The following is a 144179-nucleotide window of genomic DNA, read 5'->3' on the forward strand; positions in this document are numbered from 1 at the left end:
CCAATATGTCTTTGTGCTTGGGTGATAGTTTTAATAATTCCAGGATGGATATCTGAGCTGGAGTCTTGCATAGTTGGTTAACCAAGTCATATTGGATTTTTGGTGTGGTAGGTGCAGGTGCAATATGTCCTTTCAAGACGTATTTCTAAGTGCGGGTTGTTACATTGACAGATTCATGATCACGCTGATCTCGGATGGTGATGACATTTACTTGATGATCTTCAGCTGATATATGGTTGATAGTGTTATTGTAGATGTGATTAATACGAGCTCCGCGTGTATCATCTGAAGTAGATGCTCCATCTTTGTTGTAATTTGGGAGAGGATTCTTAAAGGCTCCATGATCACCATTTTTTTTGAGACCATCGATCGTTAAATCACCTCGATCAATCATGTCCTGTATTATATGTTTCAATCTCATGCATTCATTTGTTCTATGACCCTTGTTGCGATGGAAATCACAATAGTGTGAATCATTCCACCAAGGTGGTTTGATTGGGGGTTCATAATTGTTGAGTGGTGGTAAAGAAAGAACCTTGTTTGCCAAAAGTTCTCTGAATGCAGATTCTAGTGATTGTCCCAGTGGTGTGAAGATGCGCTTTTGGAAATTGTTCGTGTTGTTGCGTGGATTGTTGTTAGGTCCCTGATTCATGTTTTTGCCTTGATTATCATTGGTGTTGTTTGTGTTGAATTGTCCTTGATCAGTGTTTTGCGCATATGTGTTAGCACTGGGAATAGCATTTTTAGCATTTTTCGTGTTCTGAGGATTTCCAGATAATGCAAGCACTGGTTGTTTCGATTTTGGATCATGTGGTTCGTTGTTGCCTTCGTTTTTGTTTCGAGTCCAAAATTGAGATTTGTCAAAGTTGGTGTTGTTTTGGTTATTGTAGTTTGATGAATTTGTTCCTTCCTTGTAGAATTTGAGTGTTCCCTTTTTGACACATGCTTCCTCCACTTGAATGCCATTTTCAATTAATTTAACGAAAGATGGTATGCATTGAAGTTTTAGTCTGTAACTCATTTCGCCATTCAAGTTATCAATGAAGATTTCCATTTTCTCCTTTTCAGGAATATCTCAAGGATATCTAGAGACCATGCGTCTCCAGCGTTGCAGAAATGCCATAAATGTTTCATTGGTCTTTTGTTTGGTGTTGCAAACATCTAGCATGGTTATGGCATGTTGGATGTTGTAGGAATAGTGGGTTATGAATTTGTTAACCAATTCATCAAATGATCTAACAGGCGGCGAAATTTTGGATAACCATTCCATAGTTTGCCCTCCCAAGCTTCTGGGGAATAACCTCATCAAATAGGTGTCATCATGAGCAAATTCCAGGCTCAGTGTGCAAAATTCTTGAACATGATCTCTGGGATCACTTTTCCCATCATATTTATCAAATTTGGGAACGTCAGAGTTTGGAGGAAAAGGCACCATGTTCAAGCTTCTGTCAAATGGATAAGGATAGATTTCATTTAAAGAGTACCGCACTGTTGTCCCTTGTTGCATATCCTGTATTTGCCTTTGCAACATTTGCATTTGTTGAGTAAGAGCAATCAAGGGTGCATTATCTTGCCGAGGAAAAAGTTCTTGCCTTGTATTCGTTCTCAGCTGAAAAGGAGTAGTAAATGGTATATGTTGCTCTGGTGTTTCGAGTTCAGATATACGCATTTCTGGTATGCGTTGTTCTGGAATGTGTTGTTCAAAGTTATGTTGTTTAGGTATGTGAGTTTCTTCTTCTCGATTTTGTTCTTGAGATGCATATTGCCAGGATTCGGTTTGAAAAAGATTTGGGTCGAAATCTTCTGGAAGTTTAACGCCCTTGCTTGTGAGCATCAACAAATATTTTTCCTTGTCATTTTCCATGAGCTTTTCGACAAGTTTTTGGAAGGTGGGATTTACTTGACATTCCCTAAGAAGGGTTTCAGTAATTTCAGGTTCTTCTACGAGTGGAACTTCAAAAGGATTTGATAATCTGTGATTCATACTTGATTCAGCGTGTGCCTCGCTTTGTTTGTCTCGTTGAGAGCGAGTAACAGGCATTTTAATAGAAGCTTTCAGTGATGAAAGGTACAAAAGCCTCCTCAATGTGTTGCGCGGGCATTGGTGGTACTGGTCGAGATGTGTTATATGTGATGCACTCGTCGGGCAAAAATGTTGGATTGATTTTTCTGCCGCGGTTTATAGTTGGATTAAAAGCAGACTTTTGACAGTATGCCCTTGTCTTCAAGGGTTCTTTGTCAAATTCACTAGATTTGTTTTGGATATAACGTTTGACGTGATGAAGGAATACCCGATGAGATTTGAAGAGTTGACGATTGATGTATAAAAACTTATTTCGCTTGATGAATTTGGAAAAGCTAGGTTGTTGTTTCTGCAACGTGATGTTACGATAGAGGTTCTTTCTTCTCAGAATAAGGGGATTAGTCATGCAAGAGTGATCAATGATTTCCTTTGATTGGTTTGGATTCAGTTGATTCTTGTTTTGGAAACTTCAAATCTTACTTTATTAGAGTGAAGGTTGCCCCTTCACGATAAAGTGTGTCAAATGATATGGATAAAAGCTTCCCGATCTGGAAACTAGATTTGACGATTTGAGAATTTTAAACAAGTGTTTTGAGATAGAAATCCGTAAGATGGTAAAGGATTTTGATGACACTGATGATGAAAATTTTCCGGATTATGATAGGAGAGACATCCTCTATTGTTCGATTTGTTTCGGATTCGGACAACTTTGTTTAACACAAATTTAGCTTGAGAAAAGTTTTTAATAGTTTGTTTTTGTCACTCTGGTTTGATAAAAGATGATTTTTTTGATGAAAAAGAGTCTTTAAAATGTTTTTGAAATTTTCAAAAAATTTCAGTTTTGGACTTCTCTGTTTTTCGGCTTTAGTCACGCACTAAAATAGAGTTTATATGCGCTACTGAATTTCTTTGATGCACTAAAATATTCAGCACACGCGCTAATCTGCCCCTAGACACACGCTAAAATTTGATTTTTTGGAAAATGACGGTCTAACAGTTGAAAAGTTTATGCGCTATCTTGGGTTTTACAAGCGCTAACTGTCCATCCTTAAGCGCTAAATTTTGGTTTCAACGCACTAAACTGTTTCTTTCACGCGCTAAAATTCAGGTTGTTGAAAATTGTTGTTAAGTTGTTTGGAAAAGCTACGCGCTATACTGGGCCTGCCAAGCGCTAACTGTTTGAGCGAATGTGCTAATTTATCTATGCCACGCGCTAAGATGTTGCTTCCACGCGCTAAAATAGGATTGTTGTGAAATTTGTTCATAAAATCTACGCGCTAACTGTTTTGTTTTATGCGCTAATTATGGATACCTACGCGCTAAGATATTTCTGCGACGCGCTGGACTGTGTTTCGGATGCGCTAATAGAAGTGTTCCACGCGCTAAGATGTTGCTCTTATGCGCTAGACTGCCCTGATTTTTCCGTTTAGGAAATTTTTTTGTGGATTTTGAATTTTGTTGAGAAATATTCAAGTGTGATGGATGATTTTCTGAAATAACAAATGTAAGCACGGCACACAAAGTACAATCATTTTGCTGAATCTAACAGAAAGTGTATGTTCTGCAAGGATGTGTTCAAATCCCCAATGTTTTAACAGGTTTTGGATACAAATAAAACACTTCAGAAAGACTCTTTATTCAAGGGTCATAAGTAACATCATAGCCCACTAGTCTCGATACTCCGTCAGCTCAAACAGCCGTGTCACCCCCTAGAGGGCGCCCATTTTTTTGCCTTTTGCCAGAAGTTAACCCAAAGTGAATTGCTTCACAGTTGAATAGTTATCTTGGGAGATATATGGTGAGTAATCTTGGGGGCGGATTCTTCCCCACCCTTGCATTATGATGTTACAAATGTTTGGTTACTGACTCGGCTCAAAGTTTATAATTCTATGGTTCGTAATCAGGCTTCCTGTTCGGCCGTCAGTGATAAACTCCCTCAGGAGGCTTCCCAACCTTTAGAACAAAAGCTTTACGTATCTCGAGGATACTGGGGGAAGGCTAATCACTGCGCGCAACCGTTGAAAATGACTTTCATCACTTTCCACATTTGATTATAGTGGGTTGGAATTCTTGGCGTCAAAGTCGTTCCCCACTTAGGTCGTTCCCTTCACACCGGCCATAAACGGCTTTAAGAGTTGATTGCAACTCCTCGGGAAGGCAGGCCTGCTAAAGGATGTAAATGCTTTGAAATAACTGAAAGCAAGAAGAGTGGTCTGGATTTTTGATCACCCAGTTAAGGGGAGAGCATATACCTTCCACTTTCGAGACAAAGCAAACAAAGATTCTTTTTAAGCCTCCAATTCAATGATTTGCTAACCTATGTAGAGATGTTGCTCCACAAAAACATGATGTTCTTTTTAATCTTTAAAAGAAAGATTTTCTAATCTAGAAAAATGGAAATGGTCAACAAAGCAAATTTTTCGTTTTGGAGGTCAACAAAAGAAATTTTTTTTTTTTTTTTTTTTTTTGTAAAAAAATAAAAATTCCTCGCTCTACCTGCAAGAAACTGTTAGAATCCTGCAACCAAAAAGATAAAATGTCAATTGATTCGGGGGACTTCTACAAGTCTAAAATTTCAATTTGGTTACAAGATTTTATTTTTTTTTGTTTTTGATGCACCACAGAACAAACTGTACGCGCTACAATATACGTTCAATGCGCTAAACTTTATGATAAACGCGCTACTCTGTTCCCTGGGTGCGCTGCTCTGGGTGTTGGAAGCGCTACTCTGTGTTTTTCTTTTCCCGCGGTCAATTCTGTAGGAAAATTTTAAATCTAATGCGCTAATGTTTGGGTTTTAAGCGCTGGATTATGTATTACAGGCGCTAAAATGGCGATCGGATGTGCTAATCTGTTGGGTCGATGCGCTACTCTATGTTATACCTGCGTCGAGACCTACAGGAAAAATTGTTAAACAAAATCATGCGCTAAGAAAAGGTCTTCACGCACTAAAACAGAGAGCCCACGCGCTAAACAGTAGGCTAGAAGCGCTAGACTGTTAAGCGGATGCGCTAATGTATTTTTTCGACGCGCTGATTCCTGTTTCCCGCGGACCTGCAAAAGTGATCAATTTGAAAAACTGATTTGTTATTTGGGGTCGAGCCCCACGGTGGGCGCTAGAAATGTATGCGGGAAAAGTGGGCGAATAAAACTTAATATGTGAAAATATGTTAGTATACTAGTCCACACACACACACAGGACTTTTTGATGCAAGCTATGGAGTAACGTAGTGTTACTCAGCTTCCCAAGGAGGGTCCCATGGTTCTCTATCTCACAATGTCCCTCAAACCAACGTTTTTGCTCTCAGATCACTGAGCAAAATGGTTTAGGGATGGCAAATATGAGAACGAGAGATGCTTTTAATTGATTTTAGTATGAGATGTGTTGTAAGCTATGTATGATGCTAAAATGCAATAATCTAAATGATAAGATGACAAGATTAATATGGATACTATCCTAGCATACTATATTTAGTCTATGATTGAACTAAAATGATAAAGAAAGTAATCTAAGCATGCATATTAGTCTAATTTATGATCTAAAAAGAGGCTAAATGATGAACATATATGAAATGAAAGCTTTGAAAGAATTTGAGCATAAGTGTGATGCTTCAAATTTGAAAGATGATTGTTAAAAATGGAGGAATGAGAGCTCTATTTATAGCACAAACAGGGCAATGGTTGGTCAAGATTGAATGGTTTAATCAAGGGCCAGGTTTGAAAGTTGGGGATCCATGTGCACAATTTGCACCAATGAAATGATGACAAGTGTCAACATAGGATTGGGTTGAGAGAAGAGGTTGGAGGCATTAAAGGCCTGAGAAGACCTCATTGTTATCTAAAGGCTAAGGGTCAAGTCTAAGTTAGGATTACCCACTGGATTAAGAGTTAATCCAAGGATAAACCTTTGTGCAAATGATTAAGAGATAATCATGGTCAAAGCATTAAAGACTTGATGAGACCCTTGGGTTGGATAGAGGTTGAGTCAAAACAAATGTTTTAACCATGTGGGAAGGTTTGAATTAACCATTAATGGTTATTGGAGACTTTGGGGATTAAGTGGTTGAAGATTGGAAGCCTTTAATGGTTTTCAAAGACTTTAAGGGTTTTAGTGGTTGAAGGTTGAAAACCTTCAATGGTTATCAAAAACTTTAAGGTTTTTGAGAAGTGACTTCCCTTTGCTTAGGGATGTGACAAAGTTTAAGGGAGGGTTAGGTTAATTAGAAGCGATTTGAAGATTCTAGAAGGGATTAGGAAGGGGTTTGGGATTTTGCAAGTGGATGGGGGGATAATAGGATTTAATTGAATTAAATGATTTTATTCAATTTGGTTGCAATTTGGAGAAATTAAATAAATATGATTTATTCAATTTAGGATAACTATTTAATTAAATTTGAATTTAATTAAAAGTGGATAGGGTGATTTAATTGAATAAAATGATTTATTCATTAAATGGATATAGTGAACTTTATTTAAATAAATTGAGTAATTTATTTAATAAAATAGAAGAATGTGGATAATTTAATTAAATTGGATTTAATCAAATAGAGAAATGAACATAAAATATTCATTTAGGAATATGGTCATTTTTATACGTCTACAACTCTAGCTGAGACTGACATGTTCAATTAAGCCCTATTTTGTGGGTTTATCGCACTAGTATCTAAACACCCACTAGATCCACGAAATATTCTCTCGTTTATGGATCAGAAGCAATCCTACCTATTGAGGTGGAAATGTCTTCCTTGTGCATATCCCTCAAGGGTCCCATTCTTGATGAAGAACAATGATTATCTAGGCTACATGAGTTAGAATTGTTGTAAGAACATCGTCAGAATGCTTTTGATCATCTGAAAGCATATAACTAGTGAATGTCCAAAAGTTACAATCACAAGGTTAGGCATAGGACATTTCAAGTTTGAGACCTTGTGTTGAAAGAAAATCCACACAACCAACAAGATTGGGAAAATAAAGTGAAGTTTGAGTCAAACTGGTTGGGTCCATTTGTCATTACCACTGCATATAAATATAGTGCATATCAATTATCAACACCATAAGGGGATAAACTCAAAGAACCCACCAATAGCCTACATCTCAAAAAAAATTATGTCTGAAAAAAGATATGAAAAAAATCATAAAAAGCAAAAAAATGAAAAATGAGAAGAAGTGCAATAAAAACAAATGGTAAAAGCTTGGCAACAGGCACTATTTGTTAGTTAGCTCTTCTATCTATTAGGTCATGTATTATTTTTCTTACATTCATCTATTGTCATCATACATATCTATAATAAAACTCTTTGTTCCTAATCAGGCCTCATGTGTAAATTCTCGCCATGTTTTGGATCATTGTATATATTCGTAATAAATGATTATTTTCGGACTAGGGTCAAAATCCTGAAACTAGCTGGGGATAATATGTATTGAGCCTAAACACAATAGGAAAAATGGTAGCTAGACTACATTCATAAACAAAATCTTGACATACAACATTGAACATTGATCAAAACTTAACAAGTATCAAAATCAAATTAAACATTGCACAAGACAAACATCAATGGATGATATTTTCTGAATCATGGTTGAAACACATTGTTGGCATTTTGATGATGTTTTTATTTTCATTGATGGACACACACTTTCTTGATATTGGACACACTTTCTTGATGTATGAGTTATGCTCAACTAGTAATTGTTCCAACCGGTATTGTGTATTATTGAATGTATAGTCTTTAGACTATTGGTATTTTGCAGAAGATGTTTACTGGTCACAGATTGACTGAAGAGCTCAAGCAGTATGGAGACCTCAAGCGATACGAGGAGCACAAGCGGTACGAAAGACCCAAGCGATAGTTAACACTTTGATCTACCAGTCTTCATTTTTGTCAAATCGGTAATCGATATATTGTATTAACCGGTATTACTCTATGATGAGTTATCAACCGGTATTTCTATAATGTGTGATGAGTTATCATCCACCGACACTTTGGCGGTATTTTTTGCCGTGTTACCAAATGTGTCTAGATGCACTTAACCTAGGAACTTCTAGTCTAATCCTATTGGACCGACATGAAATCAGTTTCCTTTATAAGGACATCATATCTAGGGTTTGCATGTATGATGTATGTGAGGTGTATGATAGAAAAGGTTATGTACGATCATTGAAGAGAAGATTAGGTCTATGTAAAGAGACTGAGTGTGGAGATATTGAAGACTGAAGTAATGCTGAAATGCATTAACAATGAGTTGTCAAGGATCTAACCAAGCATACTGTGCTAGTATCTAGATCATTCACTTGTTGATTACTAATATCTTCGACAAGTTTGAAACCCTTAATTGGGTAGGCCTAGCAAAGCCTTTGTAAATCCTCTAACAAGGTGGTTCACAACTATGGATCTAAAATCCTTTAACAAGGTAGTCTTTAACAGGACTTATCTCCTGACAGAGATCTAGATTCCTAACACGATCTGTTCTGGTGAAGAACATTGTATGACCTTAACCGGTCTGGTTTCTATTCTACAGATAGTTACTTGTGAGTTTCTACTCACCGTGGTTTTTCCCATTTGGGTTTCCACGTCAAATATCGTGTTATAGTGATTGTTCTCTTGTGGGTGAATGCTTTGTTTACTATTTGGTTTGCATTTATCTTAACTGATTTTTTAGTGAATCTTCTGTACTGGTTATCTACTAAACTGTTTAGAAGTTTGTTTACAGTATTTTTTGGTATACTAATTCACCCCCCCTCTTAGTATTCATCAATTGGTATCAAAGCCAACCTTTCTATAAGTCTAACCACTTGGAAGGAGATATGGGGGAATACAGTATGAGGGAACTTACTCATCGTCTCACTTAGACTGAGAGATCCTATGATGAACTCAAAGTCAAGTATAAAGCCTCTTTGGCCAAAAGAAGAGAGCATGCTGAGAAACTGATGGAACTTACTGAAAATATCTCTTCCGATGAAGCTGATATGGATGCCCTAGTTGAAGAAGTTGAAAAACTGAATGAATCTAAAGCCAACCTGAGAAAGGAGTTGGAAGGACTGACTATCAAAATGTGTCAAGAGCTTGAGAATAGAAGGAAAGTAGAAGATATAGTAAAAGACAAAGATCATGAGATCTCCAAGCTGAAGAAAGAAATCAGTACCCTTACCGCTCATCTCCAAGAGAGTAAAGTGGAAAAAGAAGAAATGCAAGGTGAACTAAACATGGCTATTTATGAGAATGCAACCTTGATGGAATCCAATGTTGCTATTTCCAAGGAACTTACTGAGTCAAAAGAGATACTTGCCAAATTCAATCAGAGTATTGCTAAGCTAGAGCAAAAGTTGGAATCGGCAAACCTGGTAAACAATACCACTGGACTTGGTTTCTCTGGGTATGAGGAAGGTGAGACCTCTAGAACAAAAGTTGAAGCATCAAAGAAGCAACCAACATCCAAGGATAAAGGTAAGCAAAAATTTAAACCTGTTTGCTTTAATTGTCTCAAAGAAGGACATACTGCTAATGTGTGTAGAAGCAAGTCCTACAACAATTTTCCTTATTTTCTAAACAATAAGCCTAGATCCAATAGATTCAATGGAAACTGTTATGCATGCAACAAGTTTGGGCATAGAGCATTTGAATGCAGGTTTGTTTTGCACAACACTCGGAGATATCCTCCAATGACTCAAGAAGTTATCTCGGAACCTTCTGTGAACTGGAATCCCAACCGGTACAATACCTATGACCATCGGTTAGGTGGTTATCAAGCAGCAACTAGTTGGAGAGAAACTTGTTTGATCTGTCGTGGTAGTGGTCACACTGCTAAAACATGCAGAAGGAAGAATGGTAGTATGAATAATGGACCATGGAGATCACCTGGAATGGTATGCTATCATTGCAACAAATTGGGACACACTGCCAGAACTTGCAGACTGAGAAAGAACCTATCAGATTATATACTGATCACTCCAAAAGGGAAGATTGATGCTGAAACTATTCAAGTGGAAATGAATAAAACTTGGAAAAAGAAATCAAAGGAAGGATCATAGGATGAACCTATTTTTGCACCTAGTGTGGAAGTCTCTGAACTAGCAAACTGAGCTTAGAAAAGCTTAAGGGGAACATATCAATGAAATGTTTCAAACCCCCACTTTATATCGGTAAAGACCTTAACCGGTATATGTTACCTATCAATCGGCAGAATATTTGAAGCGGTAAAAGGCAAAATTAGAGTTTGTGCCCTAGCGGTGATGCATTTATTATGGTAGGTGAGAAGTTGTTTAAAAGGGATTTTCATCATCATTATCACTTATCAATTTTTGAGAGAAGAATTTTCAAGAGCAGAGCGACAAAGAGCGATTCAAAGTGAATTCAAAAATCTTGCAGAGGAATCCAGAGATCTTTTTCAATCTATTAGTAAAGAACACTAAGTGGTAATCCAGCAACCGAAGTGGTGTATTGTGGGAGACATTTGCAAAACCCTAAATTTTGGATTGTGAAGGTATTTCTCGAATTTCTTTCTTATCATGGCTTCTGCATCGCACTCTAGTTCTAGTGCACCTATAGATTCAGCTGAATTTCTTCGAAAGAAAGAAAAATACAATGCCCTGTCTCAAATACCTGCCAAAGTTATTGTTGAAGAAGATATTTCAGGATATATTGACTGTAAACTGGAAGACCTAGGATCCCTAGTGATTCATTCCCAGCTAGGTCTGTTATGTGAGGATGATAAGAAGATCAAACCTGAGTACAATGTCCTTGAGAAGATGAAACTGCATAATGTGGTATACTTTCTGGAAGAGTTCATAGAAGAACACATCCGCATCATTCTCAGTAGAGTACATGGTGATAAAATGTATCTTGAGTGGACATGTGACACCACACTAGAAGTAATTCATGATGTCACCGGTTTCTGTAATACTGAAGAGGTGCAAGCTCTAAGGAAGATCACCAAAATGGAAATGACAAAGCTCACCGGTTCTGTGAGTGACCAATGAGCGATGAGCGTCAACACCATCAAAGATGATCTGGTGAAATATGCTTGCATGGTAATTGGTTATCGGATATTCTATGCCAGCAGAATGAATTTTGTCCCTACTGCTGCAGTGAATGTCGCTTACAGAATGATTAAGGAAGACACTTCATTTGACCTATGTACCTGTCTACAGAAGCAATTGCTATTGAACCTGAATTCCATCAAACAGGACAATGCTCTAAGGTTTAGGTTTGGACAACTTTTGGTTGGTTTATTCTTCTACTTTCAGGGTTATTTCCTCGGAGTAGGTGATGTGCAGTGGTCTGCTGACCTACCAGTTTCCAGGCATATCAAGGAAAGTCTACAAGTAGTGGGAACTGGATATCCTGAGGTTCTAAACAAATATTTCAATGAATTTGAGTGGAGAATGAACCAAAGAATGAGGATATCTGATGACATTGTGAAGGAATATAAAGATGACATCTTCTTCACAATAAAGGTAAATGAATGCATAATGGAAGCAGTGGAACCAAGAAAGGAAGCAGTTAAACCTATGGGTTATGAAGTGGTGAATGACCTATTGATCGGGTATGCCTCTACCCTACTTGCCTCACCACTGGATGCAAAGAAAAAGAGAACCGGTACCTACTTGGAGAGGGTCACACCGGTTGAAGAACCAAAACAGAAGAGGACAAAACATTACCATCGATATCTACACCAGTTACCTCTGCCAGTCCAAAAGTGACCAAGCGGTCACCAGCTAAGAAGAAACCTGAGGTTGTTCCAGCTAAAGTCTTTGAGAGGAAGCGGAAAACCAAAACCAGCTCACCGGAATCAGAGGACACTGAACCGAAAATTCAACCAAAGAAGACAAGGCAATCAAGCAAAAAGGCAAAATCTACCGGTAATGTTCCTGTAACTTCAGCACCGGTAAATATAGATATTTCCTCTTATAAGCCAATGACACATTGTCAAAGGACTATAAAGAATATTAAGAGGAAAGTGCTTGATGATTTAAAGGAGTATTTTGATGATTTTACTGATAGTGAGAAAGAAGAAATAGAGTAGGAAGTCATCAAATATTTGTGTGTTAATGACCAGTCGCCATCAAAAATTAGATTGGTTACAACAGATTCTTTCTACAATTCTTTAGATAATAAATGGTGCATTGCCATTGAGAAAGAACAGGAGATCAGGGAGAAAATTTTTGCACAATACTTTCCTGATGCTTCAAATTCAGAATTATTTGAGATAATGGATAAGATCAAAGGCCTCTTCTTTATGAGAAGGAGAAGACTCGAACCGCTAGAAGGCAGAGCTTCTGAAGTGGAAAAGGACACGCATTTACATGCTAAAGTTGTTGTCAGGTTACACCAAGTATCTGAAGCCAATATGAAGGTTGAACAAGAACCTGACCGATCATCAAGCAAACCGGATGAAGCATTTGACAGTGAAGGAGAAAGAGTGATAGAGAAAAATGATCCTATTGATGTGGATGCTTTAGATGTTGAGGATGTCACTCTGGACAAAGCAGAGAAAGAGAAACAGGACAAGGAAAAGCTGAAAAAGAAAAGCAAGACAAAGAACAAATGAAGAAAGAGCAAGAAGAAAAAGCAAAGCAGGAAGAAAACAAGAGAAAAGAGGAAGAGAAAAAGAAAGAAGAAGATAAGAGGAAAGAAGTGGAGAAGAGGAAAGAAGAGGAGAAGAGAAAAGAAGAGGAGAAGAGGAGAAGAGGAAGGAAGGGGAGAAAAAGAAGGAGGAAGAGAAGAAAAAGCAGGAAGAAGACAAGAAGAACGAAGAAATGGAGAAGAAGAAAGAGGAGAAAAAGAAGAAAGAAGAGGATAAGAAAAAAGAAGAAGAGGAGAAGGAAGCAGAGAAGAAAAAACAAGCGGAGACTCCTAAGGCAACTGGTGATCAAACCAAATAGGTTGATATCACCAGTCCTATTATCTTCAATCTGTAGATGAGTCTGAGCTGCTTCAAAGCATAAAACTTGAACAGGAGAGACTGGAAGCGTTGTGGAGGAAAAAGGAACAAGATGTCATTCAAACTGCGATTGACACCCTTACCAGTCTGATTCCTGATACCAACCTCCCCAATACTGATTCCTCTCTGTCCAAGCTTAAACTTCTTTGTACCATAGTGGAGGATTAGGTACAACACTTAGAAGATGTTGTTGAAGCCACTGCAAAGAAGAACCATGAAAAGGCACTCAATGTTGCCTTAGTCAAGAAAATGAATGAGTTGTGGACACAACTACTCAAATAGCAGAATGATATCAGTGTTGCAATGGGTGAAGGTAAATTATTGTTGAGTAAAATCTGACAACCCCATCTATTTTATGATGATGTGCTTAACCAGAAAGCTAAACTCCAATCGGAGTTCTAGGCATATATCAAAAATTTCAAGATGTCATATGATTCATTCACTACATATGGACAAACCATTCATCATTATCAGTAGCAAACTGCCAAGACGGACTTGGAGATCAGCAACCGGTCTAAAGATTTACAGAAGCTTCAACTACTCTTATTTCCTAGACTGCAGATTCTTCAGAAATGTTTTCTCAACCTGGAAGCTATCATGGTAACTCAAGAGATGAGTACCATTGATGCAATGGAAGAACTGGCATTCCAGATGAAGACTAAAAGTGAGGTTGCTACTTCATTGCTTGAGTCACGGACATTGGCCATTAAAATTTTTATGTAGGACTTTAAATATGTTTTTGATAAGTTTCATTCCTTATTGTCATGAACATTTACTATATTTTTATATATAAGGAAACAGGGGTTATTTTGCATTACTTTGTCATTGTTGGCAAAGGGGGAGTAGTGATAGTAAACTTTTGGTGAATGTTACCATTTCATGTATACTTTCATGTTACCATTTTGGGAAGTAGTGTACATTGTAATTTCTACAAAAGGGATAGTGTATATGCTTAGGGGGAGTAATTTTGATTATGGCAATTTTTGTTGTAAAAACACTTAGATGTCAAAATTTTCCTAAGTGTTTCCATCAATGCCAAAGGGGGAGATTGTTGGCATTTTGATGATGTTTTGATTGTCATTGATGGACACACACTTTCTTGATGTTGGACATACTTTCTTGATGTATGAGTTATGCTCAACCAGTAATTGTTCCAACTGGTATTGTGTATTATTGAATGTATAGTCTTTAGACTATCGGTATTTTGTAGAAGATGTTTATCGGTCACAGATTGACCAAAGAACTCAAGCGGTATGGAGACCTCAAGCGGTACAAGGAGCACAAGCGATACGAAAGACCCAAGTGGTAGTCAACACTTCGATATACTAGTCTTCATTTTTGTCAAACTGGTAATCGATATATTGTATTAACCAATATTACTCAATGATGAGTTACCAACCGATATTTCTATAATGTGTGATGAGTTATCATCCATTGACACTTTGGTGGTGATTTTGTGTTGTGTTACCAAATGTGTCTAGATGCACTAAACCTAGGAACTTCTAGTCTAATCCTATTGGACCGACATGAAATCAGTTTCGTTTATAAGGACATCATGTCTAGGGTTTGCATGTATGATGTATGTGAGGTGTGTGATAAAAAAGGTTATGTGCGATCATTGAAGAGAAGATTAGGTCTGTGTAAAGAGACTGAGTGTGGAGATATTGAAGACTGAAGTAATGCTGAAATGCATTAACAATGAGTTGTCAAGGATCTAACCAAGCATATTGTGCTAGTATCTAGATCATTCACTTGTTGATTACTAATATCTTTGACAAGTCTGAAACCCTTAACCAGGTAGGCCTAGCAAAGCCTTTGTAAATCCTCTAACAAGGTGGTTCACAACTGTGGATCTGAAATCCTTTAACAAGGTAGTCTTTAATAAGACTTATCTCCTAACAGAGATCTAGATTCCTAACAGGATCTATTCTGGTGAAGAACATTGTATGACCTTAACCGGTCTGGTTTCTATTCTGCAGATAGTTACTTGTGAGTTTCTACTCACTGTGGTTTTTCCCATTTGGGTTTCCACGTCAAATATCTTGTGTTATGGTGATAGTGCTCTTGTGGGTGAATGCTTTGTTTGCTATTTGGTTTGCATTTATCTTAACCGGTTTTTTAGTGAATCTTCTATACCAGTTATCTGCTAAATTGTTTAAAAGTTTATTTACAATATTTTTTGGTATATTAATCCACCCCCCCCCCCCACTTAGTATTCATCACACGTTAGCAGGAATGTTCAACTGTTGTATCTTGATTTTTGTTAGAATGCTTCTAGAGTAACTCAAGGATGTTTTAAACTAGAGAAGCAAGGAAGGAGAATGATCTTTTCTTTATTTGTTGTCTGTCAGTTAATCATTAATATTGTGCAAATTGTTGCAAGACATGATCAGCCATACACCATCGATGACATTTTGGATTTGCAAAGGAAAATGATTAATGTTTGTCTATTGCGCGCAAGCGATACTCAGGCCATCTTAGTTTAATTATACCTTGATGCTTGTGTTAACTTGCAATATTAAAATCTGGGTAAACAATACTCAGGTTGTCGCAGTTTAATTATACCATTGATGTTTGTACTAGCTTACCATATTTCAAAGGCTCAATGATGATAAAAAGCATGATCAAATGACTGATTTGATGGCTACATTGCATTAATTGGTTTGTAGATATAGAGTAAGCTACATTCATATTGCATTTTGCATTGGCATGCCAAACATTAACTTTCCAAGGCTTGAGGCTTCAAAATGATGTTATCTCTATTATTAAGCGACTGAGTACATTGGACATTAACAAAGAATAAGAAATTCATCCATCCTGCATCTAAGGTCAATTGATCAAATTCACATTCACATTATCATTCCATCATTGTGATTATTCATAGTAGACATTTATATTCATAAATCGTTATTTCATTAACCATTACTTTTTATTACATTTCATTTCTTACTATACAATATATCATTCATTTGGTTAGTCCATGCATTGCACATAACATTCATATACCATCACATTTAGTAAAGTATTGCATTTCACATTATCATTGCATCATTGCATTACATCACATCTCATTCATTTCACATCATTTGACATTGTACATAACGAAAATCATACATGCATAAATGAAAAAGGGAAATCAAATCAATTGACATCTCTTGTCATGCATAACATCGTTATTTCATGGAATGCATCACATAGTATATAAACCATTGCATATTCACACATAGTACACAAATCATTTACATCATTCATAAACATAAAAATTATCATAAATAGATCCATCATCTTCCATTTCATAATCAGGTAAATAAGGCATTCATCATGTAAATAAAGGCATACATCATGTAAATAAAGACATACATCCATCATATAGATCAAATAAATCATATAAAAAAGATAAATGCATAATCATATAAATAAGTGTATCCATCGCATCATGAACCATATAGATCAATTATATCAGCCGCATCACATATAATCAAGAAATTATCCATGTCCAATATACAATGATATCATAAAATATGGGAGATACATCATAAAATAAAGGGCAGTAATCATCACATATCTCATAAAGTGTGTATACAAAAAAAAATCAGATGTATGATGTCAAAATGTCAATATGTCATGTGGGATGCTCAGCTATGGTCTCCCCAGACATTGAAGGTCTCGTTTTACCTATGCCTGTTGCGGTACTTGATGACCCCGTACCTACATCCCCAACAAGGGAATCTCTACGAATTGACCCAGTGATAGACCTACTCTCAGTCCATGACCGACTTCATCCTGATCTAGTACTAGTAGCTTGTGAAAAACTCAGAGCTCACTGCTCTGCAGGAACAATAGCGTAATACAATTGCCGGTAGTACTCTGCCTCCCGAGAAAAGTGTTGGATGGCACTGCTAGTCTCACCCGCACTAGTCCCCTTAGCCAATCTCTACACTCTTTTAGCTCTATCAACAATCTCATTTCTCTCTATTGTCAGAGAGGCAATCTATTCCTGGGCCTATGACATCTAACCTTGTATCAACACCAACTATTGCTACAAGCCATATACCATAGACTATAAAGTAGCTATCTGTGCATCCTGCTAGTGGGAAGGCACTCTAATATGTATTTGTTGCAACCCTGGCTACACATGTGTTGGATCCTAGCTCACTATACCCCTGTATCACGTCTAGCAACTCCTCCAATATTTGTATCTTGTGGAGGAAGTCTCCCACATCTCCTCCTCCTCAATACCTATGTCTCATAGTCACCCAACAACCCTCTAGGGGGGTCCCGAGCTACTAGCTCCTCCACCTCCTCCATCTCCACCATCTCCACCTCCTCCATTGCCACCATCTCCACCCTCATCTCCACCTCTCCTCCATCTCAGTGCCCTCCGAGGTGGCATGTCTTCACCATGGTCAAAAGCTAGCGCGGGCTCATCCAAGCATGATAATCTAGGAAATGGGTGGACAAGAAAATATTGAGCATAGTCTGTCATCATGCCCCCATCAAAAGTGCCTGGTAATTAGTCCCAAGCCTGTGCACCAAGAGAATATACTTTGTACAAGATAACTCATAGGAGATGGTAGGTACCCAGTCTACCTACCATATTGTACCCGACTATATTGTCTCAATAACCAAGTGACAATGAAGTGCTTGATAATAAAAGAAGTAGATCCAATCAGGTATCTAGTATTGAACAAGTATGACATCTTGAGTGCATATTCTGCCCATGGCTTGCAATCCAAATAAGGCCTACAAATTACTGTGTCAAGATCATCCAAAACTCATCATCAATACCCAAGCTTGCCTAGCCTCTACTGGACAAGAACACCTATTATCCATAAATATAAGGTCTCCCAATTGGTTGACCTCTACCTACCAAGGGGCGTGTAATGGCCAGATGCTCCCAAGACCAAATCAGTAGTAATGTGACCCCTGTTGACAAACTGGTAGCACCAAGATAGACAACCCTATGAATATCATGGTATAAATGGACAAGCACACAAGAACCCAAAGAATAGCATGTACCCCATGTCATCATCCTCTCTAGTACTTGAGCCTAGCCAACAAACAACTCCTTTGACCTATGGTTAGGATAGAGAAATCCACCAATGAATCACAAAGCACAAATGGTAAGGGCTTATATAGATCAAGCATCTCCTACCACAAGATATCATAACCACAAATCTAGTCATCATCGAAGATATGTCTAAGTGCATCAGTCTCACCCTGCTCAGTTACATCATACATGACAATCTCTCCCATCACGGGGATGTGTAGGATCCTGTAGATGTCCTCTAGTGTCACTATCATCTCATCAGTGGGTAAATGAAAACTATTATGCTCACTATGCCATCTCTCAGCCAAGATGGTCAATAAACCTCGGTTAATCATATACCAGGGTATCAATCAGTATATCGAGATCTGTGTGTACCAGACCAGCCATCATCTACTAGGTCTCTAAGAAACGTTCCTAAGACTATAGAAAACCTAAGTCCTCTTGTAATCATTTCACATCATTGTATCAGCATTTGATTTATCAATCTATCTATTAACCTACTAAGCTTGTGCATTTATCATCAACCCTCATTCATCATGAGGTCATTATCATATATCATATCAAACAATAAATATCATGATAATCGAAACTGATCAAAACAAACCAAATGAGAGGATGCAAAATCAAATTTTTAACATTTTGATACTAAAATGCTAAATTGTCCTATCAGAACACTACAAAATAACATGATAGTGCTAAAAAACTTGATGTGCTACTCTACGTCACCAAAACGCCAACACTCAACATCATAGTGCTAAAAACATGAGAACGCTAAAAGAATGCCTCAAAGCACTAAAAAAGCTACCCTATGTGCTAAAATTATAAAAACTCTAATGTTTATTGTTGGCGCGCTAAATCATAGAGTGAACGTGCTAAAACATTCAAAATGACACCTCCATGTGCTAGAACAAACAACCAAAACGCTAAAATGGAAAATTTGGGCTAGAAAAATTAAAAAATGACATGCTAAAAACTAAAAAAATCATGCAATGAGAAGATTTAGGGGTACGTACTAGAGGACCGTACTCTGGAGGTCACTGGCATCACCGTACTCACTCAAATCGGCAATCTCGATGTGGGATAACCATTTTTTTGCTTTAGAGCTCCAATCTTCAAATTACGAAGTGCAAATGAATTAAAATGGTAAATCTATTTCACTTTTACCCTTTTAAGAGGTGAGAAGGGAGGGAATTAAGTGACATTGTTTTCTTTCTCAAATTAGTTAATTTTTCAAAGCCTTCTCATTTTCTCATTTCTATCAGGAGATTAATCGATCAAGAAAATTTTTGCAAAATTTAAAAAAAAATCAAAAATTATTACAAATTCTAAAATATTCTAAAATATTCTAAAATGCATCTGATTCATTTCCCGAGGGGGCATACACGTGGAATTTAGCAAGAATCGTCAAGGCAAAACAAAAAATCAAGTTTTTTGAAATTTTTCATGAGTATCAGTGTTTGGAGCATCATTTTACGCATTGAGCAATTTTTTTTTCTTTGAACCAACATGTTTGCAACACATTGCTTCAAAGAGGGGCAAAATGTATATGCCGAAATTTGGTCTGGAGATAATTGATTAAATACGCAGATATTTAATTATTCCTCTAATATATAAATAAATTTAATAATTTATTTGTATAGTTCATTATTTCTAATTCCTCTCACCTTAATTCATTTCTTTTATTCTCTTAATTAAATAGGAAAATTTAATTTATTTATTTATTTAATAATACTTCACCATTAAATTTGAATTTTTAATTCAAATTTGAACACGTGTCCTAGCCTAACCACCTTCTAGCCTAATCCATCCAACCTAACCATGGGTTTAACTAACCTTATCTCCTCCAACTTCCTCATCCTAACCTCTTGTGGGTTGGTTATCTTCTCTTGAGGACAAATGGAATCTTTGCCATATATCCTCCATCTCCTTGCCACTTGCCTTCTTGTTGGCACTTGTTGGAGATTCCTTGACACTTGTCCCTCTAGGGATGACAAGTCTCCTATCCTTCAACCTCCTCTCTAACTTCCTCATTTTCGACCGTTGATCTCTCCAGACCAAATCTTCACCATTGAATCCTACCACTTCATCTTTGGCTTTGGAAAAGCTATAAATGGCTTTCTTCTCAGCCATGAGAAGAACCCCTTAGCAATTTTAGCAATCTTAGCATCCTTAGCAGAATTCTCATAATCATTTTTATAATTTTAGTATCATAGCATAACATATCAATGGTATCATTGCATTCTGATAATGACACTCATTGCATTTTTAGCATAGTAATTTAGAATTGCATATCATTTATTTCATATAATTGCATCATTTCATTCTCATTTCTCAGGTAGTCATCTTGTAGACCATGCAGCTAAGAGCTAACCTATAAACCCGCAAGATCCTAGAGAATAAAGAGCAATGAGATGGTTTTAGGGAGTGTTCTTTATCTTATTTATTTTATTTTACTCGCTAATGTAATGTTTCATTGAATGTTGTGTTTAATGATTATTAAATGGGTTAATACACAAAATTTTACACACACAACTCAATTGTGTTAATCAATCCTTCAGTTCCAATCATTTGGTTATTCATCTGATCTAATCAACTAATCTTTTCATCAAATTGAGCAATCAATCATCCAGTCTTTCATTCAATTCATCATCTAGTTCATCAAATCAATCAAACCAAAAATTAATCCTTCTTCCCATATTTGGTCTCATATCCTAAAATCGCAATATAGTCTACATTTTTAGCGACCTTTATCACTAACTCTTTGACTATATCATGTCTAGAGTTTAGCATTTTGTGTCATTGTGGCCTTATAACCTCAATCCAAAGGTTTGGTTTATATTAATCCATCTTGTTTCTTGGGTGTATCCTCTTGAGTAATTTTTGTGTCGTGTCACTCAATTAGATTTATCAAACTACAATTTGAGTACCAATTTTTCCAATCAATCTCTCTTTGGTTCAGTCATTTATCTCATCCCATCAATATTTTATCAAGTCAATCTAATTTGTTATCAATTCCAATTCTTGACTTTAGTGTAGAATTTCATCATCACATCTTTTCACTTTGTGGTTCATGCCCATCACCACTCAATCCAAATCTAGAGAAGCAATAGAACAACAACCTTCGCAATTCAAATTAGGATTTTCTAACTTGCAACAGAATCCAAATTTGGGCATCACTCCCATTATGTCATGAAACGTTCCTATTATTTTTTATCTACTCAATCCAATTGCTTCAAAGGAGACCATGGTCAACCAATCCAATGAAACAGATGTCCAAGTCACTCCCATTGATCATTTCCTCAAAGATCATAATAATGCTCAAATAATAGAGTAAATTATTAAGAGCAACAAAGATCTTATCTTTGTTAATATAATTTCCCAAGGCATGATTGTCGATTCCCCACTCACACCCGTGACTACTAGTCCATAGGAACCTCCTCAACAATAAATGTCCTTCCCAATGTCATCACAATCACCTCAACAACCCTTATTGTCATCGTCCCGAGTTCAACAACAAGCTTAGTCATTCAAATTTCCACCCAAAGCAACCAATTTGCATCAATGAAATTACTACCTTTGGGCATGCTTGGAAGGTATTACCAACCTTTTTATGCCAACTTGTTAGGGCTTGCACTACTTCCATCTTCAGGGGAATTTATCTATAACACATCAACTATTGCACCATCCATGCAGCTTATCACTTCAATCACCATGATGGCTCAAATGCCCATTACCTCCAGTGTGATTCATGTCACTCCATTTAGCAATCTGATCATACAACCATTTAAATTACCTCTCGTGCAAATATCATCTTGGCCCATGAGAATTTATGGCTATCTGCCACCACCTATGATAGTGCAATTCATGCCAAGTGGTTATTTCCCCCCAATATCAATCACAAGTAGCATCACAACCTATAGTATCGCAACCATGATTCAATTACTTGCAAATGTCGCCTTCATCCTACATTGTTACAAATACTTATCAATTGCCAGGTGGCGCTAATCAAAACCCCCTATTATATAACACAATTCAATATACCTCATCGTAATTATATTGGGGGTAGTTATCTTCGTGATGGTACTCATCAAGTCCAACTATCCCAAAATATGCAATATCAACAGTAATACATCGCTTCACAACAAAATGTTGTGACTTACTCGTGACCACCTCAATACCAACAACCACCACTTGTCCAACAACATGCTCCTATTTATCATAATATGACAAGATATAAATACCCACCATAGAAATCGAACTACATCCTTTCACATCTAGTGGCATATCAAATGCCAAATTATCAATCTACTATATTGTCTCTTGATTCATTTTCAGTAAATACCGAATGGGTGGAATTGATTCAATAATGGTAATGCCATTCCCTAAACACTCTGAAATGCCAAAGTTTGATAAATACAAGGGGAGAGGTGGCCCATGACATCACAATGTCTTATCAAGAAGGTGGCATATCGTGCCAACGATCTCTTACATCTATTCCCCAAAAATTCTTAGTGGACCACCCCTAGAATGGTTTTCTAAGTTACCGTTTGGCATGATCAGAACATTCATAAACTTATCAAAGAGGTTTGTGGCTCGTTACCATTATAATGTATAAAGTGACATATCCATGATTGATCTTTGTCAAACCAAGTAGAAAGGGGGTAAAAGCCTCTTGGATTACATTCAAAGGTGGAGAGCTCTTGTCAACCGCCTCTCATGCACAGTGTCGAATACTCAATTGGTCCTAGTATTCATTAGTAATCTTCATCCAAAGCTTTCATATCATATACTATTAAACTATGCAAGCATATTTCAGGATATCATGTCCAAGGGACCATCAATATAAAAGGGATTAATTGATGAAGGAGTCATTAAACTCTACAAAAATTATCTTGACAAGTTGAATAATGACAAAGGTATTGGAACAAGAATAATAATATTGTAAGAGATGGAGTCACTGACTCCAAGATGGTTCAAATGATTGTTTCCGCAAAGCCACCACCTCTGCAAACATATGTCAATCACCCACAATAATCATATGTCAATCCCTCATCGACAATTCATGTTAATCCACCACCTCAAGCTTATCATAATCCTCAACCACAAGCACCAAATGTACAAGAAAAGAAAACAAATGCCATCACTATTTCCAAAGCTCCTCCATGATAAACGAGTCATAATAACCCAAGACATCTATTTACACCCATGGGAGAACCATTAAAAGCGATATTCAAAAGCATGGAGTAGCATAATCTGGTTGTTGTTGGCAATTGACACCCATTTGGTGGATATCGATGCATGAATAATGGATTAGGGTTGTCATTGATGACAACTCTTCATGGGAATCCTATCCAGTAGTTATGGATTTTGGTAACCGGCAGAAGGAGTGGTTCGGTAATCTTTTACCAGTATTTCAGGATACCAGAGCACTTTTGGTCTGGAATCTTTGTGATGATTTCGGTGGACAAATTCGTGCATGGGATGATAGGGCCAACATGTAGAAATCATTTTTACATCATTTGGTTGATCTGCATATGTTTTAGAGATCTAGTCTAGGCCGACACTTGGTAATTTGTTACATTGCATAATATAGATGGCCAACATGGTGAATGTTTCATTTTGTGATTGCAGATATATAAGACTGATTGGGATGATGCACTTGGAGTAAGTGTGATGTGATAGACCATTTTGGAGTGATTGATCTCAATTTCACATGCGCATTTTGATCTTGGTTGATCTAATAAGTAGTTGCAAGGCTAAACAAAGCAGATAATCAAATCAGTTGTAGCTTATCATTTTGCACTTAACCGGAATAAAATTTTGGCACAGTCAAATGCTATTTTCTAGTTCACTACTTGTTGTAATTATTTTGTAATCAATTGTAAGGCAATGAGTCTTCCTTCGGATTGTAGCCCTTTGTACTTAACCAGTGAGCTCTAAGTAGTGAGCCTGAATGCAAGTGCATTCCCCTTATGTAATATTGTTTTGCTACTAGCCATAGTGGAATAATATTGTGGGTTTAAATCCCATCGTGGTTTTTCCCATTTGGGTTTCCACGTACAAATATTTGTGTTATGGTTGCATGGTTGTTTGTTTTGTGTTGTTGCACTTTACTTTCTTTCTTATGCATCTGGTGGTTAAAGAATCAAAATAATAAGTTTAAAATTTGTAGAATGTTGATTCACCCCCCCTCAGTGTTCTGTAATTCTAATAGTTGTATATACACAAACACAATCTTTCGATGAATCCAAGCCTAAGCCTGACCAGTATAAGAATCAATGAGTATTGTGCTTATCATCACATTAAGGGTAATGCTATGAACTAATGCATGAAGCTCAAACACTTGTGCAAGACTTCATTAATCAAGGGAAAATTAATGTTGACCCCATCACCGGGAAGTCACCCAATGCGAACTTAGGAATTTATAAAGATGCTCTCCCTAAACATCAAGGGGAAGCTAGTACATCTAACACTTGTCAGTCCCATACTACCAACAATATCAACTACAACAATGTTCCATTTGATTATGGTAGTACACTAGGTTGCATTACCCATTTAGAGGATCATGTCAATATGATTCTTGTCAAAGTGGCTAATACTCAATGTGCATCAACTACCAGAAAAGTTCACATGATATTTTTTGGGGTTGCAACCCCTACCCCAGCTCTAACACCTGTATCCACATAATATAACATTTTAGAGCACTTACAGAAGACCCCTACATAGATATCCATCATGGATTTTCTTAAGTATTCACCCACTCATCAGAAGATTGTCACCTGCATTTTACAAGAGGCCCGTGTTCCTAGAAACATCAACCCTACATAGTTCTAGGCCATGGTAACACACCTATCTTCCACATACCATCTTAGTTTCATCCAACCAGATGTTATGGTTATAATCCCAATCACATTCATCCACTCAATATCAAAGCCATTGTCAAACGCTACAATGTAAAGTGAGTCTGAATTGATAATGGTTCTACCCTAAATATTTACACATTGAAGTTTATCACTCAAGTGGGGTACACTATCGTGAATATACACATCCAATGCATCACTATCAAATCATATGACAACGATGAGAGAATCTTAGGGAGGATGATCAATCTCCCCATCTAGGTGGGCCTAGTAATGCAAAACACATTGTGCCACATCATTGATCTTGACTTGTCATTCAATATCCTCCTTGGTCGGCCATGGATCCATGCCCAGTCCATCCCATCCACCTTCCATCAATGCCTCAAAATTTTTTATCAAGGTTGTGAGATTACCATTTGTGGTGATGCTCAACCATTAGAGTATTGTCATGCTCTTGAGGCCTCTTCACCCTATTCATGCCATTGCCCTGGGATCAACATTGGTACCCCTCGTTTCCCATCATCATCCTCATACAACCCCGATTCTCTTCCCATCATCATCCTCATACAACCCCGATTCTCTTCCCATCATTGCTAAAGAGAAAATATCCATTTCATTTATCTTTTCCCAACTTAGGATCAATGATGCTGGTTGTGGCAAATATGCTCTATGAGGAACCTTTACAGTGGGAGCTCTACCCCTAGATCCTCATGCCCATTGAAAACCCACCAAGGAACAAAAAAAGAAAGAACCTACCATTAGAAGGTAAGGTTCCACAATGTTGTAATCTCATGGTGAACTCAATCATGAGGTTATAGAAGAAGATGTTAACCAATGGCTTTAGAGATATCCCTATGGATAATGATACCCGCCTTAATCACTTTAAGGAAAAATATCCAGTAGCCCATAAATTGACTACCAAGCAATAGGATTATCAAGGTAGAGGATTGGGACAAGAAGATCAAGGAACCATAAGGCCTATAGATCTAGCTCCTAATGTTCACCATCAAGGGCTTGGTTTTGGACATCCCTCCCATGAAGCCCTATTTCAGTAGGCACATCTAGAAATAATGATAGGGTTTTCATCAATATTGAAAAAATATCTGAGGAGGTTGTCAAACAAGAAAATGATGATATAGATAACTCCTCTACCTTTGGCACTTCCACCATTTTTGACACATCCATTCTCTTGATTGACCTCCCCCGTCACCATCCTAAGCTTATTGATTGGGGCCAAACTATTACACATCTTGATACTTTCCATATTGATACAACACTCCTTGAATTCCTAGGGGCAGTTGAATGTGCACCATATTACAATCTAGACCAAACCACGGTATACAAGTTGGATCGTCAAGGCTACTTTGGGGAGGAGGAGATCCTTAACTGCAAAAATGAAAAAGAAGTCTAATGGTGAAAACCTAAGGCACCTTTAGCTATTGTCTTTTGCTCACAAAAGCTCTGACACTACATGCTAAGTCATACTATCAAACTCATTTGCAAGATTGATCCTCTCAAGTATTTGTTATCAAAGACAACCCTTATCGGTCACATGGCCAAGTGGGTCATGTTACTTAGTGAGTTCCATATTCAATACATGGATAGGAAGACCATCAAGGGATAAGTTATAGCAGACCAATTGGCTGAAACACCACTAGTGGATGCCTATCCATTGGTCACAAAATTTCCAGATGAGTATGTCTGCATAATCATGGCACAACCCCCATGGAAGATTTATTTTGATGGCTCTGATACACATAAAGGATCTGGGGTAGGTTTCTTATTTGTCACTCCATAGGAGGATCTCATTCCTAAATCATTCAAGTTGTCCTTCCCATGTACCAACAATATCACTGAATATGAAGGTCTCATCACTAGTCTCAAAATGACTATTCAATGGAATATTAGAAATATCCTTGTCTATGGGGACTCGCAATTGGTTATCAGGCAGGTAAAATATGAGTATCAAACTAAGGATGACAAGATCTTTCCTTATAAAAGAATGTTCGATGACCTCAAACAAAACTTTCATACCATCATACTTGATTACATCCCAAGAGCCCAAAATAAGGCTACTGATGCAATGGTCGCCATAGGTTCTCTTCTCAACATGGAGTCAGATAGCCCTAAATATGAATTCCTAGTTGAGCAACTTCTCCAACCAGCATTCGAGACATCTCACATGGACATGGTGTGCAACATAATTGGTCCCCAATCACTTTGGTACCACAAATTTTACACCTACCTTAAAGACGGTACCCTTCCACCCAACATATCTCAGAATGATCATCAAAAACCTTACCTGCGACTCTGCCTAATTTACACTTATAGGAGATAATCTATATCGTCGGGGCTACGATGACATCCTCACTAGATTTTTAGATTCGAATGAAGCTAATCTGGTGATGAAAGAAGTGCATGCCAAATCTTGTGGTGGTCATGTGAGTGGATATGTCCTTGCTAAACAACTGTTGAGAGTGGGATACTATTAGCCCACCATGGAACACGATCATTGTGAATTGGTAAATATGTGTGTGCCTTGTCAATGGCATAGAGATATGATTCATGTTTCAACACAAGGTTTACAACCAATTACTACACCATGGCCTTTTTCACATGGAGCCTCGACATCATTGGTAATATTCACCCTCCATTTGATGGACACAAGTTTATCATTAGAACTACTGAATATTTCAACAAATGGGTGGAAGCCATTCCCCTCACCCTCACTACTATTGTACAAGTATCCAAATTCATCCTCTACCATATCATCTACCACTACAGAGTTCCCTCCACCATCATTATTGATAATGGTACTCCCTTTAAAAACTAATGTATGTGTGATCTTTGTTCCAAATTCCATATATAATGCCATTGGTCCACTCTATATTACCCACAAGGTAACGGTCGGGTGGAGGCAACCAATAAAACACTCTTGTGTATCCTGAAAAAGGTTGCCAATGAAACTAGTTGTGACTAGCATCTCCATCTTAATTTTGTCCTTTTGACTCACAACACTAGTGTTCATACACCAACCAATGCCACCCCATATTCCCTTGTTTATGGTGCCATGATCGTCTCACCCATTGAGGTCAAACTACCATCTCTGGGCATATCATTGAAATACTTCATTTTTTATGAAGACTATTGTGTGGCATGACATGCTCAGTTGGATTTTCTTGAAGAACGACATAAAAAAGAATATGATCACCTTCAAATATATCAAACTAGGCTCAACAAACAGCAGAAGAAATTTCACCCTCTTGAATTTTAAGTGGGTGGTTTGGTCCTCAGAAAAAATACCAAAAACCAACATGGTAGAGAAAAGAAAGGAAAGTTTGAAGCTATTTGGATCGGCTCGTACGTAGTCACATCAAAGTATGGTTCAAGGGCCTATCAGTTATCCACTCCAGAAGGGGAATCCCTCAATGTTCTCCTCAATATCATGCATCTAAAAAGATTTTATGCCTAATCTATGGTAGTGTACCTCATGTTTCAAAAATCCAAAAAATCCAAAAAAAATGAAAAATGAAAAATTTACAAAAAAATTAAAAAAATGTCAAAAATACTAAAGAGAAATAAATTCATCCTCTAGTGAAAACCACTTCATGCAGTGCCTTGGAAAAGTACGCATGGTGAAATCCTAGAAACAAGTGCCATATGTAAGGGATAGTTCTATTATCCCTCAGATCCTTACTTTCATTTCCCTCGCACAGTAGCGTCCACTACCCACCTTTATCATCATCCACTCATATGCACCTTTCCTGGTGCAGTATCATTTTCTACTCGCCTTCATCTTTTCTTGCTTATTTCTACTTGATTCACCTTACACTTCATCCCATCCATTCTCCTGCCTACTTTTCACTTTTCATCCCGAGTGTTTTTGTAAGGGTCTTTGTGCAGTTGTCCTTTGTACATAGCTTTTGTGTCGGTGTTGGTCCTTTGTGTATATGTTGATCTTTCCTTGTATATTCCTTAGTCTACTTCGGGGTTGTCGTGTCTATTATTTATGGGTGTGCCTTGTGCATAGGTATTAGTTGTACATATGTGTCAGTCATGTCATCAGGATTATGTCCCATCAGCTAGTTCTTCAACAATCATTATTGAGCATCTTTGTCACAATGATCATATCAGGTACCTTTTTGTCATCTAGTCTCGTCAATCCCTCATCCAATCATTAGTCTACATCGAATGTATCCTTCCTCTAGTCAAACAAGAATCGAATCCCACCCATCAGTTATCCTTTTGGTAAAAGAGATTTGAGGCACTTGTGTTGGCTTTGATTCTTTTTTATCTTTGTTTATCTTTTCAAGCTACTTCATTTTGTTTTCTCTTGGTTGCCATGATCCTTCATATCATGGTGTGATATAAGAAATGAAATTGGGGACGTGATCTTATTTTTCTTGTTGCTTGGCATGCATTTTCTTGATGTGTCCCATGTTGTTCCCTCATCAGGTCTTGGTTATCTCATGTTACACGGGGGCATGTCTTTTGCTTGTGGTTTTTTAGCATGATTTCTTACGAAGTTCACTATAACTATGTGTGATGTCTGACTAACATTTTATGTATGCTTATTGAGTCAGTCCATGCATTAGATATGAAATCACCTTGGTTCCTTGTACCCTAGTGCATCATATACAATGATAAATCAAAATAAGTGCTTGCTATATTGGCAACCCATTCCAAGGGTGCTCACACACCAAGATCTCTTCATTTGCATTTTACATTGCATTGCATTTGTCAAATTCTTTTTCCTCATCAATCATGATTAGGAATGTGCACATGTCCCCACCTCTTCTATCTGTTGTGATGCTTTCATTGAAAAATCCTTGGAGTATTCTGCATTTCATCATCATGATAGTCCAACATTCACTGCATTTGCATCCTCGTACTTATCACGTGCATCACATCTTGCATCATAAATAGGTTAGCACATAATCCATACATCATACATGAATAATCATGTCCATGCATCTCATTATGAATCATAGATAGGTTAATGCATAATCCATACACATCCATAACATGGTCATATACATGCATATGTGTCTCATCCTACATAATCGCATCCATGTCAATACATCAATAGTATCATGCATATACATCCATCTAATCACTAGGTAGTGCACAACCATTGCTAATCATTTAGAACACATCTATGTCATACACAAACATAAATCGCATAAATCAATGCATCCACATATCACATCTCGCATTACAAATCTATTAGTGCATATCATATAGACATATTCCTACCATCCCATATCATAATCACATCATATATTATAAATATCATGCATACACATCACATCCTACATCACACATGTGTTAGCACGTCATATCATGTACATCCATACATACATCATGATCCATACATGCATGCATCATAAAAGACAAAAGTGCCATACACATAATGGGTTGAACCAATCTTCATTATTTCTCTATCATATCATCAAATGTCTATCAAAATATATGTATAGGTATGTTTGTAGTATACATCATATGGTAAATCAGATATCAAAGAATTAGATATATCATTGAATCACAATGAATAAATGAATGGAGTGCACCACTCATGCTCAAAAACTGCATGGTGTGCAAAGAATCAATATAATCAAACAAAGCATGTCATGTGTATGGTACATCAAAAAAAATCATCTATATCATCTGTCCATCATGCTTAGGGAGGCTAGGCTAGGCTCTGGTTTGTCCTTTGTCCTGGTCCCTGTCCTACAAACCCCTATCCCTGGTCCTACTTGTGAAATCCCTATGCAAATCCCAATGTTGAGCCTATGGTATGTCCACTCTACTATAAGTGGGTCCTCCCACTGGATCCACCAATACTCTGGCTAGATCTCTCTGTCTCTTTGTTCGATCCTCTGCTCTAGGAGGAGTTGGCTTGTCTAACTTGAGGGGACTATATACAACTCTCTCTATGAAGGAGGGATGAGGGCCTTGTAACGTGCTTAATACCACTCTACCTAATGTGATAGCTCTCAAATATCCTCGAGTTGTTTCTCAATGACTGTGGCCATGGCTCCCTCTCCTCCTCCTCTAGTTGTTTGTCATGCCTCATCCCTCTCATGTTGATATTGAGAGACCCTCTTCTTTGTCCATTGTCGTGCATCCTCCATGACATCCCTTGCTGTGATGGCACATCCCTCTCCTATAGGAGACCATCCCTCTTAGCATGCAGTTGTATCCTCCTCCAATCTAGCTAATCTTGATCTTGTCTCAACTAGTCTCTCTTAATAGCGAGGTCCTAATTTCACAGCAATGCTTTGGCCAAAGCATCTTATAGTGATTGTATTCAACATATAAAATCTATCGGTGCTCCATACCCCTCTCATCTCTATCCTCCTCTCCCTACGAGAACTGCTAACGCTCCTAGTCGCTTGTCCCTATGCACCTGTGGCCTATGGTGGTGCCCATGCACCCTCAACAATGTCCATGGCCCATGCTCCATCTTTGCCTCCTCCCTTCTCCACTCTCGCTACCCTTGTCCTCTATTTTCATCTCTTGATGGGCATCGATGGTGCCATTGGGATCCTCCTTGCCCATCTAATCACTATGGTTGTTGTTGCCAATGCACTCCACCAGACTAGCTGATATGTATTGAATCTAACATCTCTATCTTGTGCCTCTAGTCTTTACACCCCTAGTGGTGCCAACCCTGACCTACCAACTGGTGTCAACCTCCCATGGGCCCACCATGTTGTGTATGCATTTGTGACTCTAGGATCCACTAGCCCCATTCTCAAATCCCATGTAGTGTGCACTAATTTGGTCCACTCATCTATGAGCCTTGTCTTGTCTAGTGAGGGTCCAAACTTTGCAACCCTCTTCTTGGTAACTCATCTGAATCGATGCTCTACCTCTGGGACATCTTGTACAAAACTAAATTGTCACTAAACCATACCACGTCTATGCCTCTCTACTACGTACTCCCATCTACTAATAATATGCATAGGGGTAATAACATATGACATTTGTTTTTGATCCTTGGGTCAACCTACCATTCCTATATAGGGCCTTCATGTGATCTGGTTGACGTCTAATTTATCAAAAGTGAACCTCCAATGGTCTACATCCTCTATCTCCTCATAGTGGAGTCCACCATGGCAACTATATACAATCGACTGCTCTACCACTCTATCTGATCACCCTGCTAGTCACATAATCACTATATGATCCTAGGCCCAAACCTATAGTAGTTTAACATAACCAAAATTGTAGCCTTGATGATAACATATATCATGCAGCTCCTTATATCTCTATCAAATTTATGATATCTTAGGCCATAGTTCGCCCTACATTGGCTGTAGAAATCACAACTTGTATCATCCCCAAAACCATTGATCTGTCACCTCTGTCTAGCAAAATGAAGCCACTAACCAGTGCACATACAAAGAAATAATTATGTCTATCAAGTGGTACCTACCTTAGTGCCTGCTCCAATGATATGTTAATAGCGCAACATCACGCCAACTCCCACCAACAACCTCTAGTAATGACCTACTTTCCCATGATTGGTAGTCTTTCAAGATCCCATATACATCCTTATCGGTCATGATGATCTCCCTTGTAGGTAGGTGGAATGTGGTAATGTCACTCCTCCATCTCTTTGCCAGTGTTGTTAGCATTGTCATATGAGAGCTGATGTGGGAAATTCATGTGAAGTTTTTGAGACCGATGGCATCAATCCTTGCCCACTTCGCAACCTCAAACTAATCTGCAACTCGTAACACCATTGATCGTCTCTATTGACTCACGAGGATGTCCACGCTCCACTACATCCAAGCAAGTCAGCCTTTCTAGCTTATCTATTCTACTCTTCTTAGCCCTTTTCCCTCTCTTTTTGGCATTCCCACGTGTTTTTTTGGTATTCCCATTATTTCCCTCTTCTCTCAATCATAGGAATGCAATCTCGTAGGTATTGCATTAGCATGAGAATGCTCCCATCATCCATCCCCATGCTCTTGCTAAGGTGAGAACACACTCCCAAACCTTGCTAGCCTTTTTCTTCTTCGCAATCCATGAGAATGAAATCTTGTTGGTCTTGTCACTACAGGACCACACTCTCGATGTCCTCCTACGGACCCATGCTATTGCGAGAGCGCATTCTTGATTCTACCTATATTACTAGTCTACTCACCCATTATCGTTCCCTTGTGTGAGCAACGAGAATGTGTTCCGACCACTTCTACGCGCATTCCCACAAAGACAAACCCACGGGAATGTTGGTTTTCCTACCTCTACAGGTCATAAATGCATGAAAATAAGTGCAAAGTTTTGGGTTTTTCAGACTTACCTAGCGATCTAGTTGTCAGTATCGCCTGATGCTCACTATGACGTCCACATGATGCAATGGTGCTTGCCTAGCTGCCATCTTGTCCATAGGTATCAACGCTCTAGAGTGCATAAGGGAATCACTAGGCTCTCAATATCTCTCCTATTTCTCTCTTGTGTGCAGTCAAAGTGAATAGTAAATTTCCAAATTTGCTAATATAGGGCCTTCTAGGACCTTCTAAAGCCCTATTTTTCATTGTCTCAGTCCCTTCAGAACTATTTTTTCTCCCCATTTCTTCCTATGAATTCCTTTCTCGTTGTCGTCTTCACTTGTAGGTTTCCTTTTCTATAATCTTTCTTCTTGTTCGTTGGGGCAACTTTTATTTCAAGATGTTGCTCAATCCTCCATTTCCCATGCACCCTCTCGAGGGGGCATCACTGACTCATGCTTCGTCCTCCATCTGTTGCTTTCGTATTGTTGTTAGTTTAATTTGGGGCATTTTTTTCTCTTTGCAACTTTTTGTGTTTGTCTTCTTCCATTTGTCAATGTCTTGTTTTCTTTGCACCGACACTTTTCTAGCGCCACTACAAAGAGGGGCAAAATGTAGACACTAAAATTTGGTCAATTAATTTAATCAAATTTAATCCTCTTAGTTGCCTATATTAATTAAATAATTAGTATTATTTAATTAGTTACGGTATCCCTTCTGGCTAAATTAATTTAATAAATCGAGCAATGTCCAATTAATTGATTAGGGTTTTAATTAATTAATTCCCTTTTATCCTTCTTCTACTAAATATTTTATCTAGTTCATGTCACCCTTTTCCTCCTTTTATTTGAATTTAAATAAATAAATAAAATCTAATTTAGTCACATGTCCCCTAACTCTTACCCCCCATCTAACCCTTCCTCTAGCCTAAATCACTAACTAACCCAGGTTTCTTACCAACCCTATCTTCTCAATCAACCTTATCCAAGTCATGTGCACATTTCCTATTTTTGAAAATTAGGAAAAGAAACTAAATTTGGGTGTTTCTCTCCCAAATTGACATGTGGCTTACCTTTCACTTGTCATTCCTTGCAATGACATTTGCCCTTCTCAAGGACACTTGTCAATCCTCCCATTGCCACTTGTCCTCAATTGAGACAAGTGGCACATCCTCAAGCCTCCTCTCATCCTCCTCAAACCCTATTTAATCCATTCATTTTCCTTCATAATTCATCCACTTTCACGCAATCATATTCAACTATCATGAAGCATCCTGGAGCACCCTTAAAAGCATAGATTGAGCACACATTAAATCAAAAGACAACCAAATCAAGGAAACTTGAGAGTTTGCAATTTAAATTGCTTATGTGCTTTCTTAATTCCTTTTTAGTGTCCTTATCTTGAGTGTTTGATTTATTTGTGTATGGTTAGGCTAATAGTTGTTATTTCAATCTCTTTGAATTTACCCTCACATTTTTACGCACATAATAATATCAATAATATAATTATAGTTATAAATATATAATATATATTATTAATAATTATAAATAATATAATGTTATATAATATATTATTAATAACTAATTTACATGTTATTGTTGTTTATTATCAATTATCTTTTTATGCTACATAATTTATTAAAATCTAATAAAATAAAAAATAATATTTTTATTTAATTAATTATTAGCAAAATAAGTTTATTATTTATTAAAATTACTATTTACTTTTAATTATTATTATTTTTTGATAAAAGTGGAGAGTCTGCTAAACTTATATTAATTAAAAGCAAATTTTACATTGGGTTCAGACATGGCATACCGGCAGGAAAGAACCCACAAGAAAACCTCTGGTTGTAGCCATTTTTTAAATTTACAACAAAGATATATATAGCCCTTACAACCAGTATGTTTCGACTAAAAACCCCACCCTCCTATCACTACCTATTTTTACAAAAAGTTCGATTTGACAATTTTAAAGCAGAATAACTCCAACCGAAGAAGAGATGGGTGTGAAGAGAAAGTTGCATGAGAGAGAATTCACTTTCAGGACCAATGCAAACCATTTCGAATAGAATAAAAGCCAAGCTGCCTGCAACCCTGCAAAAAAACCAAAAAACCACCAAGTACAACACAAACAATATGTTAGATATCCAAGAACCAAGAACTAGTGCTCTCTTCCGGTGGTAGCTGAGAAGAGAACAGAGGTGAAACCACCCTTAAAGGGAAGGCCACACAAGCCGGAGCAGAACACAAAAAACCCAAAGAGATCAGTGAATGCAGAGCCTGAAAAAACAACCCATGCTTTATCCACAAAATGGTCAGGAGCCAGATATAACAAAAAATCCATAGAGGCTCTAGTAGTTTCCAAGGAGTCACATATCAATCCCATTCGCAACTGATGAAGCAAATGACCAGACCAGCCATTAGCCAAAAGCTCATGGTGAGGAAGAAAACCCCTGTAAGGAAAAGAGCCAATATCAAACTGATAACTATCCAATACAACAGAGACCAACTCCCAATTACACACTGTTAGAAAGACAAATGAGGATACCAAGAGGCGAACCAAATCCAAATCAAGAAGAACATCATAAAAAACAGTAATAAAATGAGAGAGAAGATCATCATAAGAAATTTGGCGAGCAACCTGTAACCACCTACATCCCAAAAGTCAACGAAGCTCAAAATCCACTGCAGGAGTAAATAAATTGAAAACCTTACCAAGTTTAAAGAATTATCCTCACTTGCATCATCATCCCCCAGTGAACAAGCTTCTAAAATCACTCTATATACTCCACATGAAAAAGAGGATGACATTTGCAGGAAGAAGGGCACCAACAACCAAACACAAAAAACACAAAAAACTGCTTTTGACATTGACAAAAGAGAAGTGTATTTGAAGGAGAGAAATGGCCTGAATTTCCCACAAAGGTACTAAAAAAACCACTACAATCACACTTGTGTCAATTCGCACGCATTTAAAATCCTTCCATTAAAAATCATAAGTGACTCTCCCACAAGTAGGACACTAACATGCAAAAATAAACTAACCGTACTCCAACTGACAAACCTAGACAAGAACAAGGCGGCCAACAAGTAGATATTAATCATCGGATAATAAAACCTTACAAACGTACTGGCAGCTGGAGGAGATGAAGCATGCAGAAAAGAATGTAGGCCTAAAGGATAATGATTACACAAATCACACATGCCACAACCATAACCCGATATAAATGAGGATAATATTGACAAGACATAAAAACACATAAAGATCGGAAAGTAAATCCAAAGGAAATATGTCTCCAAACTGAGATAGAAAAGCTTATGAAACTTTAGAGCAAATTCCCATGCATTACCAAATAAAACCATTTAACTCGAAGTGGCCAAGATAAAGATCCCAAACTGCAGCTTTAACACAATGTGCACCAAATGTGAACAAATGATGATATTCATATGTGAGAAAGAAAAACAACTTAAACCTCATAAAGAAAATAAATTTCTTGCCCCCATATGTATGCTGAACGGAAAATGAGTACACCATATTAAAAAACAAGCTGATAAAATATAATGTCATCCAAGCCTAAATCTCCAATTCTTAAGTAATACACACATTACCATCTAACTCAAATACAGAGATGTATAACTATTCCAAATGCAGATAGATATAAGGCCTTCTATCAACACATGAAGCAATGATACAAATTGTATTGAGAAGAATAAAATATGAATACTTCAGGAAGAAATGGAGAAAAAAGCCAAAGATTTTAACATGTAATGCAACTAGAAAAAATAATCTCTCCAATCTTCTAGAAATACATGCATTAACATCTAACCCAATTGCAAAAGTGTAAAGAACTCCATATGCAGATAGGAATAAACCTCCTCCTATTGCCACATGACGACCAGATACATACTGAACTGAGAAGAGGATAATACATATATTTCAACAAGAATGGAGGAATAATTCAAAATAGATAACTTAATCTAAGGGATGAGGCATATACCCAAGGAGGAGTTCTTGAGGAATGTCGCCTACTACTATATTCTTATGAATAGCAGCTGAGTCAATAGCCAAATTAGCCAGGAAATCTGCCACTTTGTTTAACTCACGAAAGCAATGAGATAATACATAAGTATCAAAAAAGGATAACTTCTCCAAAATGTGATCAATTAAATACTTCAAATGCCAACAATTACTTCTACAGTTCAACACACTTTGGATAACTACCATTGAATCCCCCTGAATGGAAAGGTGTTTGATCCCAAGAGAGATAGCCAAGTCAACCCCAAGTGACAAAGCTTGGCATTCAGTGAAATTGTTTGATTGAGACCCAAGGGCATGGCATTGAGCAGCAATTAGGACAACATTATGATAAAAAATGGCCATACCAGCCCCAGCCAAACCTGGATTCCCCCTAGAAGCACCATCAAAATGAAGTTTGAAATGACCCGGAGGAGGAGGAGCCCATTTTGCCACGATTCTCTTTGATTTAAAAACCAAACTCTTTGCAACAGACCCATGAGAAGGGATACAAGCCAAAAATTTCCATGTCCTAGTGATCATGCCATCCCAATGGGAAAAAGATGTCAGATTATCTAAATTTTTATGAATGTAAGACAAGGCCACCTTCGAGATAAAGGCCTCTATCTTGACTAAGATATTAGAGAGCGAAGAGGATGTCTTTTTAAAGATCCTATTATTTCTCTCTAACTAAATGTTCCAAATAATAATTGATGGGGCTATGATCCAAAGACAGGCATAAAGGGAAGAGGAAAACAAAAGAGGCCAAGCTCTAAAGTGAGAGAGAAGATCCCCACTATTGGCAAAAGACAAGCCTAACTTCTCAAAAAACTAATTCCAACATCCTAAAGCAAAATCACACTGGAGGAAAAGATGAGATGACGATTCCAATTTCTGTTTACACAAAACACAAGGGAAAACAACCGATAAGACCATTCTATCCAGTCTCATGCCGGTGAGAACCCTATCTTGAACCGCAATCCAAGCAAAAGTTTCGACCTTCGGCAGACATGTAGGATGCCAAAATAATTTGTAAGGCCAAGAGGGGAGAACCATAGCCGACATAAGAGAATTGTAACCATCTTTCACTGAGTATTTTCCAAAAGAATTCTTAGTCCAAATGAGCTCATCATCCTTCTTAGACAAGATGATGGTTCTATCTTTGAGGATCGAAGAAAATTCTGCCTTCAAGCAAGGGCTAACAGGAAGGAACTCAATCGATTTCCATTTAGCCAACACCAAATTTCCATATTGAACTACATTAAAGTGGTCCGATAGAAGAACCCCCCATTTATCAAGAGGTATTGATTTCAAGGGAGACCAATCCCTAATAGAATCCATAGGACAATAACCATTCCAAGCATCATCCCAAAATCTAACTTTTGAACCATTGTGCACGACCCAAGAAAGATACGGTAGCAGGACATTTCTACATTTACCCATGAAGTTCCAAATAGCTGACCCCTTAAGCAAAGTTATGGCCCTGAAAACAGACTCCCTAGATCCATTAGACAGATACTTAGCGAACATGATTCTAGCCCAAAGGGAAAGCGGATTTTCATACAGTTTCCATACTAATTTGGCCCCAAGAGCCAAATTTTGACTCTCCAAACTACGAATGCCAGCCCCTCCTAGTTCTTTAGGAAGGCAGACCTTGTCCCAAGCTAACAAGGGGATCCTAGACTTCCCATCCCTATTATTATTCTAAAGAAAAGACCTCAGAGTATCCTTTAAACTAACAATAATAGCCTTAGGAGCTTTTAGAATTGACATTAAGTAAATTGGCACCGCATTCAAAACAGACTTAATCAGCACAATTTTCCCAGCCATGGTGAGCCATTTATGGTTCCTTGCCAAAATTTTCTTCGACACCCCTGAAACAACTTTATCCCAAAAACTAACCTTAACCTTATTAGCGAAGAAGGGAACTCCTAAATAGGTACAAGGTAGAACCCCCTGTTGGAAACCCCTATTATATATTTTAACTTTGCATTTTGTTTACTTTATTTAAATTTTTAGCTTAGATTTAAATTTGAAATTTCATTTAATTATGTATTTCTATTTTTACAAAAAAAATTATAATTATAAATAAAAGTTGTAGAAGCAATTCAATTTATAATCATTTAAATTCTATTGAAATTTTAATTATTGTAAAATCATAATCACCTGGCCTTCATGTTTTTTCTTTTGCTTTGTTTTCCTTATACCAACCTTAGATAAACTTGGTGTATAAATTATATCATGATATTTATATTATCTATAAACCATGGTTTGTAGAGGGTTAATTAAGGGGCTTTAGTTAATATTATTGAAAGGTTTTATTATTTGTATAAAAATATGGTTTAATGATTTATTTAAATTTTAATATTACATCATAATAGTTAATAATAACTTTAAAATTTTTATCTAGAATCTAGTGAAATATTATTAAATAAATAAAAATTTAAATTAATAAAAAAAATTCAAAGTTTATCTCAAGCCATTACTGAAAAAATTTCAAATCTACAATCTATGATATTAGCGTGTTTTATTTTTATATTTGATTGTGTGAGTTTTTTCTGTCAATATTTTGGATCAAGTTACATGATTCATCATTAGAAATAGGAAGCAGGATAAGAGAAATGATAGCTCATGAAATTTGATTGAAACATATAGAAAAAATACTCAAATAATCAAATCGAAAAGTAATACATACTACTATTTAAAAATTCTTCTAATCATAAAACCTATCACTCCATAATTATTAAATCTAAACATGGGAAGACATTCGAAGGGTTTGTCTTAGTTTCAAGCTCTTAAATAAAAATTTCTGCTTGTTTGAGTTGAAGGCATTCTCCCCTCTACATTTGAGAACAAACTCCATGATCCATCATGGATATAGTAAGAGAAGAGAAATGATCATGAAATTTCATCTCAAAATGTTCGCATTTGATAATTTGGTCAACCAGTTATGTAATGTGTGTTTGCTCGATGCAACCAGTATACGACTCTTGTGCATAGAGGTTAGATTTATGCATGATGACTATTTTGTATGTTGTCATTGATGGCAACTATGTTTCTTTAAGTCATCTAATTCCTATAGTTCGACCGGCTAGACTTAACCGGTAAAGTAGAGACGGTTTTATCATAACCGGTAATTAGGACTTCAACCGGTAAAATGACTAACAAAGTCTCACACCGACAATCGGTACATGAAATCCGTGAAGGATGAAGGAATGCGGTTTTGCAACAACGTTGATGAATAGCAGATGAAGATAGCTTCATGACCACACGAGCAGATTTGATCGGATGAATGAGATTTGATCAACAAAGCAGAGACCAAGAAGCACAGTTAACTGTTAGTGATGAAAATCACTCAGATTAGTAAAACGACACATAATTGAATTTGTTATGTCGGTGGTCAACATAACTAAAGCATACAATGAAATATTATCTAGATGCATTAAACCTAGGGAATTGTAATAAGGTTCTAGCCAACCTTATGATAATTTTAATTGTGTGATGAGGTATGAAAGGATATATATACATGAGCTTGATAGTGTGAGCAGTGATGAACAAATTTTGTATTTATGATAGTACGAAGATCAAAGGAGTTGAGAGATGAAGTCTTTGTGATGTTGTAATGTTTTGAAGCGGATCTTATCAGACACAGAAGGTGTTATGCTGAGATCGTTTTGTACTTGTTGTCTTCCTAACAGTTACAACAAGAAAATCCTCTTACAAGGTCACTCCTAATAGGGTGTAGTCGGATCCTAACAGTTATGATCATTAAATCCTCTAACCAGGTGACACATTAGATTGTGTTTTTAAATCCTAGTAATTTGGGTAGCTCCTAACAGGGCTGGTCCTCACAAACCTTTTTGTAAAGCTCTTAACCGGGCTAAGACACTTCTAACAGGGTGTGCCCCTAACCGGGTGTTGTAGACCTTAACCGGTTAGATCTCTATACTGCAGATAGTGGATCTTGTAAGTACTAACTCCCATCGTGGTTTTTCCCATTTGGGTTTTCCACGTATAAACTCTTGTGTCATGTGGTTTATGCTTTATGTGGTGATTGCATACTTGGTGTTCTGATTAATTGAAAAATAGGTTTTAAGGACCCGAAACCATTACAACATAGTTAAAATAAACAACAGAGAAAATAGAGTCCACATACAAAGCGAGTGGTCCAAAAACCAGCGAACAGAAAAAATAGCTAATCAACAAAAAACAACAAAGAACCCAAGGAGACACTACATAGTGATTTTCTTCAGTAGATCCTCTGCCTTAGTCACCAGCTCATCATAGGTCGCCCCAACTGCTTTTAGCTCCTCCAGGTCCTTATTCACTTTCTTTTCCTTCCTCTTTCCACAGGTGCGAGTTCTGGGACCTTGGACTTCCCCGATTCCTTCTGCATCCAGGTCAATTTCCTGGGTTTCCTTTTCATCATCGAGCTTGCTGATGAGGGCATGGGTGTTGTTGGCTAAGATTTTCAGAATGTTGAGACTCTGCTCCACAATGTTCTTGAGGAACTCCTCTATCTTGTCCACTTTGGCAACTGTGTTTGAGAGCTTTTTTTTGCTAGTTTCCTCCAGAGTTTTTCTATCCTGTATCTCCTTTTCAATTTTCTCAAACCGGGGATTAAAGGCATCTCCAGGGTTTTTCTATCTTGTATCTCCTTTTCAATTTTCTCAAACCGGGGATTGCATACTTGGTGTTATTTCTTACATGTTTATTGAGTTTTAAGTTGGTGAAATTGATATTCAGTCTTGTATTGTTTTTACTATCACTGATTCACCCCCCCTCTCAGTGCCTTATAATTTCATCACAAAATTCTACAAAACGCTCACCCAATCAAATATTAAAACAATAAATATTATTACTAAAAAATTCTTCTAATCATAGAACCTATCATTCCATATTTATTAATATAAAGTCTCCCTACATGGAACTACTTTCTTAGGGGCACGCTTAAGTTTCAAAGTCTTCAATATTTTTCTACTCATATTAAAAACTTTAAGGCATTTTCCCCTTCACATTTTTTTTTATCAAACTCCATGATCCATCATCAAATATAAAGCAAGTCTCTCTCTCTCTCTCTCTCTCTCTCTCTCTCTCTCTCTCTCTCTCTCTCTCTCCCCCTTGTTTGCACACAAACACACACTCCCTTTTTTTCCCTCCCTATCTCTATCTTTCTATCTTCCCCCTCTCTATCTCTCTATCTCTCTGTCCCTCTCCCTTTCTCTCTCTCACCCTCTCTCTCCCTTTCTCTTTCTCTCCCTCCATCTCTCCTCTATATCTCCATCTTTTTATTTCTCTCTATCTCCCTCTCACTCTTCTCTCTATCTCTCTATCCATAATTCTCTCTCTCTCTCTATCTCTCTCTCTCTCTCTCTCTCTCTCTCTCTATCTCTCACTCTCTTCATGTATAGAGATATAGATAGGATATACATGAAGAGAGTGAGAGATAGAGATATATGGGAAGAGAAAGGGAGAGAGGTATAGAGATATAGATAGGGTGGATAGGGAGGAAGGAAGAGAGGAGGATATGTATATCTCTATCTCTCACTATACATATATATCCTCCTCTCTTCCTCCCTCCCTGTCCACCCTATCTATATCTCTATACCTCTCTCCCTTTCTCTTCCCATATATCTCTATCTCTCACTATACATATATATATCCTCCTCTCTTCCTCCCTCCCTATCCACCCTATCTATATCTCTATACCTCTCTCCCTTTCTCTTCCCATATATCTCTATCTCTCACTCTCTTCTCCCTATCTCTCTCTATCTTTATTTCTCTCTACCTCTCTTTATCTATTTGTCTCCCTCTATCTTCATCTTTGCCTTTATCTTCCTCTCCGCTTCTCTATCTCTGGACATGTCTCCCTCTCTATATCCATCCATTTCTCCCCCCCTCTCCCTCTTCCTAGACCTCTACATTGATATCTATTTTCTCCTTATCTCTATCTCATTAACTCTCCATCTCTCTCCACCCCTATATATATATATATATATATATATATATATATATATATATATATATATACAACTACCTATTTCTATCTTTATCTTTCTATCCCTCCCTCTCTTATTCTCTCCCTATCTTCAATGCTACATATTTAACTCTTCCATCTCTATTTATCCCTCTCCCAATTCTCTTTATTTATCTCTCCCTCTCCTCTTCATATCCTTCTCCTTATCCATTTCCATCACCATCTCTATCTCTATTTTGAGCCTATCGGTAATGGAGCTCGATTGTCTTCCTGATTTTGAGGTTTTGTCTCATTTGTGGTTTGTTACATCCCTCTTTCCTAACTTTGAAATTATGCTTATTATGTTATTATGATTGGATAGTCAAGGTTTAATATTTATTTCCTCATATGGATGAAAAACTCTTGAATGGGAATTGATTAAAGAAATAATTTGATAATTGATATTTCATCTTTAAAAGTTATTATTGGTTAAGATCTAACTAACCGATTTCTTTTCATGCAACCAAGTGGATGTAGGATGCACACTACCCTCAAAAGGGAGGGAGAGTATTATCAAGGAGAGGGTCACACATATTATAAATGAGCATTGCCAATGATTCATGGGTCTAGTTTATCGAACATAGATCTTGAGCATCTCAACCTTGGTAGAGTAAGGCCCATATCACCCTACGGATGTTGACCCCGAGTCAATTTGTCACCCTTGTTCAGTCATATAGTCGGATATCCTAAGTCTAAGTGTATTCTTTTGATGTGATGCATATTTTTTTAATGTCTCTCTCTTTTGATTATGGCTTAGTGAGGATGTGTGTGTGCGTTTGAGTGAGTGAGTTATGCTTCTTTGTATGCATTGTTTTGGATCCATAGCTTATGAATATATTAATACCCACACACATACATTGAAACCGTACGTGTATATCCATCATTTTTTATATGTTTATTTTATTGTATGCATTGAATTATGTATCTCGCTTCATGTTTAAGACCACCGACGATAGACATGGTGGCCACCGTCTTGGTGGTCGAGTATTCTTGTAACTATTGGATATTTTGTTCAAGATGTTAGTGCTTGGCTAGTGCCTTGATAAAAAGTTCATAGTTATTAATATGGCATTTGATGATGTTGTGGGGGTTGCTATTTTGATCTTGGGAGTATTGTGTTGTTACTTTGTGCAAACCTTGAGCATTTTGCTCCTTGTTACTTTCTTTTGGAGGCTATCGTATTGCTCTTGGCAATATCGTTTGTCCTCTACAACTATGAAGCTCTTGATACCGAGGCCATTGGTTATCATAAAGTTGGGGGATGATCTTTGTGTGTTGTGGTTTTGTTTTTGTGTGGTTAGCTTGCTATTTCTGAAGAGGAGTCGAGTCAGTTATCTTTAGCTGTGGGACGTTTTGAGGTGTTTCCTTTCTATCATTTCTTAGGCAAGAGATATTACTCTATTTTATTTATGTCTTATTGAAATATATCTTATTATTTGATGTTTGCGTTAATTTGTAAAGGAATCAAGCATGAATATGCATAGATGATGATTGTTTTATTTGGCCAATACTTATGATATGTATAATGAATTGAATAGTCATTAAATGGAGATTCAAAATGCAGAATATCAAGTTCAATGTACTAATTTATAATACCATTGGAAGGAAACTTTGCTAGCTCTATACTAGCCTTGAATCAGACAGATGTGTCTATCAAATGCGAGTAAGCTGTATGTATTATGTAGAACTTGATTTCCTCTGTTCTGAAATTGAGTATTCTGATTTAAGCAAGTGTATTTCTTGTCAAGTTGCATTATTTTCATTTAATTGCCTTTGGACCGAGGCAAACTCTGTTCAGGGATTAAGATGTTCTGATTTGTTTTATTGCATGAGTCTAGTCCAAATGTGAATTTGGGATTAGATCTTATTTGTAGCTTATGAATGGAATTGGTAGGAAGCCAAACTGGAACAATGTTTGAAATCTTTGAATAGTCATTAAACCTGTATTAAACCATGCTTTGTGTGATTAAGAGAACACCCCTGCCTAGGAGAGCATAGGGTAGTCTCTCTTCAAATGTAGTATTAATAACACCTCTTTGGACAAAGTTTGTTGTAGGTCAGTTATACCCTTGAGTTAGTTACAAGTATGTAACCATTTATAAGTAAGGTCTTATGTTGATTCCTATGGAAGGATTATACCTTAGTCCACCTCGTTTTTAGTTTTCAAAGTTTACCAATGGTCGAATGGACCCAAGAATAAGTTGCAAGTACAAAACTCTTCATTCCTTATGTTGAGTAAGGTCGATGGACATTGATTGCACTCTTATGTGCTTATAATAAATCTTGGCCAGTGTGGCATTGTAGTTAACATGTGTTTGTTAGTTCTCTAAAGTCAGATGCACCACTAGCTAGAGTGTCATGCAAGTTAGGGGAATACCTATAGTGTATGACTGATTACTTTGTGCAGATTCTAAACACCGGGTTCAGAGGCTTATTGGCATTCATTCTATCTTCCATCTACTTTCCTCGTGAAGGGTTAAGCCCTTCCAGTAGGAAGTGGCATGGGGGACTTATGTCCGTTGTTAAAGCGGAAAATCCCTTGGCGATGCTCCCCCTCTTCTAGTTGTATTGAGTAAGCATCTATTCATTCGAAAGTTCATTATACTGTAAACTCTTAACCTTCTCTTTCTTTCCTTAAAATTATAAAGTTGATGAGATGTTAGTTATTTTCCTTTTTGCTGAAATGGATAGTTAGTTGAAGTGAAAGTTAGTTATTAACGGTTTCATTTTCAGCTAACATGTAATTCATGAATTTATTTTCGCAAATTTTAGAAAAGTTAATACATTATCTATTTTTAAATTTTTGGCTGTTACAGTTTGGATCTATGTAAGTGAATGCATACATCATTTGAAACTATCACTTCTCCACTAAGACCTTTGTTACACAAACATCACTTGCTAAATGGCCCTACCAATTGATATCATGCACTACACAATGTATATGCAATTTTTCTAATTAAACTTATTAACCAAATCAAACAAAACAAGGGAAAAGGCAATGCATTTACAATTTTAACTATCGAAGGGAAAAGATGCCGTTTTCTCTCAATTACCTCCACGTATCACTCGATAATTCTAACATGAAATTTTTAAAGAGACATGGAACCATAGGTTTATCGGTAGTTCCGTTCCCAAGATTGTTTTTAACAGCTCCATTGGTTTTCTTCTCTCACCAGAGGACTTTAAAGGCAGAGGATTTCCGTCAATTATAAAGGGGAAGGGTTTCTGGGCGGCTGGGAGACGCGTAGCACTTGTTTCTTTTTCATTTTGAAGAGAAGGGCAAACATGTCCAATAGGTATGCACTGCCTTTTTAGTATCAAGTGCTTTTTCATTTTGAAGAGAAGGGCAAACATGCCCAATAGGTATGCACTGCCTTTTAAGTATCAAGTGCTTTTTCATTTTGAAGAGAAGGGCAAACATGCCCAATAGGTATGCACTGCCTTTTAAGTATCGTGAATTGCTTTTCCATCTTTAATTCTTATGATCAACCATCTGCCTGCTCGGCATGGAGAAATTTCTGCATCGTTGTTTTGTAGCTTAACTCCGTCGGTTAATATGATTAGAGGCGAATTTGCCGGTTCGTGCTTTACACTATTAATCCACAACGGACTTGGAAAAATAACTATATAGAAGCGTGTTTAATCAGATTATAGACGAACGTTCCCAGCCTATGGTTCCGAATATTGAGATTATAAATGGGAGTGTTGGAGAAATGATACAAACCATGCAACACCTTATGCACAACATGGGCATCAGATGAAAAGCACTCCTAAATGCAAAACTATATATACAAAATGACACTATATTTCATCACTCTTCTCTTCATGTGGGGCTGATTTCTTTTAAGTCTGAATATGAGTTTTCTTTAAAAAGAAAAAAACAAAAACAAAACGCTAGAGATTTTAATGAAGGTCCTCTTATAACATTAGGGGCTGATTTCTTTTAAGTCTGAATATGAGTTTTCTTCAAAAAGAAAAAAAACAAAAACAAAACGCTAGAGATTTTAATGAAGATCCTCTTATAACATTATATGGAGCTCACATGGCAAATGATGATTTCTTCAGGTTGGATTGTGACTTCCTAGCATAATGTGAAACGATAATAGCGGATGGACAAGAAATAAGAGAAATAAATGTCGTAGAGCTGAAATTAGCACGAATGCTAAAGATTGACGTTCCTATATTTGATGGATCAAGAAAATTTGAGACATGGGCAAGGATTCATAAGCTTTTTATCTATTTTAACGTAAATTCAATGACTAATTTATAAAACATACCATTTGTGCTGACTGAAATGGTCGGTGGCATGCCATAATTTAGTTCCATTTTCTCTCTTTAATGTGTATGATAAAAGCGATGATCACTACATGGAGTCGAGGAATTTACATCAAAAGATGCAAGACTTATTATATATAGTGTGAAATTTTTAGAGACTTTGCATGTTGGTTTGTGGATTTTAGCTTGCAGATGAGCCTTCGTATTTGGCAATGCGTTGAACGATGAATTAAAGTGATCTTTGAGGACTCGTAAACTAGTGCACTTGGATGGAACTGTTGCATAAGTCAGATCATATGGAAAATTACTCCAAAGGTAAAGAATTCAAGCAAGTGAACTTGGACCTCATTGGAAACTATTCTAGTACAACTTGTGTGGGCTTGATGGTGAAGGCATGTATTTGTGCTTGGTGGTGACTCGAAATCAATCTTTACCTTTTTAACTTTTGAACCACCCGCAATATTGTTGCAGAGAGGGCACCTAGTGTTGTAACGAATGCTGGTAAAGCAGTTTGAGAAGATTTGAAGAAGTTGAGCCGTTGTTTCTCATTGAAGGAAAAGTGGCGTCTGGGGTACATATATATGGGTGAAGGACAAATCCAGTTGGTCAAGATGATGGGTGAATTGGGTAGCAGCGGTGGTGAACAAGATTAAAAGGATGCATACACTGTAGAGGGGCAATGGATCTGTTTATTACATCTTTGGCTGCTATTAGAAGGATAGTATGACACCCTACCATAAGAGTGGAAGGATGGATTAAAGGAAGATGATGTGTCATAGTGTTGATTGATTTGGTGACAGACATAATTTGCTTAATTCTAAAATTGCTCTGACACTTGATTTACCTATATGTACACGATATATGATTAGCATAGATACTCCATGGCTGATTCACCTATATGAATTCGTATTCCACACAAAAACAATTTCGTTGAATTTGTACACTATCCTCCTAGTTTTGCTAAAGGATGCAATTTATTTTTGTTTAGAAATGAGTTTCCGAAGTGCTGTAATTATTGTTGCTTCAACAGTTGCGCTTGTTTTATTTTATTTAGTTTGCCATATTCTCTTTTAATTTGGTTTATTTCAGACAGATTATGTGCTTGTTTTACAATTTTTTTCCTGATTGGTGTTCCTGGTTTTGTCCCCTGCTCTATTATTGCTTTTGTTTGATTGCCTAGATTAACGAAATCTACATGTATTATAAGAGCTGAGTTAGCTGTGGTTCATTGTGTTTGTCTTACATCAACTTTAATTTGCTTCTCACATGAAAATGAGTTCTCGTGGCCATTTCCTTACTTTTTTGGGTTTTGGTTACTAATAGCTCTAATGAAGTGATAGGGTGGGCCCTAGGGTATTTTCACATAATTTTGGTTTGTAGTATGATCCTTATAGTATTCAGACTTTAAATCAGTTTCGGTTTCATTTCATAAGCTTCTCATGTTTGAGATTCCTCCTTCCATAGCTTTGTTTCATCAATATTCCATTTTCCTTTGATAGGTATTGGTCTTAAATGCTTTTTTATTGCGGATTAAGTCACAAATGTGAGAAATCATTTAAATAGGTCAAATTAATCCATTCTGTTTGGGTGAGTTTTGCACGAAAATCTGATCTTGCAAGAGTACAATATTCCAAAGGAACTTGCTGCATGATTAAATTCCAAACGTGAGGGAATTCTTTCTAGATTTTTTTGGATACAAAATCATGTTTAAAGTCAGGTATTTAGTTATCATGATGTTCATTTGTAATGTCCCTTTCTTCAACCTAAGTGTTCTGAGAGCACCCTTTAGCCTATTTCAATCCCGTAGGCTAATTTGGGGGTTCGGAGAGGGAATAATTTAATTAATTAAATCTAGGTTATCTGAAATTATGGGCAACTTTGGTTTTATTAATAAAAGTAACTATTTAAGTTTAAAATGACTTTCAAGGAGCCCAAAAGTGAATTAAAAATTAAAAGGGGTCATTTTATGAGAAATAAAGTAAAAAGTTTCATGAAAGTTTGAAAGGGATATAAAAAGGAGTGGCAAAAAAAAATTCCATATCTTTTGGTCATTTTCATTTGTCATTGTGAAGATTGGACATTTTTGTTCATCTCAAGCCTTAAGATGAAAACCCTAAGGGTTATTGGTTTTAGAGAAGAGAGATTTTCCCAGTCAATGAAGATGGATTTGAACAAGATTCACAGATGGACATAAGAGTTTGCTGAGAAAGGAAAATTTATTGAAATTTTTGTAGGCAAACAATATATTTAAGGAATGATGATTGATTATCTTTTATTTGGATATTCTCTGGAGTTTACTCTACAACAGACTACTGTAGCTGCCAACTATAGGGATTTCATATTTTGGATGCCATGGTAAGGAAGTTGCATGCTTAGAAGATGGGTTGTAGTGGAGTCTTGCTGCCACGTTGGGAAAGAAGATGTGCTGCCTCATTAAGAGACTTCTAGGGAAAGAAGATGTGCTGCCACATTAAGAGACTTCTATAGGAGCTTGATTTAGTTTGAAGGAGGATTGCAGGTGTTGAGTGAGGGCGTGAAGACCATCTTGTTTTGTCGTTGGCCATAAGAACTTAATATATGAGCTGCAACCATCTAACAGGAGGGACGTGTGGTTAAAACTGCAACCAGTAATCATTGTTGTTGAGCAGCCTTCAGGAGAATGTTCTCTGTAGAAAGCATTAACAGCAGGGAAATTTTGTGATCTACCAGCTGATTGTCACCTATCCCATTTGGGTACTCACTTATTTAATCTTAATCTGCATACAAGTATTTGATATAATGTGTATTTGCAGTTAAATGTAGAGAATGTAATGGTTAAAATGTAATATGAGCTTCAGTATAGAGTTCCTATCAGCCTTGTTACCAATATATGTGTTTGAATCTTTATTATTTGAATGTGAAGTGAGAATTGCAGTAATTGTAGTGCTCAAACTTAGAACTGTTAAATCATTCACTCTTTGCCAACTGTATGACAAAATGCCTATGAACTGAAGTGGAAATTTGCAAGAAAATTTTAGGAAAGATTTTGTAGGGGATTTAACATCATGTCTAACTTGACTCTATTTTAGCTCTTAATCATGGCTTACTGCAAGAGTTATTCTCCTTTCAGTGTTGTGTAGGAGATGATGATTTTAGAGACAATAGCTTTGTGAGTGTGATTAATCTTTTGAAATTAGGGTAAATTGTTCTCACATCTAGGGTTGTATTTCTCATGCTAGTGATTTAGTATTTTGGGCACGATAATTTTATGAGCTCAACAAATCCTTTAACCATATGTAATTGGGCCTCTTGTGTCATGTTTCCTGATTGGGGTTATTTCCTTACTTTTCTATTTTTATTTATTGATAGCTCTAACCAAGTGATGAGGTGGGTCGCAAGTATGGGTGCTTTATCTCTAATTTTGGTGCAGTTTTATATAGATTTAATTATGTTTAGGTTTCATTTTATAATCCTATTTCGTTCAAACTTCCAATTGCATGACTTTATCTCTTTGACATGTCTTTTGCCCCCAATAGGTTCATGGAATCAAGGAATGAACTTTAATTTCATTTAATATTTCCTTGGGTTGGTTCCTTTATCACATCATTTCATTGTAATGATTTAAATTGTTGATGATTCGATAGTTCGATAAGCTCAGGTAGTCAAGTAGGTGGTCCTACGCGAATAGTTGCTAGATCTTACCAGGGACATGATTTGGGAAACCAAATTAAATTGTTTCATCATGTTTGGGTGAGTTCTCACATCCAAATATGGTCTCAAAGAAATATATACTTGCGAAGGAACTTATTGTGTGATATAATTGTTGACATGAAGGAACTTTGAAACCTAGTTCAACTTGAAATATAAAATTGTGCTTAAAGTTATGTGTTTGGTTATCAAGATGTGCATACCTAACTTGACTTGAAACTGGGTTCCAAACCAATTTTTTTTTGGAAGGTTACATTTCTTGCGCCATTACAATAAACTCGACGTTTTTTGACTAAGTTACCGATTCGGGTACGGGTACAGATTTGCGGATTCGGCAATTTCTTTTCCTTGCGTACGAGCACGTTTGTACATATATACAATTAGCTATATGTGTTTATATATTTTTTATATTGAATATAGAGTATAAACAGTACAAGTATCATGCAGAGGCTGTCAAAAATAACAGACCATACCATCAAAATGACCATACTATGTGGCCAACCGATTGCGAGTACAGGACTTGACCAACTAACTACCATTGTGCCATATGTATGGGGCTCATTACATCATTACAAAATACAGTGACTCTATATATGTGTATATACAATATAGCGTTTCTCTAGAGACAAAAACATTCTATTACATTTGTCTGTCTTATACAAAAACATTATTCTGGGGATACTGCAAGCTAAGACTAATTGGTCCACCCAGGCTATCCAGCCAAGGGGACCTTCCATCCAAATCACTGCTTTGTCATTCCTGATAGGGATTGCTCCATGGGCTGCCAGCTGAGTTAAGTATTCCCTTTCCATCTTCCTGCCTTCATTAATCTCATTCATGAAGGTTGCCTAACGCATTGACAAGCGTGGTTCTTTCCATGTTGAAACTGCTCCAAGTGTTACTCGTGTGAGATTTCTGAGCTGAACACTCTTGTATGCCCATCCTTCAAGAATCTCTCAAACTTTTTCTTTGCCAATCTCATCACAATAGTGACTTGCACATCAATATGATAAAAAGTGAGTCTTCTAAAAGACTCAGTAAGTATCCTAAGTCTGCCTTGATACTTATCCTCATTCCTAATCTTGCATATATACCATAAAATTTCACATGATAAAGTAAACCAAAATAGATTACTGGCTTTTTTTAAGCCATGAACAAAACCTGTGACAATGCCCATATTGTTAACAGTATCTCTAATAGTGATTCTAAATAGGAGCCAAATCTCCTTAGCAATGATGCAATCAAAAAATATATCGTTAGCAGTTTCTGCTACTTTGCATGCACTACATATATCGACCGCATGCTGGTCATTCCTGAAGGGAAGTCTGTTTAAAATAAGAAGCCATTTGAAGCACTTCTTCTTAGGAGTAGTGCTACTACTCCAAAATCTGGTAAATATATTGAGCCATTGCTTGTTAGAAAGATCGGTACACCACATAGCATTAATATGAGCAATGAGATCGGAATTACAACATAAAGTATTATAAACCAACTTTGCTTTGGTCCTCATAAGAGGAGTGCCATCTGTCCAGGTGTAAGAAAGATACTTGTCATAATTATTTATACATGGTTTAGGAATTTGAAGTACATTACAGGCTTTTCTAAGCATAGAGTAGGTCTTTTAGTTGAACACAGGAATCTGAAATCTCTGAGACAATTCAGCCCATGAGATTGCAATTAGTGATAATATCTTTAAAGCAGCATATACCTTTTAAGGCCCAGCTCTTAGTTGAGCAACCTTGAATGAGAGCAAGAGGTTTGCCTCTGTGGAAAAGATTCCACCAAATAGACCTTTCCCCACAGATAATGCCATTATTGCTGACCCTACAATTAGAGACCCATGACCTAACAGATTCCCAAGCCTTCCGTATAGCCTTAAACACATAAGAGCCTGTTGTGGAGACAGGGAACTTTCCAGCAACTAGGTCACTAAAGGGGAGGGACTTCCATGTCTTGGCTTGTTTGGGCACAACCATCCCTATGTTGTTTCTGACAAGAACCTTCCAAGGTTCATCTCCTTCCAGCGCATGAAAAATCGATTTAGCAGCAAGAGCAATACCTTGAAGTTTGAGGTCTTTCAACCCCAGACCCCCCATCCTTTTATCCAAACAGCACCAACCCCATTTAGCAGAGTGTTTCTTCTTATTTCCTCTCCCATCTGACAATAAAAAGTTTCTAATGCTTTTTTGGATTTCATTAACTTGGTAATTGCTGAACATCCAAATAGATGTATAGTATAGGTTGTATGATGAAATAATTTTCTAGCAAACTTGAACTCTCCTAGCGAGTGACAAATAATGCTTGTCCCATTTCCTTAATTTTGTCTGCAATTTGCCCTTGTTCCAAAGCCACATCTCCTTCAAATAAGGGCAGACAAAGAAAGGGATGCCCAGATACCCAACTTGCTTAGATGGTCCCCCCCACTGGTACCCATACTTGCTCAGCCAGTTAGGGGGGTTCTCAAGCCAACCCAAGAATATAGATTTGGATTGGGAAACTCTAGCTCCAGAGGCCTCACCAAAAATACTGAGCTTAGTCATCAGAGACTCCATATTCTCCTCCTTCAATTCAACAAACAAGGCAGTGTCATCAGCAAATTGAATGTTTAACAGGTCAACCTTATTAGGTAGAGTGATTCCTCTAATTTTTGGTGATAGAGTAGCATCTCTCATCAAGTAGGAAATAGCATTAGAAGCAATGACAGATAGGGCAAGTGCCAAGGGGCAACCTTGTCTTATGGATCTTTCTAGTTTAAGTGTTTTAGTGAGAGACCCATTGATTTCCACCTGAGCAGAAGTTTCCCTAAGCAGGACCTGAACCAAATGGTAGAATATGGCAGAATTCTTTGGGGAAACCGAAGGCTTCTAACATCATCATAAGAAAACCCCACTCCACATGGTTATAAGCCTTCTCAAAATCCAGGAGGAACATTGTCACATTTTGGTTTGTAGTCTTCGCCTAGTTCATGGCTTCCCAACTTGTAATAAGATTCTCAAGGATGTATCTTCCTTTGATGAACCTAGTCTGAGTAGAGCTTATAAAGCCAGGTAGAATATCCACAAGCCTAAGGGCCAAAATCTTGGCAATGATCTTATAAGAAACATTAAGGAGGGTAATGGGTCTCCAATTCTTAATTAATGATATATCCCCATCTTTGGGGAGGAGTTTAATAGTCCCCTTGTTGATGTCTGGACCAAGAGAACCCAAATCAACTGCTTCCTTATACATCAAAAGAAGATCTTTGCTAATCCAATCAATATTAGCCTTGTAGAATTCAATGGGCAGGCCATTTGGGCCAGGGGCCTTATCATTGTTCAGAGAACAAATGGCTTTTCTGATCTCATTAATGGAAATGGGTTCCTTGAGAGCTATAGCATCCTTAGTAGAGACCAATTTCAGAATCAGTCTCTTACACTTATCTCGAGCTAAGACATAGGAGGGGTTATCTTCCGAGGTAAACAAATTTCGATAATAGTGCAAAAACTCAGATTTAATCTCTTCATCAGCCACTATCTTTCCCATCAACCCAAATTCTATCAATCTTCTCTTTATACTCCTTCTGCTTTAGCATATTGAAAAATAACTTAGATCCTTTGTCCCCTTGCTGCAATCAGTTCATTCTAGCCCTGATTTTGGCTCCTTTAATCTTGTTTTGTTGAATATTTCTCAAAAGATTTCTGGAGTGTGCCATAGGTTGGGTGCACCTGAGATTGAATGGGTCATTTTGGGCTTGAGCCTCCATTATCTGAAGGTTATCAATCAGATCTTTCTCAATTTTCCTACTACCCTTGGCCTTCTTTCCAATAGTCTTAAGGTAAACATTTCCAACTATTAATATTTTGATTCCATCTTTTAATGTTTGAACTTGGGACATTGTTCCATTTATTAATTTGCCTTATCATAAAAATAACAGCGAAAATATCTTGGTCCTTCAAGAGATTGGTATTTAAGATGAATTTCTCGCCCCTCACATTTTTAACAGTGGATCTGTCCTTGTAAGCAAACATGGGAGACAATCAGGTGATGATTTGATAATGAGTAAGCACAAACTCTAACAGAGACACCTTTACTATCTTGTATAAAAGAAAAGGAATCCTTATTGACGTAAAATCTATCCAGCCTACAATAGATTCTTTTATGGCCTTGTTGGAAATTACACCAAGTAAACCATAATCCCTCATATTCCTTCTTCAGACCCTCCAAGGGATCAAAGAGTTTCATCTTATTCTTCATCATAATCTAGTGTAGTTTCTCCCCTCCCTTCCAATCCATGTTGACACCTCGTAACTTGTCTTGAGGGTATTCAATCATATTATAGTCACTTCCGATAATCCAGGGAATATCTGGAAGTGAGCAGAGCCATTGCCACTTCTCTGCTCTTTCTCTGTAGTCATTGGATGCATAGATTGAACAAACCCCAACTCTGTGTTACAAAAGTTGATGGTAGTCCAGACAACTTTGTTACAAGGTGAGGAGCCATAATTTCGGATCAAATCTTTCCATTTTCCATTAATAAGCAAGACAACACCACCCTTAATAGCTTCAACTTCTTGAAGCATTACTATGTTTGCATCTCTATGCTGATTGAGAAACCTTCTCACCGCATACTTTTTGTCAAGGGACTCAATCCCCCTAATGTTCCATGAGATGCACTTTATCATTTTCAACCAGTAATTAGGCTTCCTTGGCAGCCCTAAAGCTGCTAAAACACTTGGGCAATTCCATCTTAGAGTCAATCTTTTTGGGGAGGGGGGAGATTTTACCTTTAGATCCTTTAGGCCTCCCTCTCTTACGTCTAACTCGGATAAACTTGCCTTTACCAACGGGCACCAGAATTTCAACTTTGTCGAGATCATTATCCCTATGTATATTATGCCCAAAATCTTGTTCCTCACTAGTGATCGAGTGGTGGGAATTCAACTCTGCCTCCATATTAGACTCGGAACAGATATCCTCAATGGTATCCTCATAGAATCTCAAGTTAGTAGCATCATAAGGCACCATGGCAAGGTTGAGAGCCTTTAATTGATGGGTCAACAGTAATTATATCAAAAAAAGCACTATCTCTATCAGGTACATCCTGGAGATTAGAGGTATCAAGCACAAGGCAAACGATTGCCTGGGGGGTTGGAGGGGAGAGATCTTCCCCTCAAATGCATGGACTCTTCGAATCCATGTCAGGATTAACTTTCTTAGAGTGCAATTATGAGAGAATATCAAAGTTATTGGATACCTTTAGGGCATTTGAGGTCTCTACGAGGGAGATCTTTCCCCCTAACCCAACCATACTTTGTTGGCTCTTTTTTTATCCCCAAATCCTTTAATAATAGATTTAACCATAGAATCCTTTTTATCATAAGAAAGTCTATTCTCAGGCGGGGTAGTGTAGGAATCATCGTCCATAGGGACAAGACAAGAGCCATTTCTAGGGGGGTTACGGTGAGTGCTCCCCTTATTGTTCCTATTGGATTCTTTAATCTTATCCATGGTCAACTGCTGTGCATTCTTCCTTCTAGTCCTGTGCGATTTGGGGACTACAAACTGATCAGAGTCCTTCTGAGATTCCCCAATTTCGGTGATAGCCTTAGCAACAGCCGAGTGCGGAGGGGTGTCTGTAGTGAAATCCCCAAACTTGGCAGAGGAATTAAGAACCGAAAGATCAACCACCAGGTTTGAAACCACATTTTTAACAGCCTCATTAAGAGAGTAAAGTTTCTTCATCAATAGGGAATGATTATTGTGGTCATTCTCAGACAGAGAAGCCACTTTACCTCCATTATTATCTGCAGAATGAACTTTTTTAGTGGAATTGGAGGAAGCATTTGGTTTTCGGGTGGTAAAAATAGGGCAGTTCTTCCTAATATGCCCTTCACGTCTCCAAAGAAAACAAGTATTAATCCCACCTAGGGTCTCAATTAGGCAAGAAATAGGACAATTCTCAACATTAATCTCAATAAAATTGGGAATATCTCTGCCATGGTTAACCGAAATAAGAACTCGAGCATCCAGATGAGGATCTAGGGATTGAGAGTTGTCAACCTTGATAACCCTCCCAATAGGTTCAAGTAATTGTGGAATGAAGTTCCACAGAACCGGAGGGAGACTTTTAACTGCCACCCATCTAGGGCAGGATAAAGCAAGAATCTCATCGCGCATAGCATCGTGCGACTAGTTGAGGGCCCTAAAGGTGCAACTACCTATAGACCAAAACTGCTTATGCACTACTGCCGCCTGAGATTTGGCGTCTTTGAAAAAAATGACAAATAATGCTTTCTGAATCATTCTACAAAACGAAATGTGAAACCCTAATTTTTTAATTCAAACATTCTTAAACCATTTGTTTAAAATTTTTCGAGCTAGGCATTTCCAAAAAAATTGCAATATCTTTTAACCTAGCCTTTTCATTATCAATAGCCTTAACTATACATTCATTCAGAACGATAGATAATGTAGGCAGGGGAGAGCCAAGGTACTCACTTCTTCTTCCTCCGTTGCCTACCTTCTGAATTAGGGAACTCAAAACCTCAAACTTGGCATCACAAGAAATCTAAAAAGGCGAATCAATAAGGGCTGATTTGAAAGACTTATCTTTATTACCATTGGCCGCATCAAGAGATGTCGGCGGGCGTTCGACATTAAATGCCCTACCACTCGAGGAGTCTCCCATTGAAGGCTCATAAACCCTCACACACAATCCTGGACGAACGACACACCGCAAACAAAACACAATAAATGCAGAAATGGAAGCCTAAGCAACAGGGTAAAGGAAGGGCTTACCCTCGTGGAGGAGGCCTTACCACCTCCTCCACACGTAGGGGTCGAACCCCCTCAGGAATGTCCACGTTCGCAAGCGTTACCAAAGTTGTAGAGCCGTATTCCTCAAAACCCCCTCAAACTTCGTTCATATATATATATATATATAGTTTTTATATTTTATTTTTATCAAATGCTTTGGTAGATTGAATCAAGTTGTCATTAGATTGAACCCCTAAATTTACTAATCACTTGATTTAGTATTTATTTTTATATTTTATTTTTATCAAAATAAAAATAAATGAAGTTTACTTATATAAATTAAAGTTTCTTTTTTATATTTTTTTTTTATAAAAATAAAAGAAGTTTACTTGATTTAATATAAATGAACCGGGGCCAACACTTTATTTAATATTTTCCTAAAGTTTACTTTATTTTTTATCACTTGGATTCAATCTACTAATCACGGGTTCAACAATCGTGAAATAATAATTGTGAAAGACACCAATCAATCGCAGGTAGAGGCAAAATAGTCAATGGAGGAAGACAGATAGACAAAAGAAGAAGACGCCCAAATTTCGTTCACTGAGACGAATCCAAGGCCGAACCAGTATTGGACCCAATCTCAATTTGAATCCGACCTCGATTCCGACGTCAAGCTGCCGAATCTAGTATCTTAGTTTTTGGATGCAATTACCCGATAGACATGAAAATTCCTTGAAACTGGTTTATTTAATTTGACTTGTTTTCAAGGGCTTATATCTCTACATTTCTTGCACCTTTGCATAAGAAACTTGATTGATGAAATTGCATGGCAAACACGACAAATCCTTGGATTTAGGTTTATTCAATTTGACTTTCTTATTGGATGCTTATATCTTTTAATGTGCCTAAACATCATCCTAGCCTTAATTAATCATCCTTTAATATGGCAGATTGATGTCAATTATGTCAATCATAAGGTTTGCTTTATCATGTTTTGAAATGGAAATGTTGTAAATAATGAATTGGTTAAACCATGGACCTATTGATGTGCGTTTTGTGACCATGCACAACACCGAATAAAGTTTTTCAATGATCACTTTACTTTGTCTAGATCAAAGTTCAATTGTATGCTAAGATTGTGATAAGTTCAAACAATTGACTCCAAGGTTCCAATTTTGCAATGGACGTGACTCATTTGGCTTTGATGTTTGTTGGTAATCCAAGGGGACTTACGTTTGGATCATTCTTTCACTTCTTTGCTGTGGCTAGAGCTTCATCATCGGATGTAGCAATTCTGTGATGCTTTTGCTTCGAATGAATTGAACTGGAATGGACTGAAACTAAAGGGGAAAGGGTTAGAAGGATTTGAATCTACTCCTAAGGTCAGTGATACCAATAGATAATGCTCTAATAGATGAATTCCAAATAAACCAAGTTCTGCTTTGCCAATATCAACTACAACTCCACAAGAATTGGTGCAATCTTCCAAGGATGTTGAAGGATTTTCACATCGATAAAGTGCATTTGAATACCCAAAATGGCGCAATCCAAATGACTATCCACAATCGAACTTAGCACAAATTTAGTGGCTCAAGCTAACTTTACACTGCAACTTATAATCAACAAGATGCAAAAAGTATGAACCATGGAAATCATCAAACACCATTACATTCTCCATTAAAATCAAAGCACTACTTTACTTATACTCTAAGTGAGGAAGGTGAAACCATGCAAGTTTTGAAAAATAACTTAAGTGGACACCATCAGAGAACAATGTTTCATTGTTATTATCTCAAAAAACTTATTGCAGAATTTCATACAAATCTCCCTGCTTTACAAATGAAGGGGTCACCCCCTTATATAGGCCTCCAGCCTTGATTACATGAAAACCCTAATTAGGGTTTGACCCAAAAGATTCCACACACATGATGCAACAAGGTGGGAATAAACATTAAATGCTCATCATGCCTGCTTACAATTAATTACATTCTTGCCAAAAATGGCATCCATTGTGCATTAATTGCACTTCTTTCAAATTTGCCCAATACATCATAAATGCAATAAATATTCCTCCATGCAAAATCGCCCATGATGCCATAAATGCACCATCATCTCTTGAACGCGACGACTACATGCAAATGATGCTCCACCACCTCGCCATGCATTGACTCAGCCGTCATTTGGTCAAATATTCCGAGGGTGAATGCGTCACCATGCTGCCATGTGTTCAATAGATTCTTGCCATGCAAATAGACCCCACCGTCGTTTATAATTTTCTTGGTTATGCTTCATTAATACCGAATATTCTCTTTGCATGTAGCCAACTCATTCTTTACAAAAATCTTTCTATTCCAAGCTCACAAAAGACGTTTTGGAAGATTTTCCTGCCTTGGAAGAATTTTGACAATCTTTTCCACTTTTGAAGGATTCCTATACATCTGAAATTCTTGGAGAGAGAAAATTCTTGAAGAGAGAAATTGTCCTTAAGGAAAATTTCTATGCACACTTCATCCTGAAGGAAAATTTTCCTGACCATTGACCCATTTTCCATGCTTAAGGAATTTTGTCTTGTTCTGAAGTCTGGAGAGAAAAAATATTCTTACTTAGCCAATTTTCCTTGTGCCTTGAAATTCTTCACCTTGGGCACATTTCTTCCCTGAGGAAGGAATTTCTTCAATCCTTAGCCAAATTTCACATTTTCCAAGAATTCTGTCCTGAAGGAAGGAAATTCCAACCCTTCATCAATTTTTCACTTTCTTGGATTTCTGTCTTGAAGGAAGGAATTTCCAACACAGTCAATTTTTCACTTTCTTGGAATTTTGTCCTGATGGAAGGAATTTCCAACCCTAGTCAATTTTTCACTTTCTTGGAATTTTTTCTTGAAGGAAGGAATTTCCAACACTAAGTCAATTTTTTCACTTTCTTGGAATTTCTTCATCTTGGGTGTAATTTTCTCCTTGGGAAGAATTTTTTTGATCAATTCATCACCTTTCTTATTTTTTAGGAATTTTTCCATTTTGAGCTCCAGAGTTCAGGAGAGAGAAAATTCTCTTCCTTTATCAATTTTTTTTCTTTTGCCTTGAAATTCTTCATCCTTTGGCAAATTTCCACACCTGAGAGAGGAATTTTGATTTTCTTCCTTGACTGGGATTTCCATGCCCCTCTTCCAATACCGATTTCATCACATGGAGGAATTCCTCATCGGGAAGGACATTCTTTGTCTTGTTTTGGTGCTATGCTTCATGTCTTGGGCACTGTTTAGACCTCATGGAGGAATTCTATGCCTTGGACAAAATTCCATCACTCCCTCTGTCTAGTGCTTTGTACTGGCTTTGGGTTCTAATTCATCCCCATGGAAAATTTCATGTCTTGGGAAGAATTCCTTTACCCCCCCTGTCTAGCGCTCTACCCTTTGACTGGGCGTGGAAATCACATGATGCATGAATTGTGGTCAAGGAGGAAAATTCCTCCTGACGCTTAGATTAGCGCTGATCACTTGACTTGGGCGCTGATCTGGGTGGTGCAGGAATTTTTGGGGGTGGAGGAAAATTCCTCCACACCCTCAATTTGGCGCCCACCTCCTTGAAAGCCATTCTACCTTGGCAAGGATTTATCATTGATTGCTCATAGTCAATTTTTTGCTCATTTCCAGATCAGGATGTCATATTTGGAATTGAAGTGATTCCTTGCCTTAGGAGGATTTTCAACGCCTTTCCACTTTTGGAATGATTTCCACACTAAGCCATTTTTCGATCAACTGCTTGCTTTTTGATTTTCCGGGTTTAGACAATCTTCAGGAATGTTCAGTCTTCAGCGTCAAGATTCTTGATTGTGAAGAACCTACCAAGAATAGACTTACTATAAATAGTAAGTACTTCTAAATGTTAAGATTAGGGCAAAACAGGATGAGATGACACTTACTAAAAATAGAAAATCCTAAAAATAGTAAAGTTTGATTTTCGATGAAATAAAGACAATCTGGGAGGCAGTGAAATCCCTAAAAAATAAGAATTTTCTAAAACTAGAAAGTTGCTCAGAATTCGCTCAAATTTCATTAGCGGGTTCCTTGGAGAGCTTTGATTCCAATGCAATGTTCAATTTTTCCAAATCCCTAAAGGAAATGCCTCAAATCCAAGTCTGAAGGGCAAAACCCTAAAATGGACAAAGTAGGTTCTAGACTTACCCAAATTTACTCAAACGAATCGCAGACTTGATCAAATTCACCCCAAAACACTTGCAAACCAAGGAGATCGAAGGACTGCTGCAAAAAGACCCAAAGAACCAAAACCAAATGACCAAGAGGACCTAAAAAGTAGGGGGTCCTGTTGATGTGTATTTTGTACACGACCAAACACAGAATAAAATACCTAAAAGGTACCTTATCCTCTCTTGAGCAAAGTTCCTGACTGCTGAAGATCTCGCCGAAGGATCAGTCAGAGTAACTCCAAGGTTCCTGTTATGTAGGATCTCTACTCATGGATAAGCTCTTTGTGGTATGATGTGATTTTGCTGGAATCACAAGGGGACTTACACTTGACGACCTAAACGTCTGATTTGCTGGAATCACAGGATTTCACTAGCCTAGATTTTTGAAAAAAGGGAAAAAAGGATGAGGGCGAGGGAAGGATCTAATTCTGACACTAAGAATGTAGGAGCAATGAATGACCTTTGATGAAATTCTAACTAAGTCTTGTCTTGACATCCCAGGACCATCTCCACAAGGTTAGTGCGATCTTCGGAGGAAAGCTTTCTGATGTTCAGATCATCGCTACAGGCATAGACACCATCAGGTTGATGCATATCAATGAAGAAGCGACAATTGAAGTTAAGCTTAAGTTGAATGATTCCAGTTGACTACACAAGGCAAGTCTGCAATCAACAAACTGCTAGTAGTATGGATATACAAATTTCACCATCAATCAAACACATTTCTTCCACTCATCTAATAACATGAAATCAAATTTGAGAAGTATAGAGACCATGCAAATTGTTGAATCGACCCATAAATTTCACCATTTCTTCAATGAAGTTTTACAAGTCTTTTACAACAACATCTTGGCAACAATCTTTGCCTTCTCTTTCTATTCTACTTTAATTGCTTTTCTATCAACTGACTATTCACTATTTCTAACTATTCACCTTCTAACTACTGACTAACTATTAGCCTTTACAAATGAGGAGCCAGGGCTTATATAGTGCCCACAATACAATTCAATGGCTTAGATCAATTTGAGATCAATGGCCAAGATTTTACAATGAAACCCTAATTAGGGTTTGTTACTACAAGCTTAATTCTGACCAATGAAATAATTGCATTATTTGGACACATGTCTTCTCTGGAATATTCGACCAATGGATAGCCGGGGTAGGTACATCGAAGTTAGTGCCATCTTTGATGAGTCAGGTACATTGAATCTAGACATGCTGAAGTGGACCAACCCGACTGGAGGAGTGATGACTGGGATGCCACCTTGTCTTTCCTTCAAATGTTGGACTGGAAGAGGTCGTCCTTGATGAGGCTGGGCTGGAGAAGGTCGTCCTTGTTGATGTTGGGCTAGAGAAGGTTGTCCTTGTTGATGCTGGGCTGGAGAAGGTCGTCCTTGTCCTGGCCTGGTCTTCTTTCATCTGCCAAAACAAACCAAAAGATGATTAAGGACACATGATAAATTCATTTCAACATAGCATTTTCAACTTAAATCATCAACAAAAAGATATTAACATGAAACTTGCCCAAGATTTACTCCAGGAACAGACCCTATAAGAATTTCGCCCTGGACCCTTTGGAAGGGTCAGGAGCGAAATTCCAACTTTAGCTCAAAATTCACATTTTTGAAGGTCAAACATCTTTCCAAGGCATTCCAAATAGCTTTTCTCACCCTAGTCCAGGCCCGACTTAGCACAAAATTTGGAGAAAAGGATGATTTTAGTGTTTTTCGCTCTGGACCCTTTGGAAGGGTCAGGAGCGAATTTCTTGTTTTGAGCATGTTCCTCCATCCTTTCAACTTCAATTCACCTCCAAGACTAAGGACACATTGCCTCACTCCTATCTAAGCCATAAAAATCAAAATTTTAACTTGTCTTGCAAAGAAAGTAGGTGATCCTAGGATTTTCGCTCTGGACCCTTTGGAAGGGTCAGGAGCGAAATCCTTGGTTTGGGCTAATTTCCATCATTTTTCAACACCAATAAACTTCAAAAGGCAAGAACATGTCTCCTCGCACCCATCCAAGCCATAAAAAACTAAGGACTTGACCTCCTCCCATGGAAAAATAGGTGTTTCTAGGAATTTCGCTTTGGATCCTTTGGAAGGGTCAGGAGCGAAATTCACTATTTTGCTCAAAATCCTTCACTTCTCAATGCTTTCAAACATTTCCAATGGCAAAGGATGTCCATCCTTCCTTTCAAGGTGCCTTGGACACTAAGGACTTGGCCTAACAAGGAAGACAATGAGGTCCATGAAGATTTTCGCTCTGGACCCTTTGGAAGGGTGAGGAGCGAAATTTGACATTTTGAACTCTCTGTCAGGATCATTTTATGGAATATAACATTTAAGTATAAGGAAATGTCACTTATACTTTAAGTTATATTCCATATATACTTTCAGGATGTTTGAGAGTGGTTTCGGACCTCCAGGAGTTATATTGCAAAATCTAGTTTCTGGAGGATTCTTCAGTTTTCCAGACTTAGTCAAATTTTAGGATCAGGACATTCCAGATTTAGCCAAATTTCAGGATCAAGACATTCCAGACTTAGCCAAATTTCAGGGCATTTGAAGATCAGGATGACATTTTCGACTTCATCACTCACCAACTTGACCTAACTCGGACCTTCAAGAATGATATCCACTCACAAAGCAAGACACAATTAGCAATGAGAGCAAAACCAGGCCCTAAGGAAGACTCTCAAAGAAACCCTAATTCTGGGGGCCCTGTGGACTCACCCTGGCTCAAGCAAAGCCTGTAATCCAACGATCCCCTCGACAACACTCATCCTGCAAAGGCTAATAGACAAAACCCTAAAAGACCTAGAAAACAAACCCTAGAAAGCAAAAAGCAGGGGTCCCCATTTGCAATGGGCGATGTGTGAATACGTCACAACAGGTCCCCATTTCCAATGGGGCGATGTGTGAAAACGTCACAATGCGACCAATGTTGAATTCCAAAAGAGCTCATTCAAATTCTCACATTTAGAAGTCACCAAGGAGTGTATATATATATATATATATATATATATATTAGATTTTAGACTAAAGGGTGGGTTCTAAAGAAGGAATCCTTGAGCAGAAATATCAAGAATACAAAGCTTGAGATTGTGATAATTGTCACAATCTTGGGCATTTAGATTTGTGAAGATATCAGTTATAGAAAACCACAAACTCAGTCTCTTGAGCACCATAAGGGACATGTGGCAATTTCATATACAGTATAAAATCATTTGCTTGAGTATTTTCTGATTATGAAAACATGTAACTCTGCTTTGCAAGATGCACATGGGCTTGGTATTAATGGGACCCGTGGAGAGAACCAAGAGTACATAGGGTGAATCATTGCAACAAGAGGTGAGCCCAAAGATAATCCATGACAACAAAATTTGTGTTTATGGAAAACCGCATGTGACTTCTTGGGGATGAGACAAAGCAAGCCGCAAAAGGTCAATATAAATTAATCTAAGGCCAATAGGTTGTCGTTGGGGATCAAGAGGCTGAGCTGACAGTGGTAACCTTCTCCTAATCCTATTTTGAAGAACTAGATGTTCTTTCATGCCTCTGAATTACTTGTTTAGAGCATTCAGTTGGTTGAAAATGAGAATTGGAATTGGGGTAGAGGAAAAAATCACTTGCCACAATCTGCCACCTATGTTAGTTTGCACTTGCAAGACACTGGGTTGCCTTAACAAACAAAAGTGTGTTTTGATTTACCTAAGTTGTTTTGATTTTGATTTTTTTGAATATTTTGGATTTTGTATTGTTTTGACAAAGCAAATTATGCTACTATGTAAGGAAAACAAATGATGTGCAGAACAATGTTGCAAATTCTTCCTATATGATTGTTTACTAATGACTTTTCCTATACACGCAAAAAATAAAAATCCACTTTGGCAAATTTTGCACTTTTGCAAGAAGGAAACTTTTCAACAAAAATGCAGGACAAGTTTACATCTTTTAATACTTTTCAGGATTGCAAGGAAATGCAAGAAAAACATCGTTTCCAAAAATGCAAGCTGTTCGATTTCCTAGAAAGCAAGGATACACAAAACACAAATCTACAACCTACATGTTGAATGTAGTGCATCAAAGTTCTCCTTTTTAAAATGTAGATGACTGTTGACACAGAAATGCAAAAGTAATTCTTCACAAGACTTTGAACATTAATGACATAAATGAGAGCAATGACTTTCAAATTGATTTTTCAAATATAATGCAGTAAAAAGAAAACTTATATGCAATCCAAAGAGGGCTTCAACACGTAACTCCTCCTTAGTGAGAATAATGGTCAATAATGATGCTTAAAAAAATGCAGAATACTATGCCTGCTTGATGCTGCTTAACTTAATTATCTTCTTCCAAAAATGACACCAAAAATGAGTTTTTGAAAGGAAGAGGGAATGGGAATGGTCAAATTAGGTTTTTGGGTGTACTTGGAAGCATTTCAAGGTAGATTTCAAGGCAGTCAGGCAATCTTGAAATTATGAAATCTTGGTGATTGTTATGATTACCATTGGGGTTGTTATGCAATTGCTTGTAATGTCCCCAGTTTGAAAGGTGACAATTAATTAATTTGATTTTTATCAAGCTGTCAAAAATAAATAGAATATCCAATGATGACTTAATATTAATTAATTTAATTAAATAAACAATAAAATAATATCATAATGTCACTTTATTAAATATATTTCTCCAACAAGTCGGCCTATCTTCTAGATACTTCCTGGAGATCTTTATAATGGGGTTCTTGGTGATGTATTGGGCATGCTTGGGATTTGATAAATGACTAATGATTTTTGGAGATGGAAACTTTCAAGAGTTGACAGAAGAGCCTGACGAAAACCTAGTTCTTCCTAAGGGGTGGATTCATGAGTCTACATCTGTGCCAAATTTATGAAGTCTCCATTGGAATTTGCAGAAATAAGGGTTTTGGAGATACAGAGGTTTGATATTATCCTATGCTGAATTTATTTTATCTTTGATAGTGGGATTTGTATATGAGTAGCAAGATGCTTGGCTGCTGCTTGATTGAATTTTAAATCTGATTTTGGTATTGCCGCCTCAATAATATTCTTTGGGGTTGAAGGCTTTATATCTACCATTGGATGTTCATATATCATTTGCGAAATAGTAAGGAGTGGTTTATACTGTAAAATTGTGGCTTCTTTAATATAAGCTGATATATTAAGGTGGAATACTTGGTCGGCTTTTCTACTATCGGGGTGTTGAATTTTAGACTTTCAGATTTAACCTATACTCAGAAAACTGAAGTTAATTACTAAATCAATATATTTGCTGTTTAGTTTAATTACTTTCAGACTTAGACATAAACATAAATTGAACAAAATGAACACAACACACAAATACCTTGGGAAAACCTCCTAGGAAGAAAAACCCAGCCAACAGATCTTTAGATATGACTATGAATTATATCCAATTGTAACAGTACATTACTTAGCTGGTAGTTTTGATGTGGCACACCAATTTGTCTAAGCCTTTCACACAACAATACACCTCTTGAATCTGTTTTGCATATAACAGCAAGATGACCTTCAGATGAGCAGATCTGGAAATTGTCTTTGGCTTCACATATGTCTTGCAATTCGCATCTTCTATTGAAGTTCACCCTTGTATTAACAATCGCCTCAATACGCACTTCCTTCACTTCGCATTTAGAATTCTTTCTTTCTGATTTTCGCACTTGCATAATGATTATCGCATGCGATATCATTGTTTTAATGAGGTCAAGTAGCTGTTTATTTATATGAGGCAAGAGGACCTATTTGAGGTCAGCTTGGTGCTGATCCCTTTTATTTGTTTTATTACTTTATAGGGTCGGCCCTATTAGAGGGAACACGTTTCCCTTTTGAGTGGCGTGTGTCTTTTAGTTATAGGGTCGACCCTATTAGAGGGAACACGTTTCCCTTTAGTGTGGCGTGTGAGAAGGGAGAGAAGGGCCCAGCCCTTGGCGGATTCCAATGTTGCCTTAAGGCAATTGGAATCCGCATTCTACCTAGTTACAATCAACACTCCCTCTTAACTAGAGAGAAAGATAATCTTACAACCAAGTTACAAGATTAGGGCCCAGCCCTAAGTAATACATACAATGTTTAAATTGTAATCCGAACTTAGTTGTCAACTTCAAATACTCCTTAGAGAGGATCACAACAAGTAGCCACAAATAGTAGCCCATAGTAACCATCTTGTACTGTCTGTGGAGGGTGAGTCCAAAACTTTAACATGCACACTTGCAAGTCATGAATACATACACAATTATTCATGCACATCATGGAGTCTTTCCATGCCATCCATCACGCATATCCATCATTCATTGCCTTTACCTCAGTCTTCTCCCAAAGAAGAATGTAACATCATAATTTTCCATCTTGCACCCAAGCATAGAGTGGAGTTACATAACCATTGTCCTCCATCTTGCACACAAGCATATAATGGAATCTAATAAACATAATCCTCCATTTTGCACACAAGCAAAGAATGGAATAAACATAATCAGAATATTGTAGTCTTCCATCTTGCACACAAGCATAGAATGGAACTACATAACATAATCTTCCAGCTTGCACACAAGCATAGAATGAAACTACATAACATAATCTTCCAGCTTGCACACAAGCATAGACTGGATCCACCTTACATTGCCCGCAGAGGGTGGAGAGGATATTTTCTACCATCTTACATTGCCTGCAGAGGATGGTAACAATTACTCTTCTCCCTGAGAAGATTACACTACCACCTTACATTGCCCGCAGAGGGTGGTTGATACAACACAATGTATCACTGAGGTTGAGACTCCCTCTCAACCAAGGCGGTGTTCTCCACAGCTCCAAGTCTATCTTTTGAAGTACTCAAGCTTCAAGAGACTTGGTGAGAACATCTGCAACACAGGATTGTCCTGCCATAAAACATTGAATTGTCAGGTATCTCTATACAACCCTGATAATAAATCAAGACAACATAACAAGAATTTTGAGAGACCACACTGCTTCTCTTGATGCAACACTTGCAACAATTTAGCTTCAGCAATACTCAATGCAACTGAGGACTGTTCCTGTAGGTCCAAGAGATCGCAGCGGGTGAATGCTTGAAGTGTTTTCCTTGTTCGTAACACTTCTTGACCAATCTGAACCTAAGTAGTCTTCTAATGATGGCAGCTTCAACCCATAATCAATTGTGTCTTGCAAATATATCAAAATATGCTTGGCTGCAACAATATGCTTAGCTTTGATTAGCTGAAGCACTCACCAATCAACTTGCCTCTATTCAGATGAATCTGCAAGATCATAGTTGGCTGCAGACATATTCAACTTCTTCAATTTAGTTTCCATATAAGTTTACAATCCATAATTCTAACATAACAATAGAAAACTTGATTTAGAATAATTTCATTTGCCACACTTCTAACCTAGAAGTAATGCATTTTAGATTTAGATCTTCCATCTCAATTTTGAGCTAAATCTTTCTTATATTAAATCATTAGACTATCTTTATCAGTCAGAGTTAGATCATCCACATAAGGAATCAGAATTAACATTTCAAATACTTTAAGAAACAGGTTAGAATCTTTACAAAACCCTAGGCTTATCAAGTGCTCTTTCATACCAAGAGTTTTATTGAAGATAATAGGACTCCCTCTTAATCCTCAATATTAGACTGATAGCCAAGCATTATAGTATCATAAGTATTCATAAACAAGGATGAAAAATGCCAACTTCACCTTTTATGAATTGGACCCATGGCGCAATTATGATCATGACATATCTTCAAACTTCTTCTAATTGAGTGTGAAGATCCTTATCCCTTATTTCAAAGCTCCCTTTGAAGCCACATCAATCCAAGCTTATGGATTTCTGATGTCAGTATGGCCTTGGCCCTCGACATACATCACCTACTATATGAAGTTATATAAAAATGACCTTGGGTGAGGATCACAACATTCATAATAAGTTAGATGCATCCCTTTAACAATATAACCAATGATACATAGATTGCTGAGACAATACTTATGTGACACCAATTAAAAGAGCCAGCCTGTAACATACAACTTGAAACTTGTACATCACCATACAGGCTATAACAAAAATCTAATTTTTTATAAAGGATGTACAAAGAAACTCATAAGGGTTAAGTCATGTTCATTTTCTGCCTCACCAAGGTTTCCACAGATTTGAGAGTACATGCATTCAACCATTAGTATGACCTAATAGAGTCTACAATTAGCTCACAAAAGTACGATAGTTATCAACTAGAACAATTCTAAGTCAGCAACCGAGGATATAGTGTATATCATTAATATCCATAATACTTCACACTTTATGTTAACAAATGCTCAACTAAAAAAGTCAGTTTTATGTAACTAATATAGAATCATTCAATTGATAGTCAAAACTCAATCAGATCATAGATGAGGAAGTACTAATACCTTTTAATAATGAAGTACCACATGATGGTGACATAGAATGTTTACAAGGAGAGTGAAGTATACTTACCAATGAAGATACTAACCAAGCAATGATAGTGAGAGTCTGATAGAGAACTATACTTCCATGAATCAATAGCAATTAGAAAGTTGCAGCATATAATCAAAATAATTCTGATAAAGGATATAAAGGTATTTCAGATCAAACCTCTAGTCATCTAACAACAAATACATCAAAGGAATTAATCTTCAGATCAAGCATAAAACAACAGTCTAATATTATTTTCAGATTTGCCCTTTTCAGCACTCCATACTCCAACAACTGCTGGTGGTATATATATATATGTGTGTGTGTGTGTGTGTGTGTAATGTCCCCTAATGGGACCCTCTTATATTAAGATCTGTGCATAGTGATTACAATATGGGAACACTATTGTCAACTAAGCTTGGTCTGGACCCTGCACAACAGATTAGTCAACATTTCCATTATGCCTTGATAGACTATATGCATATCATAACATATCATAGTTATATGAAGGATTAGAAAAACCATTTTTCTCCCTACACCAGTTCCCATTATGGAGCTCAAGGAGAATCACCCAAGGTGCCTCGAGACTATCCCTCTCCAACAAGCCCAAGAGCACCAAGGACCCATCAACTTGGCCTCTTGGCCCACACTTGGGGTTGGCGTACCTGATGGAGCCTAGTACTCTTGCTTCCTTGTATTCTCCCTCCATAATTGGATGGTGAGATTGAAAGGTATTACAGACTCCATCACATAATTTACTTAATCGTCATATGAACAGTTAGAAAAACATTATTAAACTGTCATACATATTACAGTCTATATTAATATTACTATTAAATTCTGCACAAGAACATTATCAGGCTTCATATATTAAGCATACATATTCAACTCATCCCCATGCATACCACAAAGAACAAGGATGTTACTACCTGTAACTTAATAATGGTTGTGATCTGATCCGATCCATGGTGATGTCACTGGATGCTTTTGATTCCTTTCCTTTATCTCTCAATGTGAGGGAGAGGTCACACCTCTTCCTCATGTATGCCCTTTCCACAATTAGCACCCTTTGAGAGAGTGCAACTCTTCATTATATCTGCCCTTTGAAAGGGACACAACCTTTCATGATCAGATCTGCAATTCTTATTTAGATCAGATCTTAAACACTACATAAATATGCAGCTGAAACGAAATAATAAGCCCTTAACAACAACCTTAATTAACCAAGAACCCTCTTATAATATTCGGTTTAACAAGGACTAAATAAAGATTCTTTAACAAGTAGTAAATATAAGGATCTCTCAATAAGACGACTTTGATGACAATGAAAACATTAAATGTTAAATGAACGAATCTTTTATTTTAATTATTGAGAGAATACACCTGAATGTGTCAGACTCACTATCAACCTGACAAAGACTTCCACACGAATTGCAAATACTACCACACAGGCTTCTCTATTGGCCGAAGGTGAATCATATCCTAATTGTTGCAACTGTGCCCTCATTTGCATTAGGTTCGCTAATCATTGAAACTTGTTTCCAGCCTAAGGAAGATGTTCACAGTTTGAAGACCTAATTCATTGATCAATGCGCCATAACCTTATTCTTTCTTTTGGTTTCAGTGTTGCTTCAGATCTGATTTCTATTTGGACCTGTCACCAAAGAAGGAAGGAACAAGAGACTGAAATTACATGATTAAATCTGATCACTGGTTAGTACGAACTTGGCTCTGAATCCATGTTGAATTTTAGACTTTCAGATTTAACCTATACTCAGAAAATTGAAGTTAATTACTAAATCAATATATTTGCTGTTTAGTTTAATTACTTTCAGACTTAGACATAAACATAAATTGAACAAAATGAATACAACACACAAATACCTTGGGAAAACCTCCTAGGAGGAAAAACCCAGCCAACAGATCTTCAGATCTGACTATGAATTATATCCAATTGTAATAGTACATTACTTAGCTGGTAGCTTTGATGTGGCACACCAATTTGTCTAAGCCTTTCACACAGCAATACACCTCTTGAATCTGTTTTGCATATAACAGCAAGATGACCTTCATATGAGCAGATCTGGAAGTTGTCTTTGGCTTCACATATGTCTTGCAATTCGCATCTTCTATTTAAGTTCACCCTTGTATTAACAGTTGCCTCAATGCACACTTCCTTCACTTCGCATTTAGAATTCTTTCTTTCTGATTTTCGCACTTGCAGAATGATTATCGCATGTGATATCATTGTTTTAATGAGGTCAAGTAGTTGTTTATTTATATGAGGCAAAAGGACCTATTTGAGGTCGGCTTGGTGCTGATCCCTTTTATTTGTTTTATTACTTTATAGGGTCGGCCCTATTAGAGGGAACACATTTCCCTTTTGAGTGGCGTGTGTCTTTTAGTTATAGGGTCGGCCCTATTAGAGGGAACATGTTTCCCTTTAGTGTGGCGTGTGAGAAGGGAGAGAAGGGCCCAGCCCTTGGCGGATTCCAATGTTGCCTTAAGGCAATTGGAATCCGCATTCTACCTAGTTACAATCAACACGGGGGAGATTGTATTTCATATGGGTCAGTTTTTACTCAACATTTAGCCGCTATCTATAGTCTGGCAAGGGAAAACATTTGAGAATAATATTTGCCGGCAAGCTAATGCCCTGTGCTTTGATTATTTGGCAGCTATTAAATTATAAGCCTATTCAATTAAAGGAGGATTATTTAAGCAACGGGCAGCAATAAACTTCTGTCTTTCTCGTGATGGCTATGAGCGCTTTCCTTCCTGAAGCGCACAACAATTCATTGAGGATGTGAAGGCTTAATTTGAGCGCAACTTGTCCATCAGCAATCACTGTTCTATTCTTGATCAGTCTGTCTGTGACGTGAAGGAGTTGCTATTGGTTCTAGGCGTGATTACATCATTACTGGCATACCATATCATTGCTTGAGTTGAACTCTGGATTGAAAGGTGACTACGACTGTGACTGATTTCACTAGACAACCTGCAATAATCTCCACTATCGGGAAGATCAAATATTCTTTTGTTTGGCGACTTCCAATGCCAAACTATACCTTCATGTTCATTCAACGGGGAATTAATGCAATCTATGTGGTGCCGATTGTGTAAGGTTACGCTCTGTTCTTTCCTGATTCAACTTTCAATGTGAATGATTTTGTAGATCGATTTTGAAGGTTATGATCTGATTACGTTTTATGTATTTGCCCTTGAAATTATAACATAAAGTAAATTCTTACAATTCAATTGGAAGGAAAGGCTGAATAAAATAGGTCTGGCATCTTTCAGTGGTATAACCTGAGTTATCTACAGCTTTATGTGAAATTATTTTGATGATAATGTGAAATCTATTACAAATTGTCCTATTGCATAAGTGGGTATATTTCAGTGGTATCACAGCCAAAATTGTGCCAGCCCGTGGGACGCTAAGGATGATCACAGAGATGGAAGAAAGGCATAATGAAATTGTAGCCTCTATAATTGCTAGTCGGTATAACAAATTTCAGAATGTTAAGAGTCTACTAACATTTCAGGAGTATCTAAGTCTGACAGGAAATATTATACCTCTGAATGAGGAGATTATCAGTCTTTGATGAATACTCAAGTGAACCAGACAGAGGATGTGAAGGCCACCGAATCTTTTGACAGGTACTACATAAGAAAAAGGAAAGAAGAAATGGATGTTGAATCAGAAACTCAACCAGAATCAAAAGAGGTTAAAAGGTTTGAGGAGTTTGCTTAAGACACATTTTCTAAATATAATGAATCAGAGGATTGTCTTAAAGATCGGTTGGATGGAGAGACTGAAATGAATAAGAAGAGTGAAGAGCCAAAATAAATATTTAAGGAAGAAGAAATATGGTCACAGAGATGGAAGAAAGGGATAATGAAATTGCAGAGAAGTGGGTAAAAATTGAGTTTGAGGGCAGTCCATTATAAGTGGTGAATGATTACAAATACTTGGGCCTAGACTTTCATAGCAACCTTAGTTGGGAAGCTTGTAGAGCGAAGAGGATACAATGGGGATGGAAAGCATTACACATGCTTCAAAACAGATGTAGATCAGCTGAGCTATGGGGTTGAAAAACCAGGAAAACGTTATTTGGGTTACTTGTTATTCCGGTGGTTCTCTATGGATGTGAGGTTTGGGGCAGCAACACCTCAATATCAAGATGGAGGCAAATAGAAAGATTACAAAGATACCTTAATATAAGCAACTTCAAAATTAAAACCATAGTCCCTTATGAGATCATCTTAGTGGAAGTTGGAGCCTTCCCAGTTGAGGCTGCTGCAATGATCAGGTTGCTAGGCTATTTGAAGAGAACAGAGAAAACAGAAATCACCATTGGCCCAAAATTGTGACAAAGGAAAAGTTAAATAGAATAAAAAAACACTTGGATGAAACAAAATATCAAGTGGCTGAGTAGATGGAGAATTAATTTGCACGAATGTCCAAATGGGAACCGTTGAAATCAATAAATATGTGAGAGAGAAAGTAAAAGTGGCATTGTGGTGAAAGCAACTTGGAAGAAAAAGAGAATACTACATCAATCATTTTAATTCCACATGCGAACATCAACAAAGACACTACATAGAGGCAGATATAAATTGGAAAGTAAAAATGCTAATTGCCTAATTAAGAACTAGCTCACACCATCTTAGGTGCGAAATAGGGAGGTGGAAAACACCCAAAGAGGAGTGGGTTGAAAGGGTTTGTCTTCTTTGCACGTTTGGATCAGTGGAAACGAAATGGCATTACATCATGGCTTTTTCAGCTTTTGATGACATCCAGAGCAAGTATACAGATATTTTTAAAGTTGAGTCAGGTGGCAGATTACTTGGTCAAAATTCACAGTAGAAGAAATTTGATCAGTAAGGATTAGTGGTCGCCCTTGGGCTGCTTCCTAGGTTGGTTGTCCAGATGGTTATTTTAAGATCTTTGTGTTGTTTTCAGTTTCGGTCCCATAGACTGCTTGGTCTTGTGGGCGTCATTAAAAATCTTCATTCATTCAAAAGGTTAAGAGTCTACTAACATTTCAGGACTATCTAAGTCCGACAGGAAATATTATACTTGTGAATGAGGAGATTATCAGAGTCTTTGATGAATACTCAAGTGAACTAGAGGATGTCAAGGCCACCGAACCTTTTGATAGGTACTACATAAGAAAAAGGAAAGAAAAAATGGATGCTGAATCAGAAACTCAACCAGAATCAAAAGGGGATAAAATATTTGAGGAGTTTGCTGAGAAGACTGAAATGAATAAGAAGAGCGAAGAGCCAGAAGAAATATTTAAGGAAGAAGAAAACTCAGAACTTACTATTGACGAAAAGATAGAAAAGAAAGAGGAATCAATTTCTTGTGATTTGCAGCTTACAAATGATCATGGGAGAGACAAAAATCAGTCATATGAGGATATGGTCAAGCAAGAATTAATTATTGCACCCACAAGTGGAAAACACTTAAATCTTCATGGCAACCACAAGGCTGAAGAAAATGCGTTCACGGAGTTGGCCAAACCAGCATTGATTGATCAGTTATGTGGAGGTATAAATCCTATTAATGCTACATTGCATGAATTAACTCTACATCTTATTGGTAAGTAACCAATTTGTGTTTTGGATAGTTTTGACAGTGATGATGTTCATACATATGATAGCAATACAAAAAATTGGTCATGTAGTGAGATTGATTTCCCTTGTTTCGTTGACATGATTACATTGGAGGAATACTTGTATTGTCTTAAAGAGCTGATTGTTTTGCCTAACATGAAGATTCTACAATTTGATAATGTGTGGTTTGTCATGGATACCTCACCATGGAGTTGGATGGAGGCAAAAAACATAACTGCTTAGGAAGTGCAGGTATGGATCAGCTTTATGACAGCTAAGGCAGCTAGGAGAACAGGTAACTTTCAGCTGGGCATACCCCATAGACCAGCACTTATGAAGAAGCAACCTATTATGGACAAAGATGGAATAAAGGACGATAGAGATGCTTTGAAGAAGCATGAACATGTTCCTGGTTTCCCGAGTTTGACCAGCAGTCCTTTGTTATCACATGAGCCTTACATGAAGGATACTTAAGAATGGATTGATAAGTATGAGGTAAAAGATAGAAATTCAGATTGCTCACAGTCTGATTTTGCATCAGCAGTTAAAGAAGAGCATGAGGTAATTGTTTCTACTCGGTTATGTTGGTAATCCTTTGATCGAGCCTGATATTGGCCTACCCTCCATACATGAATTATGTGGAAGAAATGTTGTGAAGGAAGCTGAGTTAGAATGGCACTATTATGAACATTTGTTTGAAGACGTTAGACTTCAAGAGTCACATCACTTGGAAGTTCAATTGAGGGTAAACAATGACATGATTACTGCTGCCCTAGCTCACTTGGGTGACACTCATAAGATGCTGGCAGATTATTGTTGGAAGAATCAAGGACACAAAGGTCTTGAAGGACTATCTCTTGCACCCTTACAGGTACTCATAGAAGCTTTAGCTGTGATGAAACTAAATCACATACATCTACTTTCAGATAGAGATCATCTCCTCAGCTTAACGATATATGCTTGGATGCTTTAAGAAGCAAAAAAAATGAAGTTGATAAGTTTTGCTTGGAATTGAGCTTGACACATTCATCAACATCTAAATCAGAATTTCAACCAACAATAGCAGGCACATTCAAAGAGAAACAACTTATATGAAGCTTGTGAGGAGTAGGTACGGGGATGAAGAATTTTTGGTATTTCAATCAGAAGTTGTTAGAAGAAGAAACAAAGTTATAACTTGCAACCATGGGACAGAAATTATGATAGGTGGTGCAGTTGGTTTTCAGTCGGAGACATCTCTTGAACCAGCACTTGTTGATGACCATCCACGTATGAAAGGAGAGGTGATTAGGATCTATGAAGACATCACACAAAGGCATGAGGAAAGGACTGATTTCCTGACTTGGAACAGCAATCCCTCACCTATGCATAATTATGAGTTGGCAGCCCTTACACATGAAGACAATCATGTTATGGAGCCTCCCAATGTTGGCATTCAAGATTTGAGAGTCAAACTTGAAGCATTTATTATGGATCCAAGCCACAAGAGGACTGAGTTTGTATATTTCAGCATGGAAGATGTAAAGAAGACACAAAGTATGTGTGAAGGATGGCTACAAAGAGCTAGGGAGGCAAAGTTGTTGGCTGCCCAAACAAGACAGCATTTACAAGATGTTAAGGAACACTGCAGTCATACAGAACAAGCAAGACAACAAAGAGAAGCCTATCTTCAATCACTATTTCTTCCAATGGAAGAAGACATGGAGATGGAACATACAGGGCATGAAACTCTTGAGTTAAGCGAGCAAGGATAACATTCAGATTGGTGTGGACAAGAGAAGAGGTATAATGGATTTTTTTTTGGTATATCTACTTTGCATCGTGAGGTTCATAAGTTTCCCCTTTTAGAGGATTCATTGAAAGTTCAAATCATAGAGGAAGATGGGATAGTTGAGCACACACTTGGTGGATCAGCCACTAGTGTTATACCTACACATGTAGAGGGAGGCATAAGTGTTTTGGTTGGGTTTTTGGTCATTCATGGAGAATTTGAGGAGTTATCTCTCCTAGAGGTTCTCATGGTAGAACTTACATTTTTTGGAGCAGCCTATGGAATGTACGTGGATGGGGGCATTGGTGATGCAGCTTTGTTTAAGTATGTTGAGTCTAGACTCTCTTGGAGAAGCTACTGTTACACTTCTACCTCATGATACATTATTGGAGTATGGAGTTACACAATTTTTTAGGGTATGAAGTGTGCATGATCAATGTTCTTTAGGTTGAGTGGCTTTTGCTTGGAGTGGATAAGTTTCAGTTAAGCCTTAGTACATGGCATGATGAAGCCACAAAGGTTTCAGGTTGTCTTTTGGGGACAACAACTGATTGGAGGAGTTGGAGAGGATTTTATCCTCTTTCTCTTATTGGAGGTTAGCTTATTGATGAACTCCCATCATCCTTTGTCATTAGAGGTACTTATTACTTCACTTGGAGTGAGGTTCTCAATTGGGTGGATGTTGTCTTGGTTTATAACAACAGCATATTGTGTGTTGACATAATTGGGTTTGCACTTAGGATGATCATTGATCACATACTTGGGAACTCATATAGATGTTAGTGGTCACCGAGCGTTGATGGCATGATTAGAGGCATCTGCCTCTCCACTTTTTGTCAGTGTGAGACTGATGATTTGGGATCCATTGAGTAGCTTGATAGTGGGAATGCTTCAGGGTTATAGAGTTGCAGATTTCAACACAGTTGGGTGCACCAAAGTGGAGCAGCGGAGTGGTACATTGTTTTTATATGGTTAATTTGGGATCTTGGTGGAGCAGCAAAGAATTGCTTGAAGACAAGCAATGTTTGGGTTGGGAGGACTGTAATGTCCCCAATTTGAAAAGTGACAATATATTAAATTGTTTTTTATTAAGTTGTCAAAAATAAATAAAATATCCAATGACTTAATATTAATTAATTTAATTAAAGAAACAATCAAATAATATTATAATGTCACTTTATTAAATATATTTATCCAAAAAGCTGGCCTATCTTCTAGATACTTCTTGAAGATCTTTATAAGGGGGTTACTGGTGATGTATTGGGCATGCTTTGGATTTGATAGATGACTTATGAATTTTGGAGACGGAAACCTTCAGGAGTTGACAAAAGAGTTGGATGAAAACCTAGTTCTTAATAAGGGGTGGATTCATGATAGAGTACACATCTGTGCCAAATTTGTGAAGTCTCCATTGGAGACAAATTCGCAAAAATAAGGGCTTTGTAGATACAGAGGCTCGATATTATCCTATGGTGAATTTCTTTTATCGTTAATAGTGGGATTTGTATATTATTAGCAAGGTGCTTGGCTGCCTGCTTGATCGAATTATAAATCTGATTTTGGTATGCTGCCTCAATAATATTCTTTCGGGTTGAAGACTTTATATCTACTATTGGATATTCATATATCATTTGTGAAATAGTAAGGAGTGGTTTATACAGTAAAATCGTGGCTTTCTTAATATAAGCTGATATATTAAGGTGGAATACTTGTTCGGCTTTTCTATCATTGAGGGAGATTGTATTTCATATCAGGCGGTTCTCATTCAACATTTAGCCACTATCTAAAGTTTGGCAAGGGGAAACATTTGAGAATAATATTTGTCAGCAAGCTAATAAACTGAAGCTGTGCTTTGATTATTTGATGGCTATTTCATTATAAGTCTATTCAATTAAAGGAGGAATATTTAAGCAACAGGCAGCAATAAACTTTCGTCTTTCCCATGCTGGCTGTGAGTGCTTTCCTTCTTGAAGTGCATAACAATTCATTGAGGATGTAGAGGCTTAATTTGAGCGCAACTTGTCCATTAGCAATCATGGTTCTATTCTCGATCAGTTTGTCTGTGACACAGAGTTGCTATTGGTTCTGGGTATGCTTACATCATTGTTGGCACACCACATCGTTGACTGAATTGAAGTCTAGATTGAAGGGGGACTACGGTTGTGACTGATTCTTGAACTTGAAACGGTGTTGGATGAGGGAAAAAAGGGTTAAGAAACAAGGTCATCCCAGAATACTCGGTCAAATGGAAGAATCTCCCAGTAGAGGATGCAATATGGGAGGGAGTAGAAATCTTTGAGCACCTGAATCTGAAGTTGCTTGGAGACAAGCAATATCTTGGAGGGGAGGACTGCCATGTCCCCAACTAAAACGGTTATTTCTAGGCAAATGGCAATTTAGAATAAGTGTTTTATTAACACTATTTTTAATATATAAGGCCGACATCCTTAGTGGAGTTGGCAGATTGTCTATTTGAGGTTGAGTAGCTCATGTGTGGGCATGCTTGTAGATCTGTTGTTTACACCTCTAAGCATGTGGGTCATCTGGGATACAAATCCTTAGATAACCAGCAAGGTAGGACAAAATCCTTGGCTTTGCATAACAAATTAGCAGCACCAAATAGCAAGTAATTATCAGTCCCTTGATTCATTGTAAGTAGTTCATAGAATAGAAAGGAGGAAATTACATTATAACATGGGGGCCTAGTGGATGCAACTGAAGTTGCAGAAGACATATCAACACACACACTCGCAGCTAGAGGAAATCAATGCCACTTTAAGGTGCCATAACACCATTCAACTTGGGCGGATTACATTTAGAGACGCAATTCATACCTCTAGGCAACAACAAACAATAAACAGTCATTCACCTTGGTGAAGGAAGGATTTTAGGTGGCAAAAGGGAGAATTGTTAGGTTCAAAATCAAGTCTGGGCAAGCTAACATGAATTCATCAAGTCACCACCTGATTACCTCTCCTACGCAGCCCAGGAAGTAGACATACTTTGTTTCGTGTCCCTAGACACCGGTGAGGTAAAGGTTATTGATTAGGAAAAGCCATCAAGGATCAAGCTATATAACTGAGTCATATTTCGAGCCCAACAACTTTGCCAGTCTAGATTGCAGAAGACTATTTTTGTAACATGTAACATGTCATTCGAAATGTATAGCAATTTTAAGTTTGAATTTGCTAAATTGCGCTAGCTGTATGAATGTATTTGTGGCTTTCTATTTTGAATATCATTAAGCGACTGTGGTTATTGACTGGTGAATCAAAGTCTACCGGTTTCCGTTTGTAATATCTGATAACTGTGCAAAATATACAAGGTTGCATGGGTACGGGGGTTCTTGGAGACGTTGGGTACCGGTACTGGTACTGGTACGGCTATTTTTTCAAAATAGGAGACATGGGTACTTGGAGATGCCAATTTTTTTTTTTAATATAATTTAATAATTTATAGAAAATCTGAAAAATCTGATGACATTGAACTTTCAAAACAAGAAATAACATTAAGTATTAACTATTAACTATGAAGTTTAGGATCAAAATGCCATACAATCATTGTGTCATAGTTTCAAAGTTCAAACTGATTAGTGATACTGATTACATATTGAAGATAGCTTGATAAACAGCAAGCTGATACACAAACCAAAAACTGAAAGCAAAAATCAGAAATTTTATATTTATAATTTACTCTTCTTCGCCATGATCATCCATATCAAGGTCATCAGCTATGAGGCTCTCCAAATAGTCATCACTCTCGAATTCGGGTTCCTTTGATGGTAGAATAACAGGGGGTAAATCAGCTAGTCCATCTGCTTCAACCACTTCATCTACAATGGCTGCAACTTCTCCATCAGGTGAAATTTGATCCCATTTTGCCGAAGGACCCTCATTGTATCCAGGATCCACACGAGAGAGAAGACGAAGTGAGCTATGAATGTACACTAGGTTCTCTGCTTTCTTTGATCCTAATCGGTTCCTCTTTAGTGAATGAATGAACCCATAAGTGCTCCAATTTCTTTCACAAGATGAAGAGCTAGCCACTTGTGAGAGCAATCGTATTGCAAATGATTGCAATTTAGGGGCTTCACTTCCATGATTCCACCACCACTCTATAGGGTCTTTCTTTACTTTCATATCATATATAGCTTCCACATAAGCAAAATCACCTTGCCCACGTGAAAACTTATTCCATTGAGTCCTCATAACTGAAGCTTCCTCACCTCGGCCATAGATCTTTTTAACCGCAGCCCAAAAGCTCTCCATTACCTCTCTATCCTGATGTGGAGCTCTCTTTTTGGTCACTTCTATATCATACCATTTAGGATTAAGGGCATAGGCAACACAATGAAGAGGTGTGTTAAGTTTGTTCCACCTTCCATGTAACTTTTCTTCTATCAAAGGATATAGAGAAATATCTTTTGCATCAGTTATCTTCTTTACTCTTTCGCACATGGAATCTATTGCTTCATAAACCTCTCCCAAACATGCCTTATCTGAATCTGCAAATTTGATCACCTCACATATGGGCTTAATAAAGTCCACAACAAACTTAACATTAACCAAAAATGCTCATCAAGGACCATAGCTCTCACCTCAACTGCAATATCTGATGTAGATTGTTTCCAAGCTGCCCATGCATCACTAACAACTGTGGAACACAAAGCTCCTTTGACTTCACAAAGGCGGTCAAGAAGAATGAAGTAAGAAGCAAAACGTGTGTCAGTAGGTTTGAGAAGTTCCACCTTGGCAAATTTACGATAAATGGCTTGTGTGTGGTGATGGTTACATATGAACATTTGTATCTTTCTGCCCTTCTCTATGAGATCTGAAATCCATTGGAACTTGCCAATATCCTTGAGAGCATTATTGAATGAATGCACACAACATGGTGTCCAAAATATCTGCCTGTACCTCTTTTGCACCAACATGCCTGCTGCTTTACAAACAAGGGCAACATCCGTAACAACTTGGATTACATGTGATGCCCCCACCTCCTCAATGCTGTCACATAGCTGGCTATGAAGAAATTTTGCATTTTTTTCTTGCCCTGAACAATCTATTGCCTTCAAAAAATAAGGCCCTTTGCTACATGTTACCATGATATTAAGTAGTGGATGATTCCTAACATTTGTCCACCCATCCATCACAATACTACATCCTTCTTGAGCCCACACTCTTTTCAATGGTGCAGTTTGTTCCTCTAATCGACTTTTTTCTTTATCAACAAGAGTAGTGCGAAGCTTCTCATACCCAGGTGGTTTATAGCCTGCTGGTACATTATTGATAGCACGAACAATCTCTTCATAGAATGGAGAGCGAGCCACATTGAATGATATTCCATTTGCATAAAAGAATTGTCCAATGGCTGCATCAACTGCTTCTCGTCCTTGCACATCAAACAATCTTCCAATGGGGTTTGTGCTGCCAATGTGTGGTCTTTTGGGAGCCAGTTCAGTTGCTAAACCTCTAGAAGTCACATCCACCTCTGACTCTATATCATGACTGTAAGTTGTAGTAGTTGCCCCTGTTGTTGAAGCATGAGAGCTTCGCATAACAACTTTCCCATCAACCCCTTCCTGTTCTTTCACAGCATCATATCTTTCACACTCATTTGTACAAACTTCAACACCATTACATGGCAAGTGGAGGAAATGAGCCTTCACCCTCGTGTAGGTACCTTTCCATCCCAAATTACAAAGTTTGCATTTGATGGTGGTTGTTCCACCTGATCCTTTCGGCCCTAGAACACGATCAACATACTTCCATAGTGGGTACAACCCTTGTCTTCCTCCACCTAACATTTTGAATGATGAATCTGAATAAAAAATTAAAATTAAAATGTTAAAAACAAAAAAATAGCTGATGGACTAGCTGATTTACCTGGTACCCCTGTTATTCTACCCAAAACGTGTATTTGCAGGTTTGAGTATATAATTTTTTTAGTAATTTTAAATTTACTAGAAATTATTATATAATTTTTTAATTTACTAGATTTTTTTTTACTAATTTAAGAGTAATTTCTGGTAAAATTTTTTTACTACTAAGTAATACACTAATAGTAATACTGTATTATACTATTAGACTATTCGTATATTAAAAAAATTTAAAAATTAAATTAGAAATATACAAACTATTGTCTTATTTTATCACAATTTATATTTCACGGTATATAAACTATGAAATGTGAATGTATCAAACATTCACAGTTAAAACTTAATATACTGTGAATCGCATGTATATAATTTATAAACTATAAAGTATATACTACAGTCTATATATTATAAAGTATAAACTAAAAACAAATTCACATTTCACAGTTCATATACTGTGAAAAATAAAAAACGACGTGTAAGCAAAAACGGTGAAAAAATTAAAATTTAAAAGCCGAAATGGAATGTGAAATTTAAAAAACCCGTTGTCAGCTGCAAATCGCGTCAAAGCCTCTTGGAAATCGCATCAAAGCCTCCTGGAAATCGCGTCAAAGCCTCCTGCAAATCGTAAAACCAGTGTTCGCAACTTCGCGCGACGCAACTCGGCTGCAACTCGTGTTCGCGTGACACAATCTGTGTTCGCGTTGGGGTTTTTTTTTACTTTCTGGCCACCGTATGTGGTTGTGACGTCGCGCTTTTAGGGTTTTTTTTAACTTTTATCACGTTTTTTTTATTTATTTTATTTTTTTCGGCGCGGATACGCTAGGAGACGCCCTGCCGACTCCCACCCACGTCTCCTGTAACTGGAGACGTATCCACTGGTGCCTCCTGCATGGGATACGCGAACCAGTATTTGGTTTGGGTCTCCAAGGGTTCGGGGTACGTTTCCCTGCAACCTTGAAAATATATCTGTTTATTTTGAGTACAAAATTTATAATGTTCGGAGATGATATTTTAGTAATATAGTTTTCTGTGTTACAAGAATTGGTAATTCTGAGTGGAACATTTCAAATTTGTCTCTTGTTCCATAGTTGGAAAATATAATTGTGGACCCCTCTCGATCTTTGTTGTAAGGCAAAGTAATAGGACTCCTTGATTTCAACTCTTTTCAATTTTTTTTTTAAAGGCATTTATGGAGGGTTAACAAAAGCGCATGTAGTCTTTGGGGTGGTTCCCACATACAAGAGGTAGAAGCAAACAGGAAACACACTCTGAGTCATATGAGAGAGGATCTACACCTCTTGTAGAAGAACATGCTCTCTAAGAGCATTAAAAATTTATTGTATTGGCCTTGGTGTGCCAATGCTTTTGAAGAGCCTATTGCTGAGGCGAATGTAGAGGGATTGTGTATTACTTTTGAAGAGGAAGTAAGGCTCATCTCATATGAGCAAGCCTTTTCGGCTATTTATTGTGTGATTGTTGTACATTTTGTGTGAGAACAGGAACTTGAGCTTGAGTAAGAAGATTCTTTTAGTGAACTCGTGGCTGCACCATTTGTTGATGCTAGAGATTCCTTCCCTTTCTTGGATGTAATCAGTGATAAGATTGAGTCTTTGCATCCTTTTGAGTTCATTTGGCTTGATTTTCTTCAATATGCATTTGATGACATCATTGTTCAAGAGGAAGTAAAATGCACCACATGTGAAGAAAAAGAGGTCCTCCTTGAATTTGATGATAGTATTCTGAGTTCTATTTGCAACTCCTCTTGAAAGATTTCCAATGGTTTGGGGAACTTGTGTGCACTTCAAGCAAATTTGGGTGGTCCTTGCTTGTATGTGAGAGGAAGCTGGAGGGAGGCATGTTTTGGATCCTTTACATTTGTTAATTTTGGATCTTAACTCTCTCATGATTGGTGGTTCATGTATAAGATTTGAACAACAATTTGAATTTGCGCATTTTACACAAGCCAAGCACAAAACAACAAAATGGTTTAAGTGTGTGTTGTTATTTGTACACCGCCATTAGCTATTCATCAATTATTCCAGACTTGCACTATATAATCCATTCATTGGAAGTGGCAACTATTTGTTCCTAATTATTAATAATCACAACAATGTTGGTGGATAGCTCTTTTCTATGTTTGTTAATTATATGCTTTAGCATCAAGTAAATGTTGTTGGGTTTGCGTTTGGTCCTTTTGCACCTTAGCTCTGCTAGTCATTTTGCTTTTGGACCTCGCTTTGATGGTTTATGACCTTTTCTTTGCACGGTGGTTCCCTCCTTTGTCTCTAGAATGTTGCTAGATGGTCATGGATTCCTTTCTCTATGGTATGGATTTTAAATGTTGATAGTGTGTTGCAGGTTGATTTGTTTTACTATTGAATCTTTGGTATGGTGTTGGTGGATTCTTGTATGTCTAGGGTATGTGGTGGATCATTCCAAGATTCCTACAATATTTACCTTTGGTCATGGGTTAAATTCTATATTGCAGAGATTGGATTAGCTTCTTATTCACCTTGAGGTGGGTTTGAGAAAGTGCATTGGATTTTTGATTTTATGCTTTTGAACAAGAGGTTGTTAGAAATGCATTGAATACTGCACTTGAATTTTAATAAAAGACCCATCTTATAATTTTTTTTGAAGCATATGCCATATATCATGTTGAGTGGGAGTGATTTGTGGCAGCCTCTTTAAATAAATATAATAGTTACCCTTGCCTCTGTAAATAAGGAATTTGGGGCAAGTAATCGAATAAGAGGATCACTATATGGATATAGATTCATTTCAAATCCCACTTGTTGGATTTGTTCTTATAATCTATGGTTGTGGATTGTCTTTTGTTTTAAGGGTGAACTATAGATTTCCAAGTCTCTCTCTTCTAGAGGGGGCATTTTAAAGGAGATTGGTTGTACTCTTGACATTTCCTTGTCTTTTGGTCTTGGTTCCCTTACAGAGGTTGAGCATACTCTTTGGGTGTTTGATATTCATATTGAAGTCCACACACATCCCTTTGACCCTTAGTTGTAAGAAAAACTTTCTTGTACATGAGTTTCGTGTTGTGATTATGTAACGACCATTGAACTAAACACTAAAGATCTAAACTCAATTTACTTTTCACAAGTTGAAAATCAAAAGGTATTAAATCATGAATTTTTTTTCACAAACAATCATTTAATTGAACGCATAAATATATTCACATGATTTTTTTTGGAAAGGTAATCATTTCTTTTCACTATATTGAAAATTTAATACATTACATAGCATAAACAAAGATTGCCAAAGTTACTCACTTAGGAATTTTGTATCTGCCTCGCAAGCCTCGGCTAGTCAACTGCAGGAGGGAGAGCATCATCCGAGCGCTATTCCTCCAACCATAGACCAATGGGCTCCCGCACACCTTCCAACTAGAAGTGGCCCCACCCTTCATGAGGAGTATAGACAAGGGGACCTATCTCGAGCCATCTAAGTACTAGTGTTGTGTGCCACATATCTCTTTCTGACCATACTACTTTAGACTATCTTCTAACTAAGTATGACCAATTTGGAAGATCTATGTTTCGACAACACTTGTGAACTGACTAGTCGCATGCAGTGACTAATATGACACTTCGGCCAAAGTTTTATTTTAAAACAGTCATAATTTCACTCACCTCTTACTCGACTTGGAGACTACTTAGTCCTAAACCAAAAATGAGTTTCATTAAAGTACACTTATTTAAAATAGACTCCCTCTTTGCTATCTACAATCTTGGTTCTGGGCTACCACCCTTAGTCAGATGCGAAAGTATGTATAAGACTTCTTAATAATGTAAATTGCAAACATGTAAACTTGGAAACATAACTCTTCGTCTGGAATCCATTTGACCAAATTTCCTTAATTGGACTAATGAGTAACTTCTTGTATTATCTTGTAACTAGAAACTAGAAATTAGACCATAGCTTCTTGAGTATATAGGTATCTCAAATATACTGTCATGATACTTATCCAGTGTTCATCAATAAAACAAAAAATTCCTTTCTAAAGAGGAGAACAACTCTTATGTTCTATAACTCTCACAAAATAATATATAAATGACTTCCAAGCAGGTAGAGATCATGCCTGGATAATGCTTTGAAAAATTTGAGATGAGAGAAGACGCAAGACTTTGAATCCTTCACAAAGTAAGTTCCTCCAATGTCTCTCCCAAATTTCTCAAGTAGACAAGATGAATGCAAAAAGCTCTCTTCTCTATCCTTACTATGAATGAGAGAACACCAAACTGGCTAATTTCCGTTGTGAAACAAAACTAATTCTCCTTTAACAGCCGGAACCGTGACCATGAAAATGGCTCCTTCTTTAGTGAGATTATATGAACAAATGCTTGAACCAAAATATGTAATTGCTATGGGAGCCTGTACTATTACAGGAGGAATGTTTAGTACAGATTCTTATAGTACCGTTCGCGGAGTAGATAAGTTAATTCCTGTGGATATCTATTTGCCGGGTTGCCCTCCTAAACCAGAAGCTATTATAAATGCTATAATAAAACTTCGTGAAAAAATAGCTCAAGAAATATCTGAAGATAGAAACGAGTTTCAACAAGGAAAGAGGTATTTCACTAGAAAACATAGGTTTCATTTTGGATCCAGTATTCTTATTGAAAATAAGGAGGAGAAGTTTTTTCATCAATCTTATGAATCTCGGTTTGAGTCGACTTTAGAGATAACTCCCAAAACATCTGAACCCATTTCAAAGATATCATACCCTTTAAAAAATTTGAAGAAAATATGAGAGGTTGTTGGCGAATGAATAATCGTTAGTAAAAAGTAACGAGCAGGAAATAAAAAATAAATTTTAAAAATTCCATTAGAAATGTCAAATCCTTATACAGATACTTTGACAATAAATAGTAATCAAATGCAAGGTCGATTATCTTCTTGGCTAGCCAAGCATAAGTTAGCTCATAGACCTTTGGGTTTTGATTACCAAGGCACAGAAACATTATAGATCAAAGCCGAGGATTGGGTCTCTATAGCCGTTGCTCTATCGATTGAACCATTCTTTCTGACATTTTCTCCAACTTGATGAATGCTGGGTAATTGTATCTTGCGTTACATTATTCAATTTTATCCAATTTGTTCGAATTGGATCTTTTAAATTGCGACTTAATGTTTCGATTAAATAGATTCTATTTAATATTTTTCGTAATTCAAAATTGAATTCCAAATAGTATTTATTCCATACTTTTTGTAATTTCAAATAGTATTTATTCCATACTTTTTGTAATTTCAAATAGTATTTATTCCATACTTTTGTCAATTGAAAAGAATATCTATTGAATGTTTTTACGAATTCAATATAGAATCTTTTCAATACTTTTTTCCATTCCAAATAATACTTCTGGAACGATTTTGAAAAAGCATACTCATCCAGTACAGTTTCGGATTCTAAATCGTCCAATGCAGTTTCAGATTCTAAATCGTCCAATACAGAATCTGATTTTAAAGAATACTTGAGTATTCATTAAATACTTTTGATAAAAAGACGTTCTTCAACAAATGGAATCTCTTAAACGTTTTTTCAAAATGCTCGTCAATTTGAATCTTGTATTTATTCGATATTAGTTGAATGAAAATTTCGATGTTATCATCCTTTGCTATTTGATTTGTATATTTATTATCTTTATTAAGAATATTGAGTAGCATAAAGAAAGAATGATGCTTTAATTTATCTCTGTAATTGAAGATCTTGTTCAATAATATATTCTTGTTAAGTTCATATAATTCATTCATGCGATAATCCACATCCAGGACAATTTCATTATAGTAACCCTGATTAGGCTTAGTTATTGATAGAGTAAATTGATCTGTTATTTTAAGAACAAATTTTTTCAATTGAAAATCATCATTTAATGTTAATTCTTCTTTATTTTGATCACAGGATGAAGAAGATCTTGAAGATAAATTCTGATTCAGAAATCGAATACAATTTAATTGGTTTATCTCTTTTCTGAGATTCCATCCGGGATCTGATAAAATATCATAATTTGTAGAAGGATTTTTAAGAAATGTTTTAACCTTCCATAGATCAACTATTCTATTCTTTTCTAATCCCCTGAAATATTGAAAAGCGTCTTGCCGCCCTTTCAACAATTTTAATTTTTCATTGGGTTTCTTAGTATAATTAATACTTATAGATGATTCATCTATTGACAAATCATCAAAGAACCCTTTGAAAAATTCCGATTCTGAAAAGGAATAAGATTCTCTTATTCGATCTGATTCTTCTTGTTCCATTTTTTCTTGGAACATTTCTTCCAATATTTTCTTACATTTATCCCTTATTTCCTTGATTTTTTGCAGTTGCTCTTTGTAGTTTTCGATTTCTTCAACTCTTTCTTTCCTTTCTAAAATTATGGAATCTTCTGATCTTGAAGAGAAATCAAATTCTTCTGTTTGAACTAATTTTTTTTCTAGTTGCTCAATTTCGTTTTCTAGTCCCTCAAGCACAAAGTAAGTGTGTGCCTTTTCTCAAAAACACCCCTTTTTATGTGTGAACGAGAAGAAATTATTTAGCTATTGAAGCCTATCCTTTTCCCCATGAAAAGTTCAAAGTTTGTATTTTTTAACCATAATATGTGGGTCGGTTTAAACTGAAATAACCCCCACATGGTCCTATTAAATAGGCTTATCAAAATAATTTTAAATGTCCACTCCCTATAACCGACCTTGTGGTGCTATTAAAGGGGGTGGGGGGGTTGGGGGCGGTTTAAGAAGTTTGTTTACCCATACTCCATGTGACTAGGGTGTGCAAGAAACTAACCCCACTCCCATGTCAGTAGGGTGCTCCACCTTTCATGGTGGTCACCCCTCCTCACCACTACCACTTACGTGGTATTTACCACCCTCTTTACTATGAGGTGTTTATCACACCTACTCACCACTATGTGGTGTTATTAACTATTAACATGCCCTTAAAAACCTATTCATTAATATTTTGTATGTATGCATATATATATATATATATATATATACACACACATACATACATGTATGTATATGTATATGTATGTGTGTGTGTGTGTGTGTATTTTAAATAACAAATTTGATATATTCGAAAAGCAATATTTTATATTATTATATACTTACACATAAATATATACATATTGTTGAACCCACTGCAGGACTGAGAGGGGGGGGTGGGGGGGTGAATTAGTTTGGATCTTTTAAAACACTGATCTATCAAACTTTAAGCAACATTTAACCATTTTACAGTAACAGTGAAAAAAATCAACCATCAACACATGGACACCAGATATATATGGAAAACCTAACAGGTAAAAACCACGGTGAGAGTCACACTCACAATATAAATAACATTGATTACAATGTTTTATTCTTATTGCCAAGGTGCATGCACCTGATGGGCTTTCAAGGCTAAGGTGCACAACCTTTGGGCAAGATATAATGATTTGCACAACTAAAACTCACTGCTTCTAGGTAAGATACAAAAAGCTGCCAAGAGACTCACTTTCTTTTGACGACAAAAGAAATAGCATAACTAAAATGAAAAGGATCTCCTGATCATGAAATTGTACTTGAACCATTGTGTCAAGCAACCAATATCACGGCGAACACATTTGACATCAACCACTATCTTAAAACCCTGACACACTGAATATATCATCATCAAAGCGCTTCACAAATTGACTTCCGCATATTTGCAATACCAAATCTGCTTGCACATCATTCACATCCACTTCACATCAATTCACACACATTTCATACTCAACTCATACATCCACACATCTATATATATACAAGATAGGTCAATGAAACCCCATTTAAGGGTTGGCCACAAACATAATATACAATATTACATAAATTAGGCCACCCAAACCGAAAATATCTGATGCGGTCCACTTCAAGAGAAAGAGGGGACCCAAATACAACATATTATGCTCATAGATTTGTTTCCAAAGAACCGCATGCGTTAACACATCCTCCAAAGTCGGTACTAAACATAACGTGTAGAAAATAATGAATTTCAATAAACAGCCGGCCCAAAAACATTTTCCGAGGAAAATTACACCTTGTGGATCTACACCTACCATAGAGAGACCCATATAAACGGCCAAGTATAACCACCAAAGCAAATCTATCACAAAAGAATGTGATTTGGGTAAGATAAGCCAACCAAAACAGCAAGAGCACAACATAACTCAACATGCCGATCACAAAACATCATAACTTCACTTGACGAGCAAGTGAGCACTAGAGAATTGAATTGAAACATTGCACCAAGGAAATAAACATGTCCACCGAACTGCAATGATTCCACATATCCGGAAGCCACCAAGCATTTTCCAGATCAATTTGATAGACACCCTCGTTGTCAGAGATCAACAACAAACTTCTACAATCCGAGGAACTGAAAACCTGATAATGTAGCATTCACAGAGCTCATACATTATATTTAGAACCACAAAACATAACCTTCACCAACCAGAGGAATGCAGAGCATTCTATGAGTGGGGCATTAAATACTCTTTCTTGCATATTGAACTTGCCACAACTGTAACTTTTTGGAGACACTTCATACATATTTGCCAAGCACTATATAAACATCTGAATGTATACACCTCTGATCACCAATTCCTGTTATCAAAATCAACAACACCACAAACTCAACAGCAACACTAGACAAAGAAACCTGCATCAAACTCAACATCAACACCAAACAAAACCTGCATCAGTACAAGACTATCTCTGGATCAAACTCCATCTAGAACAACGAGTTTGACATCAATGACAACATAACTCAGATTTCCAACACCATACATACATTTACGTATTTCTCTTATGTATGTATATATGTATATTGTTTGTAATATAAAGTCACATTCATTTATATATATACATATATCTATAGACACATTCCTTTATGGATATATGTATAAATATATTTACGCTTATAACATATATATGTTTACATATAACAGTACCTTGAAAAGGTGATATGATCTCTATGGTAAACCCCAATAATGAAAGAGAGATTTAATGCAAAGAAAAAGACCGACGCAAGGTCGAACACTAGGGTCTAACAAAGACAACTTACAAAACGGAATTGACCTATTACAAACTGATTGCGACACTTACTCTTGACCATTGCAACTTAACTGTGTGCGTGCAGGTCTCAAGACGGCATTGACAGATTTTCCCTCTGTCTATACTCCTCTCCTAGATGATACTCTCCATGTTCTTTTGGTAGGATGAACTCGACGAAATCCTTCCTGGATATCACTTGGACGATCAAACACATGATTAGACCACTTTCATACATAAAGTCATATTCCATAATAAAACTCTTTTGTATTTCAAATTCATTCCAAAATGAACAATTTAATCTGTCTTTCATTGTGAGTTTCAAAACACATTAGAAACCAAATTGACATCATAACACATCATTAATGACGATTCATCCAAATTCATAGTAATTCTACCTTTATAATATGAAAGCTAAAAGTAAAAACCATTCAGAGTTGGAATGAAATACTAAACAAAATTTGGGGATGTAACAGATTAAGTGTATAATTTGGACATCTGATGTTCATGTTGCTTTGCTAAATCTCTTCTTACCCTTTGAGTTTATGATTTTGCATTCTTTGTAGCTTGTGTTCTTTTGTATTTCGATTTATGTTTAGCAGAATTTTTTGCTCTTTATTCTGGCTCATTGCCTCTTTTAATGTTTATGTATTTCTTTTAAACACTTGACTTCTTTGATATGTTTTCTTGTCTTGTGAATACTAGTTTAGGATGGTGTTAAAATAGGGTACATAAGCGCTGACCTTCAGAGGTTGCTCAGGTAGTGAAGCTGGCCTGAGCTTTCCCATTATTATGGTTTGTCCCCATTCTCAATTCACACCAAGAAATGTGGTTGGAATTCATTAGGCTGTATTGAAGACAATCAGTCTTTCCTTTGATACTTTGGCCATAATGTCAGTTTTTGAATCTGAAATAGTTGTAGAATACTAACCCATATGGCTTTAGAGGGATCTCAATCCCCCTGTTTAAATATATGGCTTTAGAGGGATATAAATCCTCCCGCTTAAATGATGTTGGCTCTCAAGGATGTAGTTACTTCAATGATTTTGTTCCCATTTTTCCCAAAAATAGTTGACACATGAAGGACTTTGGTTTTCATGTCTCCCTCTTTTAGCCCTTCCAGTCTAGACTTCTTTCATTATATTTCTTTCATATGCATGATTATGCCAAGATCCCCCATTATGTCCTACTAATTTATTTTCTCATCCCATCAGCTCCTATGAGACAGTGACTTCAAGTCTCATTGGAGCTTGTGTTTGTCTTGAAAATTTGTTTCAAAAGTTTCTGTTCCATTTATTTGCTTCTCTTTCCAAATTTTTCAGTTTTTGTATCAGCAAGGTTGTCCTGATCCATTTGCATCAGTTTTCCAGGATTTGAGTTCTCCTTCAAAGCCTGGGTTGAGGAACCATCCGAGGCTTCCCACAGAGGGAGGAAAATGGGCTAAATCTGATCCTGCAATGAGGATGACCCTAAGTAAATTTCAGGCCTATGGGGATTCATTTCAGGCTGGGTAAAAAGTGGTTCAATTTCTTATCAATTAACTGATCACTATATCTTTTGTTTCTCTAGGTAACTAACCCTTCAAATGGGTTCCACATCAGGGAGACCCAATTTGGTAAAGAATAACTGGAATCCACTTGAGTCACCTTTTCCGTACTTTAAGTCTTGTCTGGGGATTTTAAAATAGGTTGAAGTTACCAGTGATGTAGTGTCCATCCTCATGTCTAATTCCTAAATATTCAAATTCCTCCCAATATTTTTGGTTTTTAAAATTTTTTTTATGGGCTGTGAACATTTGAGTATGAAAAGGACATCTCCTGTGAGATCTTTGTGAATAATATTGATACAGTTGCTACGTGGACCAATTTTTGTACGTTGAAAAATATAGTGATTTCACAAGACAGCACAAGACAGCCAAAGGCCCAGTGGTGCTCTTTTCTACAACAGCTTCTCAATTCATAAATTTATTACAGAGATTCTAATCTAGATACCTCCTTATGAGCTCAATTTTTTGAATGAGTGATATATCTGAATTTATGTCATGGATTTGCTGCCATATACACTATTTTTCGTAATGGCATTGACACTTCTGATGCTTCAAGAATAGTCATCTCTTGTTGAGGACCTTTTTGTGTTTGATTCTCCAAATATATTTTTAATGCGTTACTTTTCTTGCTCCTAACTTGATTTTCTTTTGTCTAGTAGTGCATTATAGTAGAGGAGTCAATGATTTTGGAGCTACTTCATAGGACCCTTTTCTTGCCTGGTACACACTTGGTTCAAGGATTTGAAAGGATTGCATCTCATTCTCTATTTGTTTCGAGGCCATAAAATTTATTGAAACTTTTCTGATTGGCTAGATTTGGAATCCTCAGTTTTTCTACCTTTAGTATTACCTTCCTAAACCTGTCCTTGCATTCTGGTGTTAGGCATCTTATACATCACAATTTTCAGCCAGAATGTTACAAGGATGTCTCTGTAGCATCCAGCTTTCTAGTCTTCTCTATATCTTCAGTCCATTGTTTTTTAGTTAAAATAGCTGGGTTGTATAGGGGCCCCTGCCCATGAAATAGAAAGCTCATTACAAAAGTAGCAAACCTAAAAGGCCTATAAAGAGAAAATGAAAAGGTTATAAATGTCAAATCACATAAAGCAAAACTTCCCAAAAACATCTTGTAATGTCCTCACTTTGAAATACAATTTAATGATAACAATAAAATAAAAATAAAAATATAAAAGAATACAATTAAATATAATTAAGTTTTAATTAAGTTAATGAATGGTCAAAGACATGAAATGAAAAGTTGTGACTCCCTCAAACATGAGATGTAAAAGGGAGAAGAGAACCTCATTTGAGGGGATAATTTGGGGAATCAGAAGTGCAGATCTGATATAAATAAGAAGTGCAGATCTGAATGTGAAGGTTGTGTTCCTTTCAAAAGGCGGAAATGATGAAGAGTTGCACTCTTTTAAAGGGTGCTAATGGTGGAAAGGGCGTGTCTCTTGCCAAAGGGGCATACATGATGAAGAGGTGTGACCTCTCCCTCACATTGGAGGATATAAAAAGGAGTCTCTCATTTGAGGAGGACATCCAAGGGAGATCAATTTGAAGAATAATTTATTATTCTCAAAGGGCAGCAATGAAGAGTGATGGCTCATTTCTTATGAATAGGTGTGACTTCCCACAAATGAAAATATAAAGAAGAGATTAATTCAATTGAGAAGGGGAATTGGAGGAACCATCCATAAGATCAAAGAAGACAAGAAAGTCAATGGATCAATATCTAATATCAGAATTAATAAGGGTGAAAATTAGCAGATTTTGATTTTTACAAGGGCAAGATTCAGGGCAATCCCAAAAGGGGACATTACAAGTGGTATCAGAGCCAGGTTCTTGCCAGCCTGTAGGGTAAGGATAAATCGTTTATGCATTCTAATCAATGAGAAGGGATGTATTAACTCTGTCCAAAATATGGCAACAACTAAATGACAATGGCAAGACAATAGGAGAGATTGTTAAAAACTTAAAACATACGTGTATTGTGCAAAGAAGAAAATCAAGTATATAATATATACACTAGATTAAGAGAGAATATTATGGAGATCTAAGGTGAAGTATATGAAGAGTTGGTAACAGACTTTTGAGAAGAGATTGTGGATACTTTATAACAATATTATGATCAGATTATGGAAGACTATAGCAGATTTGTGGAAGAGATTTATAGTTAATTATGGAGTAATGATTACCCCAAGAGATGGTTCTAGTCCCGGTTGGATGCTCTTGCCTCTTGTGGATAAAGTGAATTGGCCCAAGAGATGGTTCTGGTCTTGGTTGGACGCTCCTGCTTCTTGTGGATAAAGTGAATTGGCCCAAGAGATGGTTCTGGTCTTGGTTGGACTCTCCTGCCTCTTGTGGATAAAGTGAATTGGCCCAAGAACGCTCTTGCCTCTTGTGGATGAAATGAATTGGCCCAACAGATGGTTTTGGTCTTGGTTGGATGCTCCTGCCTCTTGTGGATTGGTTACTCCGAGAGATGGCTCTGGTCTTGGTTGGATGCTCCTGCCTCTCATAGGTAAAATGATAGATTGATTGGCCCAAGGGATGGATCTGGTTCTGGTTGGATGTTCCCACTTCTTGTGGACCAAGTAAACTATATCTACATGTGTATGCTTGTATCTGAATATATTCATGTGTCTACTTTGTGTTTTCATGTGTATGCTCCGTGTTTTATGTGTATACTCAGTGTTGGACATATCTACTACATGAATATATATGATTACTGATTTCTATCATTGTGAATTCTATTTTTTTGTTGACCTAGAAAGATGAATTTTTTTAGGAAAGAGTATTGCAATTAAGATCTTACATGTGTGTCATGTTTCTAATCCTCGTCTCAATGAATGAAGATTTCACCTTTGTTGTCTCAAGGAAACAACCAAACATAGTTCTTACCGTAGTAGCAAAAATAGTTTGAGAAAAAAATCAACAAACCAAAAGTACAAGATTTTTTTGAAAAAATCGGCAAAAAATTTGATTTAAAAAAAACATAAAAAATTGTAGAAAAAGAGACAAAAACTATTTTTTTAAATAACTTAAGTGCATTTGCATAGCATAGAGATATAAAGAGCAAATAAAATAGAGTTTAACCCATGAATTGTAAAAAATAATTTTTTGTTGTTTATATTCATATTGCTGATTACATAGGCAAATATTCAGTCAACTTTTTAAGAGGACAGTCACCAAATACACCAAATAGTTGTCTAAGTTTGAGATAAAACATTAACTAAGTCTATGAAGTAACTGAGATCAAAGTTAACATACAAATAGTAAAAGTGGAAGCCATTTTGAAGTGATCCAAGAATTTCATTGTGATTGAGGCAAGGAGTTTTGTAGGGTTGATTCAATATTTTAGAAAGCTTATCAAATCATATTCCACAATTGCAATGCTTTATATCATATCAACAAAATCGTTTGAGGAAGCAAACCAAAAGTATAAGATTTTTTTTGAAAAGTGGGTAAAAAATTGGATTTTAAAAAATTGTAGAAAAATAGACAAACTACTTTTTTTTTTTACTTAAGGCCATTTCCATAGCATAGAGATATAGAGAGTAAATAAACTAGAGTTTAACCCATGAATTGTAGAAAATAGATTTTTGTTGTTTATATTCATATTGCTGATTACATAGGCAAATATTCATTTAACTTTTTTAAAGGCAGTGGCAGTCACCAAATACACCAAATAGTTGTCTAAGTCTGAGATCAAAGATTAGCTGAGTCTATGAAGTAGCTGAGATCAAGTTAACCAGACAGAGATCTAGCTATTGTTAGGAATTTAGTAAAAGTGGAAGCTATTTTGAAGTGATCCAAGACTTTCATTGTGATTCTAGGGGTAGTTTAATATTTGTGAAAGCTTATCAAATCATATTCCACAGTTGCAATGCTTTATATTCCCTGATGGCAATTGGTAAGTCTTTTATATGGGGTAGAATTCAACAAAAGGCATTTGTTTAGCTGAACTAAAAGATTAGCAAGCCACTAGTTTTCAAAACCTAGCTTGCAACTACTTTTTTAGGTAGAGACAAGTTCTAGTTAACTATATCAATTATAAATTTAAATTCATTTATCTATATCTATATATATATTATATATGTCTTCAGACGTTTAGTGTTGTGGTAGAAACACTCCATTGGTGAGGCAACCACCAAGGTACAAACCCCTACTGGGCCATTGAGCTCGTGGGCTTTCTGACTTTGTTAGGTTGTTGAGCTTGTGGGTTTGAACAAGTGAAGTGTGGGGAATGATGAACCCCCCGAAAATGGACAAAATAACAAAACTTTTCAACATTGATTCCACATTGACTTTGATTCCGTCTCAGATCAACCCTATTTCTAAGCAATTCAGTAATTTCACAAGTTTTTCTAGGGTTTTGTAAGTTTTTACAATGATTTTTTTCACTGTTTTTGCCTTTTTTTGGTGTTTTTAACATGATTTTAATGTGATTTAAATGGAAAAAATCATTGAAAATTAAGTCAACAATTGGTCAATGTTTTTTTTGTGAATTGGGATTTTTTTGTGGAATAAATCGGCTGGCTCAAGGATTAAGGATTAATCAGGTATAATTGCGATTTTTTGCAGATTATTGCTTCTGTGGTTCTTACAATTACAATTGATGAGAGAACTTGTTTTAAGATTACAAATCTTCAGGGGTTAGCTAGGAATCCTTGCATTGAGGAAATTTAGTTAAATTGATCATTGCTTGAAGACAAGCAATCTTGAGTGGGGCAGGCTGTAATGCCCCCACTTTGAAATACAATTTAATGGTAAATGATAATAATAAAATAAAAATAAAAATATAAAAGAATACAATTAAATATAATTAAATTTTAATTAAGTTAATGAATGGTCAAAGACATGAAATGGAAAGTTGTGACTCCCTCAAACATGAGATATAAATGGGAGAAGAGAACCTCATTTGAGGGGATAATTTGGGGAATCAGAAGTGCAGATCTGATATAAATAAGAAGTGCAGATCTGAATGTGAAAGGTTGTGTTCCTTTCAAAAGGCAGAAATAATGAAGAGTTGCACTCTTTCAAAGGGTGCTAATGGTGGGAAGGGTGTGTCTCTTGCCAAAGGGGCATACATGATGAAGAGGTGTGACCTCTCCCTCACATTGGAGGATATAAAAAGGAGAAAGTCTCATTTGAGGAGGACATCCAAGGGAGATTAATTTGAAGATTAATTAATTATTCTCAAAGGGCAGCAATGAAGAGTGATGACTTATTTCTTATGAATAGGTGACACTTCCCACAAATGAAATTATAAAGAAGAGATTAATTCAATTGAGAAGGGGAATTGGAGGAACCATCCAAGAAAATTAGCAGATTTTGATATTTACAAGGGCACGATTCAGAACAATCCCAAAAGGGGATATTACACATCAAAAAAAAAAATGCATTGTAGAAACAATACAACATGAAATTGCTTACCTCAGAAATTCCAATTATAAACCACCAGATAAGCTTATCCGTCACTTGTTTTTGTTTGAAAAGTAATCTTGAAACCATTTTTAAAGACATTCCTTTGTGCTTTTGCTTTATTGTTTTCAACCATTGCCCATGCACATTCTTGTGGAGAGAATCTCATCATCTTCAATCCCATTATCGCTAAATGACCCTACTTCTGATGTAGAATCATCTCCATACAGCAAAGGATCAAGATATTTGTTTCAAGGCAACTCTGAGTGATCATCTGAATTAGCATAAGAAAGAGCTAACAAATTTAAGATTTACTCTCAATTCATTTCCTTGCCACTAAAATGTTTTCCCAATAACTTGAGGCAGCACTTTACCTTTATGATTTCCGGCTTGAGGACACACCTGATTGGCCTTTGATCCTTCTTGATCCTTAACCCCAAACTCATTTTAAGGTTACTATATTACCTTATTATCTTGCTGACTATTCTGGGAAGAGACTAACGAACATCCAGCCAAATAATATTGAGGGGTGGCATCATTCCACCAAGCTCTGTTTGGCCTGAAGGATTTTGGGTTTCGTACATAATTCCTCTGCCTTATGAGTGACCTGAAAATAATCTCAGCTGTAAAAAATGGTACTTTTCATACTCTTAAGGGTTGCTTTCAGATATTCTTACCAACTTTCAGATCTATTTCTTCTGGAAGACCATTTTAGAAATCCATTTAAACTAGAATCCTTGCTGTCACCATCAATTTATGTCTTTGGGTATTTTGGAGAAATAGATAAAAACTCTCCTAGAGTATCACCAATATTTATCAAGGTGGAAGACAACCAAAAATGAAGAGGAAGGTTGAGAATTCTTACCTAGATTGGAATAATCTCGAAACTTTCTGAACAAGGATTGATACCTGGAAACCATGGCTTCAAGAACAAAGTTGTAGAGTCCCAAAACCATGGATCTTTCTATAGTAACTTGTTCTTGTTCTCCAGAAAGTCACAAGCAACTACAGAAAACCCTTGCATATAGAGTAAATAACAACTGGAGCTTACAAAAAATGGCTGCCATGTCGGCAACATCCATTTATTTAAGCCTAGGAGATAAGGTTAGGAGAGCTAAATCTACCAACCAATTTTCTTATAATGCTCCATCTCATCTATCCCCTCCTCCCCTAGTCACAGCACATAGCCTGGAAAAAATGTAGTAGGGTTTTTGTTTTCCAGCTCCTTTTTAATTAATTTATTAATTAAATAAAAATATAATGTCTTGTTAATTTCAGTCCATTATTAATTTGATAGAAGTTGTGATGCTTTTGGCACCATTATGTCTTTTGCCAATTGCAAAAATCAATTATTGTTTCTTTATTTCTACTTATCCTGTTTAGAATATTATGCTTTAAGTTTCAACATCTTTTTGACAGACATTTTACTTGAGGCGATCTTTGATCCAGGTAATCAGTTTGATGTCAGCCATAACATCAAACTAGAAGACATTTATGATGTTAGATTTTGTATTCATGTTCCCATCAAATTATTTACACTGATAGGCTAAGGGATAGGTTTAGACAAAGACTTTCCTAATTCAGTCACACATAAAGCCAGAGGGCTTTGCATAGTGGCCTTTTCAATGTTTATCATTTCACCAATTTTCCTTCCATCTTCTCTAGGGATGCTAATTTTTCCAATGTTCCAGCATCTTTGAAAGCTTAGAAGCATATAACAGCATTCCAATTACATGGAATTGATGCCGCAAACTGAAAGTGTAAATGGAATTCAATTACTTGGGTCTAAAATGAGAAACAGATGATAAAAACTCGGAAAACTAAAAAATGCTGAAATATTCATAAAATTAGGTAAAAGAAAACTGTTTTGTTATTTCATGCCAAATATACTGCCCAGATTTAGAAACAACATAAGAAACAAAAATGTAACTTGTTCAATGTTGCGAGTTACAAATTGTAAATTGTCTTTGAGCCTATACTCAAATTCTCCATCAAGCACCATTTACAAGTTAAGATATAAAACAAAACTTGAAAACACAGTTAGCTTATGAGGCTACATTATGACCTGGTTCCCCTCTCTTTGACTATGGTCAGAAGGTCAGAAGGAATATGGAAAAATAAAAGTAACAGAAATCATGTGTCCTATAATATGTCCTAATTGTTTTATTCTGAGAATCCTTTGATTCCTTGACCTGCAAAATCTTGTGTTCACCTGTTCTATGGCATTATTTGATCATGGAATGAAAAACTGTTTTAAAGAAAGCACAAATTGAGAACAAAGTATTAATTAGTGAATGGAAGCCATTTTTTGACTGGTAGAATATTGAACTACCCACAGTTCTTTGGTGGATTATTTGAAAAATGCTGGGTTCAGTCAAAGGACCAGTTTCCATAAAAAAACAAATCAAGCGGTCCCAACACGGTTTTGATGCCAGGCAAAACTAACCATGTTTTATTCCTGGTTTTTGATTTTTTATGCTTAAAAGTTTCTTCTTGCTCAACTGGCGTACGGAAAATAACCCCAAAAATGCTTTTACTGAAAATTTTACTTGAGGTATGTTCTTTGTTTTCTGTTTTCTTTCAATCCATTCCATTAGGGCCCCTGTCAATGCCAGTAACCCATGAAGCTCTTATTTATCAATAATAAGAAATCATCATACTTCAAATAACCCTTTAAATCTCCTTGGCTATCTAAAAAGTTAAAATGCACCGTATTTTGTATCTGTAAATTTATTTCCTTTGGATGCAACTCAAAAAAATGCTAATGACGTGTCCTTTTGAGGGATTAGTGTTTCACTGAAATTGCTTGCCATCAGCTTTTGACTCTAAAATATCTCTGTTGGGTCCTCTCTAAAAATTTGCATTTGAAATGCTTTAGGTTTTGCTTGTATAGTTTTCTTAGTTCTCTAAGAGAAGCAACATGCACTGTATTGCCTTTTCTTATGGTAATTCCATTGCAAGTAGAGGACTCTTGACTGTGATTTGTTAAAGTTATCACAGTTTTGTTCTTGTTTCAATAAATTTTTTGTTTTGATGCTACGTTGTGTGTAACAGGAGTTTATGCAAGTATTTTATGCACGGTGCATGCCTCAAAGGTGAGCACTGTGAATTCTCACATGATTGGAAGGATCAGTCAAACAATGTAAGTCCTGAAAATCATTAACAAAAGGAAAAAGCATTCATGATAAATTTAAAAATCTATCTAGGTTCTTGGTTGTGTGCTCGTGTGTTATATTGGTTTGTGAAACTAATGATTGTATTTCTTGGGTGATCAATGCTTGCAGGTGTGCACCTTCTACCAGCGAGGAGTGTGCTCTTATGGAAGTCGATGCAGATATGATCATGTTAAGGTTTCACGTCCTCAAAGCATTCTTTCTTTGTCACCAAGTTCTCGTATAGGATATGAAGCAGAGCTTAATCGAACTACTATACATAGTGGTTTGACATTGACTCAGAATATTCCAGTTGGCTGGAACACTGGAGATCTTTCAGCTCTGAGTAAGCCTTATTTTCCTCCTGTGGGAAATGTCTGGACACCTGGTTTACAGGACGAGTCTTCAACTTCAGCAATTGAATTTGCAACAAAAACTTTAGATGGTGATGACCAGCCAATATGTTCATTTGCTGCTGCTGGGAAATGCCCTCGTGGTGACAACTGCCCTCATGTTCATGGAGATCTATGTGCTACCTGTGGTAAGCACTGCTTACATCCATACAGAACAGTAGAAAGAGAGGAACATATCAAACAATGCCAGCGTAATCAGAAGCGTTTAGAAGCATTACGGCACAGTCAAGAGATTGAATGTAGTGTATGCTTGGATCGGGTGCTAACAAAATCAACACCTGCTGAGCGTAAATTTGGCATTCTGTCAGAGTGTGACCATCCCTTCTGTATATCCTGCATACGCAGCTGGCGAGGGAATACTCCAGTCCCTGGAATGGATGTGAACTCTGTACTACGAGCTTGTCCTATTTGTCGAAAGCTCTCTCATTTTGTCACTCCAAGTGTGATTTGGTACTCAAGCCAAGAGGAGAAACAAGAGATCATTAATAACTACAAAAATAAGCTCCGGTAATGTTTATTTCTTTTTCAGTTGAAGGATGTTTTGAAATACTTAAGAATGGTGGGCCATATTAAGTTTTAGTATCTAAATGTCTTCTTGGATGCTAGTGATCGTTTAGAAGGCAGTGAATTCAAACTTGTTCTCTCTTCAAGTATTCTTCTGCTATGGATTATATCTGCTTGGGATTATGCTGGAGAAACTTTAGATATTTAGATTGCAACCAACTTATTTTCATTCTGTACTTTCCTGTAGAATCTTATTGCAGTCATTTTGTTGGTCTCATTGTTCTATCTCTTGAATTTTCCAATTCTTTCTATATAGGGTTGGAAAAAAATTCTATTCTGAACTAGATGTTTTTAGCATGTGTGCAAGAAGTTGATACTTTCCCAGTCATTACTTGAGATTTTATCATTTCCTGACACTGTTTTGCTTTCAGTTCCATCGATTGCAGGCATTTTGACTTTGGAAATGGAACATGTCCTTTTGGAACCAGTTGTTTTTATAAGGTATAGCCTGTTTGGTTGCTATAAAATTTCAAATTACACATTTCTTTTGCAAGCTGTTTTTTAACTTCATCCAGTCTGTATGTTGAGGATTTCCTAGGTCAGTATTCCAGCAACAGAGTCGGTGCCTCTGAGCATGTAGGGCATGTATTACGAATAGCATAATGGTCCTTCTTGTTTCAACAGTGATTCCTGCAACTCAAGTTTCAGTGTCAACCAGCTTCAACTTTCTTGGCCGGTGGATGTTCCGACTCTTTGGAACAACAGTACCAATGAACTGCAATACAGGAGCAGCCTAGTCTGTTGTTTCAGGTTGCACTGGAGAATGAAGAGAATGATTCATCCAAGGAAAGAATGTTTGCGGATGGTAGTCTTCAGTTGAACCCTCAGGGAGGAGAAATCATGGACAATACTGTGTGGATTGCAGTCTTCAGTTGAACCCTCAGGGAGGAGAAATCATGGACAATACTGTGTGGATTGCAGACATCAGTTGAACCCTCAGGGAGGAGAAATCATGGACAATGCTATATATATATATATATGTCACACACCTATATATGTGTGTGTAGGGTTTATACATACATGTACACATACACGTAGTCGTACACATACACATATAAACACAAAATGAATGCCAAAGTTCTATAACACTAAGGTTATTGAATATATCTACATACATGTGTAATACATATACATACACATATACACATATAAGCGCACATATACATGAACAACTACACACACACATGCACTGATACACGTGCATGTAGACACATACGTGTATGTATGTGTGTACATAAAGAAATGGAATGCTAAGCTTCAAAATAAAATTTCACAAAAAAAAATGATTGTCAAACTTCAAAACACAAACAGATAGTAGAGAAAATCTTACTTTGCATATGATTAAAGTGAAGCCAATTCATCGTATGCGAGGAATATCTCCAACAGAATTAGAAATTGTACCCAGAATAAGATGTTTAAATCTTCCAAAATTTCAAACTAGTCGGCCCCAAAACATATCATAAAAGCCAAATTTATTGCACGTAGTTCATGCAAATTGTTATACAAAGATGTCAATTTGAGTTGCAAGGCAACTGAAAATGATCCTTTTCTTCATGCAATCAACTAAACATGTGGTGGTGTTGACTCTGCCAATAAAGAGTTAAAATTTTTTCTTTGTAAGTTGAAAATCCAATTCCTTGACATTTGCTGTAATATTTTGAAATGGTTTGTGTTCAGAGAAGAGCAGCACAGCGAACAGTAGGTAATTAGATCTTGGTAGTAGTGAGTTTGATGTGACCTGACCTGCCTTGTGCTTGTCCTATTAATGAGTGCCAATACCTGTCCTTAATCAAGTAAAAGTATAACCCAACAGCAGGTGTTTTGGTTTTTTGAAGAAAATTAGTTTAAACAGTGATGTGATTACTATATAGTGATTGTATGGGATGTTTATCAAAAGAGCTAGTTGATAGTGGAAATGGCCCTGCAGTCATGATTACCTCATATTTTATTTTTTTATATATACAAGCTTGTGGAGTGAATATTTGGTAGAATCTTAAGCCCCGCCTTCTTTTATATATCATACACCAATCCCAATATGGAACAGTTTGAGAAAGGAGCAAAAAGGATATGGGTTCATATCTTATTGTTTTCAGGCTTTTTTAATCTGGGTGATTCTTAATAGCAGATTTTTATTCCCAGGGATTGACTGTAGCTTCGAATTTTGAATTTCATTTCTCCCTATTAGCTTCTATGAATCAGGTAAGTGGGTGTTTTTGAGGCTTTTGAGGAACCTGATGACTAACCATTGAAATTCTCAGTGTAGATCAAGCGCAGGTTGTCTGAATTTTTTGCTGTGAAATCTGTTGGTTTTGGAAGAGAAAACCAATTATAGGAACACAACTTTTCTAATGTATGTTAACATTTCATAGAAAACCTGCAGATTTTAAACCACGCAAATGTTGACACCATGGCAGCAAAAATTGTTTGGGGGAGAAAATCGGCAAACCAAAAGTATGAGATTTTTTTGAAAACAAATGGATTTAAAAAAATGTAATATTATAATAATAATATAATTAAACATATTTAATTATAATAAAATAATTATAAATTTATTATAATAATAATTATATATATAGTATTATAATGTAAAAATATATAATCTATAATTATATATATAGTATTATAATGTAAAAATATATAATCTAGTATTTGAATTTCGGGTCTTTCTGCATATTTTTAATTTATAGTCAAATCATAGTATAATATAATAATATAACTAAGTTGCCAGTACACGGGATATGGAGAAACACAATATTTTTAAAGAAATATACAGAATTGTAAAACTAAATAAATTTGATAGTATGATATTTCATCAGTGATCAATGCCAAATGCCAAAATGGTAGTAATAAAGTTAAAAATTAAATGCCATTTGATAGTTCAAAATCTCAGTATTGTGTTAAATGACATATTTATATGCCTAAGGTCACAATTCAAATGAAAATCATTACAATTACAAAATTGACAATCACAAATAATAAGTGTCTTCAATCTTCGTCAATCTTCAAAAGGATCTTAAAAATTGTTTTTGTTGTTACTTTTTGGGGTGTAGTGCCTTTGGGTACTCATGGGTATGCCTGTATAAATTAAATTAATGCAGAAAAAATAAATATAAAATTTGAATTTCAAATATTTAATAATTTTAAATTGAATATTAAATTTAAAAAAATACAAAATAATATTAAAATTTAATTCACATTTAAAGTTAATCGATTTAAAATTTGAAATTAAAATTTTTATTCCAAACTTCTAATAATAAAACATTTAAATATTAAATAATAATAATACATAAAATTGTTAAATATTAAATGACTAATGTATGTGTGTATATATAATATAAAATAAACCATTGCCATATAAATCATAACTAAATAAAAATAATAGACCTCATAAAGCATAGTAAATTATTTATTTAAAGTCACGTGACCACATCATATGTTAAAATCACCATCGGTCGAGCAAGCATTGGTCAAAGATAGCTGGAAGCCTCAGAAGCCCTGAAAAACCCTAACAGAAGAAAATGGTAGGGCATGATATTTTATTGCGGTTTAAATGCAATGGAAGGGAGAACGAACAGTCAAAGTCATTGCCCACAATTTCAGAAAAATATGGCAGTTTTAAGAGAGAAAAATCGTGACTGGTTTTGCTTCTATGCAGTATATTCTATTTATGTGTACATCTAAGTCTGCTGCAATCAAAGCTTTTTGATTTATAAGACAGTCTAAAATAAAGCGGCAACTTTTGTAGAAATTACAATTGTCTCACAGTGTTTTCTACTTTATAATAATGCTGTTGAAAAAGACATTAGTCTCAAATCAAACACACCGATCTTTAGGTACGTGTCCAGGAGCAAATAGAAAAAGATGCATCAGGTCTTGCACTATAAAATAATGATTTCCAGCTCAACCAATATAAGAGAAACACCACTCTAACAGTATAAACAAAACAACAGGTAGGAGAGAAGAACAATGATGCTGGCAGCTCCAAATTGTTGAAGTATTTGAGAATGTTTGTTGAAATATTTTAAGGTCTGAAATGCTGTCAGTGCAGGATAGTTCATGCAACAATGTGTAGAAGGAAAAGGTGCTTTAAAAGACAAATGCTAATTTGTTTACAAATAGTGGTCAAAAGGTGAAAAAAATGAATAAATCATTTTTTAATGTGCATTGTGTATTACATGGCACTGCTAAACATTAAAACCTTCAAAATTATATGCACTTTGGCTATATTCTTATATGTTTGTGTTGAAACTTATGAGGCCTATGATAAAGCCTTATCTGCAAGGTTTGGGTGGCAGTGAAATCCATGAATAATGGCAATAATAATAGCTGGCTTGCATTCAATCTGTTGGTTCTCTCTATATCATTGAGGTCCTCAGCAGGTCCAAAACAATGAAGAACAATTATAGTCTAGACACCTGGGTACAGCCTATGTCACAGTTTTAGCATTTGAAGATTAATTTGGGGAAACATTATTTAAGCAATCTAAAAGAAATGAGTTATGATTGTCTCACCTTATAATGGCTGTAAATATTGCTTTGTTTATTTATTGTATACGAGGATATGATGAGGAACAGAAGACTGCAGAATCACATGACTTGGCTGCTCTCAAGTACTGGAGATCTACTACTCACATAAACTTCTCAGTAAAAGTAACTTGCATTTATTGCTAATGGATGAGAAGAACAATTAAAAAGTACAGATGATATATGTTTGTTTCTCTCTCCTTTCTCAAAATTTATAGTTGCACCCTTGTGAGGAGCTTGAAACGAGTAGAACAAGTCTTATTCTTCTGTCAACTTGGATAGCTGAGAAATTGAGGGAGGAATTCTTCCCGTCAAACAGAGTATGGTTCTCCAAGAAGACAGATTGTCAAGAGAAACAGTAATAGGCCCATTAATTGATTTCTCTCAACGGATGATACTTGTTTTGAGAAATACCAATGGTAAAACATCAAATAAAAGATAACTAAAATCTGAGTGTTAACCCAAAAATGAATAAATTGTAAGAAATAAATGACTTCTTACTCATTTACTTAAACACTGAACAAATGAAAAATATTCTAAGCAAAAAACTGAATTCTCTAAATCTTACTCAACTTTCTTCAAATATCATGCCCTTCAGATTCTTCATTTGAAAAGCTTCAGGTCATCCCTGCCCTTGCCCCTCCATCCTTTTCTCCCCGACCCAGCACAAATTACACACAAAAGCAGAAAATACAAAAGAAAACTCTGAACACTGAATATAAATAAGAAGTCCAAAAAAACACATTGAACACGGACTATAAATTATTAAATAGAGACACAGGAGGCATGACCATGCTCAAAATACGCAGAAAATGAATAGAGAAAGAAAATTTACATTTGTTATTCAGGAATCGGGAAACCATATTTTGTCTTCCTTTTTAGTAAACTATCACATATAATACTAGCTTGAAGATGTGTTTATAGATCTGACAGCTGGCATATTTTTTTTTATAGTTTTTTAAAGTCTTATTAGTCTGAAATCTGTGTAGTGCTTTAGAATTTCACTCTATAATAAATTTACTGTCTACATTATTTACCTATATAAATTTGTTTATGTGATTATTTAATACATTTAATTGTGCGGTTTCAGCATGCACACAAAGATGGAAGACTAGAAGAGGTAAAGCTTCGGCATCTTGGCACTGCTGATGGAAGTACAGTGATTGCAAAAAATGTTAGGTCTGTATATGAATTCACAAATAAGTGAATTAAAATTGGGTATACTAGTAGCCCAAATTTTAACACTTTGGTTGCATGTCTACAGAGAAGAGTTGTGTTAATTTTGAACTAATTTCTGATACAAATCTATTTTGTTTTTCACATCAGGCTCTCTGAATTTCTAGGAGAACTAAATATTTGAGCACCTGGCTAAGTTTCGAAAAGTGACAGCAGAGTTTTAGCCTTAAGCTCCACCATAAGCGTAATTTTTTCATCTGTTAAGCATAATTTTTTCATCTGTAATTTTTAGTGGGGTCTTTGACTGAATGATAGAAAATACTGCATTCATATATATAGGTTCCAAAATCTTATTTCATTCTTTCTAATACAAATTGACTGACAAAGATATTGTGCAGGGAATTTATTTCAAATCATGTACCCTCTGACTAGCTTGTTCTAATTGAGGGCCTTGGCTGCAACAAATATTTTGATGACTTTTACATACTAACTGGCAGTATTGCAATATATTAAGAAATATATTATCGTGCAATGCTGCTATTCGAAATTCGGCGTTCAATGCATATTGACGGCAATAATCTGTTTTAGCCGCCCATTTTTGTATGTAATTAATTTTTCTTCAATAATGTCATTGGTAGAGGCAACAATAATGCCTCTGATATTGTTTAGTGAGGATAGCTAGCTACTCAATCTCAATAATTGGTAGAAGAGTGGGTTTCTCCTTCATAACCTAGTTTCTTAGGCATAAATGGCAGCTTCTCTTCTTGAGGTCAACTGCTAATAACGATTACTTTCATGACATATTTGGCATCTTTATCCTCATTCAGGTACAGAAAAAGGTGTGTATAGAAATGAATTGACTTTGGTTGTAACTTCTTTATTTGGTAGCTTTGTTATATATGTATTTGCTATCTATTATTTTTATTTCTATTACTAGTAGAGATTGAAAGTGAATGCCTCTTGTAAGATGGATGGATTATGTCAGAAACTGTCACTAAGTGGCCAACTAATTTGGAGGTATGAGTTTTTCTTTAATATCATGCTTTCATCACATGTAAAATGCATCTTCTCCATTGAAAACAGCCCTCCTTTGAGGAAGTAGTATTGTTTGATCTCAAAATATGCACCTTGTGCCTCATGCAACGATCATTGAGATTCTTCCCTTGATATTCATCTTTGACATGATTCTCCCCGTATATATTTCTTGAGCAAATACAAGTTACTAGTTCCCTCAGAAAAACCTCCAGATCTGGGTCCAGTTCATTCCCAGCCTGGGTTCACGGTTCAGTCCTCAGTGGGTGTGGACTTTGGAGTCCAAAACCCATGGAAGGTTGAAACTTTTGTGAACTGCAACCATCTAATTGTTTATTTTTGTTTATATTATAAATTTTTACTTTTTCTTTGCACATAAATTTTTATCTTTCTAATCATATTTCATAGAAAGAATAAATAAAACATGTTAATGGTGGAGAACTTGTACAAATGATGCCTTTACAGGTAGGAAGATGAACAGTATATAAGCAATCATTCCCTGAGGCTTCCCGTTCTTCTACTTCTCCATACAATGCTGACTAATGAGTGTATATATTAGATGGTGTTATTATTGTCGGTGCTGCTGCTGTTTTAAGTATGTATGCTGCTTTCACTTTTTTTCTTTTAGTCGAAGTTTTGGGGATTGTGCGGCTGCTATTGGATTTTATGGCTTATCTTTTTAGGAATCTTGGACTGTTGCCATCTGCATTTGAGTTTTGAAAGCAATAATATTGGCTTCACGTTTAAAAAAAAAAACATGTTTTATTTTTGTGCACCTTGTAAGAGTACACTGCATTTATTTTTAAAATTTCTATTTTTTCTGCTTTTTCACTAGATATTATCCTCGATGCCCCTACCTAAGAATAGCATGAAATAGAGCTCTTGATGATGTCCACTGAGAGGTGGTTACAGCTTTTAATATTGAGGTAAATACAATTATAATTTTTTTTTATGTTTTTGTAACCAGAACCCCTGGACCTGAATCCAAACTGGTCTGATAACTCAAGCACAAATGAATAATTTTTCTTCCTAGAGATTATGTGTGCCAAATTCGAACATTTTCCTCTGTTTGATTACCAAATGAAATTGTCGAGGAAAACCTATTTATTTCTACTGCTTTCGGTTCAATTTAGTCTATGCTTAAAGATATTTAAGAGGTCGATGACCAGAATGAACGTAGTTACTTTGCCAAACAATTAGTGCTTTCACTTAAATACTTTTAGTACTGTACACAACATTTTATTCCAAGCAGATTTTGGAGAAAATACACTATTTAACTTCATTGACATGGAAATCGTTGCTTAATTGCACCACCCACAAAAGAGAGGAAAAAGTTGGATAGTATCACAAAGGCAATAAATTCAACCTGATGAAACTGTCAAAACATTGCAAAAATACAAAAAGCTAATAGATGTAAACTTTTCTCTCTAGTTGAATTTCACTGATGTTGTAACTTGAGCACTGGTAGAAGGTTCAACACCTCATTATATACACCAAGTATAACTCTATCACATAAGATAGATTTTGTAGCACCAATGTAGCACCAACCACGTTAACTAAGAGAATTTGACAACCATTCAGATGTAAATCTCAGGAAAAATATGATTTTGCGAATTCATGAGGATGCCACTGATGATATATATTTTGTATATCAACACCCGTTAGAGGTGACTAGATGTTCATCACTTAATACTTGGACGAATAGTTGTAATTCCATACCCGAGGCACAAACTAATATCATTTAATTGAATTCCATTAAATTGATTGTTACGACAATCCAATTTTGAAATAGTTTCCATCCAACCATTCTATTCGTCACGAGATTAACTTGTTTTAATTGATACGGGCATTGGAGTATATGAAGCGAAGGAAGTAATAATATAGGAAGGTGTTGACACTTGTCTTGCTTCCCCTGAATTAATAACATACTTAAGACACACCCACGATATGTAAGTCATATGAATCAATTTTGGGTTGGTAGCAAAAGTACATTCTCATAAGCTATATATTGGCCACCCTCAAGATTTGAACTGAAGACAATAAAACTATAAGAGCAAAGAATATATTTTATTATCCCTTGTAATATAGCATTTCTTAGGAAGGCCTTAACAACAATTGTAATGCTAATACAACCACCATATCTCCATATCTCCCTAGTTTATTTGCTTCATGGGTAACACGAGTCAATGGGATAGAAATTCAATTATTATATGACAAGTTTTATTCATACTCTTAAAGCTCTACATAATAGTCAAGCACAAGCCAATGTTGACGAATCACTTTTATAGAGATAATATATAGATCTTTTAGAAAATATTAAAGAAAGGTTGCTTTCCATTTCCCAGCGAGTTGAAAGGGCCAACAACCAATAGATGTCCAATGAAAGCATTGGAAGAATTTGGATTTTAGTTTTTTAGTTTTTTAGTTTTTTTTTTGTTTGTTGAAGGGTTATTTGCCTTGGAAGCCTATGCAAAATGTATGGAATTGAATTCATGCATGCTACCTAGCTAACAATATTATCCTTTTTGTTCAAACCAATTAGGTATAAGATGCTTTTATATACAAAGATTTATACAATCTATCCTCTTTGTTCAAACCAACTAGGTATAAGATGCTTGTATATACAAATAATTTCAAGTACAATTCCAACTACAATTTCAACTTCTACCCTAGTTTTTTGTAGGAAAGTTTTTGATTTTATGTTGACATAATAATGTTAAACCTTCCCATAGATGTGAGAACTAAAAAATCTTCGTTAGAAATCTTGTTTATAATTGAAGCTTATAGACTTGATGATGTTTAAGCTTTCATCTATGTCTATGAACCTCATTAGTTATTTTTAGAATGCTACCCATACATAATTGACATTTTGCAAAATTTGTTATAATGAGGAAATAACTTGTTTTTTTATCCATTGCCTTTAGATGGTATCTTCCAGAATCCACGTTCCAAGGCATGGATGGATATTACATGGTTTTACTAAACTTATCAAAAAACATACAACACCTAATAGGCATGCTTTATAGTTTTTGGGAGGGTTCATTCTTTATTTTGAAAAGACACATCAACATTAGTGATTATTTGACATAAATATCTCAACCATGAGTCTTTGCATTACTTCAATAAACTTGGGCTCTAAAACATAAACATAAAACTACAAACCAATACTTTGCAAACACAAGAAGGAAATTATATTAGGAAATAATTTCAGTGACATTTATTATACAACCTAGGTGAAATTTTTGTGAACTTATTGCTCACAAAGTAACTTATGTAGAAGACTATTGTGACCACCAATGTAGGCTTACACTAGTTATTTCCAAATACTCTTTTAGCATGCCACCTTTGCATCATCACTCGATTATGGTGAAATTTTTTAGAATGTATTTTAATTGTGATTTTTGAACTTTAATTTTCTATTGACTTCCACAATTCTTCATTTTTTATTGATTTATAACCATCTTTATTAGAAAACTGCTGATTTTTAAGTTTGTATTTTGGTTGTGTTCTAACAAACTTTCATTTTTAATGCATCATCACTCATTTTAGTGAACTACGATTTTACAATGTTTTATAGGTTTTTTTTTGAACTTTAATTTTCTGTTGACTTTCACGAATACTCATTTTTAGCTGATTTATAGCCACTTATGGGAAATTGTTAATTTTAACACTTGTGTTTTGGTTGTGTTCAATAAACTCTCATTTTTAATGCATCATCACTCGATTTTGGTGAACTACAATTTTAGAATGTTTTATAGTTGTGTTTTTTGAACCTTAATTTTCTATTGACTTTATTTTTATTGATTTATAGCCATCTATAGAAAACTGTTGATTTTTAAGCTTGTGTTTCGATTGTGTTCGACAAATCTTCATTTTTAATGCACCATCACTCGATTTTGGTGAATTACAATTATAAATTTTTTTATTGTTGTGTTTTTTGAAACTTTATTTTCGATTGACTTTCATGAATCTTCATTTTTTATTGATTTAGAGCTAGCTATCTTTAGAAAATTGGTGATCTTTAAGCTTTTTGTTTCGGTTTTTTTTTTAAAAACTCTCATTTTAATGCATCATCACTCGATTTTGGTGTACTCAAATTTTAGAATGTTTTTTAGTTGTGTTTTTTGAAACTTAATTTTTCATTAACTTTTACAAATCTTCATTTTTATTGATTTAAAGCCAATTTTAGAAAATTATTAATTTTCAAACTTGTTTTTCAGTTGTGTTCAACAAAGTCTCATTTTTAATGCATCATCATTTAATTTTAGTGAACTCCAACTTTATAATGTTTTAGAGTTGTGTTTTTTGAACTTTCAATTTTTATTTTTATTTTTTAAGCAAAGTGGCGAGCCACATATATATATTAATATAGTAATACGATACAAAATCTGGTTCGAGAAGCATACCGATAGGAAAGAACCATAAAAAGAAATCCTCCGATTATAGCTTTGATTACAATCAAAATCACTTAATTAGATACTATTACTAACCTAACACTACTAATCTAATGATATAAATATCCTTTTCTTGTTACAAAGCCAAGATTACCAATTTTTGCAATTGGCTACAAGACAACATGAAGGTCTTATACACATTACAATCCAAAAATGTTTAACCCCATAAACAGTTAAAGCTTGTACAAATACAAATAAGTTGGCAACCAGTCCACCATCTGCAATCTTAGTCATGGATTGTCCATGTTTATAGTCATCAAAACTGAGCACAAAAACAACTTCCGCCTTCTGCCCTATTCATCCATTAGTTGAACACTTTCATCTTGTTGCTTTTGCAACAAGCCCCTATCAACAACAACTTGAATTTGAGAGGATCCTGCAACTTCATTAGAACCCTACGCTAAATCAACCCCTGTAGAAACATTTAAATTGGGTACTAATGGTTGTGGTTGGGGATTCACCTCAGTAAATTCCACATTCATGAAAATTAGCAATGCATTAATCTTCTTTTTTATTGAGGCAGTCATCTCATGCCCAATTACTCTATGATGCCTATCCAAAGCACTTTGGATATATGAAAAGCTTTGCATCTCCAATGTGTGTTTGATGTTGCCATACATTGACAAGAAAACATGCCTAGTTAGAAGAAAATGCTGCTGGAAAATACCCCCAATGTGTGCATTACCCTCCCATAAATCATATGGTTGGACTGCTAACATGAGTTTATTACTAGGTAGAAACACATCCTTGACAACCTTGGCAACAATTAACTCAAGCATTGAAAGAGATTGAAGTAAATCAAACGCATTACACAAGAAAATTGAAATTAGCTGTGATGGGAAACCCTTCTTGCCTGAGCTAAACAAGACTTCTTCACCAATCACTCGCTTAATACTCTTCCTGACTTGGTATGACTCAATGTGAAAGACCTGTCTAAGAAGTTCATCTGTGATGTGCTCTGAGAAAGGCCGCTCCCATTCTTCTACCGCTAACTACACTCTGTAATTGTGCGGCATGTATTCCATGTGCTCTCTATGACAAATTGCGCATATGGTGTCCATCTGCATTACTCCTTCAAACAACAATATTGTCCCCTGTTTTTTCCACTCTTTCTAACTTGTTTTTTGCTCAAAACCTGCTTAGCTCATGAAATAAGAATGCCTTTTAAATAAATGAATGAAACAATATGATGCTTAAAAGCGAGACCATCCACTTGTGTTTCGATTTCGAAAATTATAAATGCTTGCAAGTAGTGTTAACATGTGAAAAATTTGCCAAATACGAGCCAAGGATATAAATCATTTTTCGCATGAGCCAAAGTTATAAATCATGCATACAATGGCGACGAATGACATATTTGAGACAAATCACACATGCAACCGTATAAATAGGCAATTAAATGTGAGCCACATTCGTTCCTGCAGGTATAGTCATTAGCACGATATCCTAATAAAGAGATGATTAATTATGACGATTACCTTATCTCGTCACACTTGGAATCTCCCCGCAAAATATGCCTTTCAATATAGGAAATTTATTTAGATCATGTCCATCCTTTATCGACTCAATTTCAAGCCCATCACAACCCATATTTGCAAGTCTGTTCGCTAACTTGTTACCTTCCCTATACGTGTGCGAAATATGGAGTGCTTCAAATGAGTCCAACAAAGCCCAAACTCGTCCCAAGATATAATTAATCTTCCAGTTAAATGTTTTCCTTTGTTTACACACATTAATAACAACAGAAGAGTCCCCTTCCACATGAACTTTTGAGTAGCTCAATTTCTTCACAAGGATCAATCCTTCCAATAATGCTCGTGCCTCTGTCATGTTGTTAGTTCTTGGAGGCAGGACAAAAGATTTGAATGCTTTTAAATTACCCAAATGACTCCTAATACAAACTCCAGCTCCTGAGTCACCTGGATTCCCTCTTGATGATCCATCAAAATTGATTTTGACAAAATTTCGATGTAGAGGCTGCCATGAAATATGGGACCTATCAACCTTATTTGGATTACCAGAAGATGATAGACTAGTAGTAGATGGTGATAAAATATGCTTCCAATTCTTGATAATGGAATTATCCCATGACGAAAATATTGAAAAATTGCCCACTTCCAAAACTTTATCAATAGTCAAAGTCGCTTTCCTAAAGATTCTTTTATTCCTTTCCAACCAAATGGACCATATGACTATCGCTGGAATAATGTGTCAAATGCAAAAAAACATGGAGGAGCTAAACAAATAGGCCATGATTGAAACACGTCCCATAGTGTGTTCAGTAAAGGCAATGGGATTTGCAATTTGTTCAAAATGAAGAACCAACATTGTTGAGAAAATGGACATTGAACGAACAAGTGATCAATAGTTTCACTTTCCTTATTACACAAAACACAAGGAGATGGTTGCGATATTTGCAACTTGACTAGTCTGTCACTAGTTAAGATCTTTTTTTTGAATCACCAACCAAGAGAAACAACTTGCTTTGGGCATGACTTTGTTGTTCCAACAAAAAATATATGCTCTTTGTTTCTGATGCTAATCCATCATGTGTTGCAAAGCTGCATATCCATTTTTAACTAAAAATACACCTTTAAATGGATCCCAGAAATCAAATTTGTTTGAGAGAAATACAATTCTTTGAGCCAAAAGCTTTTTTAACATCTATTGTTGGTTGTCATCAGTAAAAACATGTGAGAGGTCTTTCCAATTGGCCTTCCTTGAATGTAATTCAATTCCATTGATCTAATCAATGAGTTTCTCACCCCATGCATGTGTGAGAATAGGAATTACTACTTGAAATCATTGAGACTGCACTAATGGAGGGTGTCCATTCCATGAGTCATTCCAAAAATGAATTGTCTCCCCATTATTTACTTGTCAAGTAATATATGTGGTCACCACTTCTCTGGAAGACATCATGAAGTTCCACATTGCAGAACCATTTGGTGGGTTAGCAATGGTGAGGATTCTCAAACTATTAGAAGAATCTAAATATTTAGCTTGCATGATTTGACACCATTTAGCATTAGGCTTGGAGTACATTTTTCAAACCAACTTTCCTCCAAATGCCTTATTTCGCTTGGTGAGATCATGCAGACCTACTCCACCCATATCCTTTCTATGTGACATATTAGTAAGAGGTATTAATGGAATTTTCTTTTCTTGGGATAAATTACCTGTCCACAAAAAGCTTCTAATGATTTTTTCAATCTGCACAATAACTGATTTTGGAGCCTTAAGGATAGAGATATAGTAATTAGGTGTGGAGGCTAAAACAGTTTTGATAAGAAGAATGTGGCCTGAGAGAGACAACCATCTAACTCGCCAAGATGAAAATCTAGATTTAATCCTCTCAAGAACATTTTCCCAATAAGATGATTTATTAGCCCCCGTAAAGAAAGAAATACCTAAATAAGAAGAAGGTAAATCTTCTAATTTAAATCCCAAAATTTTAATGATCTTTCTGCTAACAACAAATCTTGTGTTGAAAATAAATACCTTTGATTTATGTGCATTTATTTTTTATCCTAAAACTGATGTATATAACTCCAAAACTTTCTTAATCTGATTGGCCTCTGCTATAGTAGATTTACCATACAAAAGAGTGGCATCTGCAAATAGTGTATGTGTGATTGAAATGGAGGTATTAGGAATGTGAATACCTTGCCAAGTGCCCTTTTCATTATTAAATCTGATTAATCTACTAAGTGCTTCTGCCATAATGATGAATAGAAAAGGGGACAAGGGATCTCCTTGCCAAACTCCTCGAGTAACTGCAAAAAAGCCTGAAGGTGTCCCATTGATAATAATTGAGAAGTATGCTCCCAAGATACATGCTCTAATCCACTTGCACCATTTTTCAAAGAATCCAAACTTGTGAAGAACTTTTAAAAGAAAAGTCCAATTTACCTTATCATAGGCTTTCATCATGTCAAGCTTAGCAATAAAAGATGGCATTTGGGATGTTTGGACAAAATGGAAAACTTCATGTGCAACTAAAGCCCCTTCCACAGTTTCGCTTCTTGGAACAAAGCCCCCTTGTTCTAACGATATAACTTTTGGAATTAGTTTTTGCAGTCTTAGATAGATGGCCTTAGTAAAGATTTTATAAATTATATTACACAAAGAGATAGGCTTGAACTCTGCAAATGTTTTTGGGTCTCTTACCTTGGGCAAAACTGCTACATTAGTGACATTAAACATCTTCAGGACTGAAGTACTTCTTGATTCTTTAAGTGCTACCAATAAATCAAAACCTATAACATCCCAACACTTTTGAAAGAAACGGGCTGTAAACCCATCATGACCTGGAGCTTTATTTGGGGCATGTGAAAACACCAATCTGTGACTTCTTCTAAAGTAAATGGTTTCATGAGATCCTCATTGTCATGATGGGTGATAATAGTTGGGATAACATCTAATACTTCTTGCTCACTAGATGCCAAATGACTATTACTAGCAAGAGGTGGAGCTAACAAATTTTCTCAAAAAATTTACTCTCATCTTGTATTTCCTGTGCATTTGTCTATTGAAGGGGTTGCTCTCTTTGCTTTTGTTGATGCATGAAATTATTTTGTGTTCCTATCTCCTTCTTTCAACCAAAGTTCCCTAGATTTTTGCCACCAATAAGCTTCCTCTTGCTTACACAACTCCTCCCATGTTTTTTGTTGCTGTTTTTTCTTATCATACGTGGCATTATCCATGCAATGCATAATAATATGATCCTGAATTTCTGCTAATTCTTTTTCCACTTCTTTTTAATGGAAAATATTCTTAAAAACAATCACATTCCATACTTTGATTTGGGACTTAACATGCTGCATTTTCTTGTAAAGTTGACACATTTTGTTACCATTGTGATATGGTGCACTCAACCACCATTGACAAAGGAGAGGGAGAAAATGAGGATGTCTGAACCACATCCTTTCAAACTTGAAAGAAGGCCGATGCACACAAAGTGATGACTTTGGGGAAATACTAAGTGATATAGCATAATGGTCTGAAGAAATGTGAGAGAGAATCTCAAATTCAAATTGATAACTTTGTAACAACCACTATTGAGAAATGAGAAATCTATCTAGCCTCTCAGCTATTTGTGAAAAGTTCTTTCTTCTATTTGTCCATGTAAAAAGGCCCTTCTTTGGCACTATATCTGATAATACATTGTCAGAAATGAAGCTCACAAAATCTTCAATAGTCCTTAGTGGAGGACAAATACCCCCTCTTTTTTCTTGAAGGGAGACAATAGCATTGAATTCCCCCCCCCCAAAAAAATATTGTTATGATCTGCAAGTTGATTAATAGCTACTGTTATTGTATCCTAGAGCCTTTTTTTGTCATGTGTAGCAGTGGGTCTATAAACATTAAATAACTTGAAAGACAAATAAGTTTTTTTGTATATTCAATAACTGCCAGTTATTACCTGTGCTTACTATTTCTGCACTTACTGTCTTAGGATTCCATAAAACTATAAGCCCTCAAGAGGCTCCCTGAGCCGAAACATGCAATGACTTCCATTTTGTCCACTTTATGAACAGATGCTTGAAAAGTATCATGAGATGTTTTAGTTTCTTGCAACATAACAATATCAGTTGTCGTCGAATTAAGGTCGTGCTTGATTCGGTTTCTTTTGTTAGAGGCATTAATGCCTTTGACATTCCATGAGATAATTTTCATTGAAGGCGAGGAGAGCAACATGGCCTCCTCGGCCTTTTAGTGACAAAAAATTGTCCATCTAATGTGGACTGAATACCAGTTGGTATTTCCTCTTTCAATTTAATTGATTTTGGCTTCCTCCCTCTTGGTTTTGGTGAATTGGATACCAGAAAGAGGGTAGCAGGTGATTGGGAAATTGAAAGAGACTGTGAAAAATCATATGAAGAATCTTGCTGGTTTTCACAATCTATTTAGTGATAATTGACATCTCTTCCAAATTACTTGGCAAAATGCCAAATTGGGATTCTTGAAACATGGTTGGAATAACTGTTAAATGTTTTGGGAATATTTGATCATCCTCATTTAAAATATCTTTTGCAATTTTATCAAACAGTTGGGAACCAATTGAGCATAGTAAATCATTGGCTACTTACTCTAAGTTATTTGGTGATCTTTGCACCTTCGGTTCTTCATACCATTGTACTGCCCTCTTGTGACATGGAAACTGGCCATCATCTTCATTTAAAACTTCCTTTGCAATCACATCAAAATGCCAAGAGCCTACTGATTTGAGTAACTCATTAGTTTCTTGATCTAAATTGCCTGATGAATTTTGTATCTCTGGATGGTCATGCCATTGAAGTCTACATTGCTGATTGGGAGCTTCCATCATTATCATGGACGTAATGTCAATAGGTTGATTATTGATAACCAAATTCCAACATAAAACATCAAATTTTGAGGAAAGGCACTGGTGGGAAAACAAAGTTTCTCTTTGAGAAACTTTATAAACATGGGCAGAGAGATCCTTTATGCTCTTGGACTTGAGGGTTGATGCAAATAAGATCATTGTTGAAGTTAATCTCAGGTGATTGGAAAGATGCGATTCGAGGGAGGATTAGTTTCTGCATATCTTGATTTGTGAGTTGAGTAACAAAGTTTGCAAGTTCATGTTTAGAGTTGGTAACCTGTTTCTCAGAAAGATAAAAAAGATGCCCCCCCTGATCAACATGTGTACTCTGTTTGGTAATAGTTGTGCTCAATATTTTATTCTCATCTTGTATTTTGAGATTTGGATCACTTTCTTTGTGTGAAGTATTGATAAATGAGAAAATTAAGAGGTCAGTAGAGTGATCATCACAGACCCTAAGAGTTGAGCAACTAACACCTTAACATTGTGAATTAAAATGACCCGGAAATTCTGAGTGACGATGCTTCCCCTGATCAACATGTGCACTCTCTTTGGTAATAGTTGTGCTCAATATTTTATCCTCATCTTGTGTTTCAAGATTTGGATCACTTTTTTTGTGTGAAGTATTGATAAATAAGCAAATTAAGGGGTTAGTAGAGTGCTCATCACAAACCCTAAGAGTTGAGCAATCAACACCTTGACATTGTGAATTAAAATGACCCAGGAATTTTGAGTGACGATCAACTGTTTTAGAATTATCAATAGTAATGGTTTGCTTCTAGGTGCCAAATTTGGAGGTAATAGACATAGTATCTGGGGTGGTTTTGAAAGATCTATAAGCAAACAAACTCAAATTGGAAGGTGAGTCAATTCGAAGGGAACCCACTCGTGTTTGACAAAAATGGCCAACTGGTTTGCAAAGAGCTCTACAAGTTCTAGATCTCTATATTCTAAGGTCAAAGAGAGAAATGTAATCTAGAAAGGAGCAAATTGACAAATATCCTTATCAGTCTTAAAATTTGGAGTCCATGAGATTGTGAAGAGCCCAAAACCCTTACAGAACCAACCTTTATGTTTATGAACCACATCTATGTTGTCTTTAGACTCAAAAATTGCAATAAAAAGTTTAGATCCATTATCAATATAAAATATATCTTCAATCCCTTTCCATTTCCTTTTAGCCCATTGGTGCAGGAGCACCTAGTTGAGTAAAAAACTCTCCTTTTTGAGTATTTCACGCTTTCATGTTTGTAATGTCTTTTGTTAGGTTTATGATGATGTTTTAGGTTGTTGTGTGTCTTTTCAAGTGGTTTTAATCTCATTTTGTGCTCAAGAGGTCAAGTTTTGTCTTTCAAGATGTGAGTTGACAATTTTGGGTTTCTAGACCCAAAAGGGCAAAAATGTGAAAAATTGCCTAAAAGGTCTAGAAATGCTTTCCAAAGAATTGCAACATGTTTGATAAGTGTTTTTAAGCATGTATAAGGTTTTTAGATAAGTTGACAAGGTTAGGTTGTCAAAAATGTCTTTTGGAGCAAGAAATGTTGTCATTTGGGCTTGTAAAAGTTGTCAAAGTTGTCATTCTTTTGGACTTTTCTAGTACAATGGAGTTGTGGAAGCCTCATGTCCATACTGGGCTTGATAACCAACTTGAAACACTATAAATGGCCTCCCTTTTTACTTGTAAAAGGTTGGTGATTGTATTAACAAAAGAATCCTAATAGAAAAACATGAAATTCTAGTTTTTTTCACTGTTTTTCCCTTCCTTGGAGTAACAGTCCGTATTGTAGCATATTTGGTCCATACTGTACCTTCTGGGAAGTGTACCTATTGGTTATCCAATGCTCTCCAAGTGATCATTGCATTGGTTTTCCATTTCCAAGTTGATTAGATAAATTTTTTTTCATTTTGTGTGCTCACTGCCCTGTCAAGGGTTTGGAGTTTCAAAATGCAGCAACTTGACTAATCCAGGCCTGGGCTCCCACCAAATGGATTTGGTCAAGTTGGTATGAATGTATATAATTTATATAAGGTTCTTTTATGCCAGGGTTGAGATGGAAAATATGAGTTTGAGCACTTATTAGGCAAGTTGTCTAACTTGGCTACTATTCTTCCTTTATGCTCAAAATTTGGATTCTAAGCATCAAGTGTTGAAACAAACATGGATAGAGGTTTGCACCTATCCTAGAATATTTTTTAAGGGATTGGATCTCCAAAACACATCCTTTTTGCATTGTAAAGTGTCACCGTTTGGTGTAGGACAACGAATTCCTTGTTTTGGGAGAGTGATTAGTTTTTGTTTCAAAATTGGCTCAATGAATACTCTTGTATTGGCAAATGATTCCTGATGTTGTGGTAGAGTTTAAAACTTGTTTGGTAGCATCTATTTATAATGGTGATATTCAATTTGCGCTCCTAACCAACTACCTTGCAGAAATAACAGTGAAAAGTCAGAAAAATAGTGAAAATGACTGTTTTTGTCATCTTCTACAACTAGTATGCCAAGTGTTTGGAAAAATGACAAGTGGAAATTGTTTCAACAATGATCTCCAAGGTGTGACAGACTCCCTCAGTCAGTTTTGGGCCTTGGTTTGTGAAGGAGTTGTGTATCTACCAATGCAAGCTTGAAAACCCTCTTGAAACCCTACATTTATGCCAAAAATAGTGGATAGTCCTCACTTTGCATTAACAGAGGTCTAAACCATGAAAATCATTTAGTTTGGAGATTGTTTGGATGTCCCAAGTCAACTTACAAGGTGGAGTAAATCATCGTTGCATCCTACAAGCATTTTTCATTCAATTAGCCCTCAACGGGCTAGCAGCCCTTTTTAGGCCTATTTCACAAAAACGCTTAACCTGATTTGAATAAGGTTAACGAGACTTGCTAAGTTACTTGAAAACCATTAGTAAACTTAGTAAGAACCACTAAAAAATTTTGAGTAGTAGGATAAACTGCATTGTTGACTTAACCCAAGCATTGGTGGGTTTAAGTAACCTAGAGCAAGACAAGGTTGAACCTTCAAACCATGAACAAAACTATGAATAGCCCTTAAACCTCTTTCTTGGAACATTGAAGGTTGTCAATTTACAGTCAGGGGGCAACAAGGTTGGAGCAAGGTGAGAAGGAGTATGTTTGGAGTGGAGTGACTAGTTAAGTAAGGTAATGTGAGCTTGAGTAAGGAAGGAGTGACAATACATTGGGGGATTGTTTGAGGGATGTATGAGGTGTTCAACAACTAGAAATCCAAAATTGAAATTAAAACCAGAAGAAGGACTCAAAACTTTGTCCTTGAGGGCCATTGAGGTTGTTTAAACCAATTAAGAACCATTGAGCAGCTTTTCTCACAATCTCCCTAGCATAGTGGTATCAGAGCCAACGAAAGATTCAGGAGAAAAGGATCATTAGGAGAAACATGGTGACTAATGCTGAGTTAGCCAGGAATGTCGAAGACCAAGAAGAAGAAAATAGAGCTCTCAGAGAAAGGTTGGATCAACTAGCAATGAAATTAGCTGAAGTAGAAGTCAAAACTGAAGAAGTCCGTGATAAGGTTGGAGATCAGGGCAAAATGGTGGTAATAGAAGATGAGGTTCCCATACTTGACCCTATTATTGAGCAAGAACCATTCTTGAAGGCTTTGAGAGCTATGAGTGGTAAAACCTTAGAGGGAGTGGCTCTTTTTAGTGGAAAGATGGATCCAGATGCTCTTATAGAGTGGATTGAAGGTCTAGAAAACCATTTTGAATGTGATGGGATAACTGAAGCACAAAAGGTTAAAGTGGCAAAATCAAGGTTGAGAGGGGCAGCCTTAACTTGGTGGAAGTTCATCCAAGAGGGAAGGGTGAAGGAAGGTAAGCAACCAATAGCCACTTGGAAAGCAATGGTAGCCAAAATTAGAGAAACCTATCTTTCTGAAGACTATGATATCTAACTTCATAGGAAAAGACAAAATTTGAGACAAAAAGACTTAGATGTCAGTAGCTACACTGAGGAGTTTCAAAAACTGTGCATGAGATCCAAGGTAGTAGAGGATGAGAGTATAAAAGTGGCAAGGTACTTGAATGGATTGAGATGGAACATCCAGGAAGAGATGAGTTTGTTATGCCCACAAGCAGTACATAAGTGTTATCAACTAGCACTTAAGGTGAAAGAGAAAGGTAGGAGAAAGCAAGAACAAAACAACAGAGGACGAGGTAGGGGTAGAGATGGTAGAAGCCATAGAGAAAGTGTTGGTGGAAGAGGAGATCAAAGACCCCAAGGAGAATCCAAACTTATTGAGCAAAGTGGGGATTCATATAGCAAGAGCAGCTATAGAGGAAGGGGATCTAGCAACCCAAGTAGAGGTAGATCCAGTGGACCAGGAAGAGGGTCCTACTTCTCCACCATGAAATGCTACAACTGTCAGAAGTTGGGACACCCTGCCTATAGATGTCCAGAGAAACCCACCTCATCACAAGGAGGTGAAAGAAGAGTGAGTTATGTGCAAGAAAATGCAGCAAGTAGTAAGGCTCATGAAGTGAGCTTAGCATCAGAAGATGGGGAAAGTCTGATGATGAGAAGAGTCTTGATAAAACAACCAATCAAGGAGGAACCTACTCAAAGAAGGTCATTGTTCAGAATCAAGTGCAAAATCATGGGAAAGGTATGCAAGGTGGTCATAGATTTTGGATCCACTGATAACATAATCTCAGAAGAAGCAGTTGGTAAACTCAAACTTGAGAGAATCCCACACACACACCCCTATAGAGTCACATGGTTGAATAGGGAGCAACATGTCCTTGTAAATGAACAAACATGGGTAGAATTCATCATAGGAGGGTATCAAGATAAGATCCTATGTGACATTATTCCAATGGATGATTGCCATGTACTTCTTGGTAGACCTTGGCAATTTGATAGGAAAGACATCCGCAATGGGGAAAAGAACTCCTACTCTTTTCAGAAGAATGGAGTTACAAACAAAATTCAGTCCATAAATGATGAGAAAGAGGGTAGCAAGTCAGTAAATCAGAATGTTCTAATTGTGAGTGAGAAAGAGTTCATAAGTACACTTGAAGAAGGTGAAGGAGTGGGATTTGCACTCATAGTGAAACCCAAGGAAGAAAAGATAGAAAAGAAAGTTGAGATACCATATGAGGTGCAACAGATCCTTGATAAATTCAAAGCAATAATCAGTGATGGTAGACCTGTAGCCTTACCGCCTCCTAGAGCCATAAGCCATCAAATTGATTTCATACCTGGAGCCTCTTTACCTAATAAGGAAGCCTATAAGATGACCCCTGAACAAAATGAAGAAGTAGCAAGAAAAATAGAACTCTTAGACCAAGGGCTAATCAGGAAGAGCATTAGTCCTTGTGCAGTACCTATAGTGTTGGCACCTAAGAAGGGTGGAACATGGAGACTTTGCACAGATTCTAGAGCCATCAACAAGATCACCATTCGATACAGATTTCCCATATCCAGGATAGAGGATTTGATGGATTGCTTGGGGGGTGCACAACATTACAGTAAGATTGACTTGAAGAGTGGTTACCATTAGATAAGAATAAAAAAGGGTGATGAATGTAAGACAACTTTCAAAACGAATGAGGGTCTCTATGAGTGGCTTGTCATGCCATTTGGACTCTCTAATGCTCCCAGCACATTCATGAGACTCATGAATGAAGTTTTACATAATTTCATTGGAAAGTTTGTTGTTGTGTATTTAGATGATATTCTTATCTTTAGTAAAACTAAGGTAGAGCATCTGAATCATTTAGCTATTGTTTTGAGAAAGTTATTTGATGAACAACTAACCATTAATCTAGAAAAGTGTAATTTTATGAAGCCAGAATTGGTCTATCTTGGTTTTGTTGTATCAGGAGGCAATCTGAAAATGGATCAATCTAAAGTTACAACAATAACCAGTTGGCCAACTCCCAAAACAACCAGTGATGTCAGAAGCTTTCATGGTTTAGCACAATTTTACAGGAAATTCATCAGGGGATTCAGTGAGATTTGTAGCCCTATGTTAGATACAATCAAAGGGTGTGTAAAGGTAAAGTTTCAGTGGATAGATGCAACCAATAAAGGGCTTGAATTATTGAAAACTAAAGTAGCTTCTCAACCAGTGCTCATTTTACCTAGTTTTGATAAACTTTTTACTATTGAATGTGATGCTAGCAATATTGCTGTAGGAGATGTTTTAAGCTAGGACAATAGACCAGTTGCATTCTTTAGTGAGAAGTTAAATGATGGCAAGAAAAAGTACTCTTCCTATGATTTATAACTTTATGCATTAGTTTAGGCACTTAGGAAATGGAGACACTATCTTCTTCCTAAAGAGTTTGTTGTATACACAGATAATCAGGCATTAGGTTTCTTGAACTCAAAGGATAAACTGAATCATAGGCACGTTAAATGGGTAGAGTACTTGCAAGCTTACACTTTTACTCTTAAGCATAAGAAGGGTCAGTTAAATAAAGTAGCAGATGCTTTGAGTAGGAGGTTGTTAACTGTTCATGAGATTCAAATACAGAGCATTGGTATTGATAGTTTTAAAGACATGTATCCTAATGATGATGATTTTGCTGAAGCTTATAAAGTTTGTCAAGATTTTGAGAATCATTTCCATGGTGCATATGCTGATTTTACTTTGTAGGATGGTTTGTTATTCAGGGGTGGATAGTTATGTGTTCCAAAAGGTTCTATGAGAGAGAACCTCATTCAGGAGAAGCACAATTGGTGCTTAAGTGGACATTTTGGTATGAGATTTTACTATTGGCCCAAGATGCAGAGAGACATCAGGAGGTATGTTGAGCAGTGTTTGGTATGCCAGAAAGAAAAAGGTAATTCCTCCAATGCTGGTTTATATCAGCCTCTTCCCATTCCCCATAGACCTTGGGATTGCATTGGTATGGATTTTGTGGTAGGATCACCTAGAACTCAAGTAGGATTTGATAGCATCTTTGTAGTAGTTGACAGATTTAGCAAAATGGCTCATTTTATTCCTTGTAAAATAACACATGATGCAAGTCATATTTCTTACTTATTTTTTAAAGAAGTTGTTAGAATACATGGTTTGCCTACTAGCATTGTTTCAGATAGAGATGTGAAATTTCTTGGTCATTTTTGGAAAACATTATGGAAGAGACTGGGTACTAATCTCTCTTTTGGTTCAGCTTATCATCCACAATTTGATGGCCAAACTGAGGTTGTGAACAGGTCTCTTGGAAACTTGCTTAGGTGTTTGACAAAGGAATATGGATAGAGTTGGGATCAGCTCATTCATCAAGCAGAGTATGCCTACAATGATAGTGTCAACCGGTCTACAGGTAAAAGCCCTTTTGAAGTTGTTTATGGTATGCATCCAAGGGGTATAATGGAGTTGAGAGATATAACTAACTTGCAGCCTAAGAGTGGAACAACAAATGACATGGCTCAATCCATGAAGGAGGTTCATGAGCAAGTGAGAAAGGCTCTTCAGGATACCTCCCAAAAAGTAAAGGCAAGAGTGGATGCTACAAAGAGGGATGCTCAGTTTTCTATAGGGGATCATGTGATGGTTCATTTGAACAAGGAAAGGCTACAAAAATGAGTTCCAAGCAAACTTTAGATGAGGAGAATAGGCCCTTGCAAAATCTTGGCTAAGTATGGGTCAAATGCTTACAAAGTTGATTTGCCTACTGATATTTCTTCGTCTCCCATTTTTAATGTTGCAGATTTGATTGCTTTCAAGGGGAAACCACCTGAGGAGATTCAAAGAGTTTTAGATGTTGCACAATCCCTTTCTGATTTTTCTTTCCCTGCTCTCTCTATTCCTCAAGCAGAACAGGTTCTAGACTCTAGGGTTCTCAAGAAGACAAGGAATCACACCTATATGGAGCACCTAATCAAATGGAAGGATACGCATATCTCAGAGGCCACATGGATACCTAAAGCTGAATTTTAGAAAGCTGGAATACCTTCTTCTTTGCTGCCTCAAGGAGTCACATGAATTCTTTGTCTTTGGGGGAGTATGGTGCAGGAGCACCTAGTTGAGTAAAAAACTCTCCTTTTTGAGTATTTCATGCTTTCATGTTTGTAATGTCTTGTGTTAGATATATGATGATGTTTTAGGTTGTTGTGTGTCTTTTCAAGTGGTTTTGATCTCATTTTGTGCTCAAGAGGTCAAGTTTTGTCTTTCAGGATGTGAGTTGACAATTTTGGGTTTCTAGACCAAAAAGGGCAAAAATGTGAAAAATTGCCTAAAAGGTCTAGAAATAATTTCCAAAGCATTGCAACATGTTTTATAAGTATTTTTAAGCATGTATAAGGTGTTTAGATAAGTTGATGAGGTTAGGTTGGCAAAAATGTCTTTTGGAGCAAGAAATGTTGTCATTTGGGCTTGTAAAAGTTGTCATATTTTTGGACTTTTCTAGTACAATAGAGTTGTGGAAGCCTCATGTCCATACTAGGCTTGATAAAAAAATTGAAACACTATAAATGACCTCCCTTTTTCCTTGTAAAAGGTTGGTGATTGTATTAACAAAAGAATCCTAATAGAAAAACATGAAATTCTGGTTTTTTTCACTGTTTTTCCCTTCCTTGGAGTAATAGTCCGTACTGTAGCATATTTAGTCCATACTGTACCTTCTGGGAAGTGTACCTATTGGTTATCCAATTCTCTCCAAGTGATCATTGTATTGGTTTTCCATTTGCAAGTTGCTAAGATAAAAATTCTTTCATTTTGTGTGCTCACTGCCCTATCAAGGGTTTGGAGTTTCAAAATGCAGCAACTTGACTAATCCAGGCCTGGGCTCCCACCAAATGGATTTGGTCAAGTTGGTATGCATGTATATAATGTATATAAGTTTCTTTTATGCCAGGGTTGAGATGGGAAAGATGAGTTTGAGCACTTATTAGGCAAGTTGTCTAACTTGACTAGTATTCTTCCTTTCTGCTCAAAATTTGGATTCTAAGCATCAAGTATTGAAACAAACATGGACAGAGGTCTGCACCTATCCTAGAAGATTTTTGAAGGGATTGGATCTCCAAAACAGATCCTTTTTGCATTGTAAAGTGTCACCGTTTGGTGTAGGACAACGAATTCCCTGTTTTGGGAAAGTGATTAGTTTTTGTTTCAAAATTGGCTCAATGAATACTCTTGTATTGGCAAATGATTCCTGATGTTGTGGCAGAGTTTAAGACTTGTTTGGTAGCATCTATTTACAATGGTGATATTCAATTTGTGCTCCTAACCAAATGCCGTGCAGAAATAACAGTGAAAAGTCAGAAAAATAGTTAAAATGACTGTTTTTGTCATCTTCTATAGCTAGTATGCCAAGTGTTTGGAAAAATGACAAGTGGAAATTGTTTGAACAATGATCTCCAAGGTGTGGAAGACTCCCTCAGTTAGTTTTGGGTCTTGGTTTGTGAAGGATTTGTGTATCTACCAATGCAAGCTTGAAAACCCTCTTGAAACCCTACATTTATGCCAAAAATAGTGGACAGTCCTCACTTTGCATTGACAAAGGTCTAAACCATGAAAATCATTTAGTTTGGAGATTGTTTGGATGTCCCAAGTCAACTTACAAGGTGGAGTAAATCATCGTTGCATCCTACAAGCATTTTTCATTCAATTAGCCCTTCATGGGCTAACAACCCTTTTTAGGCCTATTTCATAAAAACACTTAACCCGATTTGAATAAGGTTAAGGGGACTTGCTAAGTTACTTGAAAACCATTAGTAAATTCAGTAAGAACCACTGAAAATTATTAGTATCAGGATAAACTCCATTGTTGACTTAACCCAAGCATTGGTGGGTTTGAGTAACCTAGAGCAAGACAAGGCTGAACCTTCAAACCATGAACAAAACTATGAATAGCCCTTAAACCTCTTTCTTGGAACATTGGAGGCGGTCAATTTATAGTCAGGGGACAACAAGGTTGGAGCAAGGTGAGTAGGAGTATGTTTGGAGTGGAGTGACTAGTTAAGTAAGGTAATGTGAGCTTGAGTAAGGAAGGAGTGACAATACATTGGGGGATTGTTTGAGGGATGTATAAGGTGTTGAGGAACTAGAAATCAAAAATTGAAATTACAATTAGAAGGAGGACTCAAAAATTTGTCCTTGAGGGCCATTGAGGTTGTTTAAACCAACTAAGAACCATTGAGAAACTATTCTCACAATTTCCCTATCACCCATGCAAGTAAATCAAGGGGAGAAGGTGAGGATTTCCAAAACCTACCAATGAGGGGCTTTATCACAGAGATGTGAAATTTGCAGAAGGAAGTGCTTAGGTAGGGTAACCATTCTTGAATCTCCTTGGGTAGGACAATCTGTATCTGGGATATCCTTATCCTGTGTCGTTCCATTTGTTATCTGTTTCCTTCTCCAAACTTTAAGGTACGTACCAGGGGATCGATTGATGTTTTCACCAGTTGCTTGTCGCTCTGTCTGCAAAGGGGGTTTTGGCTTGAAGGGCGCTCTACTATTAATTAGTAGAGATCTCCCTCCCTCATTAATGAGTAAATAATTTGGGAATGACAAAAAAGAGGGCTTATGCAGAGGTATATAGTTTGGCCAAGATGGAAAGGGCTTGTGCAAGGGGATCATGTTCGGTCAAGATAGAAAAGATGGAGACTACCCATTTGAGAGACCCTTGTGCACACTCTTGTTTCAGAGATCTTTTGAATCTTTCCATAGATTTTCTAGAAAACCCCTATCTATATCTGGTTCTTGGGGATGCTTCGATCCAGAAACCTCACAAATATCAAACACTGGTTGTTTTTGTTTGGATGGTCGATTTTGAGGTATGAATTTTTTTGGATGGGCATTCTAATAAATACCTGTCTTGCTGACCTCTATACCCACCACTAAAGCCATTGCCAGACCTGTTCCACCTCATGTTATTGTTCTGGAATCTACTATAGATCCTGTTGTGGTCCAGATTTTCAAATTTTCTTCTCGTCTGCATCCACTGGCTAGAGTCGACATTGATCCTTGGGAGACTCCAGAATAACTTAAAATTTTTATTGACTTTTACGAATCTTCATTTTTTATTGATTTATAGCAATCTATAGAAAATTGCTGATTTTTACTATTGTGTTTCGATTGTCTTCGACAAACTCTCATTTTTAATGCATCTTCACTCGATTTTGGTGAACTATAATTTGAGAGTGTTTAATTGTTTTGTTTTTTGAACCTTAAACTATTGACATTCATGAATCTTCATTTTTTATTGATTTATAGCCATCTATAGAAAGTTGTTGATTCTAGTAATCAAAGATAGCTTTCTTTTCTAATGCTTAGGCGGGGTTGGTGGAAACATAGAAGCTTTGAGTTGTGTTCGCTACTTGCCCCCTACTCTAAATAGGCATTAGATCAAACAAAGCTTTCACCAACACTTTAGAAACTAATGATTTCGGCTACACCTAGTCTTTAGCTTGAAATAAAACCATAATAGTTGCTTTTTAAACTTGAGGACTATCTTTATTTCAAAAGGACTATTTGGACCCTTCCCACCATTCTGTAGAGGGTTTTTGGAAAGAGAGTTTCTAAACAAAGCACCCTCGATGGGCATTTAATAGGTGTCGAAATTCAATACCCACACAATTGGAAAATCATCAATTTTGTTTCTGGTCAGCCCCACTATCTATTTATCTATCCATAGTTAAAATAGGTAGGCCAGACCTGAGCTTCTTTATTAGTTTAGGTTCAGTATGTATGGGTAAGACATCGATCACTAGAAGGAACCTTTGAACTCGAAATCACACAACTATATCCACTGCTCCATAGAGTAGGCTGAGTTACTTAATTAGCCTGCTAGAGTAAGGGTGGGAGGGAATCTATAGTTCCATTGGGAGAGATAGTTGCGGGTAGGAGTATAGACAGATGTTGGTCAAGCAATGATTTTAGTTTGTGCTTCAGTTGTGTTTGAGAAACTCTCATTTTTTGTGCATTATCACTCAATTTTGTGAACCACAATTTTAGAATGTTTCATAGTTGTATTTGTTCAACCTTATTTTTCTATTGACTTTTACGAATTTCCATTTTTTATTGATTTATAACCATTTTTATAAAACAACTAATTTTTAAGCTTGTGTTTCAGTTGCAAGACAAACTCTCATCTTTAATGCATCATCACTTGATTTTGGTGAACAACAAGTTTAGAATGTTTTATAGTTGTGTTTTTTGAACCTTAATTTTCTATTAAATTTCATAAATCTTCATTTTTTATTGATTTATAGTCATCTATAAAAAAATGATTTTAAGCTTGTGTTTTGGTTGTGTTCGACAAACTCTTGTTTTTAATGTATCATCATACGATTTTGGTGAACTACAATTTTAGAATTTTTTTTGAACATTAATTTTCTATTTACTTTCATAATTTATTTTTATTTTTATTGATTTATAGCCATCTATAGAAAACTGTTGATTTTATAAGCTTGTGTTTCGGTTGTGTTCAACAAACTCTCTTTTTTCATTGATCTTCAATCAATTTTGGTGAACTAAAATTTTAGATTGTTTTTAAGTCATGTTTTTTCAACCTTAATTTTTTAATTGACTTACACAAATCTTCATTTTTTATCGATTTATAGCCATCTTTAAAAAAATTTTGAATTTTAAGCTTGGGTTTTAGTTACGTTTGAAAAACTCTTTTTAATGCATCATCACTAGATTTTGGTGAACTACAATTTTAGAATGTTTTATACTTGCTTTTTTGAACCTTAATTTTTTATTGAATTTCACGAATCTTCATAATTTGTTTATTTATAGCCATCTTTTACTAAGTGTTGATTTTTAAGCTTGTGTTTCGGTTGCGTTCAACAAACTCACTTTATTAATGTATCATCACTCGATTATGGTAAACTACAATTTTAGAATATTTTATAGTTGGATTTTTTGAACCTTTATTTTCTATTAACTTTCACAAATCTTCATTTTTATTGATTTATAGCCATCTATAGATAACGGCTAATTTTTAAGCTTGTGTTCGACAAAATCTCATTTTTAATTCATTATCACTCTATTGGTGAACTATAATTTTAAAATATTTTATAGTTGTGTTTTTTTGAACATTAATTTTCTATTGAATTTCACGAAATTTCATTTCTTAGCGGTTCGGTTGTTGTCGACAAACTCTATTTTTTAATGCATCATCATTCAACATTGGTGAATTAAAAATTTAGAATGTTTTCTAGTTGTGTTTTTTGTGTTGGAATCCAATAACACTGAGAGGGGGAGGGGGGTGAATCAATGTTATACCAGGAAGTCCAATTTTAACCTTATTAAAACATGCATACACCAACCGGTATACCGACACATACAAAATTGAAAGAAGTAAAGCAATCAATAAGCCAATCACATAAATGAGAACCATAACACATATAATTATACATGGAAAACCTCAAAGGGGAAAAAACCACGGTGGGATTCATGACCAACAATATCAATCCACTGGCCATATGAAGAGATATTACAAAATATAAGGGGCCTGCACTTGCAGGAAGGCTTATAGCCTAGAGCACACTGCTCAATCACGAAAGGAGCCTCAGTGACTACATACAAATCTAGACTACAATTTGGAGAAGTCTTGAACTGCAAAAGATAGCATCTTCTATGCTAGAATACAGTTCCGGTTAAGCTCTGTCTATTCCAGTTTGAAACCCTAAACCCTTTGCCGAAAGAACCCTTACATAAATATCCACACATAGATAATCTCTCTGATATATTTTACATCATACTACATCCACATCTCCATCACCATTTCTATATCAAAATGATCTAATCCAACTAACCTATATACCCTATACAACTTATCATGCCTTATGTTGGCTTAGAAAGATTATTACAATATCAAATTACATGTCGGTTAGATAACATAAATACATGAATATAAAAAAATAATTATCGATGTTGGATCCAAGAGTGTCGACCTCCAATACCGATAACCATATTCTAAACCATGTCGGCTTGCATTACCGATAACCAAAGAAATCCTTCCATCCGTCGGTGCTGGTGCCGATACCAATGTAGTGTCTATCAAGTGCCTGCTAGTACACAACTGAACCAAAACATGAAGCCGAAACAAAATGTCATGTTTCCATCAATGAAAACATAGTGAAATCAACCAATTGAGTGTCAATTACCAACAATCCCCCCCTTTGGCATTTATGGCAACACTCATGTGAAAAATGGTCAAGGTTTCATTTGTCGGTTTCATCCTACCTGCTCCCCTTGAGTTGAATATTCATTAATGCAAAATACTCCATATTCCCATAGATATCCACATCTCCCCTTAATGTCTACAACTCCTTCTATTTATTTTTCACATCTATATCACTCCGCCCTTGACATCAATGACATCAATGATTCTAAAAAGAATGCCAAAGATCCAAAACTGTACAATGAGTATCCCAAAATATCTTACCGAAGCTTAACAAATTTGAGAATTTTAGGATATGCCTTCTCCAATAGCTCAAGGTAACTATCCCAACCAGATTTGAAAGTACCGAAAATAGATACAAGTCCATTCAATATATGTGCAAAAGACTCTTTCTCATTTAGCTCTGCCAGTGTGGGCTTCCCAACCATATCTATACATTCCTTCTTATGTACACTGAGTGAATCCAATCGAGGACTCACCAATCCTCTAAGACTTCTGGCTCTTCTTATGATTTTGTCTTTTTCCTTTCTCAAGAACATAAATTTGGGCTTCCAAAACCAAAACTTGACCATCAATGGATGTAGTTAATGAGTTCAATCCATCAAAAGAATTAGCTATACCTATAATTTTCTCTTGAAATTCCTTTATCTTCTTATCCACATTAACTGTAAGTATATCTGTGTTACAACATACCCTATAAATATTTGTACATTGCTTCAAAGAATTATCTATCAGTTTCAATTTTTCATCAATCTTGTTCTTCTTAGATTCAATCACCTGATCAAATGTGACTCTTTTAGCTTGAGTGAACCTCTCTAGTGCTTGCCGGTTTGAAATATGTTGCAAGGATTGAAAATCCTTTGAAATATGCTCAGTAATTGTCTTAAACTTTTCGGATGGGCTCGCTTCCCTGTCAATATTGCACTTTGGGACTAGTCTATGTAAAACAGTGATAGATTGATCAATAATCCCTTTATCCGTAGATCCCTCCTTCATTAATTTCTGTGCAGCCATCATCATGAGTTCAGTAGGACTCATCTCAGTTATGTTTTTCTTTACGACCTACGAGGTGTCAATTGACAACAATGATGGACCTACTACCGGTTCCCTGTCGGATTCCCCTTTCTTCTCCTCTGATGATTTATCCTTTATAGCTTTCTTACTTGTACCGGTGGTTTCACCACTTGGTGCAGTCTTTGTAACTGCCAGTTCCTCTCTAGGAACTGTAACCTCAACCTGTACATTTGTATCCTGTGCATTAGTATCCTGTACAATTTCAATCTTTTCACTCTCTCTATTAGCCGGTGTCTCAATATTTGACTGTACACTTGTATCTATCAGGGGCTTAATTTCCACTATCTTAATGTTTTTCAAAATTGAGGGTGAAGTACCCATAATACACTTTCCTTTCCCTTCAACCGAGGTGTTTGCAATGTCTATCTTTGATTTCGGTGACGTAAAGAAACCTCTGTTTTCCTCAAAGAACTCAGCCATTGCCCTTTGGGTCTCCTTTATTATCTCATTGACCCTTCCTAGCATCAGACTGGTTATTCTATGTTTTCTATTAAAGAATTTTCTATCTGCAATTTCAAGTGTCTTACCCATTTCCTCTGGAGTAATAGAAACACAAATAGATAACAACTCTTGAATTTTTATGTGTGTCTTCCTGTATTGCTGATAGCCTCCTAGCATCTAACATATCATACAGTTCTGCCGGTATTTGGTTTTCAATTTCTATCAAGGCTTTCTTATAAATATCTAAATATAACAAAACTGCCTCCTCTATCTCTCTTTGTTCAACATTATCTAAACGATCATAGTAAAATTGTACATTCTTTAGCATGCCATCCTTAGTGATTTTATCTACTAACTTTGCACAAGTTTTTGGTGGTATGTTAGTTACATTACCAGTTTGAATAGCCATGTCAATGTCATTCTTCTTCTTCCTTTTTGCAGTACCAGATAGAGTTGAAGTGGTTACTTTAGGTGCTTGCTTCTATGCTGGTAACTTGAATGCAACCTTCATGACTAGTTTATTTTTAGCCTCTACCTTTATCTCCTTTGTTTTCTTCCTTACAACCCTTTTAAATGCCAGGGGTGTGTCATTTTCAGATTTAGACTCAGCTGTAACATGCTCGATGTGTACTTCTGGATCCTTCCTCTTCTTGCCTTTCTCTGGGACAACATCAATTAATGCTTTGATGTCTTGTGAAACCTTCTCAACAAATTTGCTAGCCTTTCCTTTTTGCTTCTCTCTTCTTTCGATTGAACTCTATTTCAACCTCTTGTGTTTTTTTGTTTTGTAGTACCACAAGGCTTCTCCGCCTCATCAACAGGTGCATCAATCAACATTTTTGCATAAGAATCAAGGATCTATGCATCAACTTCATAGTCCATTTCCTCAATCCAAATCTTCTGGGGCTTAACCGCTTCCATAAGTGTTTCATCCTTCTTCACCATGAAGTATATGTCAGTTGAAAATTTCTCAACAATATGCTTAGGAACCCTTTCCCTTGATTTCATAGACTTGTGGAATCCCTTAAAATATCCCCATACTTTATCATCTCTCTGACTACCTAAAGTAGCAATTGACTGTTTCAATTGTCTCCCTACCGGGATATCAAATGCCCATTGCCTCTTCCCAAAACTGGGAGTGTCATTCAGGAAAAATAACATTAAGCAGACAATTAAGTTTCCATAACGGAAAGTCCTTTTCTTTTCACCTTTAATCTTTCCTAGGTTTATTAACAATTCATCTAACATCCAACCGCATAGATCCAATTTCTCATTTTCTCTCATTTTTTAAGCTGCAAAAATGCAACAACTGGAAATAGAATTCAGTCAGTTTGACTAAGTTACCTTATAATCAATGATCATGCTACCGAATCTGATGTTTGTGTTGGTAATAGTGCTTATCCTCATAGATCTTCTCTTAGATGTCGCGCTAGTGATTTTGTTGACATAATCATTTGAAACCTTCTTGTCTGGACGTTTCCCAACCTATGGTAAACCAGTGATTGCCCTAATGGCTTCCTTGGTGATCTTTTAAGGTCTATCCAACTAGATAAACTCCCCATGTACTCTGCTCAAAACATACCTAATTATTTTATCTTCGAATTTTGGAATGTCCAAAATGCCTGTAAACCCTGTCTTCAATGTGTTTGTATGCCGGTTTGATCTTTCTAGAGTCTCCCATAAGCTCGCTCATGTACATGCTCTTTATATCAAATGTCCCCAAATCCTCAATGTGATAGTGTATGTATGCCCTAACATCTTCAACATTAACAAATCCCTCCGAAATGCGAGAAAATGCTCCAACCGAATCTTCCAGGGTAGCCACATATGGATACCACTTGAAAATTAGCCTGGGGTGGTCCTTGAATTTTACTATAGTCGGATTTGCAACAAAGTTATGAATAGATGATGATCCTGATTCCATGATTAAAGATAAATACTTGTTGATCATTTCCAGTGAAAACCCTTAATAAACTCTTTCAGTTGCCGGTGAAATTGCTCAAGAAGAAATCTAATTGCTTTGAATTGCCTTTGATCGCTCTTAGTCACTCTTAATCACACCGAATCACTCTAAATGCAAGGTGATCAATAATGAAGTGAATTTGACCTTTTATCCTCCAAGAAAAACCCTAATCTTTTATTGGCATCAATGACTACCAGTGAAAGATACCAGATCTCGAACATAACACCTCCATGCCGGATAAGCATTTCTAATGTCTGGATCATCTTCCAGAACCTCTTCTTGGGGTATATGTAGTATCTTCATAAATATTTCCTACCCCTAAGGCATCTTCCTTAGTTATCGGTTGAGCTACCTGCCGGTGTAGGAGCAACCTCCTCTATCGGATAAGTAATAGGTGCATTTCCATCTACTGATTGTTCTTCAGTCTTCTTGACCCATCTCTGAGTATGATCTTGTCAGATTTCATTAATCTTTTCTTTCCCTTTCTCATTTGATCCTCCATTACCAACTGGTGGATTTATGCTTCTACAGAATTTAGCACTATGATTAACCTCATTACATGCATAACGTGTAACATTGTTCCTTTGAACTGATTTGCTAAAACTGGTGAAATTGCTTGACCTGCAATGATTAGCCATATGTCCAAATTTTCTACATGCATAGCATTTAACATTCATTCTGCAATCTTCTGTCTTATGACCATACTTATTGCATTTGGAACATTTACTGGGAGTAGAATCAGGGTTCTGATTTGCTCTGTTTCTACATTGCCTAGCCATGTGACCAAATATATTTCAAACAAAACATCTACCATTAAATTTATAAGCATTAAATTGCCTTACCGGTGTCTTATGGTTTTGATCTCCATTAGCAGTACCGAAAATTCGTCCTTTCTCAAATCCAAGTCCACTGGAATCTCCAATCTGCCTTTGTCTCTTCAATAATTCATCTAGCTGTGCTAAACTAATCTTGAATTTCTCTTTGTACTCACTTGTAGTAGTTAGATCATCTCTCATAACTATGATTGGTCTCTCAAGCTCTTGTTCATTACTCTGGGATTGTACTAAATTGGTTCTCAACATATCATTCTCATGTACCAACCTACCACATTCTTCAAATTTTTTCTTCAGGGATACAACAAGATTTTCTTCCTTTTTCTTCCAGTCCTCAATTTCCTTAGACATTCTCATAGTTATAGCTTGCATTTCATTTCTCATTACCATGTTCTCCTGACTCTATTTATGACATTGTTCCTTAAGTGCATCTTTTTCTTCATCATCCTAACTTTGCAAAAGTTCCTTCCTCCTAGCTTGAATAGATGATAGCTTCTCCAGTAGGACAAGAATGAATTCCTTAATAGAATTTAATTCATCTTGTAGCTTTAAGTTCTTCAACCTTTCAACATCACATTCTTCAAGTGTCATCTCAAGTTTCTTCTCCAAACCCATGCCCGGATTCAGGATCTTCCTCAAGGTGTTAAACTTCCTTTGAGGCACAAGGCTCTGATATCATTTGTTGGAATCCAATAACACTGAGAGGGGAGGGGGGGTGAATCAGTATTAACCTTATTAAAACATGCATACACCAACCGATACATACAAAATTGAAAGAAGTAAAGCAACAAATAAGCCAATCACATAAATGAGAACCATAACACATAAAATTATATGTGGAAAACCTCAAAGAGGAAAAACCACGGTGGGATTTGTGACCCACAATATCGATCCACTGGCCATATGAAGAGATATTAAAAAATATAAGGGGCCTGCACTTGCAAGAAGGCTTACAGCCTAGAGCACACTGCTCAATAATGAAAGGAGCCTCACTGACTACATACTGTTGGCATTTTGGAATTAAGTTTTCATTGATGTCAACCGGTTTGGCAAGGTCACCAACAAGAAAGAAGAAGTGACCTATATGATGGTAATACACATGAGAGTAAGCAAACAAAAGGAAGGCTTACTGGTAAGGTAGAAACTGGGATGAAGGCTGTGTGTGTGCTAAGTATGTTGAGTGGCAACTAGTAGAGGAATAAACCGATCTAGAGATTGGTTTCCTATTTATGATGAAGAGTCAAAATGTTAAAGATATCACAAGCCATTGAAGGTGAAGATATGTTACCAATATAGCGTGCACTACTGGTTAGAAGAAGAAGAAGGCGTCACCGGTAAAGATGAGTATCGATATGAGTTTGCTAAATGTTCAAGTATGGACCGATTGTGTGTCAGTGAGCTATGTGATTGACCATGGTGATGCCATGTGGAGCCGAGGTGGAAAATATGCAGAGGTCGGTAAAGCCACCATCGACATGGTTGGTGAAACTATTAGTCGACATAAATGAAACAACCAAAAATCATGGGATTGTAACTGACTAATGTAGCTCGAGGAAGAAAGAATGACAGAGGAAGATCATGGAGTAGTTGGTGCCTGGATCAATGCAAAAGGAAATCCGATTGCAAGAAGACCTCAAAAAGGAAACAACTAAAGTGTTTTATGAGTCGACAGATTTCAAGGCAGGAAATCTTGTACGTGATTGCTAGCCTTAGCAAGTATGCATTGGATAATGGAAATCATGTACATATGCATCCCTAGAGTACAGGTGATCAATCCAAGATAGGCTGGATCAGATCTCATGAAGATTCTGTTGGGTAAAGGAAATCCTAACCGCACAGTGTTTGAATGCATTCTTGGTGGGAAATCATGATGATAAATAGATGAGCTTGAGACAGAGCAATATGATGCTATAGAGAAGAAGAAGAGGAAAGAGAGATTAAGTGCAAAGAAGAATTGTTAGCCTTAGAACTTACTCTAAGAAAGTTGCAGAGTAAGTGAGCAAGAAAATTGGCTAGAGGGTTCAACCGGTAGTAGAATATTTAATTAAGAGTTGCAGAATTCATTTGCAACAAGAAGCCTTAACTGTATCTAAATTGTATTTAAATACACATCACCAAGTTGGAGCTTGGTGCAGGGGTTGGTGCTCCTTGGGTTGGTGTTCTAAATCTTTGTAATTCAGTATTTTTACCTGTGAGGCTGGATTGGAGCAGTAGTCTCCAACAAATTTTCTCAGCAAGGTTTTTCCCACATTGGGTTTCCTTCGTACATCTAGTGTTGTGAGTTTCATTTGTGTGATTGATCTCTTTGGCTTTTCTTCTTGCCTTACTGGTTTGATTGTTTAGTGCTTAAGTGGTTAATTGATATTCTGAAGTTGCTTTGAAAGTCAAAATTTAGGAACCATTGATTCACCTCCCTCTCAGTGGTACTCCGTGTTCAACAATTGGTATAAGAGCGTAGGTTCCTAGTTATCATTAAACCTTGCGTAGATTCTAGACTTTTAAGACAATGGCAAGAAATGAGTCTGCTTCCTCTAAAGCCCCCATGTTTGATGGTTCTAATTATGCCTTCTGGAGTAGAAGAATGGAGACCTACATTTCCTCTTTGGGTTTTGATGTGTGGATGTCTGTCAAGAATGGTTATGCTGTTCCTAGTATTCCTCCCACTGATCTAGATACCAAAAAGGAATATGAGAACAATGCAAAGGCCAAACATGCTATCTTGAGTGGGCTATCAGATAATGAGTTTGTCAAAGTCATGCACCGTGTTTCAGCAAAGGAGACTTGGGATAAATTGCAGAGGTTATTTGAAGGAGATGAAAAAGTCAAAGAGGCCAAGTTGCAAGCACTAAGGGGCCAACTTGAAAGCATCAAGATGAAAGATGATGAAAAGGTTGCAGACTATCTTCACAGATTTGATGAAACTGTGAATACCATCAGAGGACTCGGTGAAGAGATTGCAGATGAGACTCTTGTCAAGAAGGTACTTAGATCTCTCATAGCCAAGTATGATACTAAGGTGTCTGCCATAGAAGAAGCCAAGGACATGAAGGCCTTTACAATGGATGAGTTATTTGGCTCACTAACAGCCTATGAGATGAGAACAACCGGTGACACTTTCTTAAGGAAAGAAGCAACATTCAACATCATCAAAAAGGGGAAAGAAGTAACTACTCATAAAGAATCCAGTGAAGATTTTGATACAAAAGTAGCAAACTTTGTCAGGAAGCTCAAAAGAGGATCCGGGCGATATAAAGGAAAGCTACCACTTAAATGTTTCAACTGTGGGAAGGTCAGATACTTTTTTGCTAATTGTCCTCACAAAGAAACCGATGGAGATGAGTCAAGAGAGTTAAAAAAAATCTACTGGCAAAGATAGAGAAATAAATGACTATCGACAAGGAAGGAGAGGCTATTGGAATCAGAATAGTTTATATACTATTGAGGATGATACAACAAATGAAGAAAATGCATCAGAAGATGATTACCATGAGAATGACAGATAAGTCAATCTCTTCATGGCAATTGGTGAACCAGTTGATGAAGATGAGGAAGAGGAGGATATTGAGGCTGTAGTGGACTTGGAAGGTGAACTTATCAGCACTCTTTAGGAACTGAGAAAAACAAGAAGAGAACTAAAAAAGGTCAAGCTTGCTGTAGTAAATGAACATGATCTTTTGAAGAAATCTCTGGATGAGTCCAGTCAAGTTATATCTAACTTGAAATTGTAGCTGGAAGAAACTAAGAGGATATGTGAAGCCACATCCTCTGATCTGAGAAAGAAGGAGAAGAAGCATCAAGAGTTGGAAGCAGAGATAGTGAAGCTTCAAAAGGAGCTTGAAGAAAGTAAGGAAGAAATAAAAATAAGGAGCAAATATGAAGGCAACACTGAGGGCTTAGACAAGATGCTGAGCAAACAAAAGCAATCCAAAGACACTGGGGGCTTAGGCTTTGAGGTAGGTCAAAGTTAAACCCACAAAGATAAATCTGGCAAAGAAATAAAGTTAACCTCTTCTTTTGAAGATGAAGAAAACAAGACATTCACTGTAGGCAAGGATACTGACAAAAAGATATATGCAGGTGCAGTTGGAAATCGCCACTCGAATCGGTATACAACAATGAACCGGAGGCCACACTTCTTGTATCAACATGCAGATCTAAGGAGAAATGCAAGAGTTTATCATGAAGGTTTCACCAGATTCAACA

At 36.5% G+C, this 144179-nt stretch overlaps 1 protein-coding gene across 6 annotated transcripts; it reads left to right on the forward strand.

Moving 5' to 3' along the window:
- The first annotated feature begins 46241 nt into the window (after nt 1-46241).
- LOC131065664 (E3 ubiquitin-protein ligase makorin) lies at nt 46242-110633 on the forward strand. 6 transcript variants are annotated; one of them, XM_058000265.2, is made up of 7 exons: nt 46242-46482; nt 102936-103023; nt 103166-103953; nt 104382-104451; nt 109624-109712; nt 109860-109953; nt 110108-110633. In XM_058000265.2, exons 1-6 carry the CDS (start codon nt 46472-46474, stop codon nt 109891-109893), a joined length of 1080 nt encoding a protein of 359 aa, XP_057856248.1. In that variant the 5' UTR covers nt 46242-46471; the 3' UTR covers nt 109894-109953; nt 110108-110633. The 6 variants fall into 6 exon arrangements, with proteins under 6 accessions (XP_057856248.1, XP_057856245.1, XP_057856236.1 ...); XM_058000262.2 differs by lacking the exon at nt 46242-46482 and adding an exon at nt 46490-46616 and having other exon boundaries at nt 109860-109968; XM_058000253.2 differs by lacking the exon at nt 46242-46482 and adding an exon at nt 46490-46616.
- The last annotated feature ends 33546 nt before the right edge of the window (nt 110634-144179 follow it).

The sequence above is a fragment of the Cryptomeria japonica genome, chromosome 1 (assembly GCF_030272615.1).
Source record: "Cryptomeria japonica chromosome 1, Sugi_1.0, whole genome shotgun sequence".
NCBI lineage: Eukaryota > Viridiplantae > Streptophyta > Pinopsida > Cupressales > Cupressaceae > Cryptomeria > Cryptomeria japonica.

Coding starts and splice junctions, on each gene's coding strand:
- LOC131065664 (XM_058000262.2), top strand. CDS start 46,552: ATGCACTGCCTTTTAAGTATCAAGTGCTTTTTCATTTTGAAGAGAAGG. Junction 103,954..104,381: donor AACTACAAAAATAAGCTCCG/GTAATGTTTATT, acceptor TTTTGCTTTCAG/TTCCATCGATTGCAGGCATT. Junction 109,713..109,859: donor GTGATTGCAAAAAATGTTAG/GTCTGTATATGA, acceptor TTTTCACATCAG/GCTCTCTGAATTTCTAGGAG.